The following is a 124,669-nucleotide window of genomic DNA, read 5'->3' as shown; positions in this document are numbered from 1 at the left end:
CTCTGCTGGAAAAGCTGCTCTTTCTTGAGGAGGCAAGCTGTCCTCTGGAGAAAAACAAGGGTGGATTGTCTTTGGCATCTCCCTCCTGGTTCAGGAGTCACTTTGCTCACCAACGTATTTCTGGGAGAGCACAGCAGATATTTCTTCTAATTCAAGGAAGCTGGGTTCTGGACATGTTCCGGTTTTCCCTTGGACCAGTTCTGGGTTTAGTCTTCTCAAGGGTGGGGTGTGAGGAGAGAAGATCCTAGTTTTTCTTAAGCGTTGCCTCTGGTGGAGTTGGCATTGAAGTACTGGCCAGTTTGCAGACCTGGGGAGCCTGGGAGGAGGTTGGTCACCAGGGATCTCCCTTTCACCAGCTGCCCTGCAGAACTCCTTGGAGGGAGTTCAGTATCCCTCAGGGGTGTAGCTCCAGAAATGAAAGAGTTAATATCTTCACTCTCCCACCACCCGCCCATTTGCTTCGATGGTGCTTACCTGCTCTTTCTGAGGGGCTTGCAAAGCACTAGGGCGGAGGGGGTCGTGGAAACAGTCTCACTTCGCTAGTACATTACTCAGCCCCGTCGCTAGTTCCTAGCAGCAAACCAAATTGACCCACAACCACCTACCACAAGCCGTCCCAGTCCTCCTCCTCTAGGCGTCTTTCGTCCTCCTTAAGCCGCCAGGCTGCTATTTCTCTCCCTTGGCCCGAAATGAATCCCCCGCCCCGAATTCGACCAAGCCCAGAACAGCCTGCCAGTCACACCGTTATACAAACGTAATAGCAGTTCCAAACGGTCGCCAGGCACCTGAGGAGGAAATTGACGCTCTGAGGCGGCTACGGCGAGACGGGGTCGATAGAGGGGGCGTGGCGTGAAGCGGCGGTCCTGTCACTGGAGGGGGCGCGAAGGGGGCGGGGCGTCGTTAGCCGTTGCCCGCGCGCGGCTGTGCGCGCTGGCGACCTCCTCTCCGGGTTCGGTCAAGGAGCAACCGACGTCGCTTGCTCCCAGCGGCCGTGGAGGGGCGGGGCTCCGCTCGTAAGCAGGCCGGGGGGAGGGTGAGAGCAGAAGCGGCCGTTGGGAGAGAGGCGTTTCGCGCCTGAAGTGGCCGCCGCCGCCGCCGAACAATGGACGAGCCTATGGCGGGAGCAGGGCCCACCGCGGCCGGTCCTGTCGCCATGGGTGGGGAAAACGAGGCTGAAAGCCGGCAAGGCCCCGCGGACCGGGCCGACGGAGAGTCGCGGCTCAACCTGTTGGACACTTGCGGGGTGTGCGGCCAGAACATCCAGAGCCGGCGGCCCAAGCTGCTGCCGTGCCTCCACTCGTTCTGTGTGCGCTGCCTACCCCCTCCGCACCGCTACCTCATGCTGCCGCCTCCCGCCGCACCTTCGCCGGGCGCCGGCGGCCCCAAAGACCCGCCGCTGCCTCCTCCGCCGCCTTTGCTTCAGCCTTCCCCGGCCCCCTCGTCGCCCGTTGCCACGCCGCCCTCGCCGCTGCACTGCAACCCGGGTAAGGAAGCCCGCGCGGCGGCCGTGTCACGACTGGGAGTGAGGAGGAGAAGAGCTCGTAGTTATCTCGGAGCAGGGCGGGCGGGAGAGGGCGGTTGTCGCGATTCCTCTCAGCGCTTTATACCGGAAGAAAAGACAAATTGAGGCAGGGTTCAGTTGGCGAAAAGTGGCGCTGAGGCTGAGGTTGGAATAGCGCTCTTTGTCATGGAAATCCTTTCCCCCCAAGTCCTGAGGCAGGAGAAGTGGGGAAGTGAGGGGGGGGGAAGCATTTCTTCTCCACGTACGTTTCAAAGAGGAGTCCCGGGATTTACAAAATGGGTTCCTGGGCCGAGTCTTACCTCAAGCTGAGCCCTGGTTCCGTAGCGGCATGAGCTGTGGTAGCCAAGTCGGGAGCCTGCTTCGTCGGGTGCGTAAATATGCACAGGCATATTTCGAGATACTTGAAGGCAAGCAGGCATGCGAAGGACCCAGTATCCCGGGAGCTGGCATGCGAAAAGCAAACAATAGTAGGGCGGGGGGGGGGATGTGGTCATTTTGAGGTAGTGGAGGCAAGTGCTATGAAGACACAGGCTCTCCGCCTTTCCACAGAACTCTGGGATTTATGCTGCTGTGCAGGAAACTTGTGGGATTTTAAACGTGGGGCGCCGAGATCCGATGTAAAACGCCACCTTTGGGAAGGGAAACCATAATGGACTGCAACTTCCCATTGTTTATACACTGCATCCTGTGCTAGCATAGGTGCAAGCCAAGAAATCCCGTTCAGGGGCTGGGCTCCTGATTATCCTTGCTGAAGGAGATATTTGTGCTTAACAGCATGGTCCAAAAAGCAACTGTCTACTCTATTTTGTTCCTCTACTGAAGATGTTGGGGCTGATGATAAGCACTTCAAAAGTAAAGCTTTAGAGCTGTAGCATCAGTCCTCATTTTGCTCAACAAAGATGACAGGGTAGTAACTATTTGTTATTTCTTTGTAGGGTACTTCAGTAAGGTACAGCAGGCTAAGGCTTTTCTTGATAGTTTTTTTTTTTTGAGGGAGAGTTCCTTGTCCCTCTCTGGAGTTATCAGTTTCTTCAGAAAGTGCATTTTTTGCTGAAAAAAGAGCTATTTGTGTGCATATCTTGTCTAGATGATAACTGGATGATAACCCTTGTCGCTAACCCTTGGCTCATAAGTAGTATGTTGTGTGCTTGAGGGAGATGGCTTGTATTAATAGAGATGAGTGTGTTTGAGGATAGTCATCTATGCATGTTATATATATTTATCTCTCTTTTTAAAAAATTCCTTGTCAGGATTTCCCATACATTACATAATTTCAAGTATAATATGCTACTTTTTTCTTACTTTGAAAACTATATACAATTATTCCAGTGACATGTTTTTCACTCTAATATGTCTGTTGTAAAGGTAATTCAGCTTTTGACCTGTCTGATAATTTTTCATCCATAGCAAAATTATTCTATTGCACGGCAAGCAGTGAAAGCTCTTTTTTCCATGGTTCCACTTCCCAGACCACAAATACTGTACAGTAGTACCTCTTGTTGCGAACGGGATCCATTCCAGAGGCCCATTCGCAACATAAAAAGGCGGCATCCTGAAGCACTGCATCTGCGCGTGTGTGTGGCGCAATGCAGCGCTTATGTGCAAAGCGCAATTTAGTGCTTCTGTGCATGTGCGCAGGTTACGGATGCACCAAACCCGGAAGTAACCCCTTCGAGGTTAGGCGCGTCCGTAACCTGAAAAGACGCAACCTGCAGCGGACATATCATGAGGTATGATTGTATACCAGTTTGGAATTTTTGTTCTAAAAGTTCCTATCGGTGTTATGAGTTTGGGGATGGCTAGGTTGTATGCCTGAGCCCCCAACTTTTAATTCCTGGATCCAGTGTAGATTAAATTGTTATAATAGCCATACCTGCCTGGTTATGGCCTTCTAGGTATGAGTCAGTAGGGGAGCAAAACAAGTGGTTCTGTGCTAGATGACAAATGAGTGGGCCTCCCTCCCTCAACTGTCTGTTAGTTAGAAAGAAAGACAAAAGGCCAGAGTAGAGTTTGTGTGCTATTAGCTAGCTAGAAGCTGGGTGCAAAAGCTGCAGGCTAGAAAGGCAGAGAAACAGCCATAGCTTATTTCTGCTGGAATTCAAGGAGGACCTTTGAGTGAAGATTTTAAAGCAGAGGTTGGTGGGCCATCTGCCACTGATGCTTTAATTGAGATTTCTGCATTATAGGGGGTTGGACTTTGAACAGTGTTTTGAAAAGGACTTTTGGAGATCCAACAATCAGCTGATCATAAGCCCTCTTTCACTGACAAGTTTTACATACCCCACACCTGATTGTCATGTGACAAAGGTCTTTGAGAGTAGAAGCTGTAAAGTGTAGAAAGTGTTGGAAAATGCTGAAAAGTGCAGACTCATTCAGCTAGCTGACTCATCCTCTAGATCAGTGGTCCTCAACCTTGGGCCTCCAGATGTTTTTGGCCTACAACTCCCATGATCCCTAGCTAGAGGGACCAGTGGTCAGGGATGATGGGAATTGTAGTCTCAAAACATCTGGAGGCCCAAGGTTGAGGACCACTGCTCTAGATGACTCATTCCTTGTACAAATATTGTATCAATTACAGCATGGGTAGGCAAACTAGGGGCCGGATCCGGCCCAATCGCCTTCTAAATCCGGCCATGGATGGTCCAGGAATCAGCGTGTTTTTACATGAGTAGAATGTGTCCTTTTATTTAAAATGCATCTCTGGGTTATTTGTGGGGCATAGGAATTCGTTCATTCCCCTGCCCCCCAAATATATATATTCCCCCCCCCCAAGGTCTGAGGGACAGTGGACAGGCCCCCTGCTGAAAAGTTTGCTGACCTCTGAATTACAGGAAGACACATGGAGCCAGGAAGGATAAATACAATGGACTCAGTGTGCTCTCTAGCCTAGTCTAATCTTCTGTTTTACTTTGTTCTTCTCCATTATGTGTTTGTAAAGAAGTATGATTGCCTCAGTAAAGTTTTATTCATTTACTGTGAAGACTTTGCGTTTTTGACTTTGCTGCGCAACACTGATATAATGCCAGGTGTAGGGAAGGTAGGTGTGTGTTGACTGAAATGGCAGTCCCAAGAGGGGGCCAGGTGAGACTAATTCAGTTTGTGGGCTGGGACCTGCCACCCCATTCTAAAATGTGTTGTAGCTTTTCCATACTTTGGTCACATGTTATTTTAATGAACATAATTCATTCTGCAATAGCTCTTTTAGCATTCCATTTTTGTGACTTCCACTCTTCTGCAGCTCCTTTTTCCATTTTTTACTATTGTTACTATCCTGACATCACTATACATGGCTCAAGACTTTACAGAAGTCAGTGAACAAAAATTGTACAGGTTCTTCTCCAAGAAGCATACAATCTGAAATGTACAAGAACAGGGTATGCAAGAAGAGACTTGGATAGAAAAAGAATGTGAGCAAATTGCTGCAACATACCTGTATTGTACAGCTGAGGAAACTGTAATGTGAGACTTGAGACTTATTTAAAATATTTTAGGGCATCTTTCAGTGCAAATTTGGCTCGGGGTTGCTTATAACAAATATCAATAATAAAAACCACAGTTTCAGAAATACAGTGGTACCTCTGGTTAAGAACTTAATTCGTTCCGGAGGTTCGTTCTTAACCTGAAACTGTTCTTAACCTGAAGCACCACCTTAGCTAATGGGGCCTCCTGCTGCTGCCGCGCCGCCAGAGCACATTTTCTGTTCTCATCCTGAAGCAAGTTCTTAACCCGAGGTACCACTGTACCAGGATATGCTGAAAAGGAAAAGGTATGAGAAAAATCTGGATTCGGGGAGGGGAAAGTGTGGGAAGGCAGTGATTAGGAGAATGTCAAAAAGGCAACAGATAATTAATGGAAGTACAAGATGCTTACTATCCACATTAAACAACTATGAATGAGTCCCTAGTGTTTGCCTCATTGATCTTAATGACATGTGCATGTAGCAGTGGTTCAGACTTTCCAGCCCAAGATATAAGAAGATTGCATGGGGTGCCTGTACAGTATATTCAACTGTATTCTTTATACAAGTCAAAAAATACAATTGGCATGTTAAGGTTTGATACAAGTAAATTCAGTAATAGGCTATCTTGTGCTTCTAATAGCTCTAACAATAACTGTTTTAGTGACTAAAACACAACTTGAAAAACAAAACTATATTCATACATATAAAAAAGAAGCCATTAACATTAAATATATTATATGATAATATATTTCAGTATGTCAGTCTCTGGTACCATTGAATGGCACTGCAAAAACAAGTTAAAGGTAGAGGGACCCCTGACCGTTAAGTTCAATCACGGACAACTCTGGAGTTGTGGCGCTCATCTCGCTTTACTGGCCATTGTGCATTGGAATCTACTCTGGATCAATATTGAGTAGAATTAATGACACCAACAGTGGTGGGCTTTGGCACTACAGTACTGTACTTGAAGTCCTTTTCTGTTTCACCTCCTGTCCATCCTTCCAGCATTGGCTACAAACACATTTCATCTGGAGGTCAGAAGCCCTAACAGAAGCCATATTGCTGTTACCTTTGCTGCTGTGCACCTTATCTTTTGCCAGTACTTTTTAAGAATCCTGTACCTAGTGTTCATGACCTAAAAGCAAACTTGGTAATGGCCAGAACAACATACGGTAATTCTTTTCAGGGTAGGGAAACAATAGTCATGTTATGCCTCTTAATGAAATATGAACAAATGGACCTTTGGAAACTGCACTTATATATAGTCTTATTAAAAATGCTGTGTGTGTTTTTAACAACTAGTGCTAACAGCTGCTGCACGAGTCCAGTGGAGTATACTGGTATATTCAGAATGACACCCATGTGTGTCAGGGATAGGAAACCTTTTTGGCTCCACAGGCCAGATCCTTATCAATCACATGTCGTTAAGATGTCATACGATTGATAGGTAGGTGGTTGTAGCCACCCACCTGTCAAAATCCCTTTTACTCCTGTGTTAAAGGGAGGAGTGAAGTCTTACAAAAGCCTTTGTGAGCCTCCCACACCCCTTTAAAGTTAGAGCAAGATTGGAGACTTAAAAGTAAAAGGGGGAAACCTACAAAGGGGGTCCCATTTTGAAAGCGACTTTAAAGGTGGGAGCTGATGAGTGAAGATTTAAATTCTGCTGTCTTGGCTGCACTGTTGTGTTCTCTACCGGGAGCCACATGCAGCCAATGCAGAATTAAATCCTGTCTTCCCACCTGTTAGCTGAGATCACTATTCAGCTGATGGGTAGATGGCTTTTTTTTTTTGGCAGAAAATGGCTTCACTGGCCAAATTGGCCCACAGGGCAGAGATTATCCCGCGTATGAAGAAATACATCCATGATGTCTATAAATAAAATGGAAATCGGTAGCATGTCATATAATGAGTGGTATTTGGTTGGGCTACCTTTTAAACAAAACATCAGACAAGAAATAGTAAGTTTGAAAACGATGGGTTAATTGACAAGCAATATTGCCTGGGAGAAATGCAAATGTTTGTTACGGATGTTGTTGCATTTGTGTCATTCTGATATTAACATTCAGTAGATAATTTAATCAAGAGATGCAGTGGAGCCAGGTTATGACTGATGAAAAGAAACAATATAATTTTAAGGACACAACCATTTTTAAATTAGAACAAAAATTATTGTCCTTCAAAAGCAATTCTGAGTTAACATTGTAAATGGTTTAGCCAGAAATATTGATAAGCAAAAGAAGTTAAACTCAAACTCTTACCTTCTAGTATTATGTTTAAGAGAAAACCTCAACCTGCACAAATGTCAGCTAAAGAAGTGATACATGGTAAATACTGTATACTGAATCTGTGCTCCAGTTATTTGAACTCTTATTCCATTATCCCTCTGTCTCATGAGTTTTCATCAAACATTGCTCACACATTTTCAAACATTTGGTATCTGAAGAAGTGTGCATGCACACGAAAGCTCATGACAATGACAAACTTAGTTGGTCTCTAAGGTGCTGCTGGAAGGAATTTTTTATTTTGTTTCGACATTTTCAAACATTAAGGCTAGAAGCTGGCTGAAAAGTAAAATGGCTGAGATGCTTTGGAAGTTGAAATTTTCTGAAATAGCACCTTCTGCACTTTTTTCTGTGGAATTGCACACACAGAGCCATGGGTTTTGGAACTGTCTTCTGGAACTCTTGTACATGGAGGTAGTTGTTTGCTAAACCTTATAGTAAAATTTTACCTGTGTTAAAAAAGGGTATGCAGGGAACAATCATTTTGTGCATGTTCAAAGTACATGTGTAAGACAACCTTGGATTGTAATCTTGCAGTAATCCAGCCTTGATGTTTACCAGTGCATGGGCAACTGTGGTCAAGCTATACTAATCCAGGAACTGCTAGAGCTGTCTTAGCAGCCAGAGGTGGTAAAAAGCACTCCTTGTCACCTGCGACACCTGCTTCTCCAGTAGCAGAGCTGGATCTAGGAACATGCCTAGACTTATATACCTGCTCCTTCAAGAAGAGTGCAATCACATGCAAATAAATTTAGCTGACCAACTTCCGAGACTTGAGAATCACTCACCCAAAGAGCTTCTATCTTGCCAGGATTCAGACTGAGTTGATTAGCCCTCATTCAACCCACCACTACATCCATGTACTGGTCCAGGGCCTTCTCAGCCATTCCTGATTCTGATGTTACATAGGAATAAAGTTTGGTATCATCAGCATACTGACAGCTGCACCCAACTGCTTCATATAAATGTTAAATAATAGAGGTGACAATACAATGCTGTGCAGCACTGTATAGCTCAAGAGTCATGGAGTTGGGAAACATCTATTGCCATCTTCTGGATCATCCCTGGATGCAAATATAATATAAATATTAAAATAATGATATGATATGATTGATGTAATTATGGGGTACGGTATTAACATTCATGAATTGTTAATTGCTTGGTTTCATCATAAGTTCACAACAAACATTTCTTTCACTGTACAGTATTGTGGAAACTTTTCAGCTATTCTGTTTTTCTGTGGCTTTTAAAATATTATGTTTCCTAGTTCACAGAAGTGAAAGAAATAAGTATATAAGACATGGAGATATTGGTTAAGTTTAAACAGTCCACTTTCAGTTTTCCTCAGCCTTAATATTCAGTTAAGTTTGCTGAATTTCAAGGTCTTCCTGTTGGCCCTTAATTGAAGACTGGTGTGGTTATTTGTTGCTTCTCTTTTATGAGTCAAAACCTGCAACACAATAAAGCTGGTCAAGGAGCATGAAGAATTAAAACATAAAAGTTGTTTGAAAAATTTGCCTTCCTACATCATATAAATGGACTATCATGGCCTGCACAAAAACAAAAAGAGAAATGGTACAGTCATACCTCCGCTTGCAAATGTGATCCATGCGGGAAGCACGTTCGCAACCCACAGCGTTCGTATTCTGAAGCGCTGTGTCTGCACACACACGTGACGCAATTCGGAGCTTCTGCACATGTGTGTGACGTCATTTTGTGCTTCTGCGCAAGTGCTTCTGCGCAAGTGCGTGCGCTGAAACCCGGAAGTAACCCGTTCCGGTACTTCCGGGTTCGGCGCAGTCCGCAACCTGAAAATGAACAACCCGCAGCGTTCGTAACCCAAGGTATAATAATAGATTAATAAATTATGTAGGGTTCACCTGAAAAGGGGTTATAAAAAGGGGAAAATACCAGTACGTAAGTTCCTTTTTTTATTTCTAAACTTATTAATTCATGTCATTTTTTCTTTCTCCCTAGTTGGTGTTGTTCGTTGCCCAATTTGTGGCCAGGAATGCGCAGAAAGACACATTATCGATAACATATTTGTGAAGGATACTACTGAGGTTCCTACTAGTACGGTGGAGAAGTCAAATCAGGTGAGTGTGTCTGATGCTTTTCAAATTCCCTAAGCTGTCAACTCATCAGTCTTCTCTGCATACCTTATACTTAAAATGAAAATGTTATTGCTGTCATATTTTATATTCTAGTTGTCATCCAGGAAATGAAAGTATAGAAGGAGTAAAATATTTGTGTTGTTTGACATTTTATGTGTAAGATTCGCAGCTTACAGAGAGAATCTAGTTATCAAAGGGTAATAGTGAATATTACAATGTGGGAAGGCACAAAGTTTAGAATGGGGGAGAACTTTCTTCATCCCAATATCTAAATTCACTCATGGATAACCTTCTAGTGGTAGGCAGGATCAGAGGCAAATCTGAGCAGAGCAATGGATATGATTCTTACCTTTGTAAAGTAGGCTACATTCCTGCCAAAAGTCAGTGCCAAAATAAGTATATGTGTAGGTGAGAAATCTGATTTCTGTTTCTCACTGGTTTTCATTCCTACTAATAATGATGCCACTGAAAGCAAATATGCTGATTTGTTTCAATAGGCATACTTTTTATTTCTACTTACCAGGTTTGTACAAGCTGTGAAGACAATGCAGAAGCCAATGGTTTTTGTGTGGAGTGTGTTGAATGGTTATGCAAGACCTGCATACGAGCTCATCAAAGGGTGAAATTCACGAAGGATCATACAGTCAGACAGAAAGAGGAAGTATCTCCAGGTAAAAGTTCTTTTACTTAATGCTCAGATTATCTAATGCATTTTTTCCACATTCTCTTCTATGTATTAGTTTTGTTCATTTTCATTATTTCAGTACACTTCAGGGTTAACATCTGTGCCAGTCTTCAGATATTTTACACAAATGTTTTCAGGGAAATATCTCCTGATCAAGACTACTTTGGGGGGCCAGTGGATATCCATTGTTTTAAACTACAATTTAATGTGATGCGTGAATGAGGCTATTCAGTTCTAAGAAAAGAGGAAAGAAAAGGTTAACAATATCAATAAATATTATAGATAATTGTTTCTGAATGTGGACAGCAAGCCTCTGATTCTTTATATTCAATAATAACTGCCATACAATATGTTCTTGAACTATGAAGCATATTTAAGGCCCACCTGAGAGGATCATTAAATAATTTTTTAAATTTTGGAAACATAACTTCTTATTTAGATTCTCATTGCTTGAATCTGGCATATGAAATCCTCAGACTAGATGCACAATCCTGCTCCCAACATAAAATGAGCAAAAGTGATATTTCTATTATTTCCCTTCTTTCATAATTTGGCATTATGTTGTGGAGAACAGTGCTAGAGCTCTCCATCAAGCATGCCTATAGAGAGTGTTGCTAGGCAACTTGATTGCATTGGGGGACCGGGATGGGAAGAATCTTCCTTGTTTCCAGTAATATATGTAGGGTTACTTGTAGTAATAAATTGCCCCTTCTAATCCTAGCAACAACAACAACAAAAGTTGATTTCCCCCCTTTAATTTTGCAGAAGCAGTTGGTGTAACTAGTCAGCGACCTGTGTTCTGTCCTTATCACAAGAAGGAGCAGCTAAAGCTTTATTGTGAAACTTGTGACAAGCTGACATGTCGGGATTGCCAGTTGCTGGAACACAAAGAACACAGGTATTACAATTGCATGTAACCAAGTTGAAGGTGAAACTGAAAGTTGAAGGCAGATTTAAATTTATTCCAAAAATATAAATATCCTATAACCTCTGTGGTGGTTCAGGTTGTAGCCTGAACTGTGAGAGAGAAGAGAGGCAAGCAAACCAGCTAGACTTACCACTCCTCCTTGTTAACTTAACCATTGCTGCCAAGTGGGTAACTTTATTTTTCTCTGACCATCTCCACTAAACAGGCTATTAACCTTCTGGACTTTAAGTGGCCCAACTTACTTTCTATACTGGGTAGAGTAGTGTGGCACTTGGGCATGGAATGAATAAGACCTTGCACCATTTTTTTCCCAAGCAGATGGGGGGCACACCTAATTTTTCAGTTTTGGTAGCTACACATAAGAGCAGTTTAAAATAAGTGTACCCATCTATAACTGTTCTAGACTGTTTCCCAAATGGTTCAGCTTTCTGGCTTCCTTCATTGTGCTCTCTAACACATTCCAGTGTCCCTGTTCTCTTAAAGCAGTCTAGGTCCTTTTCTTTCTTGCAGCTCTTCAACTCTCAGTCCTTCAAGTTTCTGACTCCATAACTAGCTATTTTCTAGCTTGACTAATATACAATATTTCACCCCCACTTCCAACATTTTAGCTAATCAGGAGAAGAATGTATTACAGTGGTACCTTGACTTACAAATGCCTCGACTTACGAAGGTTTCGACTTACAAAGTCGGCAAACCCGGAAGTATTTTCGTCGCGCGTTTGGTCTGCGCAAAGCGCAAAATCACACTTCGCGCATGCGCAAAATGGACGCTTTGACATACAAAGATTTCGACTTACGAAGAGCGCCGCGGAACGGATCGCCTTTGTAAGTCGAGGTACCACTGTAGTCCAGTTTCTATTTCCCCTTAATTGCCAGATTCCTAGCATGAAGCTTTGACCTTCCCATGCAAAATATCATCTTGACCAGGCATTCCCAAACTTTGGCCCGCCAGATGTTTTGGACTACAATTCCCATCTTCCCCAACCACTGGTCCTGTTATCTAGGGATCATGGATTGTAGTTATATCAGTACAATTTTGGTTTTCCTCTTTTGCAGAAAAGGGGCGGTAAATTTTGGCATGACTAGTCTAAATGTCAAAAGTACTTAGAGGTTTTACAATATAATCTTGGACAATGTTTATGGCCATAGGCCATACAATTTTGGCAATCAAATGCTTTATTGATCATTATTTTATTGGCCTCCCATGACCTATAAAAATAAAATGATTTCATATGAAAAATTGTTGTCGCATAATTTGCCTTACATTTTAGCAACTTTTTAAAAAGTCATTGTTGTGCGGTTCATTTTTTAGTAAGGCAAGATGGGGAATATTTTGCTATGTGCATGGTTTGTTGTTTTTCTTTTACTGCAGGTACCAGTTTATAGAAGAAGCCTTTCAGAATCAAAAGGTTATAATTGATACATTAATTACGAAGCTGATGGAAAAAAGCAAATATATAAAATATACAGGGGAGCAGATTCAAAATAGGTACTTGTTTTATAATAATAAAATATCATGTTTATACAACATATATTCTAGGCTAAATTTAATCTATAGCTATTTCTCATATTGTGGGTTTCAGGTGATATTTTCCCTTGAAGTATTTTTGTAATTGGTTTCATGACCATTGGAATTGTACTATATAATATAACAGTTTAATATGCACAAAAAATTTATCAGAATCACTGTAAAGAGGCTTGATGAACTATAATGTGACTGCATTTGCATTACTATTACTATGGATTATTGTTGTTGTTTTGTTCCTAAAAATATACTGCTTTACAAAAGAATAATAGAATTGTAGAGTTGGAAGGGACCACAAGGATCATTTAGTCTAACCCCCTGCAATGCAGGAATCTCAACTAAATCATACATTACTACTCTCTGCTTAAAAATTTCCAAGGAAGGAGAGTCCACCACCTCTCATGGGAGTCTTTCCCACTGTCAAACAGGTTTTACTGTCAGAAGGTTCTTCCTGATACTCAGTTGGAATCTCCTTTATTATAACTTTAATTCATTGGTTTGGGTCCTACCCTCCAAAGCAGGGGAAAACAAGCTTGTGCTACCCTCTACCGTCATACCTCGACATCCGAACGCTTCAACTTCCGAAGGTTTCGACTTCCGAAGTCGACAACCCCGGAAGCCTTTTCACCGCATGCGCCTGGCCACGCGTTCTGCACCTGCGCAGAGTGGTGCGTGCGGTCGGCGCTTCGACATCAGAAAACCTCGACTTACGAAGACAGCCGCGGAACGGATTGTCTTTGTAAGTCAAGGTACCACTGTATTTCAGGGGTCAGCAACCTTTTTCAGCCGTGGGCCGGTCCACCATCCCTCAGACCATGTGGTGGGCTGGACTATATTTTTTGGGGGGGGGGGATGGATGAACGAATTCCTATGCCCCACAAACAACCCAGAGATGCATTTTAAATAAAAGGATACATTCTACTCATGTAAAAACATGCCGATTCCCGGACCATCCGCGGGCCGCATTGAGAAGGCGATTGGGTTGCCTACCCCTGCTCTATTTGATGGACAGCCCTTTAGGTATTTGAAGATGGCTATCATATATCCTCTCAATCTCCTCATTACCCAGCTAAACATACCCAATTCCCTCAACCATTCCTCATAAATCTTGGTTTCCAGACTCTATCATCTTGGTTGCCTTCTCTGCACATATTCCAACTTGTCAATATCCTTCATAAATTGTGGTGGCTAGAACTGGACACAGTACTCCAGGTGTGGTCCAACCAAGGCAGGACACTGAACTTCTCTTGATGCAACCCAGAATATAAAATTAGCTTTTTTGTGCTGCCACATCACTGCTGACTCATGTTAAGCTTGTCATCTGCTAAGACCCCTATATCCTTTTCACATGTACTACTGGCAATCCAGGAGTCCTCCATCTTATATTTGTGCAGCTGGTATTGCTACCTAAGTGTAGAACTTAACATCTGTCCCTATTGAAAATAATTTTTAAAGTTTTGGCCCAGTTCTCCAATCTGTTAAGGTCACCTTGAAATCCCTATTCTGTCTTCAGTGGCATTGGCTACCCCTCCCAGTTTGGTGTCATCTGCAAATTTGATGAGCATTGCCTCAGTACCTTCATCCAAGGCACATATAAAGGATACAAATGAGAACTCTCTGCCCTAAGGCAAGCTGTCTAAAAATGGGAGTATGACAGAGTTGGGAGATGGAACAGGAAATGCAAATAATGGTGTACTCAAAATTATATTGATAAAAACACACACTACAATATTATATTGCTTATAATTAATATTTAAAAAATAAACAGTCATTCAAAAAATTAAATTATATGGGAGGGGAAGGAGATTGATTTTGAGGTGTTCAATTACAAAGAGGAATAGTAGCATGCATGTTTTGAGAGAAGATCCCTGACAGAAGAACAGGGAAAAGAACAGTGCCTTTATTCTTTACCTTTCTGGTAGCTGGTGATGTGGGTTATCCAGAAAATTTTGAATGGAAAAAACTGCAGAAAATGTTACTTTGCAAATTAGCATAATTTAAATAAGAACATTTTCTGATGGCCTAAAGAGGACTTCTTTTACTTGTTTTTAGTAAACAAGGCTAAAAGCTTTGAAACTATCAAGCTTGCCTAACATTGCATTTGCAGTTCACAGTTGTTCATTTCTACTAATAAAAATATGAAACAGAACATTTTCTGCAGAAAAATAAAGCACTGGAAAATTTCATTGAAAATTGTACACTACACATCACTGCTGGTAACACAAGATGTGAAAGAAGCATTTTTTTGGTATTTCACTTTTATCCATAAGGCTGAGGGTTCATTTTTCTTCCAATTTACCATTAAAGTTCAAACATTCAAGATTCATAGAATCATAGAATTGTTATAGTAAGAAGGGACAATTCAAAGTTTTTCCCAAAGGCTCATGAAGTTGATTGGACATAATCCAGCAAATGCTAGTCGGAACAAAAATCCAATTAAAATAAGTAGAACTTGAGTTCATGGCTGTTTCATTCCATTTATTTCCTAGGGCTTAGTTAGGACCAAGTTTACTGGTGTCCAAAGATTTCAAAAAAAGTTATTTTGCACATTTCCCATGTTGAGCATATTAAAGAGCATTTCTGTTTTCCACCTTTTTAGGATTCATGAAGTGAATCGGAATCAAAAGCTGGTGGAACAGGACATTAAAGTTGCTATTTTCACATTGATGGTAGAAATAAACAAAAAGGGGAAAGCTCTACTCCATCAGCTTGAGGTAAATTATTATTTACTGAGGGGCAACATTATGACCCCACTCTGACATACTGCACATTTTTAAAAATCACTTTGCAGTAATATGTACTGCTAAATAGATCTGAACATATTTGTCATGCTTTATTAAATGCATTTGTTATACTTTATTAAATTCTTTTAAGAAGAACAATTGGAAAGGTTTCAAAATTTTCTTCTTCTGCATAGGAGGGATTTCATATCGATAGACAATCCTGTATTTTTTTAAAACTCCATTGTATGTCTTTGAATACTACCCATCCAAACACAATCAGATATTGAGTATGCCTTTTCACACTAGGCATGTGATTACTTTGGATAATTTATATTTACATTGAAAACAAATAGTTGCAGTATGGAGTGCTCCTGCTTATTTGTTTTTAAAGAAATATGTGTAGAGTGTATTTAAGCCTTTAGTGTTGCCACATTATAAAATACATTAGAAATCACCAAATAAATATTTATAAAAAGTAGGAAAAACAGCAACTTTAAAGCATAACAGAGACATTTCAGTAAGTTAGCATAACACATCTTCAAACACCTCAGCAATTTCAAAACCAATAGCAGTAGCAGTTAAAACAGAACAAATGAATCCAGTTTTAAAGACTTGTACAGAAAAATCCATACACAATAATGGAGAGAAATGCATAAAGCTTTGGGCGGAGTGGTCACCACCAACCTAATTGACCTTAGCAACGAACCTGTGAGTAGGGCCTCTGAAGTACTCTTTATGTACATACAGCAGGTCATGTGGGTAAGGTTGGTCATGATCTTTACCTAGTTACTCCATTTCCATCTCTGCCCCGTTACCTGCATACTGTGGCCATTGAGCATGTTAGATGCTTCTGACTGTTTAGGGGTTTTCTCCCCTTGTGTCCTTTGTGTATCTGTGGGTTCATTTTGGCTGCATGAGGGGTTCAAATAACATATTTGCTATTTGTATATTTGACGTTTGGCATTGGAATGCTGGGCCATTGTGACTACACTTTGGGATAACATCTTCCCTCGGCTGCCCACATCACTGCAGGTAAAATTCAATGAGAGAAGCAGGATATCCTCTCTTGTGTTTGAACAAGATGTAATACCAAACAAAATGCATAATTACTTTCTTTTCCCATAGAGGGATACTCATTTTCAAGGCCCACTACTGCTAATTACCCAGGTATAAATCAAAGGATCAAAACAGCATTTGAAGAGGCTCATTGTATTCCATTATCAGCAGAGATTACCTTGAGCTGTGTTAGACTTTAGACTTAACTATTTTGCTTCAATTTATATACATGTATTAGCAATAGGGTTATGCAAGCATAAAGAAACATGTATAAAATGGCCATAAGGGCTTCTTTAGGGTTGTTTTCAGTATTAGACCTCTGTATTATACACTCTAGTTCTGGAAGCCTGACATAAGTAAGGCAGGCAAACGTCTGGTTACTGAAACAGAGATACAGTACAAAGATACTAAATGAAAGTACTGTATTTTTCCGTGCATAAGATGCCCCAATGTATAAGACATGCCCTACTTTTGGGGACCCCAAATTTAGAAAATGGGCATATGCACTATCCATGTATAAGACGCCCCCAGATTTTTAACCTTATTTTAAAGTTAAAAAACCTACGGTAGTCTTATACCCGAGAAAGTATGGTACATTCTGTGGTTAAAAACAGGTGCAAAGAATGATTGAGAGAACAGTGTGGTTAAAAAGATGTCAATTTCCATGAGCTTGTGTTCAAATAGTCACTGAAAACAGGATATAGCATATAAAACCTTGATCACTATTTAGAGAAAAAAACACTTTATTGTCATTTTGAGGATGGAAATGTTATTTAACTTAAATGTTGTTTAACATAAACAGGCTTCTCATATAAATTAATAGTCATACAGTAAGGGGGTATAGAAAGGACGCGGGTGGCGCTGTGGGTTAAACCACAGAGCCTAGGGCTTGCCAATCAGAAGGTCGGCAGTTCAAATCCCCGCAACGGGGTGAGTTCCTGTTGCTCGGTCCCAGCTCCTGCCAACCCAACCTAGCAGTTTGAAAGCATGTCGAAGTACAAGTAGATAAATGGGTACCGCTACCGTGGGAAGGTAAATGGCGTTTCCATGTGCTGCTCTGGTTCGCCAGAAGCGGCTTTGTCATGCTGGCCACATGACATGGAAGCTGTACGCCGGCTCCCTCGGCCAATAACACGAGATGAGCGCTGCAACCCCAGAGTCAGTCACGACTGGACCTAATGGTCAGGGGTCCCTTTACATTTAAGAGGGTTCAAAAAGCAGAACTTGGTCTTTGTTTAACACCATTTCTTGGACAATCAAGGTAGACACTGTTGCTATTATCTGGGCAGGTATGGTCCTTCATCGATAAAGATCTTTGCTTTTCTGCTTTGTTTCCAAGTTCATGAGCTTTACATTTTTGCAGTGGAAGGATGTGATTGTTTACTTGTCTATTTTCTGGTGTTAAATAAAAGCACTCTGTTGGGCATTATCTGCCTGTGTGTTAATCAAGTGCGATCTTGTATTGCCTAGATTCCGAGAGCCTACATATTGGGAGAGATAGTTAGGAACTTGGGGGTTGTGCCCCTTTCTCAGCCCCTGGATTTTTCACAACCTTCTTAGCACTTACAACTTCTCTTTTAGAGTGCGCTCATTGAAATGATCACTTCTAGCACATCAGTCTTCTAGCATACTACTTTGAGTCAAAGGGTAGCTAACAAAGGGTAGAAATCAAAGGGTTTGAATAGTAATAAGATGTAAAAGACAAGGCTTACTTGTGTTTGATCACTTGAAGAGATGGAGATAATAAACACACAACTAGAGTAATGTGTTAGTGACAGTTAACACTTATGAACACAGCTGTTCTTGTATCTTCTCTGAAAAATGCAACAGTTTGAATTGGCAAAAGAACTGATGAGTGTCTGGGTTTGTCCCTTGCAGTGTCTAGCTAAAGAACACCGAATGAAGCTTGTACAGCAACAACAGGAAGTGGCAGGTCTTTCTAAGCAACTGGAACATGTCATGGACTTTTCTAAATGGGCTGTCACCAGTGGTAGCAGCACAGCATTACTGTACAGCAAACGCCTAGTAAGTGTTGGAAGTTGGGGTGCAACTTGCTTGCAGAGAAGAGTTTGCATGGGACTAAAACAATTAGAGTAAGAGAGCTTCAGTTTCCTTCACTGTCTCTGTCGCTTTGATCTCAATGCTGACCTATCCTTTGATCTTGTCTGGTATTTTCAGGTTGCCTTCTCTCCAATTTACGCCTCTACAAGACACAAAGGCACAGCCACCTTTGTTTTCTTCAACTTAGGATAGATTTTCTAATTCTAAATTAAACTATCCATGTTATGTATTTCCTATAATAAATGATTTGTTATTTTTCCTCAACAAGTGTCTCCACATATGCGATTGCAGCAGGCAAACTTAGTACAGTATCTAACCAGATTCACAAGGTAGCCCCCACACTGTGCATAAATTTCAAGAGTACGGATAGAGAGCTACTGGACTTTTGTCTAGGAAAGCCATAGTCATGGCAAGTTGATTACAAAGACAATGTTATAAGACTGTGCTCTTAGCAGGATATGGGAAAGCAAGGAACATAAGAACAGAGTCTGCTGAACAGTTAACTATAAACTTGCTACTGTTGTTCATTGTTCTACTATGGAAGCATGCAAAAACTAGAAAGAGTGCTTAAAAATAAACTCTGCAAGCAGAGATTAAAAATGTAATGCATGAGTTTAATAGTCATATTTTTAGATGCATGTATTAATGAGCTGGGTTTGACCCAGGTGAGCATGCAGCTAATGGCTAACATGGGTTTACCATTGCAAGGGATGAAGCAGTCCACTCAGCAGCAGTGTGGGGAGAGGGGGGAGTCACAGCAGCATCTTTGTGGTGGCAGTGCTAAAGCTGTGTGTACACCTGTGTAGCTGCCTGCAACCCAAAGCTCCCTTGATCTTGCTGCCTTCTTGCCCTTGTCTTGGCAAGTGTAGCACCTTTACATGAGAAAAACCCTTTTGTCTCAATTAAATCCACAAGTGAAAGCACTGAACCTTTGATGCAGGCCAGCAGTTTCACATTGCCCCTTTGAAGTGAAGTCTCCCTTTGAAGTTGCTTTTTTCCAGCAAAGCCACATAAAGGGTAGTTGTTCAATCTAGAAAGAAACAAGGAACTGATTACTATATATTTTAAAAACACACAACAACCAGGTTTTTAAAAAGGTGTAGCACCATTATCCCATGGAGGGCACAGCTGCCACTTCACCTCCATCATGCACCACTGCTGAATCAAAGTTAAATAAATTCAGTCAAAGTATCTCCTCTCTCAGTTGTTGTTACATCAACTTATAGCCAAAGCTTCCTGTATTACACATTTTTGTCTTTCATTTTTATTATTAGCTGTTTGTTATTACAATACCATATTATGTATTTATTTCTGTTTATTATTACCTAGTGTAAGTTGTATCTTATCTGTCATGCTAGTTCACAGTTTTGAAAGAATTCCTGTTGCATTGCCAGGAGCGATGCTGTGTATTCTAATTTAAATAATAGTATATTTTAAAGCCAATTATATTTGTGTCATGGGAATTCATGAAATACAATATTATTGTTAAGAATGTGAGAAACATGCTATATGTTTTTAAAAATCAATTTTAGGGTGGTATCATGGGGGGGAAATAGCCTTTATGTGGAACACTTTCTCCAGATAACAGCAGAAAAAGTTGAACTTTTTCATACATTATTCCTGATTTATTCTAGATTACATATCGATTAAGATACCTCCTTAGAGCAAGGTGTGATGCCTTACCAGTGTCTAACACCACCACCGTGTTTCACTGTGATCCTAGCTTCTGGGCCCAAAATATCTTCAATTTAGGTATGGTACATTTCCATGTACATCTTTGTTAAAAACTTTTGATGTTACTAAACTTACTCTCTGAAATAACTGTTGGCATTGATTTCTTTTAAGAGGAATGGTTAGAGAACTCTGTTATTTTTTACTTCTTCCCTCCACTTTGGGAGGGAGGGACAAGAAAGCCTCCATTCATGATGAATTTCTACATAGAGATATCATTTATTGACAGGACATTTTGTGTTCTTTGTGTATGCTCCGAATACACACATCTGTCTTGTTGCCTGTGCAGGCGGTAGGAACCCCCAATTAGCTGCAGGTTTGAACTGCATGCATAAGCACATTGAAAAAATGTGTTGTCACATGACACATGTATGTATCAAGTACATTACATTTCAAAGATGGGAGTAGGGATGCTCAAGGAGTCAGATAGGGTGTATATTCCAAAGCAAACTCACCTGATCTGTATATCCCAGATTGGAATATTGTTCTTTTTAGAATCCACACACACAAAAGAGTCTATGGCGTAGTCCAAGGGCAGACTCTCGGCCTTTGTTTTTAATATGTAGTAGCTGCCTGGAGTGGCTAGAAAGTATGTTTCCTGTTGTACACATTGAAAATTGGGGCACAGATGCTCTTAAGAACAATGGGGGCATTATGTTCTGTCCCACCCAAGGACTTTGTACAGAAAAAGAATGTGCTTGCATGGATCTAAAGCAATTTTTGCTCTCTTCAGGGTGGAAGTCCTAGACAAGACTTCTGTGTAGTAATCCTTCTGTTTGTTGGTTAAGCAGTACTCTAGTTCCTCCTTTTACAGTTGTCATATTAAGGTGGAGCAGGGTTAATCTCTCTGCATTAGTATACAAAAATACAGGATCCAGGAATGAGCCTCAGACATGCAGATTTAGTTAACACATTTCTTCTACTTAATATGACCGGTTCAGCATTACAGAAAATAAAATGAGGTTAGTCAATAACATGTAAAAACATAGTATAATGAGGTAACTCAGAAACAAAGCATTACAGAAATCAGACCAATCAAATAGTTGAGGTACCTTTATTCATTACCTAGGTGCAAGCTGTGAGTCTCTCAGAAAGAGAGGACTGAAGAGAATCTCAAAGGAGGGAATGTTTATACTAAATTCCCCCGTTAAGAACAAAAAATTGATACTTTTGTAAAACTGACACAGTTTGGGGTGGGGGAACTATTCTAAGTTATATCAAAACTTACAATTCCATAAGGTATTTAGGCTATATATGTGAAAGGAATAGGATAAATTCCAGATTCAAATTCCATATCTTTAACTCAAACAAGATTCTTTTAACTCAAACAAGATGCTATCTCTGTGAAAACAATATTTCTGGCTAATTGGGTTCAATTAGTAATTTGTTGTTTTGGACACATGCAATAGAGGTTTGACAGTTCAAGGTTTTATGGATTTACAGTAGGGAGCTGCTTAAGGTTTCATTCTTTTATGGCAGGGCGAAAGTTACATTGTTTTAAGATAAGGAAAAGGAAACCATAGGATTGATATGTGAGCACAGCTTGTCTCACCAGTTATGATGTTCTGTAAAATGTTCGGGACATCACAAAGATACAAAGAATGCCTTCATTCCCAGTGTAACAAGCTGAATTGAGCTTCATTAGGTTGAAGGACATTATTTATCTTGAGTATCAGCTATGAGGTCCAATCCAATGACCAATGTCATCCAAGGCAGCATGTGCAGAAGTGGAATTACTTGCCACAGATCAGTAGGGCAATTATCTTTTTTCTAAACAAAGTCCCTAGGATGGACAGCAAATCATCATGTTCTGCCACTTTCAGGGGCATTAATGCCCACTTTTTCAACTTGCACAGCAAGTTTCTAGCACTTCCAGGCAACTCTTACGTGTAAAGAGAGAAAACGTTTAAAGTTGGCCCTATGGTAACCTTGTAAATATTTTTTAATGTCTTTTTTAATGTAATTCTTGCTGATTTTTTGAAAGAAAAAGATCTACATATTAAATGCTAAAGTGGGAAGGAGCAGACTTTGTTGTGATCAAATAAGAAAAGGACACAAACTAAATTTAGGCTGATCCATTAATCCCTACATGGAAGTGACATCCTGTAGGAAATTTGCCATGATGAAGTGGCCATCAGTGTCTTGGAATGAAGGTCATGTAGTCCAACCCCCTGCATTGCTAGGTTAAGAGGATAACTGATAAGTACATACTTAACAGTTCGTAAGTATCTGACCATTATCTGACTATATTTGTGTTGGTCTAGGCAGCTAAATAAAAGTGTATGTGAACAACTTAGCTCCAGAGTTAACAGAAGGGTTTTTATTTTAGATATTTGGCAATGACACATGCCAGAAAGGTTAATGTGGCAGAGGGTATTGCCTAATGGTAGACAGTAAATCCTTAACTTGTAAATATAATTATTTTTATCCAGGTTCTCTGGTAATTGAAGATAATGAGACCCCACCACACATGCCTAAAAGCCCTGTGATGGAACCAAACATACAGCCACAAAGTGGCTTACCTTCAAATCAACTATCCAAGTTCCCAACACAGATCAGTTTAGCTCAACTGCGACTTCAGCACATGCAGCAGCAGGTCCTCGCTCAGAGGCAGCAGGCTCAACGGAGGGCAGGTCCTGTGGGGCTCCCAAATCCTAGAATTGCAGGGCCCATGTACCAGACTCCACCGCCACCACCTCCTCAGGTAAATTAGGGCAAGTCCAGAGTAGAAGACCCTTAGCCATTTGTATTTTGTTCAAAAGGAAAACTGAAGTCATCAGGGCAACCTCTAAAGACAGTTAATATTACCTTTATGCATTTCACAGAATTATAGTAACACCATATTGTATGACCACCAGTGTATGTTTTATCTGTCCAAGAGTTCAGTCCCCTCTGTTGATTTCCTAGATGCTTACAGACATCTTAAGGAGATCTCTTGTCATATTGCTATGTAGCTTTCCCTGTTGTTCAAGCAGATTGTGAAACTGTTAGTTATCAGGCTACATAGCTTTATGTTGAGGGTGAATCCCACAGTACTCTAAACTGTTACTGCTCATTTTTTGTGAAATCTGAGAATGGATTTCTCTTTAACTTACAGAAAACTAAGAACACTGTTTTATCTTTCCAGCAGCCACCTCCACGTTTGGTTAACTTTCAGAATCACAGCCTCAAACCCAATGGCTCTGTTCCTCCAGCTCAGCCAATGAGGATTCCTCAAAATCAGAATATACCACAGTCAGCTGTACGGCCCAATCCACTGCAGATGGCATTTTTGGCACAGCAAGCTATTAAACAGGTAAAATGTTTTTATTGTTGAACACCCTGCCTTCCAAAAGACTTAACTGGAGTACAATAACTTAACAGGAGCATCGAAGAGGTTATAACAGAACCCTAAATAGGATATATTGACCACATGGAGTCCTGATGTAACAAGTTTTCTAAGTATTTTGCAGACAAAATTGCTCATATCCACTCTGATCTTGACACCACTGTTGAAGAAGTTCCTATGAAGGCATCTGAAGCACCTTTTAGTCTAGTTACTTGGAATGATTTTCAGTTGTTGCAGCCTCATAAAATCATAGAATTGTAGAGTTGGAAGGGACCATGATGTAGACATGATTTTCAACCCATAATAATAATAATAGATTTTTTGTACCCTGCCCTCCCCGGTCGGAGCCGGGCTCAGGGCGGCTAACATAATAAAATTAGTACAGTATACTAAGAACATAAAAACAGGCAATCAATTAATTATAATACATCTTAAAATTAGTTCAGAACGAATTGAAATCTGCTTTTGGGTAATTTTGTTTAGCCAAAGGGGATTGACTCAGTCCAGAAGGTGATAAATGCATCTTTGAAAGAGGGAATTATGTGAACTGCCTTAAAGCAGGAGACAGTGTTGTGACCACTCTTTAAGAAACCTCGTATTGTGATCTAGTGTTTGTGTCTTGCTTTGGGCAATCAGGACCTATTAGGGATACTGCTGGATTACTGCCTGCCTCACTCCCTGCTCCACAGTCTCTGCCTGAGCTAGAAGGTTGAACGCTAGGCTGTTGGTGTTGGGGGGCATGCTGAGGCCACTCATTCTAAGGTGGCTTGGAACTTTGTGGCCTCCATGACAACTGTGGGGCTGCCTCAACATGTCATCAGACCAACACTTGTGGCTGACCACAATCTGAATCTGGTCGTCTCAACCGGGCAGGAAGAGGGTGATCTTAAGGTGGCTCATATTAATGCCAGTTCCTTGTCATGGCCAGTCATTTCCTGTTTAGACTTTTAGCAGCTTCCCCCCTCCACAAAGATGGGGGACCTATTAGAATGTCTTGCCTTTGGAGGCTGGTGGAACCAATTGGCTTCCAAAAGACTCTGGGAGATTTTGCAATTAATATGACTGGCACTCCTCTTGAAGCCATGGCTGATCTGTGCAATATGCAGGTTATAGAAGTAAGTAAAAAAGAACTACTTTGCTGTCCATAACAATCTCTGAGTGAAAAATACTTCCAACTGTGCCTAATGTGTCTGTTTTAACTGCAGAGCAGAGCAGGGAGAGATTAGGGCTCCTCAAAAAGAAGAGGTGTTATTGGAAAGGAGACACACCTTTAATAATGCTATTTAACTTTTCATGTAAAAGTAAAAACTGTACAGAGTACACATTACAATGACATTTTGTCTCCCAACTTGCGATTGAATGGCAGCATCCACTGTCATGGGACTATTGGCCACTACTGTAACTTTGTGCTAAACACAGTTCTACAACTTTAGTCTGTCAACAAGATATATGTATCTGTTCTCCTTTTCAAAGGTTAACATAGTTGGAGAGATGTTGGTGCCTGAGTGTAAACCACAGTTAACTAAAACCTGAGTGTTCACTGTAACTCAGCAATCAACAATTTCATTCAACTGAAAGCAGCTTGGAACATTTTTTTCTATTAACACCTAATTTTGCAAAATCACTTCACACCACCAAGGTACTACAAATGGTACAGCAAAGTGATATAAAGGCAGATTAACCCAATGCACTGCAGTTTTATTATTGGTATATATGATAAACTATTATTTCCTTAATACAGTTGTTGTTCTTTGTAGTGGCAAATCAACAGTGGACATGCTTCTGCTGCTCCCTCAAATGCCAGCAGTACAACATCCACTCCTTCCAGTCCTACCATTAATAGTGCTGCTGGATATGATGGGAAAACACCTGTTCCACCTATGATTGATCTGTCCTCAACAATGGGTGGCTCCTATACTCTGCCTTCTCTTCCTGATGTAAGATGGATATTGCACTATGTTTTGTATCTTGACTTCTTGAAAGCTTTATTACTTTTGTGGAAAGCATGTTGAATTGGCAGATGGGGAATGTGACAGCTTACACAGAAAACAGTCTAGTCCACAAATCAATAGTATGTCATTTTTCTAGTATGTCATATTCCACCAGTTTATATAGAAGTAACTGGGGCTTATATTAGTATGATTTTGCCTCTTTGCCCTTATTTTCTTTTGGTGCTAAGAGCAGAGCTAAGAGCCTATATTTTATGTGGTAATAGTCTAGACCTTGTCATATGTACAAACACTCACAAAAGAATTCTGTGGGAAATTCTGACATTAAGCCACTTTGTAGTTACTTCTTCATCTGATAGATATATTAAAGAAAAGCCCTGACATGATTGTCTTTCCTAACAGGTTAAAGTATTGGTGGGGAACTTGTGGTCCCTGGTCGAATTTCTTGCAGCAGATTTTCCCAAGGAAATGCGTCTCTCAACAGCAAAATAGGGCTTCTTTCCCCAGCTTAAAGCAAAGGGTGGGGTCAAGCATCCTTTGAGCCTAATTCCCCCCAACCCACTGCCCCCAATGGCCATCCAACAGAGGCAAGATTTGCACCTACACAGCCCTTTGTGTCTTCTCATATTTTGAAGATCTTTTTCCCTTAAAAAAATTTAACCAATACTTTTCTGCATTCCTAGTTTTACTTATGTATGCAAACACCCTTGCTGGTCACCAGAGGGCCACCCACTTTACTCTTGGAGGGAATTATAGTTGGATTATATGTATGTGGCATTTACTTTACCTGTTACAGTCTTGAAATTAGTGAGTAATGAAAAGTGGTGGCATTGAGCCTCTCTGGCCTAACTATCTCTTAATTGTTTTAAGATTGACTGTGCAGGAAGCATTTCACTGGAAAGCATTGGGAGGAGAGAAGGAATTGTTGAGCAGAGCCAACCCAAACCACCTTCACGCAAAACTGTCCAGTCCCCAAATTCATCAGTGCCATCTCCAGGCCTTTCAGGTATGGTTATTATTTAATAAACTCCTAATATTCTGATAAAATGGATTACTGTTGGTGGGTTATTCTCTTGCCCCAGAATTGATTAATCACCGGCTCTGGATAGATTTGTATTTTCCTAAAGGAGCAGGTATGTAGGCTGGCAGTGCCCTTGATCCAGTGCTATCACTGAAGGCCCAGGTATCTTCAGTCGCTATGGCTGACTCACCAGTTAGTCTTTCCTAGATTAAGAGAGCCTGACAAGCGTCATTCACACTCTGATAACTATTGGTGTTTAGAGTTAACACACTCTTAGAAGCTGAGCAGAACACTGGATCCCTGTTGAAAGAGCACATTTCAGCCTGGATGTAATCACACTGACTCCTTGAATTGAGGAAAATACAAAAGCTACATTTCTTGCAAGAAGTACATGCTTGATAGGAAAGATCCTAGTTATAATTAACTAAGGTGGAGATGCAATGAACCATGCTTGCTCTTTCATTCCTCAAGGCATGAATGTGGCCTTGAGATAAAATATTTCTCATCCTCATTCAGGGATGTCCCCATACACCTTATCTGTAGCACGGGGGGTGGGGCTCTGGGCACATATTTTTGCTGTTCATAATTTATTTCCCTTGATTATTTCCCTTGATTTCTTCTGCAGTAGTGGGGCAGTGGAGTGGAAATCAAAATAATGCTTAACTACATCTTAAAATCATGTGTTCAACTTAACGGAAGCTTTTAATTCTATATAAAATAAGTTTTTTGACAATATTTGTTTAAAATTCAGGTGCGGTTGTCCATCCTCCAATTCGTTCACCCAGTGCCTCTAGTGTTGGAAGTCGAGGCAGGTAAGCAAAAATAATAGGTCCTGAAAAAACTGTCAGTGTGAATTATCCAATTAAGATGTTTTTATCTGGCAATACAGAAATCTAAGAAACTGAAGATGGGTGCTAGTTATCATATTTGTTTCTTGCATCTTGCAGATGAATGTTAGTTCCACCCCTTTTTTGTAGTTGAACTTGATGGAGAGGAATGTTTTTGGGTTTTTTTAAAGTGGTAACTACCCACTTAAAGCACTTGATTTTTTGTGTTGTCATGGTTGAAACACAAACTTTGAATGATCAAATGTGGAAAAAATACCACAGGCTGGTTCACACAATTATGACGTACCCTCTTCAAATTATCTAGAACTTGTGACAATAGTCTCGTTTTAGTCTTGCTTGATCTTTTATCCTCTTCCCCACTACTTCTTCCTTTTACAGCTCTGGCTCTTCTAGCAGACCATCAGGTGCAGATTCAACCCAGCGAGTCCCTGTGGTCATGTTGGAGCCTATAAGAATAAAACAAGAGTCTGGTGTGCCAAGTGAACACTATGATTTCCCTGTTGTAATAGTGAAGCAAGAAACAGATGAAGAATCCCGGAAGCAAAACGTAATCAAAGTTATAAAAATAGTCTTTAAATTTGGGAGGGTAATTATTAAGTTGGCTAAGTTGTTACTCTTCTGCTCAGGATTTATATTATGCTAGAATACAAAAGAAAACTTCTAGTGAGGGTTACTTATGTTCTTCATGCTGATCTGGGAAATCATAGAGCACTCATGCTGTCTACTCTTTCGCACTCAAGAACTAAATGCTGGTATTTTTAAAATGCTGTAAGCTCTTTCTAAAGCCATAAATTTATCCAGTTATGGTAGTTGATTCAATTAGCTAGACCCTTACTGCAGAAGAGGCATGATTGTGTGCATCTTTATACACACATGTATATAACAATTTTACATTCTTTTCAGGCTGCATACTTTTTTCTTTTTCCCTACAGACTAGGTTTCCAGGAAATTTACTTACCTCATTGTTGTTGAATAACAATCGCAATCGCTCATCTGAAGCAACCGTCTTGAGAACAGAAGCACCAGACAGTACAGGTGACCAACCATCCAATGGCAAGGCAGCATGGATAGGGACGCCTCATGTTGGAGAAAGCAGGAAAGATGATGACCCCAATGAGGACTGGTGTGCAGTGTGTCAGAACGGAGGAGAGCTTTTGTGTTGTGATAAATGTCCTAAAGTGTTCCACCTTTCTTGTCATGTTCCCACACTCAGGAATTTTCCAAGGTAAAACCAGCCAGACTATAAAACATTAGCTCAGACCTTCATTCTTTTTTATATATACAGTCATTTTCTAGTTTTAAAGCTAAACAGGAGCCATCAGTAGTTCAGATTGTGGATGTGTGAAACAACATACCCGTTATGGTTGTGGTGCCACAGTTTTGGATTGCGATTCCTAAAAAGTGCTCCATTGTTTTCTGGTTCGTATTTATTTAGTCTGAGGAGTACTGTTGATGTTCTAGTACTGCATTTGTTCTTTGTTATTGTTTGTCATGTTTGAAATATTTTTTGTGGTATGTTATACAACTTCAGCTATTTTAATAGAAACATTATTTTGAAAATGTAAACATGAGATCGATCTATCTTATCTATCTATTAAATTTGTATACCACCCTTTATCTGAAGGTCTCAGAGCCACTTCTGTGCCCAAATAGCCTCTCCTACAATTCCATATGCAAATACACAGAATTTGCAGTTGAAATGTGCATCTTCTTCTGATATAGTATCGTTGCAAGATGATTTTACCTAGTTAAGAAGCAGGAAGGAGCACTCCTTCCTGTTTTCTAAGCTATTAAGATCCTTCAAAGAAGAAAGATGTGTTTTTCTATGTTAAATAGAGGCAAAAGTACCGTATGTATTTCAGGAGCGCTATTGTAGGAGAAAAGTTCTCTGAATATATGCATGTACGTCTGTCTGCTTCTCTCTGCATACATACATGTGTTACCACCTGTGCCATGCAAACCCAGATCAAAATAAGTTAGTCACCCAGTTATAGAGTATAATGTATCCAAATAAGAAAGGCTGAGGGAGACATTTTGCACACTGAGAAAATGCTTTTGGAGAGAAATTTCTGTTTTCTCTACAGTTCAGGCATGTCAAACCTGCGGCCCTCCAGATGTTTTGGACTACAATTCCCATCTTCCCCAACCACTGGTCCTGCTAGCTAGGGATCATGGGAGTTGTAGGCCAAAACATCTGGAGGGCCGCAGGTTTGACATGCCTTCTCTAGTGGTTGTGATCTGCTGTCCAATGCTGCTAATTGTAGGGGACTCTTCCGTTTTGCTGTTAATCAAGAACAGCACAATATTAAGGGCAGTGCTTAATCTTCCCCATTTACTTCCCTGTTTTTAAACTAGAATATGCCTGTGATTTGCAATGCATAATAGACTTTCTATTGCTTCCTTTGACAATGGCAGCAGTTTTGGTACTTACTAGCAGCTAACATTTCATCCACGCTTTTTCTAAGGAACTGATGAGAAGACAGTTTTAGCAACGGCCACTTTGTTGAAGCCAGTGGGGAATGGCAAGCCACATTCCTTCAATCTTCAGAGAGGCCGCCCAGCAAGTTCCTGTCCCCAACCAATGTAGCACTGTTTGCTTTCAGTGAGAAGGGAGAACAATAGATTCAAGAGAATGTTGCATAGCAGTGGCCTGCATGCTTATAATTCTGAGAAGAAGGAAGCAAATCTAACTGAGAGGAGAGAAATAGGAGGCACAGTGAAGACAATAATTTTAATAGAGCAAGCCTCACACATCCTTCTAAGTCCCTTAAGTGTTCATATGTACTCTTAGATTTTCTTTCTGATAATGAGATGACAAATGGTGCCTGGGTGAAGAAATTCAAAATTGCAGAAGGCAAGCCCTATTTTTATCAGTTGACTTCATCTCAGCCTCAGTATTTTCTAAAACTCATTATAGATAGCAGATAAGAGTTTACTTAGAAACATTCAGAACATGGATTGATGCCTGTTTGTCTTCTCTTTGTTTAGCGGAGAATGGATTTGTACATTCTGCCGTGATTTGTTCAAGCCAGAAATGGAATATGATTGTGATGGCCCAAGTCATGTGACTGAAGAAAAAAGAAAACTGGAAGGCAATGTGGGATTGGCACCTATGGATCAGAGGGTGAGAGTATAGTAATTGAAATGCATTGTGCATTGTGAATACACCTTGAAAAATGCCACAATAGCAATAAAATTATTATACCTCTGTAATTTCTTAGTAAGTAGTGAGAACTTGAGAGTATGTCCTAAATACATCTTACACCTGGATTCTGCTCTGGTCATGGCCTTTTTGATACCAGAAGTTTGTAGTATCTCACTGAACACATATTAACACTTCACTCTTGCACACAGGGAGGGTTGGACAAATGAGACCCATGATGCTTCTTCTTGAGTTTAAACCTCACTTGAAATCAGAGCAGTTTGATCCTCAGGCAGGTTTTTACTCCTGTGTTTTCTTTACTTGGAGAGTGGTTTGAAGATCAAGTAAATGTGTGTCAGGTGTGGAGTATTTGAGTTGCCATGCCCACATTTTCTTTGTAGTTTTAGGGAATATGCTAATTAATTAGCAGAACTCCTATTCTTTGAGTTTGTTGTAGCATGAATAAATAGCCTGACTAAGCATGAACAGATAAGCCTGCCATGTATTCAGAGGAAAAATAACCAGCCCTCCTATCCTGTTCCTGCTATACTATGCAGTGCAAAGCTATGGTTTGACTTAGTGTACCAACCTGAAGCTCATATCTTACCTCCCCTAGGGACAAATCATGAGCTGTAGCCAAGGTTTGTTCTTGGCTTTCCACTTGTGGTTTCTCCATGGAAGACAAACCATGATCCTGTTTTTCAGACATAATGCTAAGTCAAACCTGGATTCACTCTGGATAACACAGCAGCAACAGGACCAGGGGAAGAGTGAAGCAGCCACAATTTTTCCTCTTGAGTTCCTGCAAACTGTGTCTGCAGTCCATTTTGTCAATACATCTTGAAAATTATGTATTGGTGGCAAAAAATGTAACGGAAGGAAAAGTTGACTAGGAGGGTGGGAGTGGATCTCACTATGTCTGAATTTCAGCAGACTGTCTTCTGTAGCCTCAGAAAAATGCAGTTTCTACTGTGTTGCTGTTCTAGCTCTTCAAGGTGGTACTATGTGTAACTGAAATCATTCATCTTTTCTATTGTGCAGAAGTGTGAAAGATTACTACTGTACCTTTACTGCCACGAAATGAGCCTTGCTTTTCAAGATCCAGTCCCTCCCACGGTATGATGGCTATTTTATTTGCCACTAACATTCTGTGAGGATTCTGTTGGTGTTCATTACTGGTCAGATAAGATATTCTCCATGCTTCAGTGCAGTATATAATTTCAACAGAGATAGAAGAAATGCTGATGTAAAAGCAGAATGCCATTTGAATCTCATATTTGAGTACAGTTGTTGACTGGCAATTTTTATTGAAGTACATTTATTAATGCAGTAGTTCAGTTTCTGATCTTCTTGCATCTTTTTATTAGTTAGTGCATGGCATTGAAGTAAATGCTACCAAGAGCCATCCATTATGTGTTTTACTATGCAGTGTGCTTAGAGATACATAGCTTTGCATAAGCAGTGTAATAAAAGCGAAAAGAGAGTATCCGTTTCCAAAAATGTATGGTGGAACCTTTTCTAGACTTTTTCTGCAGAAAATTTTTCATTTCACAAGTTAATTAGTAACAATGAATGAATGCCATCTGTAAATACTGTGGGTTGTATCTAATGCTAATCATGAGCATAATTGCATTTACACATCATAACTTTCATCCTCCTCCTGAAAAAAAATCCCCAAACCTATGCTCCAGAAGGTCTCCCAATCCTCCACATCTGATTTTGAGGGCATTCCAGGAGCTTGAGGGGAATAGGAGAGGGAGGCAAAATTCTGTTGCATGCACAGATGTGTATGTGGAGTTCCAGCATTTGTAATAGTCCAGTATTAGGCGGGCCTGGCAGTTTCAAAATGTTTAGGTTAGTTTACACAATAAAAACAAAACACTCCATAGATGCCGTCCACTTACTTTGAAGTTCCTATGCAATATGAACTAGAGCAGGTTGTCCTGTGTAAATAGGAGCCATTATCCATATGCTGTCATTGGCTCAGTTGCAACAGAAATTGATCAAAAGATTAACTACCTTGTTCTGAGGCAGGTATTAGGAGTATGCTAGAGCAATACATAGCACTGTACATCCTGTGCTGGGCCTAAAATAGAGATAATAAAAGATTGAGACCCAGCTCGCTGACATTTCTCCTAGTATAGGGGATGTGTTTGTGTTTTGCTGTGATAGCCTGCAATGTGCTGCTAAATGCAGTTTCTATAGAAATTTATTTCCAGTTGGCTTATCTAGATTTTCATTATGACACTGTCTTCAATAGCAATTTGAATCTAAGAATGTGTATGTATGTTAAATGAATAATATGCCTTTTAGAGACATTCCAATAACTGCTGTTTTAATATATATATACTGTATTGCTTTCAATTATTTTCAATAAGATACGAAGATTGCTCTCTCCATTCATAGCAGGAGTTATTTGCTTAAGATCTGCACAGCAGATGTTCACTTTCCCAGATAATGCCACAAGATGTATGCTAATGTATTACTGAGAAGATTCATCTACAGTGGTACCTCTGGTTAAGAACTTAATTTGTTCCAGAGGTCCGTTCTTAACCTGAAACTGTTCTTAACCTGAAGCACCACTTTAGCTAATGGGGCCTTCCTGCAGCCACCGCGCCACCAGAGCACGATTTCTGTTCTCATCCTGAAGCAAAGTTCTTAACCTGAGGTACTATTTCTGGGTTAGCGGAGTTTGAAACCTTAAGCGTTTGCAACCCAAGGTACCACTGTATTTCTTTCTAGGTGCCTGACTACTACAAAATAATCAAGAAGCCAATGGACTTGTCAACCATCAAAAATAGATTGCAACTGCATCATCCATTGTACACAAAACCAGAAGATGTTGTAGCTGATTTCAGACTGATCTTTCAAAACTGTGCTGAATTTAATGAGGTCAGAAAAGACTGTAACTATCATATCTCTCTCTCTCTCTCTCTCTCTCTCTCTCTCTCTCTCTCTCTCTCATCTATTGCTAACATATTGTTGCATACTAGTTTTATACTTCAAATGCTACTGTCAACTGTATCATAGTCAAATCGTATTTTGATTTGTTAAAGTGTTGATTGAGTCTTTGAATTTTAATTTGAGTAAGATTAATTTTATTCAACTAAATTAGTAGTGTTCGTGTGTTCAAGTTGATTTATTTTGGCGTTTGACTTACCCATTTTTTTATATGGGACTGCAAATATAAAACCTATGATATGATATGTTAAATTTCCCCAACAGCCTGATTCAGAAGTGGCTGATGCTGGCATGAAACTGGAAGCTTATTTTGAGGAACTCCTGAAGAACATTTTTCCAGAAAGAAAATTCCCTGCCCAGTCTTATTGCCGTGCTGATAGAGATAGTCCCAACTCAACAGATGACTCTGATGACGACTTTGTACAGCCACGGAAAAAACGTCTCAAATGGGAAGAACGCCAGTTTGTAAAATGAACTGGATATAGGCACTGCTAAAGATTTTTTCCCAATAAATATTTATCAACATTCATTTTGGGGAGGGAATTTTATGAGCACATTGACATCTACAGATATGGACATTCACTGGGAGTCCTACCTTGGTACAAATTTGCCAAGAAGTGAGGCATGTAGGAGACATTAGAAAAATTCTATAAAATTTACTCTTGGTTTTTAGAATTCATTCTGCCACCACTCTAAAGTGACAACTGTTCAAATCTTTTATTTAGAAAGGATTTGTAAAAATTAAACTAAAGTTAGAAACAAATTTAATGTGTAGATTTCAGGAAAATGTGATCTTACCAGAAATTAATTTACCAACGACATGTGGCTGGCCATAATTTCAGTTCTTTGTACTGTACATAACTGTTAGCCACTGAGAAGAGAAAAGCACTTGCTCTGATTTTGGCCTAGGATACAATGAATTGTCGTTGCTCGCAGAGAGCTACTTGTGCTCTGAAATGTAAGGAGTGGGGAGATGAATTAAAGTACTTCGAAAATGGACATTTGAGTGTCTTCTTGTGCTCATATGGAGAGAATTTTTATACAATTGGTTGTAATTTCCTGCTGACCAGCATTGCATGTATTTCTAAACCTTAATCTAGCAATGGAAGTATTAAGGTTGACTTTTATCTTCATAGTTTATCCTATATTACACATACTGAGAGAGCTAGAAGGAAACCTCCCTCTGCTGCTTTTATGAGAATGAGTGGTCTGCTGTCATAAGCTGGTTTGGAATTTTTCATTAGAAACATACTGATTTACTCATTAAAGTATACTGTGTGATGCTTTCCCGAATGATTACAAAGAGAAAGATCATGTCTTTAAATTTATCCTCGCTTCAAATTTTGAGTATGCTATCAAAATCAACATTGAAATGGGAACTTTCCATGAACTAATAACAAGTGTAAACTACACTTGCACAATATGAAATTACTTTTAAATACCATGAGGAAATTCCATGGACAAAACTTGCCCCATTCCTGATAACAGGGTTGACAGCATCTGGTTTAGCTTCCACCACAATTCCCTTCATGCATCCTTTTAACTTAATTTGGCCTAAATAAGTGAATGACCACTATTCACTTCCAGAGGTTGGGACTCCCAGGGAGAGGGAGTGAGACCTCACATGGCCTAGAGCCTCAGCCTTGCTACCATGCCGCACCCACCGCTGTCCTGTTGGCCCGAGTTCACACGTTTGGAGCTTGTGGATTGGAAAAACTCCAGGAACGAGTGAGTGGGGAAGGGGAGAGGCCCTGGCCTGATTGCCCTGCTGTGAGGCGACCTCTGTTGTTGCCACGGAGAAGGGAAGGGACAAGGTGGGTGAACAAACTTGGGGACAAAAAGGCAGTCATTCCAGCATAGGCCCACTGTAGAGCCCCACCGCAATGTCTGGCTGTGGAAAAGGACCTCTAAAAAGAAGACGCTGTATTTTTTCAAGCGCCAATGTATGATACCTCCAGATTCCAGCCTCCCTCCTCATGTTCTTAGAATTATTCTTAAAGATTATATCTTTTACAAGTAACAGTAAGACTGTCAAGGAGATTTTATGTATTGCTTTCTATAAACCTTTCCCTGTGGTTGGAAAGACACTAAATACTCCTATGCTGACAAGATATCTACATCTACGCCTAATTTCCACCAATCCCTCATTGAAGCAATTTTATGTTTTATTTCCTAGAAGCAGCGGAAAGTTTGTTAGGAGTATTTTAAGCATTTTTTCTTATAAGTTCTATAAAGACTGAATTACGGGATGTGGAAAACGTCTAAGGGACACTGAGGAGGCATTATCCTCACCGAGGTCAAAGCAACTAAGAACTTACTCTTCCCCCCCCCCCATGGCGGGAGTTGCCTCTTGGAATGTAGCTATACGATAGAAACTCAAAATCGTTTCATTCCCTTAATTGCCCTTGATACAACATCAAAAGCTGAGAATCTGGATACGCCACAAATCGCAAACGCCAATGGTAGAATTAATGGGGATGGACCTTCCCCGAAGGGAACTATGGAGGCTGAACCTGATGATTGCACAAGCTGCGAACAACTCTATCTAGTAATTAGAACCTTACATTGCATATTTAAAAGAATATATGGCCTATCCTCATAGTTGTACAGCCTCCAACAAAAATTCAATACTCCATCGCAGCCAGGCCATGATGTGGCAGCAGGAGATCAAATGAGTCAGCGAATACCCCCTTCAATTAACAAATGTATTGCTAAATGCAATTACCGTACAACCACCAATCCTTGATTTTACAGCCAAGGAAAATATGCCTATCTGGGATGGGGATCTAAGATGGCCAACTTTGTGTGGGGCTAAAGAGCTTCTTACTGTGCTTCTAAACCTTGAGGCATCGCAAATAGATCTTTGTGCGGTGCTCCTTTAACTTCTCAGCACAGACATCAGAGAGTGATGCTCGCCTTCCAAACTGCAATAATTCCCTCCATCACCATTAGGCAAAAAGCAGTCCTGTCTAGTCGTGGTATGATCCCAACGAGAGTCTTCAAGGATTCCAACATTAAACCTCTCCTATCTGGGGGATTAACCCAAGAGGCTTCTCGTCCAACTAGCTCTGATCCATCAAAGAATGCTGGGCTATACGCCCCATACCAGCGCCAGACTTATAACACCTTCAACCCTTCAGTTAAGAACTACGACTGTGCCGATAATTGCCTGACTCCCCCGGAGGAACGAGAGCTTATTGCTTCCTTTGGAGTACTTCCTGCGACTGAACAACAGGAAATTATTAATAGACTGGACTCGCTCAAACTTCAGCTCTCCAATGTACTCTCCGATAGAGCTTCTAAGAACAACGTCCATCCTATTGCAATGGAGCCATACCCCCAAGGATGCTGAAGCACCTATCCCCCAATGCCCGCTTTCAAATAGAGTGGCCCGTGTATTGGATGATAAGGTTTTTACCAGGAAGCTAACCCTTGTTCCCCTCTTCACATTGGACATGCATCTCCACTCCTAATAGATCTACACGCACCTCCCTTGATTAATCCGCAGAAGAATGAAATTCAAAATATATCTCAACCTGATAATTTGTCACCTTCCTACTCCATGCCGGAACTGGAGTCCTCATATACGGTCGTTCTGCCTAGAGCCGAGGTAACACAGGCCACTCCAAGGCTGGCCCCATCAACGCATTCCCGTCTACCAACAACTCCGGCATCGCAACAAATGCATGAAGGAGAAAATGCAGAGTCAAATGTCTCCCTGGAGTGGATTGAAGACCCAGCAGGACACATAAATCAATTGACCACAAGCTTACTAGCTATGTACCTGAGAAAGACAGCTCCAACTGATACTGGGTCGTGTGATTTGACTGTGCTTCAATTTGCTTCTGTGAGAAGGAACGACTCACTACGACAGGTTGATTACGTTGTACAGAATAGTAGGTCTGGGCAGCTCTCACACCAACCACCCCAACAAAGCAAAATAATGGACTTTTTATGGGGTCCTCCTTGCCTCTCAAGAGCACCCCCCTGCCCTTTAAATGACAGCTGGGCGGTACAGAAAATCTCCATTATCGGTCCTCTGTTGGAACATAGCTGGCTGGCGTAGGAAAAAGCTCAATCCAGAATTCCAGGAGTGTATTAATTCTTTCATATCATCCTATTACAAGAAACCTGGGAGGAGGGTGAAATTGTCATAAATGGTTTTGACCTCCTAACACTCCTCGGCACACGGGCATTACACCTGTAAAACACCTTACATCCTACCTATCAACCCTCACCACTGCTAACCATCGCTTTGCGTTCATCAAAGCAAGGTCTAACGCCTTCCCCTCCAGGGTTCTGTCCCATAGATTCTCTAAGGGCCGAGTCTCAGACTTATATTCCTGTGATAATCAGTCGAAAGAATCCGTCCAGCACATAGTTTTTGTTTGCCCTCTGAACAGTGCTGTTAGGAGAAATCTGCTGAGTCCATTCTGGACTCCCAGTCGAGACCCAACTTGCCTTTTTATTACAGGATACTAACTCAGTGGCAACCTTGCAAATGGCCTCTTACATGAATTCTAAAATCCTTCCATTTCCCCTTTTCTGTATTAAATATCTGAAAGTTGTATAGGTTAGACTTTTATTTATTCTTCCATTTGTATTTTATTTTATCCTATTTTATCGATTGTATGACAAACGTGTCTTGTTGTGTTTATTTTATGTATGAGCTTATAGCTGCAATAAAGGTATCTATCATTTCCAGAGGTCAGGGGAGCAGGGACATAGGATGATATGAAAGAATTAATACACTCCTGGAATTCTGGATTGAGCTTTTTCCTACGCCAGCCAGCTATGTTCCAACAGAGGACCGATAATGGAGATTTTCTGTACCGCCCAGCTGTAATTTAAAGGGCAGGGGGGTGCTCTTGAGAGGCAAGGAGGACCCCATAAAAAGTCCATTATTTTGCTTTGTTGGGGTGGTTGGTGTGAGAGCTGCCCAGACCTACTACAGCACGAGTTCCGCATTCCCGCCCGCTGTGCCGCACCCTCCAGCTTCCCGTCGCGCTCTCTGGTTCCCCGCTGTGCTTGGCCTTGTTGAAGGGCGCGACGGGGAGCTGGAGGGAGGGCGTGGTGCAGTGGGTGGGAACTCCGAACTCGTGCTCCGCCGGGCTGTGCTCCGCCTCTGCCCACCAGCCCCGCCGGCAGCGCCGCTCTCGCCCACGGCTGCGCTGGCCCTGCTTCTAGGGGGGCAGCTGCCCCCCTGCCCCATGCTGGGTACACCCATGCAGGGGAGTAAACCCACCCATTTGACACTACTGGATGTGCCAAGCTCTCATGAGAGGGAGCCTGCAGAGGAATTCAATGTGTGGCAGTGTAGTAAGATTCTTCCCTCTACTTCAGTTCCCCAGCTGCTAAAGGAGGATAAGATTACAGATAAGTTAAATGAATTATTTGCATTTGTCTTCACAATAGAAGACACAGGGCAGATCCCAGTGCCTGAACTAATCTTTGCAGGAGGTGAGTCTGAGCAACAGAAGGTTGCTGGTGATACTAAATTGTTCATTGTTGTTAAAACAAAAGAGATTATGAAGAGCTCTTAAAATGATCTCTCCAAGCTGAGTGAGCAGGCGGTAAAATGGCAAATGCTGTTCAATGTAAATAAGTGATGCATGTTGGGGCAAAAAATTCTTAATTTCACATATATGTTCATGGGGTCTGAACTGGCCGGGATTAGCCTGAAACGAGACCTTGGGGGTACAGTAGACAGTTCTTTGAAGTTTTTGTCGCACTATGAGGCAGCTGTGAAAAAGTCAAATGCCATGCGAGGATCACTAGGATAGTAATTGAAAAGAAAACTGTTGATATAATGCTATTTTACAAATCTCTTACTGGAATGCTGTGTACAATTTTGGTTGCCTCGCCTGAAAAAGGCTGTACTGTAGAGTTGAAAAAGGTTCAGAAAAAGGCAATCAGAATGATCAAAGGGATGGAGCAATTCCCCTATATAGTGTGTTGGACTTTTTAGTTTAAAGGAAAGGCAAGTAAGAGGTTACACGATAGAAATTTATAAAATTTATAAAATCATGCATGAAGGAACAGAAGTTTTTCTCCCCCTCTCAGAACACTAGGACTCATGAATGTCCAGTGAAGCTGAACATTTGAAGATTAAAGACAGATAAAAGGAAATATTCCTTCATGTTGTGCATAAACTGTGGAACTAACTTCCTTCAGGAGGTAGTGACAGCTACCAACATCTGCATACAACAACTACCTGAGGAACAGAATTATTATTTTAATGTGTTTACGTATCTGCCATCAGTGGGCTTATACAGCATGTTCTGCCATGTACATATGGTGGCTTGAATGAATGGGGGACAAGACATTTGCACATGTTACAGAGCCTTCTCAAGCCTGGATGTAGCATGATGTTGGGCACATTTTTAAAAAATCAACAACTTACCACACAGGGTACTGTCCCATTTATTTGTGCAGAGGTTTTCATTTTACATCATGGAAATGAAACAGGTTTATTAAAATGTAAAGACAAGAAACGTCTTTTTTTGGAAATGCGTGTGGAGAAAATCTCAGTACCTCTTCTGAGAAATAGGCTCAAATGCATGAAATGTAACAGAGCCCTCTTGGGTTTTTCCTCTTTCTAGTGGTCACCTTCATTTCCTTTGCTAAAAAGAGAAAAACAGGTGTTAAGAATAACAGATCTCCATCCAAGAATTAACTGGTGTCAGCTTTACAATCAGGATTAAATGCTTCTAATTTTTTTAGTCCAGTGCCCACTCAGCCACCATGTAGCAGCAGATACATCTATATTAAATTGCTTCCTTGGACAAATATCCCAATGCAGCAATCACTGACCTACAGGAGCTTGGCCCCCAGTTTCCCCCCAGACTTTTTTTTGTTTGTTTGAGGAATTTCCTTCATAGCACTGCAATCTACATACATAGAAACACTTTCATTGGATGGTATTGGCTGCCTTAAATGGTTGACTGTAGTAAGTGTTCCATGTGATACGGCCCCTCCAAACTATATGTTGGTTCCACAGTTGTTAAATCACATTGCCGTTTCATGAATTCTTTCTCGATGAATGATTACATATGTGTAAGCCACCCTTGGAACCTTTTTCTGCCAAAGAGCAAGGGGGGAATGCCATACAGTTGCCAAGGCATCTCGCTCTTTTTTCCTACCTACGGTAAGTAGCATTTTTTGTATATTAAAGGAGGAACATATATTTCTGTGTATCTGTTGTGAAATGGGCTGTTTTAATTTTGTAGAAGGAAACTAACAGACAATAGCTTTCCTGAAGGCACCCATTCAGTTAATGAATCAATGCGAATTACACAAGATCTTCAGTTGAACCCATTGGCTTCTAATGCCACACCTCCCTCCCAAGTGTAAAGAGCTGGTGTTTCAAAGCTGGAGACAACTAGCCAGAAATTGATCCAACTACAATGGTACCTTGGTTTTCTAACAATCCATTCCAGAAGTCCGTTCAAGTTCGAAATGTTCAAAAACAGAAAACGGAAGCCTCAATACAGAAAACTCAAAACGGAAGCCGCGTTTCCTGTTCAACTTCTCCAAGGCACATTCAAAAATCGAGGCATTTACTTCCGGGTTTTCGGCATTCGAGTTCCGAAATGTTCAACTACGAAGGTGTTTGAAAACCGAGGTACCACTATGCATAGATAATGGACTCTTTTCTGCTGAGATTCTGTGTCTATTTATTAGCTTAGGTGCACATCTGCTTTGAAATGCGGCTTGCCCAGCTCTGCAGAACCTGGTGGTTCTACAACCACCAAACAATCTCCAAATATTGTTTAATAGCTTAGTAAATGTTCTTTTCTCTGCATTGCTGTTGTATTTCAAGCCATTTGCAGATGAATTACAGCTTCGAAGGTTGTGCGAGGAATAATTTGCCCCTGGTAACAGGGCAGCATGCAGAGGCCTAAATGAGATCTAAGTGGTACGTAAGGAATGAATTACCCTAATTGAAAGCGTGGTTTTTATTAGCAGTGTTAAGTTATTATAAATTGGTGGGAGGTGTTTTCTGGGTCACTGGGTTAATTATATGTCATTCCTTCTTATAACAAACTAGTGTGGCCTGATGCCTGTCAGCTTAGTGTAATAGCCACCCACAAACATGGTAGGGCTTTTTTGTGTACTTGTTGGACTCCTTATGATATTTTTTTAAGGGCATGATTTTTTTATTAAGAAAAAGCATGTAAAGAACAGGAAAAGAAATTGCACACACAACCCCAAGCCATCCAAGGATGTCAGTGACTTCAAGAGCCTACATTGGGGGGGGGGGCAGGAGAAGAAAAGAGAAAAAGTAAGATTGCCAATCTCCAGAACCTTGATGTACACTTGAATTTGAGGTTGGCAGGCATCTCCAGAGCCAAGCCTTTTGGTGCTACCAAAGTACACAGTACAAAGGATTTCAGGAAAGGGTGAAAGGTGTCTCTTTTTTTTGTCTCTTCCAGGCTGGCTTGAGCTCTCGACAGGAGCATTGTCAGAAGCTGGGGATATACTATATATCATTTTGGAAAACCCCAAGAAACCCAGAAGACAAAAGTCAAGAGATTGTTGTGCATTATAATGAGTGAAATAAGTATTTGATCCATATGCAAAAGATGACTTAGTACTTTGTGGCAAAACCCTTGTTGGCAATTACAGAGGTCAGATATTTTTTGTAGGTGGCCACCAGGTTTGCACACATCTCAGGAGGTATTTTGTCCCACTCCTCTTTGCAGATCCTCTCCAAGTCAGTAAGATTTCAAGGCTGATGTGTAGCTACTCGAACCTTCAGCTACCTCCACAGATTTTCAATGGGATTAAGGTCTGGAGACTGGCTAGGCCATTCCAGGACCTTACTGTGCTGCTTCTTGAGCTACTGCTTTGCTGCCTTGGCCGTTTGTTTTGGGTCATTGTCGTGCTGGAATACCCATCCTTGACCCATTTTCAATGCCCTGGCTGAGGGAAGGAGGTGCTCACCCAAGATTTGACGATACATGGTCCCATCCATTGTCCCTTTGATGCGGTGAAGGTGTCCTGTCCCCTTAGCAGAAAAACACCCCTAAAGCATAATATATCCCCCTCCATTTTTGACGGTGGGGATGGTGTTCTTGGTGTCGTAGGCAGCATTCCTCCTCCTCCAAACATGGTGAGTTGCGTCGATACCAAAGAGCTCAATTTTGGTCTCATCTGACCACAACACTGTCACCCAGTTCTCTGGGTCATTCAGATGTGCATTGGCAAACTGCAGGCGGGCCTGTACATGTACTGTCTTGAGCAAGGGGACCTTGTGGGCTCTGCAAGATCTCAGTCCTTCATGGTGTAGTGTGTTACCAACAGTTTTCATGGTGACTATGGTCCCAACTGCCCTGAGATCATTGACAAGTTCCCCCCGTGTAGTTCTGGGCTGCTTCATCACCGTTCTCCTGATCATTGCAGCTCCACGAGATGAGATCTTGCATGGAGCCCCAGACTGAGGGAGGTTGACAATTATTTTGTGTTTCTTCCATTTGCGAATTATTGTCACCTCACCAAGCTGCTTGGCAATAGTCTTGTAGCTCAGTCCAGCCTTGTGCAGGTCTACAGTCTTGTCCCTGACATCCTTGGACAACTCTTTGGTCTTGGTCATGGTGGCTACTTTGGAATCTGCTGGTTTGATTGCTTTTGTCGACAGATGTCTTTTGTACAGGCACTGTAATGAGCTGGGATTACAGGTAAGACCTCTCCCTTGCAGCAGGTTCTTCTAATCTCAGCTCGTTACATACAGTGGAGATACCAGGTAGACTACATCTGGCTGGTTGATAGGGGATCAAATACTTATTTCACTCGTTATAATGCACATCAATCTCTGATTTTGTCTTCTGGGGTTTTTCCTGTTGTTATTCTGTCTCTCACAGCTTCAGTAAACCTACCATTAAAATTATGGACTGGTCATTTCTTCGTCAGAGGGCAAACGGGCAAATTTAGCAGGGGATCAAATACTTTCCCCCCTCACTGTATAAACATACAGAATATTTTAGGCTGTCTTTCATTACTGTGTTTCATTAAACAATTACAGGGAAGTATACAGCAAGTATATAGTCTTTAAATATAAGAAGGCATGTTATGCTACAGAGACAAACAGTCACCAATACTCCTAAATATCATAAATAGCTTTACTGCCTTGGTTCCTCTCAAAGGCCTGATTTATTATTCTTGAATGACACAAATTGGAGCTCATCAGGCTTTCAAGCTTTAACTTGGAAATCCCACTGGTTCCAGTCTGAATCAGGGCAGTTAATGGTGTGTATCTATCTATGTCAATATATCCAAGCAGTTAGTCTCTTAACTAGCTCCCTTTGCAAATAGGTTGGCCTTGCAAAACCGAGTCAGTTGTAATTATGCAACCCAAGCCCCCTTTGACTTAAGATACAAATAATCACTCCTATTTTGGGGTCTTCAAGTTCCTTCAGGTAGGCATATGGATGGCATAAAGGTTATCATTTGCGAGAGTGGATTGGAGGACATTCAGTTAACAGGAGGTGGGGAGGAGTCATCCTGCTAATCAAACGTTCTCCAGTCAACTCGTCAAACAGAAATTCACGGTAAGACCAATTTCCATTGCTCCTGATGTGGAGAGGCCTCCTATGAGACTTGTTTGTTTTTCATAATGGGGTGAAGTTCAAAGGACGCTGTCACAGTGGCCTTCGGCAGGGCAGGAGCCTGCTTCTGACCTTACACTACGGAAGGCAGGTTTACTAACCTGAAGCGCTCTCCCTCGTGTCTCAATGGGTAGAGTGAAAGCAGAGACAGCACACACGACACAAACGGAAGCGAAAAGGCAAAGTGCTCCCAAGAAAGAAGCATTCATGAGCACCTGCAAAGAAGCAATGTATTATTGCAACGCTGCCATGCAACTTTGTCAAACACATTTTTTAAACGCCCATAGGATTTCCTTCCCAGCTTTCTCAAAGTTTAGCATGCTGGCCAACAATCCAGTGCAGAAGCCTTTAGGAAGAGCCATGAAGCCTATCCAGTCCATCATCCACGTCTCACACTAGCCAGCCAGATTCCTGCAGGAAGCCCACAAACAGCACTTGACTGCAACAGTACTCTTCCCATTTGAAATTTCCAGCAACTGGTACCTGGAGGCATACCTTTCCAGGCTATAATCTAGGATTATTTTAACAGATATGGTGATAGATGGTGTTGCAACATGTAGTTGTTGGGAATACAATAGTACTACTCTAGCTTAGGGCCCCTCTAGACATAATTTTTTAATTGCATATCCATGATTATTTGTGGTCGTGATACTATCAAGGGGGTCATACATGATTCCTCTTTCAATACTGTTTGTGTTGCAACGTTTTCAGGGCAGCTATACAACTTCATTTGCAATCAGGGCATGTCCCGTAATTTCTTGGGAAAATCCTGTAACTTTTTATACCATAAATGCTCTGGTTTATTTTCTGCCCCACTTTTGTTGCACCATAGCCCTTCCAGACAGGGAAAGCATCTCAGAACAACTAATAAGGCAGGATAAACACGCTACTATTGTGTCAATAACTTATTAGGGAATGTTGCTGTTGTTTAGTCGTTTAGTCATGTCTGACTCTTCATGACCCCATGGACCAGAGCACGCCAAGTACTCCTGTCTTCCACTGCCTCCTGCAGTTTGGTCAGACTCATGTTGGTGGCTTCGAATACACCTTGTTGGTGGGGAATACACCTGCACTAAAACAACAGTCTGGAGGTGCCCTTTGGAGATCCTCCAAAAGTAAGAATAGCTTGACAAAAGGTCAACATCAGCTTTGGTATCATCCTCTTAGTTAAAAATGTAGATGAGAATACACATGAATTCAGGTCAGAAACCAAAGAATCAAAACAATTTAAGTAACTTTATTGAAAGTCATCTTACCTGGGCTATAAAAGGTGCCACCATAGCACCAATACGACATACAGAACCACTAGTGCCAAGGCCAACAGCTCTCATGGTAGTTGGATAAACCTATAATACAGTAATATAATTCAAGATCAGATCTATAGTATAGACTGAAAGGGAAACTGGGAAACTGTGTAACCGAGCATCCATTGTGGGTCCCAGAGTTTAGGTGGCCGTTGATTCAGAGATAGTATCTGCAGAAGATTCAATTGACAATCTTGTAAAAGATACTGCTTTAAAAAATGTTATTTGGCAGAATCCAATCAAAAGTAAGGCTAAAAAAAAAGCCCCATTAATTTAAATGAGAAAATACAATATGCTTAATTTTTGTGCCCATTTAGTTTACAAAGGCTAATAATAAAAGCAATGACAGCAAAACATTGCTGTTTGGAAATATAAAAATGTTGAATTTTACTTGGTTATTGTTTTGTTACTTGGACATTTCAACTATTTTGGGGGGATAGCAAAAAATGATAAAATGTTCCACCTCCGGTTTCCAGACGTTGAAAGAGTGTTTTTTTGTTGTTTTGTTTTTGCCTTAAACTCCCCCTAAAAAAGTAATGTCAAAATCAGCCTCAGCTATTCACTTCTGGACTTCAGATATGCATGAGAAGTGGAAGATAATAAATTATTCCATACTTATCTAACATAGATTTTCTCATGCTAGCCTGTGAAGAACAGAGTAACATTTACTACCAAGCAAGCGTTGGCCTAAGGAGAGTCTTCTGTTGCACAACAACTTTTATGAGCTGCTAAATCATTTTGGTTTGTTCATGTATGCAATATAAGCATACAATGTTCTGTTAAATCACAAAAAGGAGTGGTACTCCAGGTAATGTGTGGATGAGTTAAATACTATCCTTCATCGGTAAGCATGGGGCTGTTTGTTCAAGCGCCACCGCCTTTACTCATTAAGAGAGGAAGTATCGTTTGGTGAGGTCCTGCTCAAGCACATCAATGCCATCCAAATCCCAGGAATTGAACAGAAATATTTTTAGCCGTGCACTGCCTTCTTGCTCCTTCCAGCTACCCAGCTAAGGCTTCAACCCCATGCTCACTTAGCGTGGGAGTCTCATTGGATTAAATGATACTTACTTCCGAGTAAATATGCACTGAGCTGAATTGTCAATCTACATTTCCCATTTATTGTGGAAAGCTATAATGAGAGACATCTATTGTATGTTCCTCCCCTTCGGCAATTCACAGGTTCAAAAGCATCTCACCTCTGCTGTGTAAATGTAGATGGTGTTGAAATTTGCAGAGACCAAGGCACGCAACATGAAGAGAAAACCAATGAGGCCCGAGCTGGTTAGAAAAGGAAGGAAGAGAATGCATGGGGAAATTCACATCGTTATCCAGCATTTGATTTGAGGTCCTTGATTGTACGTCGCGCCAAGAATTCCATAAAGGGGGATTTTATATGAATAGCGTCAAAAGTGGTGGCCCTTTTCAAAGACAGCACACAGGAGAGAATGGATGCTTGGAGCAGATGTGCGCGGGCACCGTTAGAATAAGCAGAGCATTTTAGACTCTCCCATGGCAAGTAATGGTAGTTGTGGGGCCCAGAAATTCTAAAGCCTACAGCCCTCTCAATGTTGCCGGAGCTGAAATTACATCAGTCTCAGCATGGCTGATTATCAGGGGTGATGCGAGTTGTAGTCCAACAGCACCTGGAGAGGTCCCACAACTTCTCTGTTTTAATATGACCTAAGATGCCTGTGGTGCTTTTAAATGGAAGGTTGGGATATAAATAGTTTAAATCAGGCTTCCTCAAACTCGGCCCTCCAGATGTTTTAAGACTACAATTCCCATCATCCCTGACCACTGGCCCTGCTAGCTAGGGATCATGGGAGTTGTAGGCCAAAAACATCTGGAGGGCCAAGTTTGAGGAAGCCTGGTTTAAATAAATAAATACGTAGCTTGCAGTCTTATCACAAGCCAATCACACACATCCCTGGCCATATACTACTAGAATGTGTGATCAAGGGTCTCAACAAAATAACTGCTCAATAAGGTACCTTACAATGAGTCAGAACATTTGTCTATCCTATTTGTCTATGTATTGCCTACACAGGGACTGGCAATGGCTGTCCAAGTTTTGAGACAGGATCCTCTCCCAGCTCTACCTAGGGATGCTGGGAATTGAACCAAGGAGCCTACAGCATGCAAAACATGATGTTCTGCTCTGAGCTATTGCCTTTTACCCTAGCTACATAAATGTGGCATCTTCTCAGAAGTTTCCAGAAGATACATTCTGTCCTCACCTAGAGTTTATTGTTATTTTTACACAAAAGTTAAAACAAAAGCGGCAAGAGCTATATCTAACAACGCTACCCTGAAAAATCCTGGTAACATAAAAAAAAAACAAAAAAAACCCAAACCTTGGAAAGGACTTCCTAAAAGAACAAACGGTTGGCACCATCCTGATTTCCCCTTGGAGTGCATTCCAATGTGCTCTCCGTGTGCCTAAACTCTCTAGAACAAAGACCTGGATGTTCCAAGCGCCAATGCAATTTGACTGGTTTGAATGAGCCAAATCACAAGAGGCACATACGTTTGCAGAGAGCGCATAAGACAGCCCCCCCAAAAAAAGATATTCTAGCAGATGGGCATTTGCTGCTGTCCTGGCCCCTCCACCAAATATGACCTATCCTGTATCCCAAGTCATTCCCAGAACTCTATAAAAATAGGGGATTTGAGCTATAGTATCCTGGCATATAATGTATGGGGTGTTAGGAGAGGGGTAGTAGATACTGCATGGGCTGAAGAGGTTCAGGGCGGTAAAGCTTTGATGCCTGATTCAGTTAGTCAACCCTCTCCTTAGAAGAAGTAGAAAACCAGTATATAGCTATATATCTCCAGCTCTAGCTCTACATCTATATAGATATAGACACCTGACGTGTCTGCGCCACTGAAACAGAACATAATTCATTTTTGTGTGTGACATAGAACTCTTCAATTTATATTTGGGGCAGAGTTCAACCAGCTCTGATTATGAGCAACTTGTTATGTTTTCAAAAGTGCCACAGCACACCAACACGGCAAAATATCAGCAAAGGAAGCTTGTACGCTTTGCCTACTCTGGTCTCTCTCTCTCTTTTTCTTCTCCCTCTCATAATAACAAGGAAGTTTATTGCAAGCTTATGTAAGTCAAGCAATTAACCAAGATTAAAGTCTTGGTATCAGTCAGCTGGTACACTTTGTTCACCCTGGCATCCTCAAACATTCTCCGCTGGCACAAACACCATTCATTGCCAGGAGCTGCATGCTGGAGCAAAACTGGTTTGATGTTCACACTGTTTCGTCACATAATTTTTACATTAGAGTGGCCATATTGATTCAACCCATAGTTTAGGCTTGCTGCCTAGAGTAAACAGAGAAACTATAAGCTTCCTAGACATTGCATGTAAAGGTACCCCTGACCGTTAGGTCCAGTCACGGACAACTCTGGGGTTGTAGCGCTCATCTCGCTTTACTAGCCAGCCGAGGGAGCCAGCGTACAGCTTCCAGGTCATGTTGGCCAGCATGACTAAGCCGCTTCTGGCGAACCAGAGCAGCGCACGGAAATGCCGTTTACCTTCCCGCCGGAGCGGTACCTATTTATCTACTTGTACTTGAAGCGCTTTCGAACTGCTAGGTGGGCAGGAGCTGGGACCGAACAACGGGAGCTCACCCCGTCACAGGGATCTGAACCGCAGACCTTCTAAACAGCAAGCCCTGGGCTCTGTGGTTTAGACCACAGTGCCACCCGCCCCGCCCCCGGCTTTGCTGTAGGAAACTGTAATGTATATTTATTAGAAGGCGAAACTGGACATTATCTGGCAAATGAAAGTTTCCAAACCAGCAAGAGGCCCTTACTATAAAGGCTTGCCCACATTTGAGAATTATTTGAACATAACCGGAGGTGTCCACACCTGAACCCATTTGTATATACGTGGCAACTTTGGTCTTTTCTGGTCATACCACCAGGCCATCCAAACCTTAGTTTCTTCCCCACAGGTAAGGAAGGAGAAATTCAGTGGAAGAGAAGGAGAAATGTGATGTCAATCAAGTAATGTGTACAAAAATGTGTTTATTGGGATAAAATGTGCTTTAAAGTGCATATATTTGGTGAAAATAACAGACAAAAGTGCTTGTAAAGCTGTGTCTATTGGGAGAAATGTGCACTCAAAAGCTGGTGAATTTTCATGAGCGGTTGTTTTTAATCGCAATCTGATGTAGAGATGTGCAGAGAACCAAATTGAAGAAAAAACGAGAAGCTGAGAGAAACGAAGATTGACAGATGGGCCCATTGCTAGTTACAGGGAAATGCTGTGGGAAGGAGGGGTTCTTAACCTCTTCCAAATGTGCCGGTTTTCCTCAGGAAATGTCCCCCAAAGTCATTCCACGCCCCTGTCTAGGCAGCTTACTTCTGGTTTCAGAAGTTAACAGGAGAAAATTAACTAAAAACAACTGAAGGGTTGCTGTGCAGGGGAGAATTGGCAGGACCATATTGAGAACTCTGACTCTCCCCCCCCCCTGAATTATAGTTCTGTCACATTTATAGGTCCACCAACTCCAGGATTCCCCCTGTTTGGTGACATCCTGCCAGTTACAGTCAGCTGCAGTCTGTTAAAGTTCTAGATCAGCCTTCACCAAACTGACGCCCTCTGGGTCTGATGAGCGCTGCAGTCAAATACATCTGCAGGGCATCAGGTTGGCAGTGGCTGTTCTGGATCATGCTCTCTGCGGCATGCTATGTTGGTAAGGAAGCACATTGGTGAGTGTCTGCAGGCACCGGAAGCATCAGCACTGCAGATAGCGCTTGCCATCTTTAACCCTGACAAACTAGGAAAAGTGCAGTTCCTGTAATAGGAATGGCCATTCTGGTAGGGAGGGATGAAAGTGAGTTGCCTTTTCAGAATTAACCAACTAGACATCACCGGTGCAGGAAAGGTGTGAGGTGCAGTGCAAACAGGACTGTTTAAATCTTACTTTGCACACACACACATCCCACCTGAAAACACTTACGTTGAAGTGCATATATTGAGCAGGAGGAAGAACACGGCAGTACACCCCATGGTGATTGTCAGGCTGAGACGCCTTCCCAGAAAATTGATGCCCAGAATGTTTAGAGGATTTACTGGAAAACAAGAAAGCGGAGAGGGGAGAACGTCAGGCTGCAAAATCAGATGGCCCGGCTGAGCTATTATGCTGTGTTTATACCTGCCCCACTCCAGCCTTAAGGAAGACACTTTCAACAGCTACTTGCTTTATTACTTCTCTGTGATTACTGGGAATGCTTTGGACATATGGTACTGTATATACCTCACTACTGGAGTTAATGCGGAGGAAAGGAAAAGTGGCAAAAGGGCCACAGATTTATTTTATTGAGAGCGCACTGAGAAGGAAAATGGAGGCTTGGTCCCAGTCACAGTGTCTCTGGCCTAATAATGTGTGAGGTGGGACAGTACAAACTTAAACCAACAATGCTCTGGATTAAAAATGGCCACATCTTTGTTGCACAGCCAGCCTTTTAAGCGTTGCAGTGATGATAACGAGTGAAAATAAAAAGTGAATTAGCCCTCCCAGTACAATTCCTAAGACTCCTTTGTGTGTGTCTCTAGCTCCTGTTCTGTGACCTTTTAGAACAGAGATGAGGAAGATGTAGCCCTCCAGATATTGTTGGACCACAACTCCCATCATTCCTGACCGTTAGCCATTCTGGCTGGGGCTGATGGGAGCTGGAGTCCAATATTATCTGGAGGGCCACAGCTTCCCTGCTTCTGCTTTAGAGATTTACCCACATCCTGTTTTTAAATAGATAGAGCAGGAGAAGTTACATGCGATCTCTCCCATTGTGCTGATGATCATGATCTGGTAATCGGATGGGGCGAAGTGATGGCAGAGGCACGGGCTCTGGGTCTCCTCGGAATAATCCCCCAACTCATCACCTTTACTGGTTCCTCCTCCCCCTGTGGCACAAACCAGATTCTTCTCCAGCAACTCTGCGCTGGCCAGGATGATACCATAATAAGCAAAAGATATCCCAAGCCTACGAAACAGAGGGGGACATGTTAGAAAGGAGAGCAACCGAGGGCATTGTGACAGCATTTCAGCCAGTTAATAACACGAAGAACTTAACTACTGTGGGATCTGCAAATAATTGCAATTCATAAAACAGCTCTGTGCTACAATATGGAAACAAGGCCTGCTATTAAATTACACCTCTGGAGTACTTTTAAACAATTGCAAAGAAATCCTAGTTTCATTGAAGTAGATGCTGAAATGTTAAATTCTTCAACGTAGTGAATATCTCACGGATGTTCAATATCATCACCTGACTGAAGTACGTTAAAAGGATATGAAGCGAGGGTTTGGGGAACAAACATCACAACTAGAAAGAGACCTGTTAAAGTGATACACTTTATACTATGTTATTGGAATGGGAGACAAAGGACGAACAAGTGAAATCTTCAATGATACACTGGGCAATAGATATTGGTCATAATAGAAATGGAAGCATTGGAATGTTTATGGAACATGGATATAAAATTAACAGCATGTTATATAAGAGAAAACTATATTAAAATGTTTTATAGATGGTAGCTAACACCTAGTAGATAGGCAAAAATGTATAAATCCAAATCAAATATGTGCTGGAAATGTAAACAGAAAGAAAGTGCCCTTTTCATATGTGGTGGTCTTGTAATAAGGTTAAAGGTTACTGGGAAATGATATATAATGAACTGAAAAAGATTTTTTAAGATAACATTTATTTTTTAAAAAAACCCAGAAGCTTTTCTTTTGGGAATTATGGGATCAGAACCACCTAAACAGTATAGAAATTTATTTATGTATGCAACCACTGCCACAAGAATGTTGTTTGCCCAAAAATGGAAGGAAGAAGAGGTCCCGACAAGAGAAGAATAGATACAGAAGTTAATGGACTATGCAGTAATGGTGAAACTTATTGGCAGGATTAATGTAAAAACCTGCAGTTTCAAAATACATATGGGATAAATACAGGAATAGATATATACAGAGCCATACCTAGGTGATATTGCGCCCCTGGCAGAACTGTCCAGATTGTGACCCCTAGCCACTGATGAATTAGCTCTTCTTTCCACCTCTCCTCCAACCCCCCCTCCTTCCACCCATTCAATTCACCCTCTATTCAAAACTATTTATTATGAGGCAGTAATCAATATTTATATTTCTGGACATATTTTAAGCCGATTTTGTGGGGGGGGGGGTCGCATCGACTGCGCCCCTGGCGGGGACCCACCTTACCACCCCCTAGCTACGGCCCAGGATATAGAAAAGGATATGTTGAGATAATTTGGAGTATGCAGGAAGATGAAAAGAAATGTAAAGAACCACAGAAAGAGGGGGAAGGGAGTCAGATTTAGAAATGTTAAAATTACATCTGCGTTAAGCAGAATTCAGAGTGTGTGGGCATGTGGGCATGTTTAAACAGCTAAATGACATGTCCAACAGAGTAAGACCATGGAGTGAATTTCTGGCAAGCAGCGGTTACACTGTAATTCTATACAATAGCACCATTTCAAAGGATCTAGACATATACTGTACAAGTGCTTCTCCTACAGTCTTATAATCTGTTTTGTATTCATATTTTATCCACATTTACTTTCCCAAGTTATAAAAGAGAGAGAGCAATAGATTTTAAGCGGAATGTCATTATCTGCAATTCTGGTCCCTCTGCCTGCAACACAGAGGCAGCTGGCAGTATATAGCGATTTTCATGAAACGGGGGGAAAGGGAATTGTGAGTTCAATCACCATAACCAATTTTCTCCCATTCTGACTGACTAGTTTCTGAATAATAGCTTTGATCCTTAGGATGCATCTGAGCCCCCTACTCCCTTGACCGATTCCATCGATTTCAATTTGGTTATGCATTGTCATATGAAAGAAGAAAATCAAACACATTTACCATATAATCCATAATTGCAAAGTTGTCCGTAAGTACTTGGGATCTATTAGGTCTTTGAACCTACCCCTTCTTTCCTGAAAAAAAATGGAAAAGGAACAGCATGAAACACATTCGGAATGTGAGGCTGAAGCCCTGAAGCCTGCAATTCTGAAACCCAAGCTTGGAGGCAGTTTCAGGGGTAGAGTCCATGTCATCTAGCAAAGGGGAGGCTGGATCTGTCAATGGCAATTAGCCATGACAACGGAAATATACAGAGGTAGCATATACTTTTGTATACCAGGTGCTGGAGACAAACGGCAGGGTGGCAGGTCTGTGAAGAGTTTGTGGCGGAGGCAGGGGACCCAGGCAAGGGGACCAGCGATTTGTGGGATGTGACATCACCTGCAAGGCAGGAGCCAGGGCAGGAGGGAGAATCAGGGCAGGAAGGCACAGAGGACATGATGGAGGGAGAAGGGATGGTTCAGGCAAGAGACGGGTCCCACCATCTCCTAGAACTACCGTAGGAGGGGCAGGAGAAGTCTCAGAGGAGAGCATGTAAGCCAGAAGAGGGGAGGGGCCCTACTGTTGCCGCAACTGCTCCGTAGGGTTCAGACCTGTGGGCCGCTGCCTAAAGGCTAGAAGTGTATGTGTGTTTCTGTTTGTGGAGCACCAGGGAAGCACAAGTGCTTCTTCCTTATTTGGGACTGGCCCTGATACAGGGGAAGGACATCATCTCTGTGTCCTGTCTGTGAGCACCCAGAATAAAGCTAAATTAAACTAAGAACCAATGAAATTGCCCTAAATCAGGGGTGGGAACTTTTGCCTCCCCCCCCAAGGAATGCCACTGATTTAAGGGAGATGGTAAGCTGCAGCCAGTGGTAGGTGACAAGCCGGGCTAGAGCCAAAAGTGTGCAAAGCCAGAACCAAAGGCCACGAGCGTGCAGGATTCTCCCCCCCCCCTCTGCCTTCCCATTTCCCTTTCCCATACTCTTGGATATGCCATCTCTGTGGGCCACATGGTGTGGCCGGCATGCAGCTTGTGGGTCAATTTCCCCAATCTATTTTCAAAAAAACCCACATCTTTCAGTGGATGGACAATGAGGACTAGCATGGTCCAGTCACATATTTAGCATAGCCGTCACTCCAGATGCTTTGAACCACAACTCACAGCAGCTCTGCCCACGCTGGTTGGGGCTGAAGGGAGTTGTAGCCCAAAGAATCTGGAGGGCATCAGGTTGCCAAAAGCTGGCTTAGAAGATATGTGAAGCTGCTGACATTCCATGTTTTTCCTTCCCTCACCCTCTTTGTTGTAAACATATAGATTGCTTCTGTGTGTCCACATTTGGAACAGGAGCTGGCATGCATTGCTGGTTTTTCCACCCTCAGATAGCCGTATCCAGTGCTGCAAAGTAGGTTAACTGTGTTAACCTATCCAAAGTAAGGGAAGGAGGGCATGAAAGGGTTGAGGACAGAGAGGAGCTCCTTGTCTTTTGACATCTGATCAGTCTGTACAATGGCAGTATTCTGAATCTTACATCAGTGGGTTCTACCAACTTTCCTTCAGGCATAACAGATCGGTTCATCTTAGCAATCCACTGCAGCGTCGCCAGGGCAGCCTTGTCATTCCCGCAAGACACATTATAGCGAGCAGACTCAGGGATAAACTGCAAAGGGAAACAGGTTGGAAAAGTTAAGTGGCAGAGCTAATCTAGCATCACCTTGCACCTTACAGTCGTCCTGCCAGGTTCTTGTTAACATAAAGAGCAGATTTTACTCAGCATCTCTTGCAAGCTTATAGAACTCACAGCAACATTAATACAAAGGCACTGTGTTGGTCAATTCACACCACACTCTTCCCGTCCATGTGAGCCACCCTAGGGCAGGTGCACATTGAGGACGAGCGTGGACCACACAATTAGTCAGAAGACGTCCTGGGAAATGTGCTGCTCTGATCATCCACAATTGCCAGACCACATAGGTTTGTCTGACTGGACATGGCCAAAGACTGATCAGATCAACAAGCATGTTCAGGCATTTTACATGACAACCCACAATGTAACAGTGTATACTAGTAATTTGGGTCTTCCAAACCTTAAATGCTAGGAGGAGAACAATGCCTGGCAGAGAGGCAATCCGTATTAGCCACCGCCACCCAATGGTTGGGTTAACCACTGACGCCAGTCCAATAATTAATAAGGAGCCTGCCAACCAAAACACCTGTCAAATGGGGGGGGGGGGAAACAGAGGTTAAAACACAAGGTGATGGGATTCTCTTCTCGTTATTTGTTCTAGCAGCCGTTCCTCTCCACACAGTCACATCAGCATTCATGATTTCCTTCAAGCTGCTATTGCCACATAAAATATTATTAAGCAAAGAGATTTAGTTATGCGCTCTGGCTTCTGACTAGGAAACTGTCAATACAGATTCTGATGAAGTAAGCAATGTACTCATCAACTTGGCCCAGGAAGGTTGAATGTCAGCTGCCAGACTTTCTCAGAATGTGATATATGGAGCATCCAATTTATTGGAGAATAAATTTATTCCCTGGATAAAGGTGCACACATTTCATGATGCAAAGGGATAGATGATGGAGATATTTCACAAACGGAAGTAGGAAATTGTGCAATTCTGGGGCATGTGGAAGCCTTATAGAAAACACAGAAAATCCTGAGGTGTTCTTTTCGTATTGAGTCTTTCAAATTTTAGTTGGTGCGCATGTTCAAAAACCGGCCTCATGTGACACACCTGAAGACAACCATAGATGCAAATATACCTGCAGTCACCCAGACCATACAGCTGTGAGCCAGATTGAGCCAAAACAAACTTGCAGCAATTTCCACATTTTGTTTTTCAGTGAGCATACTTCTAGCTTACCTGCGATAACGGTAACATATAGCCTCGGTATTTTGTAGGCAGAAATTCTGTTTTTATTATAAGCCTGTAGAAGAAGAAGAAGAAGAAGAAGAAGAAGAAGAAGAAGAAGAAGAAGAAGAAGAAGAAGAAGAAGAAGAAGAAGAAGAAGAAGAAGAAGAAAGGAGGTTATGGAGAGACAAAGAAATATGTAAGCCATATCCAAGTTCATTTGCATAGTTCCAGCTGGCCCAAGTTGTGAACCTGTGACTAGCAGGGCATTCAGCTCACTTGGTACACAGTAGCTAGATATGTATAGGAATATAGCCAGCATCATTGCTGGCATTCTTGAGCAGCTGATTTGGCCTGCTGCTGATGTCTGCTCCCTGGACCCTCACCCACTGGGGAAAAAAACTTGACCCAGTAGCTCAACCTAGCTCTCTTTCAATTGATCCCCAACCTAATACCTTACTGCATCTACATTGCCCCTAGTCTAGTATCAGACTCTGGGGCATTGTGTGAATTTAAAGATGGCTAGACCCACTCAAGCCCTGCTGTTAGAGCTGCCAGTATAGCCAGAAAGTCCATCATGGCCAGGAATGGACCCCGGGGTCTCAAATTTCAGTGGCACCCTGTGCGGCGCCAAAATTTTGTGCCCCCACCTCTTGCATTCCATTCGACATTATAGCTGCAGCGTCCCTGATGCCCTGCGCCCAATGCAACCAAACCATCTGTCCTCCCCTAAATCCATCTCTGCGACAGTACACCAGAAGACACTTTGCCCAGGGCAAACCTGTGTATGAATTACCTAATGCACCAAAAAATTCACAGAGAGACGATATGGGAGAAGAGCCATAGCACAGTGGTAGAGAATCTGCCTTACATGCAGAAGGTTCCCCATTCTATCCCTGCCATCTCTGAAACCCTGGAGAGCTGCTGCCAGTGAGTGTAGGCAATACTAGCCCTATCCCTATCTCTTGTCCTGTGTCTAGAAGGCATGGGTCTGCATGGTTTTCCCTTTGCCCCACTCCTTTCCCAAGAAAAACCCGCTCTTTAGCAACCCACAGAAAACCCAATTGCCATTGCTCCGATTGAGCACTAAAGAGCAGTTTTCCCTGGGAGAAAGCAGCAGGATGAGAGGAAGTATGGATAAGCCCTCAGTACAAGGTAGCTTGTGCCTCATTGCAACCTGAGTTTCCCAGAGCAGCTGCAGATCCAGAAGTACCTCTCTAACCACAAAACTGAGTGATCAGCATGTATGTATTGATATGGATAATCTGTCTTCCCGATGTGGCGTTCTCAACTGTCATCTGCTGATGCTCCTACTGCCGTTCTGTTTGCAACACAACATTACCCTTGAGCATGACCAGAGACTCCGCATCCCACCATGGTCCGGAGGAAGACGAACCAGATGTATGAAGGGGAAAACGATGTCAGCAGGGAGAAATAGGCTCCCCAAATGAAAGAGATGAACAAAATCTGAAAGGGCAGACAGAAAAATGAGATCAGCTGACACCCAAGCAAAACTCAACACTGGCCGCTGAGACAGTATTGAACTGTGTTGATTTAATGTTGCCTAGGGCCACCCATCCATTGTTCAACATTTCCAGTTCTACAATAGCCATGGGGCTATTTAGAAAACATCTGAAGGCAGCCATGTGTAGGGAAGTTTTTAATGTTTGATGTTTTATTGTGTTTTTAATATTTTGTTGGGAGCCGCCCAGAGTGGCTGGGGAGGCCTGGCCAGTGGGTGGGGTATAAGTAATACATTTATTACTACTACTACTACTACTACTACTACTACCACTATTACATCACATGCTTTCGCTGCAGAAGGCCCAGATTGAATCCCTGGGATCCCCAGTTATAGTGATCCTAGACAGTATAGCATGAAAAGATCTCGGTCTGATATGGTGTAAAAAAGGATTGCAAAATAAATAATTTTCTTCCTATGCTGGTTGGGAGAAATGTGTCCTGCTACATCTCTACATGTCAGGCTGGTGTTAAAAACACAGAAGCAGTAAAAGGTACTGGCAACTTTGCCTAGCTTTAAATTAGAGACCAAAACAAGACAGAACATCACTTACTTTCCAGCGGCCATATCTATCAGCTAGAACTCCAAAGATGACACTGGATATCATATAGCCAAAAAACACCATCTGAAAGGATTGGAAATAAATGAATCTTGGTCAATTATTGAGCATTCAGACAAAAGGGAGAGTGCCATCTAGGATGCGATTTCTGTCTCAAGCATATTGTTAGATATCTTAACTCTGAACTTATACAGCCGTACCTTGGATCCCGAATGCCCTGGAACTCAGACATTTTGGCTCCCGAACACTGCAAACCCAGAAGTGACTGTTCCGGTTTGCAAACATTCTTCTGGAACCCAAACGTTTGACGGGGCTTCCGCAGCTTCTGATTGGCTGCAGGAGCTTCCTGCAGCCAATCAGAAGCTGCAACTTGGTTTTCGAACGTTTTGGAAGTTGAACGGACTTCCAGAAAGGATTCCATTTGACTCCCAAGGTACGACTGTATTTGCAAGTACTTCAATGTTATGACTGCCAGTTTTTAATGTTGTTCCTGTTCTTTTTTTCTTTAATGCTGCATTCTTTACGTTAACACTCTCTATCCACCCAGCACCTGCGATCTAACCAGCTTGTTCTTTTTTGCATGTCTTGAGTTCATCTTATATGTTTTCAGTGCCAGTTTTGCAACCCTCATCTATTTCTAAGAACCCCTTGAATATCGCCTCCAACCAACCAAATCATCTCATTCTCTTTCCTCCAGAACTCCTCTCAGCTTCAAATTCATCTGTCTTAATTCTAAATCTATCAATTCTAAATCTAAATTCTAAATCTATCAATTCAGCCTTTGCCTGTAATTTACTAACATCACATCTGCGTAGGTGTTGTTCAATAGCAATCTCTCGACCAGTTATTGCATCCTAATCAATCACTTCCTTCATTTTCTCCCTGCCTCCTCTTGTGTCTGAACCTCTTTCTGAGCCTCTTGAACTTTTTATCGTCGCTTTTAATTGCTTCTGATACTTCATTAATTTTTCCATCAATCTTGAATCTCTCTCAATGCTCTTTAATGCTCTCTTCTCCTTAGATTTCTCAGCTTCTCTAGCTTATTTTCTCTTAAAATTCTTTTTCCTCTCTCCAGTCTTCATATTTTTTCATTCATTAGAGAAAACGTCCTTTATATCCTCCATTGCCACCTGTATATTAACATATTCTTCTCTGTCACATTATAAGAAAGTCAGATTTTCCCTTTGTATTCCTATCCATATAATTAAACTTCCCAGCAAATTCTTCCATATTCTACTAAACCATAATGCACATACTGAACAATCAGTTAATCAAATTTCCAATCACTTAATCAATTTTCCAATTAGTATGTGCAGATTGTCCAGTGTACAATTAATTTTGACTACAATTCCTTTTCTAAAAACTTATCATGAAAGTTTATCAGCATTTTAGTGCTATTTCCTCCTAATACAAACGTTCCTGCAAACAATTTCCCCTAATACAATGCATTTTGTATTAGCGAAAAACTGTGTGCAAAATGCTCTGTAGTAGGGGAAATTGTTTGCAGAAATGTCACACACACACACACACACACACACACACACACACAATAACTGCTATATGCATTTTTCTGCACATTACTTGCTTGGAGAACTAAATTGCAATATTTGGAGAAGTGCAAAGGATGACTGCATTTCAGTTTGCATATTGCTTCAGGAACTGTGAACGTAAATATTTTTTTCTCTCCCTCCCTAGAATTGGACCAGAAAGGATGTTACTTTTGACATATCAAAATACACAGGGGCAGGGAAGAGACCAGCACAAATGTTCTTAGCTAGATGGTTAAAAATATGATGGCTATTCAGTAGAGGGAAATGCTTTTTCTACACCTTCTTTCCCCACCTTTATCAACCTAGAAGAAAAGTTAGAATCTCTACTCACTGTTGTCACTAAAGCCACTTGCCAGTTTCCAAGTTGCCATTCGCAGCGGATGACAGGACCCACCACAGCGATCAGCATTATCTCCATGGCCTCAGCCACCTTCAGGGATAAGCAAATGCAGTTACCGTAATTTTGTTTTGTGTATAAGACGCCCCCATGTATAAGAAGCCCCCTATTTGGGGGGACTCAAATTTAAGAATGGGGGGAGATGGCTCAGAGTTGTTGAGTTTTTTTGGAGGGAGCTTGCCAAAAATCGCTTACCCATACGTGGGGCAAAATCCGCCTCTTGTCTGTCCCCTGCCGGCAAAAGCTGCCAATCGTCAGCCCAATTGCCGCCATGTCAGCCAATCAGCACCAGGCCTTGACACAGCAACCAATAACATGCCCAATATCCGCTGACAGCCACAGAAGCAACCAATCAAGCGTCCACCCTATGTACTATCCATGTATAAGACGACCCACACGTTTAAGCATAATTTTTAAATAAAAAAGCATAGTCTTATACATGGAAAAGTACGGTACATAGGCAAACCTTCCACCATTTCACAGATAATAAAAACAAGGACTTGCTTATCATCCCCCAAGTTCTCATACTGTCATGGGCCAAAAATCGAAAGGAAAGATACCAAGAACACTGGCCAGAAATTTCAATGTAAGGAATAAAACCTACTCATGAGTTGCAGTCAAATAAAGGTATGTCTTCTAGTGAGAATAACAGATTTAAAAAGAACACAAAAAAGCTTCAAGTTCACAAGAGCATATGTAGCTTCAAATAGGTGTTGCACCTTAAAATTCACAAAATGTGTATATATAATGGTACATTACAATTTATATATGTTGATCTTTCCAAACTCAGACACGATATTTGAAAAGCATAGAATTTCATTTCAGAAATCAACACGGCTTCATAAATTACCCATATATTCCGGCGTATAAGACGACTGGGCATATAAGACGACCCCCAACTTTTCCAGTTAAAATATAGAGTTTGGGATATACTCGCCGTATAATAAATACGACCCGGCGTATAGACCCCCGACTTTTGAGAAGATTTTCCTGGGTTAAAAAGTAGTCTTATATGCAGGAATATACAGTAGCTGACAAAGGCGTCCATATCGAAACAGGGCCCTGTCCTGGGGTTTTTTTCTGAATCAACTCGGCATTTCGGCTTTATATATAAAACAACTCTTTCGTGAACAATACTGGGGTCTTGCCCTGAATCAACTCAGCACTCCAGCTTTATATAAAACAACCCTTTAGGACACTTTTGGATTCGGTTTGATAGTTATTGTTTATTGATATCTTTTGTGTCTTTTCATTGTAATGTACCATTATATATACACATTTTGTGAATTCTAAGGTGCAACACCTATTTGAAGCTACATATGCTCCTGTGAACTTGAAGCCTTTTTTGTGTTCTGTTTAAATCTGTTATTCTCACTAGAAGACATACCTTTATTTGACTGCAACTCATGAGTAGGTTTTATTCCTTCCATTGAAATTTCTGGCCAGTGTTCTTGGTATCTTTATTTGACTGCAACTCGTGAGTAGGTTTTATTCCTTACATTGAAATTTCTGGCCAGAGTTCTTGGTATCTTTCCTTTTGGTTTAACTCACAACTAGAACTCCCAACTTATTTGATGGGCCAAAAATCAGCTTCACTTGAAGGAGCAGAAGGCAAAGTGACTCCACCTGCTGCTGATCAGCCTTCTTGCTCCTGATGAGAACCAGCTGGCTCCAGCTTTCTTCAGCAGGGTTTCCAGCCTCACTCAGTTGCTGGAAACAAGATCTGTGGTTCCTGACCAGACCTTGCTGCTTCTTGCTTCTCGTGACCTTGGACCTGGATCGTCTGACTACGTGAGCTGAGATCCCCCTGACCTTAGAACTGGACTGAATCTTGTACACAGACTGCCTTCAGGCAAGTAACCCCCTGAGGCTTCTCCCTCCACTGAGCTCTGCCTTGGCTGGCAGCACAGGACTGTGACACATACTAAGATGCTCTGCCTGAGACCATGCCTATCACAGCCTTCCCAAAGCAGGTGCCCTTCAGTTCTTGTTGGACTCCAACTTTCATCAGTCTCAAGGAGTGTGGCCAATGGTCAGGGATGATGGGAGTTGCAGTCCGACAACATCTGAGAAAAGGCAGCAGGTTGGAGAAGGCTGCAATTGTCACATGGCATGGAGGGCTATACTGTACTCTTCTTCTGTAGGTTGGGTTAATTGACTCTGCAATTGTCTGTTTTCCTGCAATTCAAAAGGTAGGGTTGTTTGTTCTTTTAGGTATATGTTGATGAGATATGGTGGGGTGGGCGAAAACAAATGATCTGTACTGATCTAGCCACTGAAAAGAAACATTAGTGTGTAAATTGTGAGAATATGCAGCCCAAATCTAAAAATGCATGTTTGCTAAATAAGGATATGAAGGGGTTAAGACTCAGAGTTCCTGATTAATAGAGAAGGCACTGTGTGAGGTCACTTCCCTTGAATTCTCTGGTGGGAAAAAGGCAAAAGTGTTTAATCCTTTCTACTTCCCCTTTCCTCAAAACTCAGCCTCTTTTCCACCATGATTCTGAGGCAGACGGAAATCTCTCTGGTCTCCGCTCAAGTAGAGACTCCATTTTTGAACTCGACTATGTATTTTTTAATCTAGAAGTATAATTTGCCTGCCTTGTTTCTGTTAATCGGGTCCTCTCTGAACAGAGGGCACGTGTTGCGGTGGGACCCGGCACTCAGGCCTTATGTTTTGGGTGGGATCATTGGAGCAGCCACAGCACCCTATTGGTGATCCCTTGAACCAGGGAACAATTGGGCTAGCAGGACGCCAATCAAAGCAGTTTGAGGGACCACTACTTAAGCGCTGCACGTGACCCTGAGATTCTCTTTCGGGCTTCAGTGCATCGGAACACCCGCCCACCTCTCCCTATATTTAGGGCTTGCGCTTGACCTTGCTATGCCGTCATGTGTCATCTGTTGTTGGGACAGGGGCACGGCAGGAATTTTCCCCACTTGGCTGATTGGCTGGTGCCACTTGGGTTTCGCCTGCCGTGTAGCAAATCATAACTTGTAAGGTTGCGGATAGGCTCTGGTTCAGGTGGATAGGGGTGGCAGGATGCCTAGCCATCCCTATGTATTGGGTATTCCTTTAAGAATGAATCCAAGGACTCATGGCTGGTCTTCCCTGTGCGGGGTTGTGCCCTGAGCCTGAGTTCAGGGCTCATCTGGGACACCTCTGCCTGCTTCTGTCCCAGGTGTTCACCCAAGGCTGACTTATGGTTGGTGCCCAGAGTTAGCGCTGCCTGCAGAGAGCTAGCTGAACCAGAGCCTGTGCAACCACTCACTTGATCTGTAACCAATAAAGTTGTGGCCTAAGTTCTGCCAAAAACCCAACCAAAATTTGAATCATAGAATCATAGAGTTGGAAGAAACCACAAGGGCCATCCAGTCCAATCCCCTGCCAAGCAGGAAACACCATCAAAGCATTCTTGACATATGCCTGTCAACCCCCTGCCAAGCTTAAAGACCTCCAAAGAAGGAGACTCCACCACACTCCTTGGTAGCAAATTCCACTGCCAAACAGCTCTTACTGTCAGGAAGTTCTTCCTAATGTTTAGGTGGAATCTTCTTTCTTGTAGTTTGAATCCATTGCTCCATGTCCGTTTCTCTGGAGCAGCAGAAAACAACCTTTCTCCCTCCTCTATATGACATCCTTTTATATATTTGAACATGGCTATCATATCACCCCTTAACCTTCTCTTCTCCAGGCTAAACATACCCAGCTCCCTAAGCCATTCCTCATAAGGCATTGTTTCCAGGCCTTTGACCATTTTGGTTGCCCTCTTCTGGACACGTTCCAGCTTGTCAGTATCCTTCTTGAACTGTGGTGCCCAGAACTGGACACAGGACTCCAGGTGAGGTCTGACCAGAGCAGAATACAGTTGTACTATTACTTCCCTTGATCTAGATGCTATAGTCCTATTGATGCAGCCCAGAACTGCATTGGCTTTTTTAGCTGCTGCATCACACTGTTGACTCATGTCAAATTGGTGGTCTACCAAGACTCCTGTCTGAATTTATTTCTAGGCCAGGTTAAAGGGTCTCCACATGCAACTGTTACTGATGGAATCCTCAGCCTGGATAATTTGCAATAAAGCTGCATAGCCTAGTGCCAAAGTTTCCACTTTAATGCCAGCAGGAGGCCTTCTCAGTAGTGGCGCCCTCCCTGTGGAACACCCTCCCTTCAAATGTCAAGGAGATAAAGAACTACACAACTTTTAGAAGACATACAAGGCAGCCCTGTATCAGGAAGTTTTAAATGTTTCATTATGGGTTTTTAATATGCTGTAAGCTGCCCAGAATGGCTGAGGCAACCAAGTCAGATGGACAGGGTATAAATAAAATGATGATGATGATGATGATGATGATGATGATGATGATGCAAGGGATGGCGTTTTGAACTTGGCTAATTAATTGTTTTAAGTTTAAATATTCTGCTCACACACATGAGTAATGCATATGTTCTTAAAGGTAAGTGGTCCAAAACCACCTCTCAAATCCGTATGCTTTATAAAACTATTCTTTCAAAATGTTACACATAGATGAATATTTTCAGAATCGGAAACTTACGCCAGTGCTGCCCATGATCAAAAAGAGTGCAATGTGAAACCTCCCAAAGCCAATTGTTTCCACAGCTTCTTCCACCGTAAACGTTTTCTGCTCTAAAACGTTAAGAAAGAGAGGCAGTGTTAGTAGTAATAAGGCCACTGTTGTGGAAGGCTTACAGAACACCCAAGCCAAGAGGGTACACAGGAACTTTATTGCCTCTCTCCAGCAAGAACAGAACAGCAACAGGAAATTCCTGGCTCCACCCCAATACAGCTGAGTCTAGTGCCACCTAGTGGTTAATCTATATATGGACACTATCCACACAGAGTCTGCAGCCTTACAAAAGAGAAACTGGCTTGCTATCAAGCTGCTGTGTGAAACAATCAGGAAAGCTCTGGGAGTTTTCAAGAGCACAAAACATTCTACTAGCTTAAATGGAACTAGATCTTTTAGCTGCCAGAATCTTTGAAGATTAGTGAGGAGGAGAAATCAGCAGAATCACACTGGGGGCAGAAAATAGAGCTGAAATGAATTTGGAAAGGGGGAAGGATCCCGAGGCAAATTCTAACTCAATTTGCTTGCAAAATTTGAAATGTATATTTCCCCACAACTGGTTCTCTCTCTCCACCCACCACCTCAGTTGAGGGGCACTTTTATATAGGGATGCTTGAGCTATTTAGCCTTTGGAAATTGTTTGATTAAATGACCAGATCTGTACTTCTTGGTACTGTATAATGTGCAAGGCAAGATTCAGCTGTCTACTGGATTTTGCTCATCTCCCAAAGTTGCAATGCTGGTATTGATAACTTAAATACATCAAAATACATATTTACATATACTTTTTGCGAGGATCTTTAATTATACATTATTATTATTTTACAAAAATGGAACAGAAGTATGGGTTAAACTTGGGGGAAATGGCCCAGAACAGAAAGAAACAGATCTACCAGTTCCTATTTTTGAATTTAGAAATTTTAAGTACTGAATTTGGCCAGCTGGTCGATAGCATTATTCCCTTGGTCTTATTTGTGCAAAATGTCATTTCAGATTTAGAATGAAGCATGGACAACTCTACACTACAGAGGCAAGAATAAACGTAGGGGAACTCAGACCACCAGAGGAGTGACTGAAGCTACCAGTGGACTTGAGAATGAAGTGTGATTTAGTCAACAACATCCTTCCTCAATGGTACCTTCCAGATGTTTCGGACTACCACTTCCACCAACCCCAGCAGATCAACACACTTAGCACACCTCTTTGGGAAACAATAGAAACACAACTCTAGAAGGTCCTCAGCTGCGGTTGTGTATCAGAACTTGGATGGAAGGTTAGTCAAGAACTCCAGGCCTATTATGGGTACAGAAACAAAAGAATGCCCAGAATTAGATTACCTTTCTTTGGCTCCTGTTTCTGAGTTCCCATTTCCTCCAGGGCAATGTCGCCCGTTCCTTCTTTCTCCTTGTCATCCATCTTCAAATTATATTAGTATATTGAGGTTTTGGCTGGATAATGTATTATTGTTTCCCTTTACGGCTAAAAAGGAAGAAGAGGATGATGGTAAACCAACATTTCATGAACTGAATTTGTGGCGTTGGTGCTTTAAATGTGCATACCGTAGGCTGCTGATATTTATTGAAAAGTGCATTAAGGTCCCAAGATTCAGCCCAGGTTAGCTCATGAAGAGACATATACTTGGATATAAGGCATATGTTGTGGGGAAAGGATGTCCCCCCCCCGCCCCGGTCCTTGGCAGTTGGTGATATAGTTTGTCCCACGTTAATCTCTTTAGTATACTCAAGGCATAGGGAGGTGTGGCAAGATTTGTGTCTTGGCAGTCACTAATCATATAACAAGTATCTGTATTGTTAGTAGTAGTAAAGGTAAAGGGACCCCTGACCATTAGGTCCAGTCGTGACTGACTCTGGGGTTGCGCGCTCATCTCGCATTATTGGCCGAGGGAGCCAGCATATAGCTTCCAGGTCATGTGGCCAGCATGACAAAGCCGCTTCTGGCAAACCAGAGCAGCACATGGAAACGCTGTTTACCTTCCCGCTGTAGCGGTTCCTATTTATCTACTTGCATTTTGATGTGCTTTCGAACTGCTAGGTTGGCAGGAGCTGGGACCAAGCAACGGGAGCTCACCCCGTCACAGGGATTCGAACCGCCGACCTTCTGATCAGCAAGCCCTAGGCTCAGTGGTTTAACCACAGCGCCACCTGGGTCCCTTAGTAGTAGTAGTAGTTAGTAGTAGTAGTAGTATTTATTAAATTTATATACTGTATGTATTTGTAAGCACACTTGATCTCTGAGCAGTGTGAGATTCCAGGTGTTTACCCATGGTTCGGTTTCCTCGGAATGTGCGACAGCAGAGACTGTGGTGTCATTAGGATATATGGTTTATTTACATATATATATATATACATCCTGAGCCTACAGTAGAGGGGTGCACGGCATTAACACCCCAAAAGGGTCTTTCTTCCCCCAATGCCACAGCTTTCAACCCCAGCAGAAATCAAGTATGGCTCTGACTCTTGGCTGCCCAGCCTGCAGCCTGCTTCTGTCTTCTAGCTCACAAACCTCAGCTCTGTCTTTTGTCTTTTTAATAGACAGTTGAGGGACCAGGGCCGGCCCTACGGGCAGGCTGGGTGGCGCAGGGCGCCAGGGGGGCGCCACGCAGCTCCGCCCACCCGCCGCGCTGGGAAACGGGGCGGGGGCGCCGGAGGGATCCGTCGCACCACGGCACCACGGCGCCAAATATACTTAAGACGGCCCTGTGAGGGACGGAGGAGGCCCCACCCATTTGCTTTCTGGCACAGAGCCACTTCTTTTTCAAAAACTTTTGTGACCCATACTTAGAGGGTCATGGCCAAGAAGCTGACCTGGCTATTACAGCAATTGAATCCATTCTGCATCCTGGAATTAGAAGGGACTGGGCCATACTGCCTTCCCCTTCACCAAACTCACAACAACAGCAACAACAATAATCCTGTTGCAAAGAGCAAGACCCCTTTCCCCAGCTATTGCAGCTTTGCATGACACAAGGCAAGGCGGGCACAGTTTCTTCATCCTTGCCTCTAGTGATGGGAATAAAAGAAATCTCTTCTTATCCTGTGTGCAGATGCATTGGGATAAGCAGCTATAGATCCTCAATCCCTTCAGACTGGTGCGAGGGGTGTTCTGGAACATGCCATTGATAAAATAGTAGTACATACTATTTTAGCTCAACATCAAAAAAACTAAGATCATGGCCACTGGTCCCATCACATCCTGGCAAATAGAAGGGGAAGAAATGGAGGCAGTGAGAGTTTTTACTTTCTTGGGTTCCATGATCACTGCAGATGGTGACAGCAGTCACGAAATTAAAAGATGCCTGTTTCTTGGGAGAAAAGCGATGACAAACCTAGACAGCATCTTAAAAAGCAGAGACATCACCTTCCCGACAAAGGTACGTATAGTTAAAGCTATGGTTTTCCCAGTGTATGGAAGTGAGAGCTGGACCATAAAGAAGGCTGATTGCCGAAGAATTGATGCTTTTGAATTCTGGTGCTGGAGGAGACTCTTGAGAGTCCCATGGACTGCAAGAAGATCAAACCTATCCATTCTGAAGGAAATCAGCCCTGGAAGGACAGATCCTGAAGCTGAGGCTCCAATCCATTGGCCACCTCATGAGAAGAGAAGACTCCCTGGAAAATACCCTGATGTTGGAAAAGATGGAGGGCACTAGGAGAAGGGGACGACAGAGGACGAGATGGTTGGACAGTGTTCTTGAAGCTACCAACATGAGTCTGACCAAACTGCGGGAGGCAGTGCAAGACAGGAGTGCCTGGCGTGCTCTGGTCCATGGGGTCACGAAGAGTCGGACACTACTAAACGACTAAACAAAAACATACTCTTTTGCAAAAACATCTAATGCATTTAGCAGTTTAAAAATCCAAATGAAGTCGTCATCTCCCCTCCCTCCTTCTGCCTTAGGCAAGAACAATAGCAAGTTTCTTATAAAATGATACCTACACGCATGTTGGTATAATTTGAAAACCTCGCAGTAAGTGAAGAGACAGAAAATCACAGCAGGAAAGTGGGAGTACGGCAATGTTTAGCAAAGGTTTTATTTAGGATGCAACCCTGCACCCAGTTTCCTGGGAGTAGGATTCATAGAACTCAGTGTGATTTAGTTCTGAGTAAATATGCACAGGATTGCTAACGGTCATTCAATGCTTAGTTTGTTACATTCTTTAAAAAGGAACAGAGGGGTATCTTCATGATACGCTCATCCTGTTTCACATTCTCCCAACAACCTTGAGAGGTAGGCTGGGCAGACAGATAGCATGTCTGGCTCAAACTTCGCAGCTGGGTGTTGCTTTGAATCCAGCTCTCTCCAACACACTAACCAACCTGCCACATGAGCTTATTAGTTAATACTAATCTGAAGAAGTGTGCATGCACACGAAAGCTCATACCAAAATAAAAACTTAGTTGGTCTTTAAGGTGCTACTGAAGGAATTTTTTTATTTTACTTCGATCCAGACCAACACGGCTACCTACCTGTAACCAGTTAATACTAAGTCCTCATTTGTTAATTGAACAACTGTTCAAGCATCTGACTCATTCTGCTTCCACAGTAAAAGTTTCTTACCTTTCAATTACCAAATGGAGAAATTTTGTTCCCCTCTTCTTTTCAAATACACACCTTTTCGTGGGTCAGTTGCACTTTCTGCAGCTTTGTGGCGACTTGCTTCATAGCCTGAAGTACTCCGTGCTTTAAAATCTCTGCCTCTTGTCCTGTAGGAGATTTCAGGTTTTAAGATTTTTTCAGAGAAATTATTTCCTTGCTTTTTTGAGAGAGAGAGAGAGAGAGAGAGAGAGAGAGAGAGAGAGAGAGAGAGAGAGAGAGAGAGAGAGAGAGAAGGTGGCTATTACACCTGCGTTATCTGAACAAGGGTATAATCATAGGCTACATTTATCAGTTCAAGGAAACACACTTCTAATGGGGATGAGGAAGCTGGATTTCCGTGAGTCTCCATCACCAGCCACCCCACCCCCCCACCATCACCACCTTTTGAAAAGGGCAGTGCTCACTATTGTTGACCGAAGGAAACCGGAGAAGGGACTACAGTACAATAGCAAAAGTACAAACTCCTTAGCCATCCGAATTTCCTGTTCGTTCAGCTGCTCTGGGCAGCCTGCTAAAGAAAACTGGTGGGTTAGTCCTGGTGAACTGACGAGAGGGCCAAGCCAGCTTTAGCCTAGGGCAGCGATGGGCAACCTGTAGTCGTCCATTTCTTATTGGTCCCCAGTTACCTTCAACCCCGGTGAGCCTGGTGAATAGTCAAGGATGATAGGAGCTGTAGTCATAGAACTGTAGAGGTGGAAGGAGCCATGAGCGTCATGTGCAATGCAGGAATCTTTTGCCCAATGTGGGGCTTGAACCCATGACCCGAGATTTTAAGTCTCATGCTCTACCCTACTGAGCTACCCCAGCTTGACCAATGCAGCAATATCCAGCTATAACTGAAGAGCCACAGGTTTGCTGTCCATGCCCTATGGCAGACTGTCGGCTGGTAAGGGCAGTGATTTTTGCTGCAGTGAAATGTTTCCTATGCGTAGGAGAACCGTGTGTGCAAGCTAGTGAGGTGGGAAGTGTGGCAACTTCAATATGTGCCCCTAGACTTTGTTGTCTGCTTCTGTCCTAGTTAATGTTGTACTCAGCCAGGATTTGGATGAATCCGCAACCATCACTTGAGAACATGCTGACCTTTAATGGTGCTTTGCAGACACTGTGGGACTCCAGCTCCCATCAGCCCCAGACATCATGGGATGATGTTGGTCATTGTCAACAGCATCTGAAGGACACCAGGATGGGAAAAGCCACTCCATGTTGTAGGACAGGCTTCCGCAAACTTTGGCCCTCCAGATGTTTTGGACTACAATTCCCATCTTCCCCGACCACTGGTCCTGTTAGCTAGGGATCATGGGAGTTGTAGGCCATAACATCTGGAGGGCCAAAGTTTGGTGATGCCTGTTGTAGGACTTCCATGCATTTGAAATGTTGGGGTTTTGGGGAGATTAAACAAACTTTGTAGCCTCCCCTGGCCTTCACACACACATTCGATTCCATCCAGCTTTCCCCTCACTTAAAGTCCGATCCTTTGGAAAGAAACCATTACAACAATGCCAATAAAAGGGGGGGGATGTGCTGTCTGGTAGCATTGGGAGAAGCTGCGTCTAAAGTCTTGGGCTGTGTACACATTAGGTAAAGGTAAAGGACCCGTGATAGTTAAGTTCAGTTGCAGACGACTATGGGGTTGCGGTGCTCATCTCACTTTACAGACCGAGGGAGCCGGCATTTGTCTGCAGACAGGTTTTCCAAGTCATGCATGACTAAGCCGCTTCTAGCGCAATGGAACACCGAAACCAGAGCAGCGCACGGAAACGCTGTTTACCTTCCCGCTGGTGCGGTACCTATTTATCTACTTGCATTTTGGGGCATGGGCGTGCCCATCGAGGGGCGGGGGGCAGCTGCCACCCCCAGAAGCAAAATAAATAAATAAATTTAAATGGTTATAAAGTGATGAAACGAGGAGGCTAATATTTTTTTTTCCTGCAAGACGGAATGCATGCCTCCTCGCTTATTTTCCCCCACCCTCTCATTCACTCTTTAAATCTGATCTTAATCCTTTCAGGCTTTAACTGCTAGCCTGTCCTGAGCAGTCAAAGTCCCCCCCCCCCCGCTTTGATTTCTATCCTCTCTTAGCCTTTTCCTCTTTCACTCTATCATCCTTTTTTTGCCTTCCGATCCAATTCTCCCCCACCCATTCCCTTTCCTATTCCTTCCCTTCTGAACCTCCCCTCCATCTCTTTGTCAACCCTTATCTTTCTCCCATCGCTCTTGGCTAGATTGTGGGCTCCTTTTCCTTTGCTTTTGTCTAAGAGCACCCAGCCCCAGCCCCTCTCCACTCCCTGCATTTTATCCTGTTCCGTGGAATGAAGAATGGAGTTTTTGCAGTGATATTTTGGTGAGCAAGTAATCCCCTTGCCCCTGAAAGTTAGGTGGCCCCCCCAAAACTGAAGTTTTAACCCTGCACCCCAATACAATGGGTGATGAAACAGGTCATTTCCCCTCTCTAAAAAAGCCCACTGAACCCCACTAAAACGGGGTAGTTCACCTCCAGTTTATAACTCTGCAAGTAGATCGCAGTCTCCTGGAAGTTGGCCACCCCTGCTCTAAATCATAGCCTGAGTTTCTCCTTGCTACTGCTATTTGCTGTAGAACATTTGTTCATTGCCATGGTTTTGATTTGCTGGTTTTGGGGCTTGGTGTAAGGAAAAGGGGTGTTTGGTTGGGGGGGGAGTGCCTGAAGGTCCTTAGCTCCCTGGCGGGAGCCGTTACTACATCTAATAATTGTGTTCTGTTCCCGGGGCAGCAGTTGGCGCAGTTCGCTGCGATCTGTGGCTATTTCTCTGTTCTAGAGGGAGGCGTTTGTATTATTTTTAGTGGTAGCCTAAATTGTTTGCTTTAAGAGTACATCGTAGTGCATGGTCAGGCGTTTTTTGCTCTGCTTATTTTAGGCGGGAATCGCCATAAGACACCCCCCGAAAATAAGCCATAGGCTTATTTTCTTGAGGAAAATAAATATAAGACGGTGTCTAATATTCGGAGAAACACAGTATATATAATTTTCTTAAAATTTTGGTTTCATTCGCCTTTTCCGTGCTGAAATGTCACAACCTGAATGACCCCCCACCCTAGTTCTGATCCTGGGTACGCCCCTGCTTTTGGGCGTGCTTTTGAACTGCTAGGTTGGCGGGAGCTGGGACAGAGCAACGGGAGCTCACCCCATCATGGGGATTCAAACTGCCAACCTTCTGATTGGCAAGCCCAAGAGGCTCAGTGGTTTAGACCACAGCGCCACCCGCGTCCCTGTGTACACATTACTGGCTTAAAATGCTGCTAGCTTTTTGTTTTGCTCAATTTGGATCTAAGCTGCTATTTTGTGGGGGTGGAATACACATCAAAACACAGTATTCCCTAAGAAACTACAGGGCAGATACAGGATTGCAGCTAAAGTTCCCAAACCAATACATTGATTCGAGAGTTGCACCACAAAATTCAGAGAAGCGTGAATTTTGAAATTTCAATTTTCGTATTGTTCCCGAAAGCATAAAGTTAATAAATCCGAATAAAATTTATCCCCCATCCTTACTTTGGATGTGCAAAAGGCCTCTGGTTTAATCCCTGGCATCTCCAGGTAGGGCTGGGGATGTCCACTACCTGAAACCCTGGGGTGTTCCTGCCAGTCAGTGTAGGCGAAACTGAGCTAGATGCCTCGATGGTCTGTTTCAGTATAAGGCAGATTGCTATGTTCCTGTATCACTCATGAACGATCCAGCATGCAGGGCATCAGCTCAAATAGCAGAAATGGGATATCCCTTTTCATTCTGCCTTTCTAGCCCCTTCGTGTGATATTTCTCCTTTGCAGATTGTGTTCCAGAAGATCAGGGATATCGAGTGAGAACAGAGGGAGAACACGGAAGAATATTGTGTTATCCTTTAGACCTGACGACCCGGTTCATTGGCTTTCCCAAAGATTTAGGCGGTGGCAGGAGGTCTGGTTAGCTGCCAGCCAGTGTAGACTATATTGATTCTGACTCGGTATAAAGCAGCTTCAACTGTTCCATGTTTATTTAGCAAGATTTATACACAGCTTAAGAGACGCGGGTCTAAAGCACTGAGCCTAGGGCTTGCCGATCAGAAGGTCAGGGGTTCGAATCCTCGCTACAGGGTGAGCTCCCGTTGTTCGGTCCCAGCTCCTGCCCACCTAGCAGTTCGAAAGGACATCAAAGTGCAAGTAGATAAATAGATACCGCTCCAGTGGGAAGGTAAACAGCGTTTCCGTGCGCTGCTCTGGTTCATCAGAAGCAGCTTAGTCATGCTGGCCATATGACCCGGAAGCTGTCTGCGGACAAACGCCGGCTCCTTCAGCCTATAGAGTGAATGAGTGTGCAACCCCAGTCGTCCACAACTGGACCTAATGGTCAGGAGTACCTTTACCTTTATATACAGCTTACTAAATAAGTTCACATGATATGGTATAAAATATCGAAGATAGCAACAAAACCAGACTTGTGAAGGCATAATGAGTGGTATTCAACTATGTAGAGTAGACCCGTCGAAATGGATGAACAGTTCTAAGGTAGGTCTATTAAGTTCAATAGGTCTACTTTGAGTAAAACTTAGTTGGGTAACACCCAATAAATACAAGGAGGAATTCAACATAGCACTGTGGATAGTTGTTCCATCAGCACAAGCTTTTCAGCTTCACAGACAGAACAATCTGCCCTCTCCCTGCCATGCTCTTTTTGGGGTTCTCCTGATCCCCACGTGGATCCAATTTTGAAGAGCCCTGGAGACACACAAGGGGAAGGGGAAGCCACATGGCACTAGAAGAATTCTTTGCATCGGCTCCCACTAACAGGAAGAACAAACTGAATCCTGCCCGTAGATAAAGTCAACAGGCTTTAAAAAACAAATGTACAGTGGTGCCTCGCTCAGTGAATGCCCTGCTTAATGAAATTTCCGCTTAACGAAAGGATTTTTCGAGCGGAGGTTGCCTCGCTAGACGAATTCATTTTACGAAAAATTCGTCTAGTGAATCGCGGGTTCCCATAGGAATGCATTGAAATTCAATTAATGCGTTCCTATGGGCAAAAAAAAATTCAAAAAAATTCAATGCATTCCTATGGGATTCGCTAGACGAATTTTTCGTTATAAGAAAAGACCCATGGAATGAATTAAATTCGTCTAGCGAGGCACCACTGTACATAATAAAATGCAATGGTTGGGTAAAGTAAACGTAAAGGGACCCCTGACCATTAGGTCCAGTTGCAGATGACTCTGTGGTTGCGGCACTCATCTCGCTTTACTGTCCGAGGGAGCCGGTGTACAGCTTCCGGGTCATGTGGCCAGCATGACTAAGGCACTTCTGGCGAACCAGAGCAGCACATGGAAACACTGCTTATCTTCCTGCTGGAACGGTACCTATTTATCTACTTGCACTTCGTGCTTCCAAACTGCTAGGTTGGTAGGAGCAGGGACCGAGCAATGGGAGCTCACCCTGTCGCGGGGATTCGAACCGCCGACCTTCTGATTGGCAAGCCCTAGGCTCTGTGGTTGAACCCACAGCGCCACTTGTGTCCCGCAATGGTTGGGTAGGCTTACTTAAATTAAGTTTTTAGCAGACATTAAAAACAGTATAATGAAGGCCCTGACTAATATTGTTAAGCAGGGAGTTCTAAAAAACAGGTGCTGCCACACTGAACAGTTCATTTAGTATGGAACAAATATTATGTGGCACTTTATAAAAGCACTAATCCCATATAAAACAGTTTCCAGAGGGGTGACTGTGATAGACTGTGGCTGCAAAGACAGCAGAATCTTGCAGCACCTTAAGTTGGTTATAAATGTGTTTGTCTTTCAGGTGCAATAGGGCTATTGATTTATTATCTTATTGTATTTGTTAAGTATTTGTTAATCTTAAGTATTTGTTTCTGGTCTGCAGCTGGTAAGTCGTCTTGTTTACATCTCCATTTAATAGTTTATGATCCAGATCAGACTGTTCCTCATGGTGATGTTGTGTGGGAAAATCTCCAGCTACTTTAATGTTAAGATGCGGAACAATTAAGATAATATGCAGGTTCTTACAATGAAGTTATGTTTACATGCTGAAAACACTCAGTCATTCCTGAATCCTGTTTGTGTTCTTCAGTTGCCAGGATAAAGAAATGTGATCTTGTAAGAGGATTACTGGCCATTTGGTAACCTGATCAACTTCAATATCTGAACATGCTTTTGGGGGTTAAATCTTCATGAGTTGGCAAGAGAGACAGCCACACCTGAGTTGGTTTTGAGCAATTTATTCATTTACTAGCTGGCCTGGCCACACGTTGCTGTGGGTCATCCCTGTGATTCCCCCCATCCCGTCGCGATCCATGACGTATCCCACCCCTCCTCCCTCCAACCCCCTGGCTCATCCCTGTGTTTTGGTAGGATACCCTTCCCTCTGTTTTCCCCGGGGAGTGTTGTCCCCTCCCCCCTGTATCTCCATACATTGGCCCCTGCGCACACACCGTGAACATTTTTATATAGATTTTTGAAAATTGAAATAAGAACATGAGAAGCAGAAGTTATTATTGTTTAATTTTATTTTTGGGGTTGTCATTTATTTTGGTGGGTATTGTATTATTTGGGCGTTGTTTGTGTGTTTTGGGGGTTTGTTTGTGTGTCTCTCTGTGTGTGTTTTGTTATTTGGATTTTCTAATTTTGGAGTAGGTGACCCAGAGAACCCAGAGAACTACTTTAATAATCCCGACCGGGGGGGGGGGAATCAAATAGCAAAGACCCACAGCCCCATAGCAACAGAAGGCGAGTTCCAAAGCGCCCGAGCTGTTCGGTTCCATAAAAAACCCAGGAAGTGGCAAGGGAAAGGTAGGAGATTGTAAATCGGGGGGGGGGGGGATTGGCCACTGCAAATATCCAAATATCCGAGGACTTAAAGTGGGGAGAGAAAGTGCATGGTTTGTTTGTTTTTTAAAGACGCAGAGGCTTGCAATCAGTCATAGTATTAAGCCTAGGTTAAAAGGGGCACCACTGCCCTTACTTAAAATGGCCACCGGAGCCTCGCATGTGACACAACGCCCGCTAAATTTTAAAGTAAAAACCCCTTCCCGTGCCCCAAGTGCGTTGCTGTGGGTTATCCCCCCCGGGCCTAGTGGAGGCCTGGCAGCCTGGCAGGGGCCTACATAAAACAAAGGCTGTGCTGCGGCCTGTGATCCGGGCGCTCGCCCTCTCCCCCCTCGGGCCTGGTGGGGGCCGGGCAGCCTGGCAGTGGCCTACATAAAACAAAGGCCATGCTGCGGCCTGCAATCCGCGCGCTCACCCTCTCCCCTCCCGGGCCTGGCAGGGGCCTACATAAAACAAAGGCCGTGCTGCGGCCTGCGATCTGGGCACTCTCCCTCCCCCCCCCAGGCCTAGTGGGGGCCTAGCAGCCTGGGAGGGGCCTGGTAATGGCCGCCTTGGTGGTTTCAGTTGCTTGGTTGATGATGTCATTATTTGGCGCCGACCTTCAGAGCTTTTGCTGGTGACAGCGTGCAATCTGCCTTTTTATTGGATGCTGCTGGAGCCTTCAGAGCTTTTGCTGGTGATGTCTTATTTGTGCGCCACTTTTTTGCATTTAATCACTATTTAAGGTATGAAAGCTGTGCTTTTTTGGGAAAAAAATTATGCCAGATTCCTCACTGATGGGCAAGGTATGCTTTGTCCTAATTTGATGCAATTTGGTTCAGCACTTACGTAAAAAGGCTGCGACCTCTGCGCACACAATGCCTACATTTATATATAGATGCTACAAAATCAATGAACAAGCAGTTTCGACTTTTTAATGAAATTACATAGGGTGTTTCAACAGCTGTATTCCATGGAACAATAAAAGTTTAACACTAGGATTCCATGGAGCAATAAAAGAATAACACTAGTGTTATTCTGCGAGTAGAGAAGTAATGGCTTGTTGCATCCCTTGGTTTTTGTCAATGGGTTTCAACATGTCACTTGATAGTTTATGTGAGTTACTACCAGATGCCATAAATATTATGAAGAGAGGGCTTCAAATGAGAGGGGATCCCGGGATCCCTAACTGTACGCTAGTCTGTGGAAGAGCAGGAAATGAAAGATAGAAGTCTGTTAGCTCTAGACCAGGCATCTCCAAACTTTGGCCCTCCAGATGTTTTGGACTACAATTCCCATCTTCCCCGACCACTGGTCCTGTTTGCTAGGGATCATGGGAGTTGTAGGCCGAAACATCTGGAGGGCCGCAGTTTGGGGATGCCTGCTCTAGACCTAGGAGTAGCTACTAAGAATTATGTCCCTATTATGCTCAAAACCAACTCAGGTGTGGCTGTCTCTCTTGCCAACTCATGAAGATTTTACCCCCAAAAAGCCAGGATTTGACCACTGGAAATGACAATTTTGGCAAATTACCTTAAAAGTAGGTCCTCTCAAAAGCCTAATTTTTGCTTTTAGATTTTGCAAAAAAAAAAGCTCAACAACTTTGTCCCCCCCACTCAAAAAACTATGACAAGCCTAGGATACAAGTTCCTCATCCTTGTCTAATGGAAATATAGTAAAGGTTTGATGTGCCTTTAAGAGTTATGCAGAAGGAAAAGTATTTGTAGGAGGGCAAGAACTCTGGCTGCAGAGGTAAATAGTGCTGGATTAATGGTTCAAATGATTCAAATTTTTCAAAAAGTCTCTTTGGATAGATTTATTTCTTGAGGTTTACACCTGGTGAAGTTTATACGCTTTTACACCTGGTGAAGTTTATACGCCAGGACAGGGCCCTGTTTCGAAAATTCTTCAGCGGATAGTCTTATAGTCAACATGTACTGGGAGTTTCAAGTTGACTCTAAGACTATCCACTGAAGAATTTTCAAAACAGGGCCCTGTCCTGGCGTATAAACTTCACCAGGTGTATAAACGTCAAGACATAAATCTATCCAAAGAGACTTTTTGAAAAAATTGAATCATTTGAACCTTTAATTCAGCACTATTTTACCTCTGCAGCCAGAGTTCTTGCCCTCCTACACATTTTCTGTGAAGGAAGAATATTGGCAGGTTGCTTCTCCCATCATTGCAGCCCAACAGCAGGGAAAGCTGCAACTTCTGAGCTTGTTTCCAGACTATGCAATTACTTAGGTTATAGTTGCTTGACTTCTATAGCTAAGCACTAGATATGGATAGAGCCACCTGGTTTCACTCTGGAAAAGATTCTGCAGGCCTAGCCTTTTATGAACTTTCCGACTGCTCCATAACCTGCTTGAGATTCTAGATTGACTGTTTCTTCTGCAGAACTCCCCAAGGCACAGCCGGTTTTGCTGAGCTCCCCAGATGCTTAACAAGCATTGTAGGCTATGCTGGGCATGTACAAATGCCTCTTGGACCAGCAAGATGCTTTAACAGCATCACCTATGACACCAGCCAGGCGTTCTCTGTCTGAGCAAGCCTTGTGCAGCAACCTACAATGCCAGAAAAGCATGGACTGGATTGCTCTGTCCTTGCATGACAAGACACATTTATGTCAATGCAACACAGAAGGCTTCACCTGCCTATACTTTACTCCTGAATCCTGTTCTGCAAGGAAAGGATTCTGAACTCTCAATGAAATTGTCCAGTTGTCATTAAATCGTCCAGCAGAAATGCAAATCCACCAGCCATTTCAATTTGTAGCAGAGTTCCCTAGCATCCCTTGCTAACCAGAAGTACATGTTAGTGGATTTTGGGAAGCCATAATCTATAGGAGGCATCATACTTTGGCCTTGCAGTTGAACACAAGTCTGCCTCCTGGCTGGGTGTGGCACAGCAGAAAAGCATGTTGCACAGCAAAGTTGGGAAGTATTGCATTTGCAGAACCCAAGGTCCTAGTTCTCATTGAGATGGCAAATCTATGTCTGGGCTGTACCACTTCAGAATACAGAAGGGAGGTCAGACGCTTAAATGCTCCTCTAGACAACAAATGTGCCCTGCACCTTGAAAACTGGCAGGACGATGGGCAAAGGCTAGGCTAGAATGCTTTCCCCTGATATTAAGGGCCAAACTACATATTGCATTGGGAGCTGCCTCTTTTGAGCCCTCAATGCTTTTATTATTTTGTAAAAGCAGCTATGGGGACTCACTGGAGGGGCTCCCAATTTGGATCAGACCCCCTACATGGAAGCACAGTCATCCAATTGTGATTAGTCATAGAGAGAAAAGTTTGCAGGCTGAAACATTTAAGCCCCACGTGGCTAATGGATCCCTGAGGGTGGGGGAGGATCTGCATCATTGTTGGGGAGGGTCAGTCAGTATCCCCCCATATGCCCTGATCCTGCAGCTGCTTTTTACAAAAAGAAAATTTAAACAGGGGCTCCAAACATGAAACTCCATTGCAACATATCCTTGGTCCTTAGTCTTTTATGTAGATGGTCCAGTCCCCCCATCTTGTTATGGAGGAGCATCAAATTGTGTGCGTCTACATACCTGCAATCTGAAATGGAACATATCTTGTTTATGATTTTAATAGGTCCAAACCAGATTCCTTTCGCATGGAGCAGAGTGAGATTGAACAAGATGAGTGCAGAGGTGAAAGAAACCTTGGATGGTACATCTTTGTTTTTAAATAAATCACTCACTTCCACTTTTTTTTTAAAAAAAACAATGGTTTATAGAGGGAAATATTGTGAAGTATTCCTGAAGCTAATCTTGAGAGTTAGGAGGAGGAGGAGAAGCAATCTTGAAAGGTTTAGATCTCCATGCTCTAAGTGGACTTCAGTCTTCTGTTCGTTCTATGATGGCTTTAAATGAGAATGGTAGGAAGGCATATCCTGCCCCAGTGTAGAATTTGTTCTGGAACTCCACCCTAATGGGAGGGCAAATAAAGAGGGTTCTGTGTTCAATAAGGGGTTAGTTTAATCTAATTCAGCCGTTCTCAATGAGCTGCGGGCCCTTTGTTTTTCAAAAGCCAAGCCATGGACCCCCTATCAATCGCTGTGGTAGTTTTTGTTATGCGAATGGTGCCACGGACCCACTGGGTAGGCTATGCAGACCCACCTGGGGGTCTGTGGACCACTGGTCAAGTTTATTATTTCTATCCTACTTTTCTATTAAACAGCAATCAAAGTGGCTTACAAAAGGAAATACAGGTAGGTAGCCATGTTGGTCTGACATAGTCGAAACAAAATAAAAAAATTCCTTCCAGCAGCACCTTAGAGACCAACTAAGTTTGTCATAGGTACCGGTATGAGTTGAGAACTGCAACTTATTACCAAGCTTAAAACCACGGAGAGACCTGGATTGAATAAAGACACTGGATTCTTATCTCATTATACATGATAAAGCTGGAAGGAATTCTCACCCCTTGCTTTTCCTGTAGAGCATTTGCAATCGTTAACGGTCATCAACAGCTATCAGTCTGTCAATCACCCACTCCCTTCCCCCCCCCATCTGACTATATATAAGCGTCTGGGGACTTCTGCTTCAATGTATCTGAAGAAGTGTGCATGCACACGAAAGCTCATACCTATGACAAACTTAGTTGGTCTCTAAGGTGCTGCTGGAAGGATTTTTTTATTTTTTTTTGAAAAGGAAGTACAGTTAAGCCTATTTTTTCATTTTTGAAAAGAGAATATCAAAACAATGCATCCATTAAAACACTGTCTTTCGCCTTCAAATGAGAACTGTATCAAATTTCTCTCTCCCCCCCCCAATCCCAGAACAAATGAGCTGAAGGCCAGAAGCCTCTTTGTGATGTAGGTCTCTTTCTCTGAAGATCCAATTAAGGTAGCAGATCTACTCCTTGGTTGGAATGTGTATCATTGATCACCTCCACCTATGCTCAACTTGTATAATTGTAAATACACTAAATGTTTCAAAAAAACACCACAACCTCTCCCAAGTTTTCTCTTGCAGGAGAGTATCACTGGGCCACTGGGGATGTGGGGAACCCATAGCGATACATTTTCAAACTATTTCTTTTCGTTGTTTCTTTGTCAACCCTTTTCCTACTCAAATGCAACCCAGGTTACCTACCAGTGAAGTCTCAGGGCATGCAGGAAGGCAGAGAGGCCCTCCATGATCAGCAAAATGGCTACAGTCAGAGCAGCAAAGACAGCAAAGAGGATGAAGATTACGACGAGTCCTATCCAGTTGCCGCTGGACTGGAATGAGATGATAAGCACCTGGCCCCAGAGGACCTCTGAGAGCTCTGGAGAGACAAAGGGGAAGAGAGTACAGAGGCAAATGTCAAGCAAGAAACAGCCACAAACAGCAAGACATTAAAGACCATTCAGGCAGGAGATCCCCCTAAGAAGAGTAAGTCACAGCTCCCCTCTGTTCCCCCCACCCCCCATGAAGGCCAGAACCTGTAGCCAAAGGGCCACATTCCTTTCTGGGCAACCTCCCAAGGGTGACATGCCAGCAGTGGATGGCATAGCTGCCAAGTCTCCCATTTTTTGTGGGAAACCCCGGATTTTAATCCATTTCCCGCTGTTATCCCGAATAGAAAAAAATCCCGGAAACCCCCCGGATTTCTTACCTGCCAGGGAGGCTCCATTTCGGGTGCCGCTCTGCCCATGCCTGGGCACCGGAAATCAGGCAGTGCCAGCACCGGAAGTTGCTTCTACGCATGTCTGGACATGTGTAGAAGCGACTTCCGGTGCCGTGCTGCTGCTGATCCCGCATTTTTCAGCGGGAGACTTGGCAGCTATGGTGGATGGAGCTTCAACCTTTGTAATACAACAATATCTGAAGTTCACTGCCACTTCCTACTTTCTTTGTTGATGAATCAGTACTGTTATTTTCCCTGCCTAGGGCTCTCTGTTCTCTTTCTTAAAGGGTGCACCCAACCAATATTGAACATGATGGCATCGCAGCTTTCTCACTGATCAGAACTGGCTTTGCAATAACATCACCAAGAGCAAACAAAGCCAGCTCCGAGCGAGGGCACTGCTGCCTGCATCAGTCATTTGGTTGAAGCCAGTCAGCTGGCCCCACTGATCACCCTCAAACTATGTGGGTGAACCTTGTCGCCTCCTCTCAATACAAGCACCACCAAACTGCCCCAAGAAGGGAGGTGGTGTTTTCTTGGCAATGCCAACAACGTTGAAAAAACACTCCCCATCTTTTGGCTCACGTTTAGCTTTAATGTGCCTAACTGTGTGTGGTATTCAACTAAGCTTTGCTTAGAGTAGACATGTTGAAATAAATGAGCATGGATAAGTTAGATTCATTCATGTCAATGGCTCTACTCTGAGTTAAACTTGAATGCAGTATGACCTTCCTTGTACACTGTCCCTGAGTTCCTAATTATCTGCTGGCCATTCAAATAATCTCTGGGAGGGATGAGGAACCTGTGGCTCTCCAAATGTTGTTGGACTGAGTTTCAGCAAGGGCTGCTGGGAACTGGAGTCCAGCAATGCCTGGTATTTACCAGGTTCCCAGCACCTACTCTGCGGAGATGCCTAGTATTAATATTCTCTCATCCCATGCCCAAACAGGTTTGATCCCTGTATGGGACAACTGCATATTCCTGCACTTCAAGAGGTCGGATTAGATCAGGCATCCCCAGACTTCGGCCCTCCAGATGTTTTGGACTACAATTCCCATCTTCCCCAACCACTGGTCCTGTTAGCTAGGGATCATGGGAGTTGTAGGCCAAAACATCTGGAGGGCCGAAGTCTGGGGATGCCTGGATTAGATAATCCTCGGGCTCCCTTCCAACTCTGCGATTCAGACATATAAAACACAGTGAGCACCACAAATGAAAAACTCACGTGCATGAGCCAAGCTCAGCGCCCAGAGCCGGAGGTAGGAAGCTGTATTGGAAATGCAGCCCAGGCAATATTCAATGGTGTGAATAGCCTGGTGAACAAAGATGTCTCCGAAGTTGAACTGAAAGAGATTTTAAAGGGGGGAAATGACATTACATTGTGGCCAGGAGCACCCAAAGAACTACATAACCGAGGATTGGGCACAGAAGAATCGAAATTGCATAATGTACTATTGAAAAGCAACAAGAAAACACCATCAAAAGTTTACAATCTATTATTAGAATGGGACCTATAAGAAGAAGAAGCAGGGCCGGCTCTAGGTAGACCCCCGGTGGCACGGTGAGCCAGGGCGCGGAAACCATACTACGCCCTGCGAGGGCGGGGGCACCGGAGCGATCTCCGCCCCTCAGTGCCAGGGCGGCCGACCTGCTCAAGACTGCCCTGAGAAGAAGTTAAAGAGGTGATGGTAAAGTGGGCTCAAGACATTGAGCATACAATATATTTGGAACAGTGGGAAAGGCTCTGGTGTATAGATATTAGGTTCACCGCTTGCTACACCATAAAAGAGAATTTCAAGAAAATGTTTTTCAAGTGGTTCCTAACACCATCAAAGCTTGCCAAAATTTATAAACAGAAGTCTAATTTATGCTGGAAATGTGGAAAAATGGAAGGAACATTGTCCCTTATCTGGTGGAGCTGTGAAAAAACAAAGACCTACTGGGGTATGATTCATGAAGAACTAAAAAAAATATCTTAAAACATCTTTACAAAAGAAACCAGAGGCATATTTATTCGGCTTATTGGGAAAAGACATACCACAGAAAAAGAAAGGAATTTTCTTATATGCTACAGCAGCCGCCAGGATAGTATATTCCAGCAAATGGAAGAGCAAACTAATACCCACAAAAGAAGACTGGCTATACAAACTAAGTCAATTTGTAGAAATGGCAAAGCTAACTGCGTACATAAGAAGACAGACAAACCAAAAACTCAGATCAGAATGGCAATGCTTCGAAGAATACATGGACAAACACTGTTCAAGAAAGAATATGTTGATATGCCTAGATTAAAGGAGTAAAGTAGAAAATATTAATTAGGAATGTCATAATGAGATCAAAAATTTAAAAATCGCAATGATAGTATCAAATCTATAAGATAAGGAAGTTGAGATGTTGTGGAGGGGGGAAGTATTTTTGTGTATGTGTATGTAAATAGTAGCCTTATTTTTGTATGTTTTTGCACCGGGTAGGGTGCATTTCTTTTTCTATATTACTAAAATTTAATTAAAATAATAATAAAAAACCTACATCACTGGTTCTCCCCTAAATATTTTGGATTTTTTTCTCAAACAGAGCACCTGCTACCAATACTGCCTTCATTCTTTAATCACACTAATGCTGTTGACTTTTCATCTACATTTGAATACAACTGGGCACCATGTTGAATTAAGACAGACCCTTTGAAATCTGCAATGATATGTGTGTGTGTCTTAGAATTCCTGAGCAACGTGGAAGACAAAGCTGGTAATGTACTCCTGTATATCTCTAGCTATATACAGGATAACGGCCTCTTGACAGTGATGCCATAACACCTCTGCACACATGTCTTCAAACACTTTGGCTGAAAGTGGCCTACACGCCATGTGAAGAGGTGCCTCCTTTTGTCTGTCCTGAAGCTCTCATTAATCAGGCATTAATAAACAAAAAACAAAACAAATGCAGCCTCATGTTAGTAACTGATCAGTGCATAGTTGGCTTTTTAATGTTCGTTGGGTTGTACTATTGAATATATGCAAAACAGCACAATCTGCTTCAATGGAGGACCCCGGGTTCCGGTGCTATGAGGGAGGGAGAAAAAAGAAAAGCTCTCCCTATTCACTTTCCCCACAGCATACATAATTTCCTGCACCTCTTTCTTCCTAACTAAAAAGCCTCAAAATGCAGAAACCATATTTTTTCCCCCATAAGGGAGTTTCTCCAGCCCCTACCTCTTCCTCCCCTACTTTTGGTTGCCCCTACCTCTTCCTCGTGGTCTTCATGCCCGCCATGGTGGCCGCCATCATTGTGGTCGTCTTGGACTGGCTTCTTAGGATAGTCAGACTTAATGATCTCCACCTCAATGTCCCCAGTGGGGCTCTCCGACAGCTCAGGTGAAGCCAGCTTAGGAGAAGCAAAACAGAGAAGGGCTTTTGTCAGCGCACGTAAGTGCATGTGGGTCTCCAAAAAAGCAGATCCAGCAGAAAGTACGACGTATTATTGCAGAAATAGTTTTTAAAAACAATAGTCTAAAGCCCAAGGTCCCCCAATTCTTGTGCTCAAGCTTCCAGGACCTGCTTGCCAGGGGTGGGCCAGGCAATGGATGCAATTCTTACCCCAGTACAGTCATACCTCGGTTTAAATACGCTTCGGTTTGAGTACTTTCAGTTTAAGTACTCCATGGACCTGTCTGGAACGGATTAATCCACTTTCCATTACTTTTGATGGGAAAGTTCGCTTCAGGTTAAGTACGCTTCAGGTTAAGTACAGACTTCCGGAACCAATTGTGTACTTAAACCGAGGTACCACTGTACAGTTGGCTACATAACAGCCCCTCAAAAGTCAAGAGCCTTCTACACACACACATGGACACATGCCAGGCAGGCAGAAGCACTCAAGCTAGGTCTGGGGAAGGGCTTGTCCTGAGGAGAAGCCTGAGAGCTGGATAGAGCGACCAGGAGGTTCTCATTTGGCCCCCCGAGTCTGAGGCTCCCCAGCCTCAGAGACTATATCCTTTGATTGCATAGTAATCAACCTATTTCTATATACATGCATCAGGCAATCTATCTTCCCATCGCCTCACTGTCTTTTTTTTTTTACCAGACATCAATTTCACATCTTAACAAGCTACAAAAAAGGTTCTTATTATTGAATAAGGCTTTGGCTGACAAATGGGCTCATTAGTAGTCAGTTGCTATGGGGAATGTCTAAATGTACTTCAGATGGCGAAACAATGAATTACAGGGCAGTGAAAATAATCTTTGAATTAAATCACCACCCATCTAAGAAATTAATATTGCATGTATTGTGTGGGGTGGGGGTGGGAAACGAGGCACTTGTTTAGCAAGTCTCTTCCCGGGGTTTAATGTTTGGGTTGCATTATAATAGTTTTCAAATGGACTGGATTCTCAGAAAGCTGCTTTCCATATGAGCAAGAGCAGACTGCGACCCAGCAGACAGAAAGCTAGAGAAGAGGACTCGCCTTCTGTTCAAAAACTAAGTTTATTGCACAGCTATTGGTCAAGCCACCATCTTTTAGCCAAGACCACTTCAATGGGTATCCTATATATTACTGATGCTACGCTGCTGCATAAACCTGTGAGTTTTAACTCTGCTAATGGGGCTTTCTCCTGCTGGAGGGATTGCAAACCCCTGTGTTTTAGAAACAGGCACCAGCCGTTTTTCCTTCGTTGTTAACCCACACAGGTTGGGTGTCTAGATTAGTATAATTGATATATCCTCTTACCAATTCCAATTAGTTTGGTTGATCACCTATCACAGATGCTGTAGCAGCAGATTCCCTCCCTTGGAAAGGGGTTGGATTAGTTGAATTACAAGGTTTCTTCCAGCTCTACAATTCAGTGCTTTCAGAACCTGGTTTTGTAAAGATCTGCAGATCTTTGCTACTAATCTTCAGCTCATCTCACTCAACACAAGATTGCCTTTACCTCTAGCAAGGAGGCCAAGTGTCTCAAGAGATCTGTATTCTTACCATACGCTGAGCTCTCTGGTGATTGGCTCGAAGGATGAAAGGCTTAATCAAAAGCATCCAAGGAACAGAAATCAGGGCAAAAATTACCAGGAAGGTTTGTACTTCTTGCTACAAGGAAGGAAGGAAATAAGATAGATAAGCAATACACACCACCCACCCACCCACACCTGCTTAAATGAAAATTTGGTGTCAATTATCTTTTTTCAAAAATGCAATTCTATTGTGATATTAAAAAATAACACACTGGCTCACTCACAGCTCCAATTCTGAGTGGTTTAACACTCGACCCCTCTTGCCAGGGGACTCTGGGAATTGTAGGTCTGGAAGGAAACAGGGGTCTCCTAACACACTACAGTTCCCAGGATTCTTTGGGTGTGTGAACCATGATTGTTTAAAGTGGTATGATACTGCTTTAAATGTATGGTGCAGATGAGACCCATGCAAGTAAATTTATTTTACCTTGAGGGAAGGAGCTATAATTTGGCAATGTGGTTTTGTTAAAAGAAATGGCCCTATGCGTTCTGAAAAAATTCAACCGTTCTGGCTGAAGATCAGTGAAATTGCTATTTGAAAAACAGAAACATATCCTGGGAAACCATTGAATGCTGAAGCTGCCTTACCAACATGATTAATTAGGACTCTTTGGGGAAATGTTTCGCAACTTTCAAACTGTGCTTTTGATTTAAGATTGTTTGCCCCGAATGCTGCTGTATTATCCTTCCTCAAGAGCGTGCTCATAAATCAAGAGCATTTGCCAATCTGTTACTTGCAAACTAATGCATGTACTTTTAATTTGTAACCTGGAACTGAGTAATTCTGTGCCATTTACAGGGCACATATAAGTCTGTTGTGAAACAGGCTGGGTTTTTTTGTTCTCATTTTCATTATTCTGAGAGTAAGCTTTCCGAATAAAATGAAGTTTATCTGTTTCACATGAAGTCTCTGCTTGTCTGCTCTCTCTCTCTTTTTTCCCCCCCTCAACATCTACGGTAGGTTTTTTTTATAAGGCAGGAACCCTTTTTCCAGTACTGGCAGATCCAGGGCTCTACAACATGAAAACCTATTTGTTTCCAACACACACAGCTACATTAGGGTTGCCATATTTCAAAAAATAAAAACCAGCAGCTTTTTTTTTTTTTACAAAAACACCAAAAAAAACCCCACAATTTTTTCAATTGACTTGCCTAAGATCCAGGACAAAGCACTGCCTTTCGGAAACACCCCCGGATGTCAATTCCGCCAATTACATCTCAGTAATGTCCGGGAAAATCCAGGTGTATGGCAGCCTTAAGCTACATTAGACTCTGAATCCTCCTTAGTCCACAACAAATCTCTCTCTCTCTCTCTCTCTCTCTCTCTCTCTCTATATATATATATATATGTAAACTGGCCATGTCCGTTGGTTTGCACTTTTCACCGAAACCACTTGAGCGATAGCGATGAAATTTGGACACAACGTCACATGCCACTATGCGAGTGTTCCTAGCTACGCGGGGTATACAAATGTCACACCTGCGCAAGCTAAAACCCCGTTTTTAGGACCTAAAAAGTCAGCCAGGAGACCCTGTCGAGCATGCTGGGAAAAGAACCAGGTTACAAAACATTGCCCTCTATCGGCAGCTACACTGGTACTGCAGCTAGAACACCTTCCCTCTCCACAACACCACAGCTCGCCTTTACAGACTAGGCCGAATGGAAGTGGGGACTCACCTGGGTGGGGGTTGGGGGGAGGAGGGGCGGGATATGTCATGGATCGGGACAGGGTGGGGGGAATCACAGGGATGAGCCACAGCAACGTGTGGCCGGGCCAGCTAGTAGTCAAATAATAACCGTAAACCATCCTTCCAAACCTGGTGCCCTTGGCAAAAGAGAAAGGAGACCATACCTGATGCACATACAGTGGAGCATTTGTCTCATCATTGTAACTGAACAGAAACATGTTGATAAAATGGATGAGGATGCTAGGGGCATCTTGCGCGTCAGCAACACCGTATTGGCACCACTTGAAAATAACCATGAAAACCAGGTAACCAAACAGGCAGAGGATGAAAATCATCTGTGGGATGAACTGCAGGATGATGTTGAGGGTTTGCCTGAAGTAACTGGGAAGACAGAAGCCAAGAGAAGAAGAAAAACATCAGTGTGGAAGCAAATAGAGTTTGCAACAGCTTCCCACTGTGTGGTGCCCTCCAGACATTGTTGAGACTCCTCCCATCGTCTCTCTTGGCCATTGCCTATTCTAGATGGAGCTGATGGTGGGAGTTGTAGCCCTGCAACATCTGGAAGGCGGCATGTTGGAGAAAGCTGATTTACAGGATGATGTGGAAGGAAGGAGGGCAATTGGGACATATTAAATCACCAGTTGGTTTATTTTGGTAAGGTGAAGCCACCACACAGTGCCGGATTACTAAATAGGCAGAGTAGACTATGGGCCTATGGGCCTTTTAGGACAACAGATCAAAATAATACTGATTTGATATTGAAATAAAATTACAATCCAGCTTTCTTGATTGTTAGCTTTATATACATCAATAATCAATGGGTTTTTTTCATATATGCATTGCTCTCACTTTTTGCCAGCTTAAATGAAGTCTTGTGCAACCGTTTCTAACAGTAAAAACAGGAAGCCAAGATAAGGCAAATCGCTTCCTAGGTGCTTCCGTGGTAATACATACATCAGACCGTTTGTGGCCAGGAACATCCTGCTTCTGCAAAGTACCAGATTTTACAGATCTTGCAAGTGACACAAGGATTGCTCTTTTCACCGCACCCAATGAAGGAGGAAGAGGCTGCAATCGTTTGGTCAAGCAAGACTGAGCCAGCATCTTCTGTTGAGAAAAAGTCTCTCTACTAAGCCCATCCTGGACAATGTGAACGTGAAGGGCAAGCACATGGTCATGCAGGTGGACTTCAATGTCCCAATGAAGGACAACAAATTAACCAACCACCAGAGAATTAAGGCAGCTGTCCCAACCATCAAGCATTGCTTGGACCACGGAGATAAGTCTGTGGTACTGATGAGTCACCTGGGGTGACTTGGTGGAGTTACTATGCCTAAGAAATTCCCCTTGCAACCTGCAGCCGCAGAACTTTGATCGGGACGCCTTGTTCCTGGAAGACTGTGTGGGTTCAGAGGTTAAAGCAGTTGGTTCTTATCCTGAAACTAGCTCAGTCACTCTTCTGGGAAACCTCTGATTCCATGCAGAAGGGGAAGGGGAAGATACTTCAGGGAACAAGATCAAGGCTGATTCAGCAAAGGTAGATGATTTCAGAGCATTGCTTTCTAAACTAGGAGATGATTTTATCATTGGTGCTTTCGGAACTGCACACAGAGCTCACAGTTCCATGGTTGGGTTCAATCCACCTCAAAGCTGCTGGTTTCCTGATAAAGAAAGAACTTGATTATTTTGCTAAAGCTCTAGAGCAGTCTTTCTCAACCTTGGGTCCCCAAATGTTTAACTACAACTCCCATCATTCCTAGCTAGCATGGCCAATGGTGAATGATGAGGGGACCCAAGGTTGAAAAAGGATGCTCTAGAACAGGCACCCCCCAAACTGCGGCCCTCCAGATGTTTTGGCCTACAACCCCCATGATCCCTAGCTAACAGGACCAGTGGTTGGGGAAGACGGGAATTGTAGTCCAAAACATCTGGAGGACCGAAGTTTGGGGTGCCTGCTCTAGAAAGTCCAGAGTGATCCTTCCTAGCAATCCTTGGAAGTGCTAAAGTTCAGGATAAGATTCAGCTGACCCAAAACATGCTGGATCAAGTCAATGAGATGATAATTGGTAGTAGGATGGCTTTCACCTACCAACAACATGGAGATTGGCAATATTTTTATAAGAAGAAGAATCGGTTGGAGGAAAGCAGTATGCTAACTTCTTCTAAGCTTCTAATTAATGCATGTGTTGTTTTAAACAACCAGAGGACACTGCTTATGTAGCAATCTAGCCAGAATTTTCTCATACTCCCTCTGTTTAAGTTAACTCCACCCCTAAAAGCTGAGTCATCTTGTTTGCTATTCCTCCAGAAAAGATGTCTGCTATTCCTCTCCTATCTCCACCCATCTTGCAAATAGTTCCTGCATGAATAAAGCCTTTAAACTCCAGAAACTGCAAGTTATGATTTCAATCTGAAGCCTTGACCAAATCACTAAGAAGGTAGCTTTACTTCCTGCATTCTTAAAATATTGATAAGCCTGGAGTGGTAATGAAGGAACCCTCTCTTGGCAGAGTTTAATTAAATAATTCAGTCTCTCAGGAACACTGAGGAGTGAAGCCTAACATTCTCCTACATGAGAGATATGGACACTGAAGATATGGTCATATGAAAATAGGGAGAGCAAAGAGATCACAAATGAAGAACCAAGGCAGCTGGGCCTGGGAAACAGCAAGATCTCCAAGGCAGAACAGCAAAAAAGGATTCCAGTTCAGGAAACCTACAAATGAATCACAGTTGTATGCTACAACAAGCAACATATGAATTAAGCATGGGACATTTAAACTTACATGTAGTTGAAGAGACTGAGTACTACCCCAAAGACCATGTGTGTGATTCCCATGACAACAGACATCTTCATTTTGTAGGAGTTTAAAAAGGTCAACTTGTTGCTTGCAATGTTCCAGATCTTGGAGAAACAGGAAAGAAGACATGTGAACATAATGGAAGTTGTAAGTGAGGGCCTGTCAGGCCACGAGATTATAAACACAGAAGGCGTTACCCCTCTAAAAAGAAGTGCCATTCATCCAATCCATGCCACCCCCTGCATCCTGGACACTGAGATGGGAGCAGCATGGGGTGGGTGTTGTAGCAGTGCTGTCCTGGCAGCAATACTGCTGCTCTCCAGAAGAGGAGGCAGCAAGGTCAATGGAGAGCTGGGTTTGGGGGCAGAAGCACCCTGCAGATGTACATGCCCGTGAAGGGTCGCAGCCCCAAACTAGGGATGAGGGAGAAATTCAATTTGATTTGCATTTAAAAGTAAATCGGTTGAATCCAAAACAATTTGCAAACCAAAACACAGATATGTTTTGAAATTTGTGCTTATCTGAATTTTGTGACGGGGTTCTCCAATATTTGCAAGAACACACATATTAAAGGAAAGTGCGTATTAAAATGAATGTAGTAGTCAAAATTGCATTAATAATGCTTTATGTTAGGGGAAATTGCTTTGTAAAAAGGTGAGTTGAAACTGCATACAAAAATGTGTCTTTGGGGAGAAATTCGTACCAAAACGGCAACTGATTTTCGTGAAGATCTTTTTTTTAAAAAAAACCAACAACGCAAAATTGCCTCAGAAACGTGGAGAACTGAATTTAAGACCAGAAAGGCAAGAAATGGGGAGAAGAGAAAGTGACAGGTCCTCCCATCTCTGCCCTTCAACCTCACCTCCCTCCCGCCCCCCAATTCTGGTGAATGACAGGATCACTGCCACCGGAAGGGCCCGCCTCTAGCTCCACACATTCCCTTCAAAGGGTCCCCTTCCCACTAATGCTGAACACAATCAGTCACTGGGGGTGTCATCTTAGCATTCATTGAGCATGTGAGAGGGGAGGTGTTGAATCCATAGTCCTCGTGTATGTTCTCCACTGTTTTCAATTGTACTGTTTGCGTCTTGGTAAACCTATGGACCAGTCTGGCTGAAATAGGCAAGTATGACTGACGGACTGAAACAGGACGAGCCCTATGCAGCGCCACCCAAAGTCTGTGACTGTATGACTGTCACTAGAAGGGTCTCCAAGGTGGAGGGTTTACTTGCAACCAAGGCTGCCATCTAGTGACCAGATACTTGGCTGACACCCTTAAGACGTTCATTGGGAAGTTCTCTCCTGAGGCGGAGTTCTTTTGATGGGAGGCAGCAATGATGTGGGGAAGAAAGTGTTCTGTTGTTCCGTTTCTAAAATGTTAACCAGCATCAGTTAATGCAGAATGGGCACAATATTAGTCAATCTGGGCAACTTCAAAGCTGAGATTAAGACGTGCTTCCCTCCCTCCGGGTGACTATTCCTAAGGAGCAAGCATTTTAACAAATATAAATGCCGCAGCAATTTGGGCATGCTCAAATTGACATTTCTGATTTACAGTGCCATTGTTCCCCCCCCCCCCTAAAAGCTAATTCTTGGAATCGTGAGGATTGGCAGCCCAGGAGAGTGTTTTCTCTGTGGCAGCCCCTGAATTGCAGAAGTCATTCCACACAGAGGTGTGGGTCTAACTTTTTTCTGCTTGCATGCCCAAGACATACCACTTCACCGCTGGCATTCAGCAATTAAGGTCTTTTGTTCAAGCTGTACTATTTCTGTTCTGGTTGGAAGGGTTTTGCTTTCCCCACTTCCTTTTATAACTGTACGTTGACGTTGTTGCAACCAAATGGTTTTGTGGTTGTAATCAAGGCCTTATGGGGAGGGGCAGGGAAGAAAGTTCATTAATAAATAAATGCACATGCCCACTCAGGAGTTAAGTCTCATGGCATCGAATGGGGCTCCTCCCAGGTAATTGGATGCGAGGGAAGTGTACATTACTGAGTTGCCCTGCAGTAAAATATTTCATGTATTCCTATACAAACAATTTCCTAGTCATTAAACATAACATTACAACCACATGGTGTGTTTTGCGAACTCTGATGGGAGCTGCAATCCAACCATGGCAGGTTGGGGAAAGGCTCAGTAAATGCAGCTCGCTAAATTGCTTCCAAGAGAAGCTGACCTGGCAAGACATGGACGCAGTGCTATGCTTTGATCAGCTGAGTGGCAGGTAGAAATTCAATGAGCAAAAGCTTTTTCCCAGCACAGCAGTGCAGCAAAGGCTAGCCCAGGCATAGGCAAACTCGGCCCTCCAAATGTTTTGGAACTACAACTCCCATCATCCCTGACCACTGGTCCTGTTAGCTAGGGATGATGGGAGTTGTAGTCCCAAAACATCTGGAGGGCCAAGTTTGCCTGTGCCTGGGGCTAGACCAGGCATGTCAAACATGCGGCCCTCCAGATGTTTTGGCCTACAACTCCCATGATCCCTAGCTAGCAGGACCAGTGGTTGGGGAAGATGGGAATTGTAGTCCAAAACATCTGGAGGGCCGCATGTTTGACATGCCTGGGCTAGACCCTTCACATGCTGAATTTCTGCTTATCTTCCAGCTGTTAAAAAGACACAGAAGCCCAAACTGGCTACCCCAATCTGTTACTTGCTACCTTCTGTTATTTCCCCGGAAATCTTAGATTGGCCCAACCAACAGATCACCCCTCTTCCCTCCGCCATGACCCACTGCCAGATGAATGGCAGGAGGAGTTCCGATTACCGGATCAATTCCAAAAGGATAGGGGTTTCCAGAGAAAACTCCTGCCACTGCCGGATCCAGCTGGAGGGTCTCTGAATTATGCACAATTTCGTCCCTGCAAATGAAGAGAGAAACATGATTTGCTTAGGTTGCCTACAGCAGTGAGATGGGCTTTCCCTATTGCTTGATGCTTGAAGAAACAGTAACACCAAACCCAAACCCCAAACCATTGCTAACCACTTTGCATTAGCCAAACCCATTCTGAATTAAGGCACAGGGAGTTTGCCCCTCACTATTTTCCTGCTCCTGCTCTGCACCCCTAGACACTGCTGGTGTGGGGCAGGGAAATGAGGACGGTTGCGACCCGAGGAATGTTCCAGAAGACATTGTGGAAGGGCGGGGGAGACACAACGACTGTATATGCGGTTGCCGTTTTCTGCGGCCGTCACACATTTAGGGTAGCATCTAGGTTGGCTCACAAGGACCCAGCTCGCCACTTACGTCCAGTTCCCGCCGATGTACATGGGGCGGACAGACCAGGAAGACCCAAATATATTCAATGACTTGGAGAAGCAATCGTTGTAGATGAAGCCGGTGTAGATGGAGAAGATGCTCATGAGGAGGATCAGGTAGCGGCCACTGAAAAAGGTGTTCCAGATCTGCACAGGGTGATTGCCAGAGCAAAGAGAATATCAGGAGCCAGCATACAAGGGCCAGCAAGCCTCAGACTAAATGTGGCCCTCTAGGGCTCACTTTCTGGCCCTCTGAACATTGCCAACCCAGCTCCACCCCCCATGTGTTCTGGCCTGGTTGGAAAGTGTCCTTGAACTCTCGTCATCTTCTTGCTTGCCTGGAGGGAGGAGAGAAGAGTGTCCTTGTGTGTAGAAACTGACCTGCTGTGTAAAATTTGCATTTGTTGCTCCGCCCACTCCTGGCCCCCGTAAGAAGGGCATGTGGCCCTGGGGGCTGAAAATGGTTCCCTATCCCTACAGTATGGAAGAACTTATCACCCTCCTTTCCCAATCCCTGCTTCGAATTACTGCTGTGGAAATAAATTGTCCCTGGAGCGAAATCTTTGAAGGCTGCCTTCAGCATACAGTTCTGCCCGCGGCCACTCACCTCATTGTCACTTTTCTGGGCTAGGAGGGCCTTCTCATTGGTGACCATCCAGAGAGCAAAGGCCAACATGACAGTCCCGTGGCCACAATCGCCAAACATCACCGCAAACAGGAAAGGGAAGGTGATTATAATGTAGGGGGCTGTGGGACAGAGAAAGGCGTTAAGGGCATTCCTTGAAAGGAAGGGAGTTGTTGAGCCAAGGAGCACCAGGAACGCCCATTTCCCAGCATGGGGGAGCCCCCATTTGGTGGCACTGGGAAATCCATTTCCCAGGCTCCCGGGAGGTAATGCCAATCTCGCCATATGCCAGCGAGAAAAAGCCAAATGTATTTGGCGCTTGAATTATAGAGTGGCCTGACACCTTTTTTTAAAAAAAAACAGTCTCAAAGGTTACAGGTGGGTGCAGGATTTGCCTAAAATTGGAGAGGCAGCATAGCTTGTGGGTTTCATTAGAGCCCATAATTTGAGTAATGGTTCCAGCAAATTAAGTAAATTAGCCCGTGAGAACTAATTGGAATCACCAGGTGGCACTGTTATACATCACAGTGAAGCCTCTTTTTGGGCAAGCAGGAGGGTGGGCATTTTCATTACCAAAAATTCATTATAAAATTGATGATTGGTGTGAGTCTGCTCTGAAAACCTGGCACTGGTGATTGCACTGAATGTCCTGTAAAGAAACATTTGCCTTGCTGACAGCACTTTTTGTTCACCCCCTTACAATAATGGCTTGCAATAAACAGAACATACCCATGTTGCTCCCCCCCCCTCCTTCTGAACATTCAATCTACAGAAATCCAAATGTCGCTGCATTTCAGGCAAGCAGCCCTGGTTTAAGTTGAAGTAATAGGAATTGACAGAGGAATAAAAGCACCTTGCATTTCATTTTAAATCTTTTAAATCTACAGCAAAATATAGAACAGGTTCTGTTTACCTGGATTAAGTTCCCTGTAATTACCCACACCATAGGCATCTACAATAGTCTGAAAACCCAAAGTGAACTTATTGGCCCTGTTAAAGGTAGGAGGAGACATCTTGGTCTGTATCGCAGTCAGGATTGGGTTGATTGAAGAGCCGCTACGTTCCTGCAATCAGATTGATGGCGATTAGGGTCCTACCTGTGAGATTTCGCTACCCCATCTATGCCCACTCGACCACTTCAATCTGCAGGACTGGCACTGCTAGACATGCAACGTAATATCTGTCCTGCATTTGTAAGAACTCGGGTATTGTTGTTTTTTAGTGTGGGAGCACCTAGACTTTGGAACTCCCTGCCTATTGATATCAGGAAAATACCTTCACTGAACTCTTTTAGGTACCTGCTAAAAATATTTTCGTTTAGACAAGCCTACCCAGATATTTAGAAAAGTTGATGTGTGTTTTAATCTGTTTTCAGTTTATTGTTGATTTTAATTTTTTGAATGTTTTAAATTAATGTTGATAGATCTTTTTATGGATAATTTTACTGTTTTCTTGTTTACTTTGATGGGTTGTGGTGGTGGGTTGTTGTTTTTAAACAATCAAGCCCAGTATAAATTTTATGAAACAAATGTATAAACACCTGCAACAAAAAATGGATAAATATCTACGACATAAAATATATACAGCAAAGCTAAGCCAGGACTCAGCTACATTAGTAAAAATAAAACATTATAAATGCATTCTAACACTATGACACCAGATGGCGCTGTAGAGCTGAAACAAGAATTTTCCATTGTGAGCTTTAAAACGTCTCCCCCACCCCCAGTATTTTCAAAGCGTTTTTTATAGCTGCCAAGGGAATCGAACCCTTTAGCAGAATGTCAATGTGTTTGTGACACACATCACAAGTGCTTTGGCTAAACTTCACATTCCAGGGTTCTTTGCACAGGAAACCCCCTAGGGCTGATCTGTAGCGTTAATGTGACCTAGGATTACAGAAGAGTTAAGTATTTCTCCAGAGTCCCAAACTCATTTTATCCAGAAGGTATAAAGTGGGTAATATAGCTAGACACAACAACAAAATAAAATGCAAAATATTTAAATGTACAAATGAAGACAGAATCCTTTAGGACATTGTGCCCAGCTTTAACCCCAGTGATCTCAAATCACACCTCAAGATCTCTACATCCATCAACCGGGCCCAAAGACTAGTTTATATGTTAAAAAATAGAAGCTTATGCAGCAGAGTGAAGGTCAGACAGCATAAAAATGGTTTGAGCAAGAAATAAATAAAACACACACAAACCAGAAAACGGAAATGGCTACTGTCAGCAAATACTGCAGATTATTCCATTTTGAGCTTCATTTCCCCAGCATCAGGGACATTTGTTTTCCGATGTTTCCAAAATTAGCTATTGTGAAGCTGACAACAGCTGTTTTCTGCTTCTCAAACAACCCTGCCCCCTCTTTCCCACTTCATATAAAGAGTCTTGTGCCATGGAATACTACCTGCAAAATATACAGCAATCATGGACCGGTTCAGATGAGCTCAGGGCACTCTTCGCCAGCCTGGTGCCCTCCAGATATTTGGGACTACCAATTCCATCCAAAACAGCCAGCATACCTGTGTAGTCTGAAACATCTGCTTGATGAAGACTGCCTTAGAGGCTGCATGTGGTTGGGAAGTGAGATTGCATCCCCCTTGTAACACACTGGGTGGACCTGCCCTGCCTGTGGTACATATGGATGCCACCTTCCCGAAAAAAAACGTTAATCTTCAGCTCAGGTCTATCCATGTGCTATTTCATGCGCAGGAGGCTTTAAAAGAGGACCCAGCAAATTCATGGAGGGCTATTAATGAATTTGCTTGCCACAGTGGCTAGGTCCTATGCCACCTTAAGGCTGTGTGATATATCACCCAAAACCGATTTGAAACCCATATTGCCATATCAGGTTCATAATTTTTGACCTGGCTATCTAGCGTGAATCATGGTGTGTGTGTGTGTGTGTGTGCACTATGCAGAAATCACAATGTGGGGAAAACCGTGAAGCCAGCCAATGCCTCTACATAGCTCCATCTTTATTTCAGACATCGTGATATATATCGGTTTATCGTGATGCTTAGCTGGCGATATATCATGATGCTGAAAACCAGATATCGCCCTGGTCTACTCATCATTCAGTGGTCCAAAAACACCCTTGAAAATTTCCAAGTGGTTATTGTAGACGACTTAATTAGATGCAAAGGAACCTGCCTTATATTGACTATGGTCCACCTCGCTTTGCCTGTGCTAGCAGACAGCATCTCTCCAGCATCTCTTCATCAGTCCTACCTGGAGATTCTAGGCATGAAACATAAGATCCTTTGCCGGAAAAGTGATCTTTTGCTGTATCCCTCAGCCATTCACCTAGAGCGTGCTAGTGAGTACTCTCTGGAAATCAGCTAAAGAATTTCAGGCCCAGCACCTTACCATTCCCTGATGCAGTGCCCGTTTTACACCGCCTGTGTCCACCACAGGGAACCAGATCTCAGCAATGACGCACTGCTGGGTGACGTCGATGTTGCACAAATTCAGGACGTGGTAGATGGCCTTCATTTTCTTCGCCTTGATCCCCCAGCTCCACAGGTTGACTGACGCCTCCGTCAGCAACCCCTGCCGATGGGACTCAGTTTGGGTGATCACCTGAGAACAAAGGACATACATACATGAAGAGCCCTAGCCTGGCCTGGCCTACCATTAAGTCACAGAATGAGGCCCAAAGCGACCTACTGTGTTTAGATCCTCAATCCTTGTGTTCACACCAGCAGCCATCTCCCGGCGTTCTCCAGCCGACTCGGGGCAAGGGTACACCGTGGCACGGAACCTGGGGGGGAACGAGTCAAAACAAACAAGCCAGTGACCACCATTGTACAACTGGGTTTGTCATGTTCTGAAAACAAGGCCTTCTGGCGGTTCGCTCACTGCGAGAAGTGAGGTTACAGGGAACCAGGCAGAGGGCCTTCTCGGTGGTGGCGTCCGCCCTGTGGAACGCCATCCCATCAGATGTCAAGGAAATAAACAACTATCTGACTTTTAGAAGTCATCTGAAGGCAGCCCTGTATCAGGAAATTTTTAATGTCTAATGTTTTACCATTTTTAATGTGCTGTAAGTTGCCCAGAGTGGCTGTGGAAGCCCAGCCAGATGGGCAGGGTATAGATAAAATTATTATTATGATAATAATGATAAGCCAACAGGGGCCACCATCAAGCTGCTTAGTAATCACAGCAATTCTTCCGTGGTGACTTTGGTGAAAAAAAGAGTGACTGACTCACTTGGCCGTGCTTGGAATGCTAGTGGCCCAACAGTAAGCATAAACCTTGGTGCACTCAGGGTCAGGGTTAGGCCACATTCACACCATTCCTTTAAAGCACCATGATAGCATGTTAAACCATCATAGCTTCCTCCAAAGTATTCTGGGAGCTGCAGTTTGTTAAGGGTCCCAAGAGCTGTTAGGAGATCCCTATTTTCCTCCCAGAGCTACAACTCCCACAGTTCCCTGGGAAGAGATTCTGATTGTTAAACCGCTCCTGTGAGAGGAATAGGGGTCTCCTAACAACTCTCAGCACGCTTAACAAGCTCTTGTGCTCCCAGAATACGTCGGGGAAAGTTAAGACTGATTAAAGTGGTATCATGTGAATGTGGCCTAAACCCAGACCCTCCAAGTGTCCCTATCTTCCAGGGACAGTCCCAGATTTACAGAAGCCATCTCAGTTTATGATTTGATATCGGAATGTCCCGTTTTTCCTTAGGATGTCCCTATTTTCACTGAAGAAATGTTGGAGGGTATGCAGTTATCCAACCCCTTAGCCAAGTAACTATACCACCTTTTAGAAGACATCTAAAGGCAGGCCTGCATAAGAAAGCTTTTTTAAAAAATGTTTAAGGTTTTATTACGTTTTTATATATGTTGGAAGCTGCCCAGAATGGTTGGGGCAACCCAGTCAGATGGGTGGAGTATAAGAATAAGAATAGGACGTCCTTATTTTCATCGGAGAGATGTTGGAGGGTATGTAAACCTTTGCCTTAGTGGGACAAGGGGCAGCATTTATGTCCCTCTCAGACAGTTGCTGCCTGCCCAGCACTTAATGGAACTAGGAAGTCAAACACGCCCTTGTCTGCAAAGGCTTCCCTTTCCTAGTCTAATGGAACCCTGGGAAACAGGCTTCTCTCTGTATGTTCATTCCATGCAGAACCTACAGCAAAGGTCCTTTCCATCCCAAACAACAAAGGCTTGGGTCACACAGGGTGGCATAGTTTTTGGTGGCAGCTCCACGTCCTCTGTAACACATTATTATGCTCGAAGTTCCTTCCTCCTCAAAACAGTATTATTTCAATGGTACAGCATGGCCAGGCGTTTTAAGCATGAATAGGCATGAACAAATCTGTCAATCTAATTTTCATTTAGTTTCACACACACACACTCCCCATCTGAAGTTTGGGTCACCTCATTTCCACACATCAATTTGTGGGTTTCTTTTTTTAAGTCCTGACAAAATTTCGCAAGAGTTTTGGGGCACATCTCTCCCACACAGTATATGCCATTTTGCCTAATATATAATTTTTTCGCAAGCAATTTCCCCCAAATCAAATGATTTTGCTATTTTCACTGACGCACACTTTCTCCTAACACACACACACCTTTTCGCACAATTCTTTTACTGGCTGGCGAACTGCGTGGCAAAATCTGGAAAAGCATAAATTTCAACGGAGAGCTACATTTCGATTCGTGTGCTGTTTCTAAAGTGCGTATCAGGCAGGCTCGCATTAAAATGCAAATCTAATCAAATTTCAGCCCCATCCCTTAATCACGAGTACACAGTAGCCATAACAAGCTCGCCTGAAGTACCACATCTTTTTCTCCAATAATGCACGGACTGGCTGGGCTGTCTATTGTTTGCCAAGCTACCATCTGATTACAAGGCAGCCCTTGCATATGCATGAACCAGAGTACAAGGCAAAGTCAATAATACTTTGCTCCCTGATTTTAGGCAGAAAGTGCTAGGGAAGAATAATTAATCTTTGCTCCAATTTCAACTCTGAAATGGGATCTCCAACAAAATATTCTAAAAAAGGAAAGAAAACCTCAAGCCCCCTAGCCCATTTTCATTATTATTTCTGTTTCATATGCTTCTGAGTTCTGAACCCATCTTTAAATTAGACTTTTAAATCGTGCCTGAAAGATTATTCCTCTTTACTGCAGCCCACAGATTTGGTACTTTTCCCACACGATCACAGTAACTTGGCTTTGATCTTCTAACAGCCCTTTTGCATACAGAATGTCACTTTTACCCTAATGGTACACACGATCTTAAGAAAACTCAAGGAGAATTCGCTGGGAAGCCCCTCTCGGGCGAAGAGATCTGCTGAAGCAGTCAGCGTCCAAGCACCTTCAAGTTAAAGAGAGGAGGATGCAGGTAACACCCACTATTTTTTATTCCACTTTATATTTTTTTGATAGATCTGCGTGTGGATTTGCCACACATGAAACTGGCAGAGCAATGACACTAATTAAAAACAACTTGCAGTAAAAAGAAGAGGTGGAAGCTCTTGCACTGCTGGAGTGTCTCTGATGCCTATTAGCTATTTGTATTTGCATCTTCACTGGTCCCATCACATCCTGGCAAATAGAAGGAGAAGAAATGGAGGCAGTGAGAGATTTTACTTTCTTGGGTTCCATGCTCACTGCAGGTGGGGACAGCAGTCACAAAATGAAACGACGCCTGCTTCTTGGGAGAAAAGCAATGGCAAACCTAGACAGCACCTTAAAAAGCAGAGGCATCACCTTGCTGACAAAGGTCCGTACAGTATAGTTAAAAGCTATGGTTTTCCCAGTACAGTAGTGATGTATGGAAGTGAGAGCTGGACCATAAAGAAGGCTGATCGCCGAAGAATTGATGCTTTTGAATTATGGTGCGGGAGGAGACTCTTGAGTCCCATGGACTGCAAGAAGATCAAACCTATCCATTCTGAAGGAAATCAGCCCCGAGTGCTCACTGGAAGGACAGATCCTGAAGCTGAGGCTCCAATACTTTAGTCACCTCATGAGAAGAGAAGACTCCCTGATGTTGGGAAACATTGAGGGCACAAGGAGGTGGTGACGACAGAGGACAAGATGGTTGGACAGTGTTCTCGAAGCTACAAACATGAGTTTGACCAAACTGCGGGAGGCAGTGGAAGACAGGAGTGCCTGGCGTGCTCTGGTCCATGGGGTCACAAAGAGTCGGACACGACTAAACAACAACAACAAATTTGCATCTTGTCAAAAATAATGTGCCAGAATCTCCAATAGACTACAGCAGCACACACACAGTTTGGGCATGATTCCGACCTACAGAATCATATAATTGTGCCGCTGGAAAGGTCATCAACTCCAAACCCCAGCAATGCAGGAATCACAGCTAAAGACTCCCTGACAGATGGCCACCCAGCCTCTGCTTAAAAACCTCCAATGAAGGATAGCCAACCACCTTCCGACCCAGTACTGCCGAACAGCTCGTAGCACCATCAAGTTCTTCCTGAAGTTGAGTCAGAAGTTATTGAAAATGACTGCTAGAAGTCGCCGGGGGGGGGGGGGTAATTGAAATTGTAAAATGTAATTTGAATGTTTGAGTATGTTAAAATTTCTTCAATAAAAATGTATTTAAAAAAGGAAAAAGGAAAAAAGAAAATGACTGCTAGAGCTAGGAAGTAGGGTGGTGCCTGGAGGATTAGTTTCCTACTGCTCAGGGAATGATAAGATGGGCTTATTAAGGCTGAGGACACATCATACATTTAAAGTCCATTTAAAACATACACACAACACCCCAAAGAATCCTGGGAACTGTAGTTTGCTCGTCACAGAACTACAGTTCTCGGCATTCTTTGGGGGAAGAAATGTGTTTTAAAATGCAGGGTGTGCGCAGGGCCTTAGTCTTGGCCAGCCCTACCATTAGACAAATGAGGTAGGTGACCTTGTGATGAGGGGTAAAGGAAGCAGGTACAGTTTTGCAAAGCGGACTGGTTGCCTCATGCTCAGGTTTGACAGGTGGACCTGTTTAGTCACGACCAGCCCTATCATTAGGCAGAGTGAGGCAGGGAGGTGTTGGAAGGAAAAGCTGTATGTGCTACACAGCCTGCAATGCACCTCAAGTAGCAGGAAATGTCACTCCGCACAGGATTCTTATTTCTGTCCCAAACTCTTGTTTATCACAATAGAAAAAACACCTCCGTTACAGCCAGCACTGCTTTCTCAACAGCACATTTCCCCTTACCCTTCACAAATCTTCTTGATTTTCTGTCTGAGTTGCTCCCCTTGATAGAAGATAATGAACACGTTCTTTTTCATCTCTTCTTTCTGGAGAAAATAAATGCAACCCAAGTGGAATTTTAAAATAGTCGCAGCCGACGAAATACTACGTGTGCAATTTAATGGGGCTGCGCGTACCAAACACAACAGCAGAAGCGACAAAAGTTATTATTATAATTATTTTTTTAAACCGTCTCCACCTACAGTGATAGGATCCTCCAGGGGTGTGTCCATTTCGCTGAACTTCAGATAGATGTTTCCACGGCAGGCTCTCCACAGCAGACGCTCAAAAGGCACCATTCTTTCCCTTTTGATCACGCCAGCTATGAATCTGCGTGTCACACAAACAGAATGGATATGTCATGAGCCAACCCTCTCCGCACTAGGTGCTACAGATATTTGTGTTTTGTACTCGTGAAGTTATTGCCTGTGTTGCCGAGTAGTTGGCTGATGCATGAATGAGACCTCCGATTATGTAAGTAAAGTATTTAAAGTTACTGAAGTGTGTGGTCTATTCACGGAAAAAGGGGTAGAGATGGAGGTGCAATGCAGGGGCATGTTGTAAGTGTCAAAAATGGGGTATTTAAAGGTCTAATAACCTATATTTCCCATGCTTCACAAACCCTGCATAAACTTGTGTTTTTAAACGCTGCTGGGGGCTCTTTCAGCTAGAGAATGAGTCAAGAAGCCCCATGCTTCTTAAATCCAGGCAGCCAGCTATCACTTTGGTAGTTTCCCACACAACATGGGACTTCAGGATTAAATATACTTCCCCAATTTATTCCCAACATATAACAGACAGGGTAGGTTTGCAATTTAGCAACAAAGCTCCACCTGTGCTACTAATCTAGGGCTAGGAGTATCAGAGAAAAATCCTCCTCAAGGTGCTAGCCATTCAACTAGATCAGGTTGCTCAGTTAAAATATTCTAGACTCTTTAACTGATGAAGTGTCCAGAGTTGTGTTAAACTAAAACTAAAGTCTATTTCTACAGAATAAACGTGCCTTTCCCAGCCTGTATTCCCTCAAACTGTGGACTCAGCTACATTAGTAAAAAAACAGTGATTTGAATGTGTTATAAACATACAACACCAGGTGGCGCCGGAGAGCACAAAACCTTTCTATAGCGTTTTTAAATAGGGTTTTCCCCCCTTTGGTATAACAATTTAATTTCTGACTTATTTATAACGTTCCCCCCCCCCCTGTGTGTAGATCTACCATGTGTCTTTCCTCTGTGTCACTGACTTTCTCCTCCTGACTGATTTCCTGATTCTCTCACTTAGTTCCACATATTGAGCTTTCTGCGAGAACATAAATCACTAACCCCAGTTTAGCAGCAACGGCTGCAGGTGTGCTTCTTAACTCCAACAGCCCGGAGGTGTCTTCATTGAAGAAATCATCAGGCAAATTAGTTTCCGTCTGAAATCAGGAATTAAATTTATCCTACAGGTCTAATTGGAAAGTCCACGGAACAGAAAGATGTATGTATATATCATTATTTAAAATATTTATGAATCTCATCACTTCAACATGAGATTCCAGGGTAGTGTGAACAAAACTATTCAGACGTCGCATGAACACAATGTTTAAAAGCAAAAACCAACCACAAACAATCTTTTGGTTTTTAAAATCTAAAGTTTTTTTTTTATAGAAAGGCTAAAAACATTAGGCTAAGGTGGGCAGAAAGGCAGTACCAATTAAAATTTCATTTAAAATGTGTCTGAACCTGGCACCAAAATGGCGACTATCAGGGTAGAGGTAGGAACCTGTGGCCCTCCAGATATTGCTGAACTCCAACTCCCATCAGTCCCTGCTAGCAAAGCCAATGGCAAGGGATGATGGGAGCTGGAGTTGAGCGTCATATAATTAAGCAGACATTTGTTCTTTCCTGGGAACCGTCATTCTGTGAGATATCAGCCAGGCTGGGGATCTCTAAATATATAAGCCTCTGTACCCTCATCAAACTATAGCGCATAGGACGCATGTGGCGCTGTGGGTTAAACCACAGATCCTAGGGCTTGCTGATGAGAAGGTCGCCGGTTCGAATCCCCACAACGGGGTGAGCTCCCATTGCCCGGTCCCAGCTCCTGCCAACCTAGCAGTTCGAAAGCACGTCAGAGTGCAAGTAGATAAATAGGTGCTCCTACAGCGGGAAGGTAAAAGGCGTTTCCGTGTGCTGCTCTGGTTCGCCAGAAGTGGCTTTGTCATGCTGGCCACATGACCTGGAAGCTGTACGCCGGCTCCCTCGGCCAATAATGTGAGATGAGCATCGCAACCCCAGAGTCGGTCACGACTGGACCTAATGGTCAGGGGTCCCTTTACCTTTATCCTCAGCAAACTACAGCGCATAGGCATTTTTTAAAGGGCAATTAAAACTAGACTTGGGAGTTTGAGAGATTATAGAGGTTATGCTGCCGTATGTGACGTATTTTCTCAAGAACTGCCAGTCCCAGGATTCCTTAGTTATTGCAGGCAATTTCTGAGCCCAAGCAAGAGGGCGCCAGCTGAGCATGGCAGCTGACTGACTAGAGGAGGGTGAGCAGCAGAATAATCAGGACCATTGAAATGGAGAGATAGGACTCTTTCATTGCAAGTTCGTGTTGTGGCCCAGAAAATTCTGTTTGGGCACTTATCACATCTACTATATTTAGCCATCTGAGGGCCACATTCCTGCCTGAGCAGCCTTCCGGGGGCCAAATGCCAATGGCGGGCAGAGACATAGGCAAAAATGGAGGGGGTTAATGGATTTAAGTGTGGCATACACCTAACTCTCTCTATCCTCAACTCAAGCAAGCAAGAAACATTTTCAGAGTTCAAGGATGCATCCCAGCCAGGCAGAAACATTCAAGGTGGGCATGACTAGGAAGGGTGTGTGGCTAGGGAGAGTTCTGAGGGCCACAGAGAGAGGCTTGGTGGGCCACATTCTGCCCACAGCCCCAAGGTTTCCCACAGGGCTTCAAACAAATAATTAAGAGATTGCTTCCAACCAGTAGAATGTTCCGAGAAGCCAACAGTGTATTCGAAAATCACCTCACCTCAAAGAAGTCCTGAGTTTTCTTCAGGAGATGTTTCAGTTCAGTCAGTTCCAGAAAGTTCTGCCTCAGTGCCTGCAGATTCTGGTTAGCCTCCTCCAGCTCAGCCTCCAGTTTTTCCAAAACTCCCTGTTTATACCCAGAGCAAAACAAAAGGCATGCCCAATTATTCCTTCATGCACCTCACTGCTGACAAAACAGATCACTATAAAGATGGATAAACACGGTAAACATTTCAAAATACGTCTCAGCCTGTTAGGCAATCTTGCTGTGAATATTAAAAAAATTTAGTGCTGTTCCCGAGAATGAATTATTCATGGATTACTCAAGATATGTGTAGACACTAAAACAAGTAACAGGAAACACAACAAATCTTCCTTTCACCAACATTAGCTAAAATGATGAATGGTGACGGTGAATCTCTAGCAGATCTAGCAGCTCAGGCTGTTTTAGGGTCCAGAGTTCTCCTCATTTTCTTAACTCATTCAGGCTGCAATCCTGAAATCAGAATGGGGAAACTAGGGTTCTCCAGCTAATGTTGGACTCCAACTCCCATCAGCCCCAGCCAGCATGGCCAATGGTCAGGGACGATGGGAGGTGCAGTCTAATACAGTGTTTCTCAACCAGTGTGCCTCCAGATGTTTTGGGACTACAACTCCCATCATCCCTAGCTAGCAAGACCAGTGGTCAGGAATGATGGGAGTTGTAGTCCCAAAACATCTGGAGGCACACTGGTTGAGAAACACTGGTCTAATAACATATGGAAGGCACCGCGTTGGCTACTTCCAGCGTAGAGAAAATACATAGGTCCATTTTCACTTCTCATTCTACGAGATATCAATAGAGATTGTACCAGAGACACAGGAGAGATAAGAGAGAGCACTTTACAGTTTGATGAGCCAATATTGTTCATTTGTTCTCATGATGGAAAGCAACTGGGAATGCCTTTATTAGGAAGACCAACAAAAATGTCACAAAGAACTGAGCAAGCAGGGAGTTGTTGTTGTTTAGTCGTTTAGTCGTGTCCGACTCTTCGTGACCCCATGGACCATAGCACGCCAAGCAGGGAGTAGGAGTCCAAAATTATCTGGAGAACCCTAGTTTCCCCATTCTGATTTTAGGATTATGGCCTGAATGAGTGAAGAAAATTAGGAGAACCCTGGACCCTAAAACAGCCTTAGCTGCAAGATCTGCTAGGAAATTTGCAGTCACCATTCATCGTTTTAGCTAATGTAGTTCATGTTTATTTGTGCCCTACTCTGGATTTCTCCCTGCCCCCCTCAGACGGACAAATACAACTCCTTGCAGTGTATTTCTATTAAGAAGTATATGGTTCTCCTAATATATAAAAGGTAAAGGGTAAAGGGACCCCTGACCATTAGGTCCAGTCGTGACCGACTCTGGGGTTGCGGCGCTCATCTTGCATTATTGGTCAAGGGAGCCGGCGTACAGCTTCCAGGTCACGTTGCCAGCATGACTAAGCCGCTTCTGGCGAACCAGAGCAGCGCACGGAAACGCTGTAGCGGTACCTATTTATCTACTTGCACTTTGATGTGCTTTTGAACTGCTAGGTTGGCAGGAGCTGGGACCGAGCAACGGGAGCTCACCCCGTCGCGGGGATTCGAACCGCCGACCTTCTGATCGGCAAGTCCTAGTCTCTGTGGTTGAACCCACAGCGCCACCCGCATCCCTCTCCTAATATATACAGTGCGTCAACTGCCAATGCTACATACAACACTTCCCCAGAACATGACTAGCACATGCATGTACCTGTCCCAAACTCCTTACCTCTAAGTCAATCATTTCTCGAGGTAGCGGTGTCTCTGGGTATTTTTCAGGCTTGTAAGGCACTATATCATCCCCCATCTCACTCCCCAGAAAGCCTGTGAGCAAACCAGAAAGAAATATGCCATCTAATTTTCACCTGCATGTAAAACGGTGCTATGCTAAGTGTTTACAGTTGCCAACATGGCACCCACAGGTGCGCATGTACCCCTGGAGGTCTTCCTTGGCTCCCACAAGGTCCCTCCCCACCCCTCTGAAATGAAGCTCGAAAGAAGCATTCAGTTGTGGTGTGTGTTTGTTTGGGGTCTGCGTGGGATGTCTACAACAGCTTCTCCCATTTGCAAATGGGCCCAAAATAGGCTCAAAAAGGTTGGTGGCTCTCTGCTGTAGGCCATGTCAAGGGAAGAGATAGCCCAGTGGTGACTAATGGCCTATTTAGTATACAGTGTTACAAAACAAATCCATTATTAAAGGGGTTTGAAACCACACCTACCTGCAGGAACAGTATCCTGAAAATGCCCAGATACTGTACCAGGAATTGAACCTAGCCTAATACAGTGGTACCTCTACTTAGAAATAACTCTACTTACGAATGTTTCTACTTACGAATGGAGCTCCGTCCGCCATCTTGGATGCGGTTTAGATAGGATTTTATCTACTTACGAATTTTTAGATAGGGTTGCTTCGACTTACGAATTTTTTCTCCCAATGCATTCCTATGGGATTCGACTTACACATTTTTTTCGACTTACGAATGTGCGTTCGGAACGCATTAAATTCGTAAGTAGAGGTACCACTGTAATGTCTTCCGTTTACACTCTATTTCTGGGGATTTTTTTTTTAACATGCTAAAAAAAACTTCTCAGAAAAAGAGCCAGCATCTTTTACTGCTGCATCCCCGAGTTACTGTTCTTTTTATAAAGCAGAAACCTGTTCCACGGCTCATTTTAGTGAAGAACAGCACAAGAAGAAAGTTACAAGTCTACTTACGAATGATCCTTTCCAAGGATTCGCATCTTCTGACTTCATTCACAAATTTTCTCTGGAAGCTGTTCACGTTTGCATTCAACTAAATAAATATTAATAATAAAAATTAATAAGAACTGCAAAAGTAAAAACAAAAACAAAACTCCCTGATACCAAGATGAGGGATGCACTGAATAATGACAAACTTAGTTGGTCTGTAAGGTGCTACTGATGGCAAGGTGCTATTTTGTTTTGACTGCAATACAGATAAGTTATGGTTACAGGTAGGTAGCCGTGTTGGTCTGGGTCGAAGTAAAATAAAAAAATTCCTTCAGTAGCACCTTAAAGACCAACTAAGTTTTTATTTTGGTATGAGCTTTCGTGTGCATGCACACGAAAGCTCATATCAAAATAAAAACTTAGTTGGTCTTTAAGGTGCTACTGAAGGAATTTTTTTATTTTACAGATAAGTTAGTTTCAATTAGGAATAATGAACTGTTGTGAGACTGATGGAAGCCCAAAGAACGAAAGAACAAAAAACACAAAATACTGAAATATTTAAGAAATGTTAGTTTATTAGGAAAATGGATGACACGGAAGAGGTAATTGTTTAAAACATTTATGTTTGATCTGTAAAGTGTTAGTTTAATAATGAATGACTTAATGTCACTGTATTTATGATTTTCTTTTTTCTTTATTAAGATTTAACTGTATGATTATATACATATATATATGATAAATATATATTTATGTTTCTCTTTTTTCTTTTCTTTTTCTCTTTTCTTTTTTGTTACCTTTCTTAAAAAAAATTCTTTTTCAAGTTTGCGAGTTTTGATTTGTACGTATTTGCAATAAAAATATATATATTAATCCAACAATGATTGGCTGTCCCTGGGCCAATCTTATAGACAAATCTTAACTTTCTAGAAATCTTTCCATCTGTATATGCATAGACAGTGCAACCTTCAAAGTATAAAATCCCGCAAGCAGTTGTTTACAGCGCCTCACCGCTATAATAATAACAATAATAATAATAATAATAATAATAATAATAATAATAATAATTTATTTATACCCCGCCCATGGGCGGCTTCCAACAGAAAAATAAAATACAGTAATCTATTAAACATTAATAGACAGGGCTGCCTTCAGATGTCTTCTAAAAGTCTGGTAGTTGTTCTCTTTGGCATCTGATGGGAGGGCGTTCCACAGGGCGGGCGCCACTACCGAGAAGGCCCTCTGCCTAGTTCCCTGTAACTTAGCTTCTCGCAATGAGGGAACCGCCAGAAGGCCCTCGGTGCTGGACCCCCCGGGCAGAACGATGGGGGTGGAGACGCTCCTTCAGGTATACTGGACCGAGGCTGTTTAGGGCTTTAAAGGTCAGCACCAACACTTTGAATTGTGCTCGGAAACGTACTGGGAGCCAATGTAGATCTTTCAAGACCGGTGTTATGTGGTCTCGGCGGCCGCTCCCAGTCACCAGTCTAGCTGCCGCATTCTGGATTAGTTGTAGTTTCCGAGTCACCTTCAAGGGTAGCCCCACGTAGAGCGCATTGCAGTAGTCCAAGTGGGAGATAACCAGAGCATGCACCACTCTGGCGAGACAGTCTGCAGGCAGGTAGCGTCTCAGCCTGCTAGGGATCATGGGAGTTGTAGGCCAAAACATCTGGAGGGCCAAAGTTTTGGGAATGCCTGTTCTAATCCTTGCTGCTGGTTCTTTGGGGTGCAACCAACACCACTTCCCCACCCAGCAGGTTCCCATGTCTACTCACATCTCTGAACTGAACCAGGCCCAGCTCTCCAAGCTCTGCCACGCAGCAATAGGCAGACTCCACCTGTAGAAAAAGCTGCGACAGGCACATCTCTTCGCTCCTGAAGACCGACGCCATCTTGCATGCTCTTCTTCTGTGGGGGATATTGAGAGAAATGCTGGAATCGATAGCTCTGTATAAGGACTGCAAGCTCCCTCCACGAGGGCTGGTAGCACTGACCAAGGAAGATGTTTTGCTACGGTAGTATCGACAACGGGGTTGCATCCAAGGTTAGTCCTACTCAGAATCGACCCACTGAAATTAATGGATGTGATTAAATGTATAATGAATTCATATATATACTTATATTCTCTCTCTCTCTCTCAAGCACATACTAAAATTAAATTATTTAGAATTTCAGTATGCAAGATCCATTTCCCCATATAAAGCAGAGCAGGTGTGTGAAGATGTGGCCTCAGTCAGCATGGCAAAGGTCAGGGATGTTGAAAGTCATAGCCCAAAAACAACAACAGATTCTGTCTCTGAGGTAGACAGCAATGCTTTTCCAACCAAAGAAAGGAGCCCTAATTCAGTATACACCAGAACAGGTGCTAGTTTTTTTAAAAAAAATTAAGACTAAGGTTTAAGTCATATGACTGGTAGATTAATCAAGTAAGGCTTTAGCTAATTAATAAGTAAAGGCATCTTTTAAAAAGACTGAGGGTTAAGCACATATATTTAAAAATTCCATTTTGATTCTGGTGTCTTACTACAATAAGGCATAATTTTGGGGAAAGAATATCAGAGACAGCCCTTCCTTAAATTAAAGTGAATGTCACCCACATCTAGGAAAATATTTCAGGTTTCTTCCTAGGCCTAACATGCGATTCTTTAAGAACCAATGTTCAGAAATAGCTTAGGATAGCACTGGAGAGTATATTTCAGAATCTGAATGAATCACTAGTACGGTATTCACTATTGATTAGATTCTCTTGGCAGCCAGTGGCCTGCGATCCCCCCCCAAGGCTGTTATTAAAATTGCTTGCCACCCCTCAGGCTGCAAACTTCCCAGCTGGGGGGATGGGGAGGTGTCAAAAGAAGAGAACAAACCCTGAGGGAAAGCAGGTATAAAAAGAGGGCCTGCTCTGTAGCAACTTCCTCCATCCCACCCAAAAGCTTTCCTTTCCTTTCTGTCCCATTCCTACTTCTGCAAGGAAGAGGAACAAGAGGGTTCTGGGAGAAATTTGGCAGAAGAACTGGGATGTCGCAGCATCCCCTTCAGGGAAGGAGGCAGACATGCAGCAATTGAGGAGCTTCCGTGACTCTTTACCTTGGAAAACAGAGCAGGAGAAGGCCATTCAGCTCTTTTCCATCCATGCTGCCTGTAATCTGCCCTAACCACCATTTAATGGTCAGATTTTCATTCATGCAGCTGTTCAAGAATCAGAAGCTCACAAGTTTCACCTGAAGCAAAACACTGCAGGGTGGAATGCCTAGTTCTTTCACCTGAAGATTTCTGTGTGCTTTTTGCAAACTTTGGAGCCTGTGGGAAACTTCCTCTTGGCCCCACATTGACTACAATGCTGTTTTGGCACGCATCAGCTGAGTTCGCGATTAAGTGTTCACCCCCAGCCCAGAGTAGGGATCCTAGATGTGTGCCACTGGATCTTCCATTAGGTAGTCCTGCTCATTGAATTAATCTACATAAATGTGGAGAGGAACTATAGCTCAATGGTACAACACACCACTGGCATCCTGAAACTCTCAGGTTCAGTTCATAGCATCCCTAGTTAAAAGGGATCAGGTAGCAGGTGGGGGGGGGCAGGCTGTGCCTGAGACCATGGAGAGATGCTACCAACCCAAGTAGGCAAAACAAAACTAGATGGCCCTTGCCTACATTTTTCCTGTGCCTACGTGCATGCAACTGTCCCTGCACAGGACTCTCTGCACGGGGTCAGGAACCTTGAAAAAGCAGAGTTTCGGATTGTGCTGTTCCAGACCCTTCCACCCAGTCACTAACCAGATCAGGAACTGTTTAATTTCAGCAAGGTTGTGGCATTGTGCACCACCTGACCATGGCACAGAATGGGCATGCAAAGGACAATAATCGGGTGCTTTAAAAGAAGGGAAGGGGCTTGCTTAGGCTCCTTATCCATGGTTTTATCAGGTTCCAAATAAGTTAAATAAATTGTTGTTGTTTCCGTTATTACTATTATTAATTGGTCTTGCTCTTACCAAATTTATTACCTGCCCTTCTCCCCAAAGTCCCAGGGCGAGTTCCAACATTTAAACACACAATATTGACAACCCAAAATAACAGAAATAAGGTGAGCACCCTAAATGCTCAATATAGAATCTTGAATGGGCGTTTAAAGACTATTCCGAAATTTTAAGGGTCGCACCCCATCCCTTCTCTCCTCCACTACTACAAAACAAATCAACAAAACTGAGAAAGAGGCAATAGGAGGGCAGAGAGTTGTGGAGAGACAAGGGCACCCATGGACTTTCTTCACTCTTTGAAGCAGAGCATTCTAGGGATGAAGGCCAGATTCCTTCATGGGTTTCCATCAACCTAACACACACCCCATTTTCAGTATCTTAAGCCCATCCTGGCACCTCAGCTTCAAACTTAATATGTATTTAGAAAAAAACAACATTTAGAGAGGCTTTTGCTTTATAAAGCAGGATCAGAAAATTAAGAAACTTTAAAACTGAAATTTACCAGACATTCATCCTTAATGGTTAAGGGCACAATCCACAGCCAGGATACACAAGTAAAATCCCAAAGAAGCTGCTCTATACTGGGTCATAATATGTGCCCCTCTCTGCCAGTACTGTCTAATCCAGGGGTCAGCAAACTTTTTCAGCAGGGGGCCAGTCCACTGTCCCTCAGACCTTGTGGGGGGCCGGACTATATTTTGAAAAAAAAAAAAAGAACTAATTCCTATGCCCCACAAATAACCCAGGGATGCATTTTAAATAAAAGGACACATTCTACTCATGTAAAAACACCAGGATGCATTTTAAATTAAAAAAAAAAAAACATTCTACTCATGAAAAACATGTTGATTCCGGACCGTCCGCGGGCCGGATTTAGAAGGCAATTGGGCCGCATCCGGCCCCCGGCCTTAGTTAGGGGACCCCTGGTCTAATCTGACTCAGCTGTTCTCTATAGTCTCAGGAATACCTTTTTTTTTAACCATCACTTGATATCTGCTCCTTTTAATGGATGATACCACGAACCTGAATCTGGGCTTTCTGGATGCAAAGCATGCCCTCTGCCACCAAGCTATGATTCTTCCCTGCATGAAGTGGATATATTCGACACTAAATGTAATTCTCCTGAGATTTTGACCTTACTGCACATATCCAAATCACCCTCAAGGATACTAAGATACTAAGAGCACAAACGAGCTGTGGACTGTAGCCTCTGAAGTCCATGGGCTTTTCTTCCACACATGCACAGTTCAAGTATAAATATTGCTAAACTGATCCCGTATCGCTCCTCACCACGGGATTAAAATGCAATTCATATCCCTCATCTACATCATCTTATGAAAAGCAATAATCATTCACATTCATTTCTGCTAGCCTCTTGTTCGCTTCTTCGTACCGAGGTTATAATTTGATCAAGCACACCAGCAATTAAAGAGCCTTGGAATCCTGTGCTGTTGGATGTTAATTGCTGGTTTCAAAATACATCTTTAGCTATTTAATCAAAGCCTCCATTATTCAGTGGGGGAGAGGGGAGAGGCCATTTGCTTCTGAATGGGAGAAGAAGAAAAACATTTAGGATCCGTATGTTGAAGTGATTTTCCCCCTTTAGGAAAATTCAATAGGCACTGCAAATGCAGAGAAGTGGCTATATGCCCCTCTGAGAATTGCCGATAGTTATCCATGCCAAGATCTCACCTCAGTCACCTGGTCTTCAGTTTCCTTTCTCTGCGTAGCCTGAATGAATGCTGAAACTCTTTCCAGCTTGACAGAGCTCCAACTGAAACACTGGGGTGAGCTGCAGTTCTAGGCATGTGTCCTTAGGACAGCTAAACTGGTCCTGGCTAGACCAGAGACCAGAGTGGAAATATCAGGAGCCATGCTGCTCCATCTAAACCTCTGGTGTCAGATCTGTGAGATAAGAACTAGCAGTGTTGTGTCAGCACAGTGTGTGTGTTGCCATTACAAACACAACCATTCCCTCTCAACGTGTGTGTTGGGGTGGTGGTGGTTATACTGTTCTATAAGCAGATGCAGAGAACGGAAGACAAATACCTCTGCTTCTTCAGTCTCTCTGCAGTTCTCACCTCACAGAAGTCCTTCTCCGTCTCGGGTCCCTAGCTGTTGCCGGACTACAACTCCCATCATCCTTAGCCAGCATGGCCAGTGGTCAGGGGTGATGGGAGTTGTACTTCCAAAACACCTGCAGACCCAATGTTGGGAAAGGTTGCTGCAGAATGAAAACAGGAATTGGAGAAGGAGAAGGCATCACCCTGGACAGTCCCCCCTAGAAGTTTGGAATAGAGAGGTCAGGTCTCCTTTCCTTCTTAGGAGAAGACACTGGGGGAAGTGATTGTTGCCAAATATGCTAGCTCAGTCCCCAGATGTTGTTGGACCACAGCTCCCATCATCCACAGCCAGTTTAGGAATGATGGGGAATGTCGTTCCCTCTGGGGACCCAGGGCTCAAGAACGAATGAAAGACCTCCATCAAACTGCTGGTGGCCCTCCAGATATTGTCAGATTCCAGCTCTTATCAGTGCCTGCCAGCATAGCCAATGGTCAGGGATAATGGGAGTTGTAGTCTTACAACATGGGTGTGTGTGTGTGTGCAAGTGCCCATCCCTGAAGCCCTGGGGAGCTAATTCCAGTTATTGTAGACAGTACCAAACCAGATGAACCATTGGTCTCACTCAGTATAAGGCAGCTTCCCAGACCTCCTTCCTGAAAGCATCCCCAATCACAGTTCTCTACCAGGGCCACCCCAAGACATTTTGCTACCTGAGGCAAGGGACAAGATGGTGCCTCCCCTTCATTTCATATCTAAAAAGCCATGTTCCCTGCACTTCCCACCTCTGTCTCTTGGTAAGCGGTATTGACCCATGGTGTTGGGAAGCTGGGAGAGCAATGGAGTCCTACCTCTGCTGCCCCACAGGCTGCAACTGCTGGGAACCGTAATTTGTCATGCATGCGGACGCCACGAGCCCAGTTCCCAATTTAGTGAACGCCAGAGACCAGGGGTCAGCAACCTTTTTCAGCCGTGGGCCGGTCCACCATCCCTCAGACCTGGGGGGGGGCAGACTATATTTGGGGGTGTGTGAACAAATTCCTATGCCCCACAAATAACCCAGAGATGCGTTTTAAATAAAAGGACACATTCTACTCATGTCAAAACACGGTGATTCCCGGACCATCCACGGGCTAGATTGAGAAGGTGATTGGGCCTTAGGTTTCCCCACCCCTGCCAGAGACTGTAAAATTGGTAGGCATGTGGATGTGACCTTGTTTGTTCAGTGATACAATGGGCCATTCTTCTTATTTTTATTCTTAAAAAATAGCACATTGGGGGGGGGAGCAAAACCTTTTCCCTCTCTTCTGCCCTCCTTTGCCGAAGTCTGATGCTTTCAGCCATTTTCTCCTGGCTGTTCACTTCTCATATCAGAGGGGAAACAGATTAATGCTGTGGAATGTGGCAAGTTAAAGGGAGCTGTGCTCCTCTCCTTCCTCAACCCAAAATGTCAACAGCTCACACCCATTTTATAGCCAAATAACATATGCAGCGCTTCTAGTTCAACGCCAGGCCTTGTGACAGCGGGAGAGTGTCCTGAAGAGAAGGCTTTTTAAAATCTCTTTGGTACGGCTGTTGTTGCCCCAACAAGGTGTGATGTGCTTGTACACAGAGCTCCATCCCAATTTGTTTCGGCTACATCCCTTTAAACTAGGTTAAGGGCAAAAACGTGGTTGGTATGCCTGAGGTTGCCTGAAATAATAATAAGAAAAGTCACCCAAGAGTGAGGCAGTCAGCACTCATCCTGCGAACAGTGGAAGAAGTTGCCTTATATTGAGTCAGACCACTTATCCATCTAGCTCTGCCCTGTCATTGCACTCCCTGGCAAAGGCTGTCCAGGATTTCCAGCAAGAGTCTTACCCTTGGAGGTGCTGGAGGTTGAGCCTGGGACCAGCTGCATGCAACGTGTGTGATCAGCACTGTGCTGCAACCCATCTCTTATTCCAGGCAGCGTTTTACAATGGCTGCTAGGAAAGAGAAAGGGGAGCAGGTTCCAAAAGAGGCTACAGGCTGCAGTCTGTCCCCTGTGCTCTTGTGCAGTAAAGGTAAAGGGACCCCTGGCCATTAGGTCCAGTCGCGGACGACTCTGGGGTTGCGGCGCTCATCTCGCTTTACTGGCTGAGGGAGCCGGTGTACAGCTTCCGGGTCATGTGGCCAGCATGACTAAGCCGTTTCTGGCAAACCAGAGTAGCGCCCGGAAATGCCGTTTACCCAGACCTATTTATCTACTTGCACCTTGACATGCTTTCGAACTGCTATGTTGGCAGGAGCTGGGACCGAGCAACGGGAGCTCACCCCGTCGCGGGGATTCGAACCGCCGACCTTCTGATCAGCAAGCCCTAGGCTCTGTGGTTTAGACCACAGCGCCACCCGCATCTCGTGCAGTACCAAACCTCTAAAGGAAGTTTTCAATGTTTAATGTTTTATTGCGTTCTTATTTCTGCTGGAAGCCGCCCGGAGTGGCTGGGGCCACCCTGTCAGATGGGTGGGAAAATAAAATCATAATCATAACAACAACAACAACAACAACAACAACCAACAACAACAACAACCAACAACGGATTCCAATCCAATTCTGATTATCTGGCAGCAAATTCTTTTCAAAGGCTGTGTATCCACCATACATTTCAAGGACACATCTCCCCCAAAGATCGCTGGGAACTGTAGTTAACACTCACAAAACTACAGCACTCCTAACAAATGACAGTTCCCAGGATTCCAGAGGGGTGTGCTTTAAATATATTGTGATAGGGGTTTGGGGGGGGGGCAGGTTTCAGTCAAGGTGTGCGTGCAGCCATAGAGTCAGAAGCTATGGGCAATGAATATATCAGGCATCCCCAAACTGCGCCCCTCCAGATGTTTTGGCCTACAACTCCCATGATCCCTAGCTAACAGGACCAGTGGTCAGGGATGATGGGAATTGTAGTCCAAAACATCTGTAGGGCCAAAGTTTGGGGATGCCTGGAATATATGGTGAAAGGGACTGTGCCTCCCACCCACCCCCTCCATGAAATATAATCTGTGCTTGTATGATGTTCACCTTCAGTTCTGCAATGTGCTGTTGGGAGAGGGAAATCCTTTCAACATCAGCAAGAGCAACAGAATGTAACAAGAGCCTGCTGGATCAGGCTAATGGTCCATCCATTCCAGCATCCTGTTCTCACAGTGGCCAGACAGATGCTGGTGGGAAACCAGCAAGCAGGATCTGAGCACCAGAGCTCTCTCCCTCTCCTGTGGTTTCCGGCACCTGGTATTCAGAAGCTGTGGAGGCAAAGCGTGGCCATCATGGTTAGTAGCCTTTCATAGCTCTCTCCTCCATGTACAAAGAAGAAGGCTAAGAGGTTGATCAACGCAAGGATCAATGACAGGGAACTTTCCTTTTCTGAAGTTGATACAATCAAATGTCTGGGTTAAGCCATGAGTAGCCAATGTTGCACCCTCCAGTTGCACTACAACTCCCATCATTCCCAGCCAGCATGGCCAATAGCCAGGAATACTGGGAGTTGCAGTCTACAACATCTAGAGCAGAGGTCAGCAACCTTTTCCAACTGTGGGCCGGTCCATTGTCCCTCAGACCTTGTGGGGGGGGGGCGGACTATCTTTGGGGGGGGGAGAACGAATTCCTACCCCCCACAAATAACCCAGAGATGCATTTTAAATAAAAGCACACATTCTACTCATGTAAAAATAGCAGGCAGGCCCCACAAATAACCCAGAGATGCATTTTAAATAAAAGCACACATTCTACTCATGTAAAAACAGCAGGCAGGCCCCACAAATAACCCAGAGATGCATTTTAAATAAAAGCACACATTCTACTCATGAAAAAACACACTGATTCCCGGACCGTCCGTGGGCCCGATTTAGAAGGCGATTGGGCCGCATCTGGCCCATGGGCCTTAGGTTGCCTACCCCTGATCTAGAGGGCACCCCAACTTGGGTTAAGCAGACTTTAAAAAAAAGATAGAATGAATGTTGTAGGGTAGGGATGAGAGATCAAGAGAACATTGATTTTAGGTCCTGCCTTTTAAGATGAGTGTTAATGTTAGTTCATGCTTAATGAGCAGCTTTGGAAATATGACTGGTGTGTAACATACTCAGAAGAGGAATAAAAGCCATCCTAATCCACTGTGAATATCAACAAACAGAAAGGCAGACCCAGCAAGAACAGACCGTCAAGAGGCTGGGCGGAGGCTGCCACAACTTCCTTAGAAGTTTAAATAGAAAACAAAACTGACCTGTAACACCAAACACTGAAGGTTAATTCTAAATATACAAATTTTTCCATACTGATCCCTATACAAATATTGACTCATGTAAGAAAAGACTTGAAAAAGCTGGGCTAATGTCGCAATTACAAAAATGTCAACATTTGCATTAATAATATTTCCTTTTAAGCTACCAAACATTTTGAACAGAACAGCTGTTCTGTCTACATTGTCTCATCCTAGATTCCTGCTGTGTGTAGCCAGAGGTGGGGAGCAGAATTCCCCACCCATATCTTCACATGTTGCTACCACAATATGTAGTTATGGTCATTTCTTAAAGTGCTTTAGGAACTTAGGAAGGTGCCTTTTGCCATTGATCCATCTTGCTCAGTATTGTCTGCACCAGCCTTTCTCAACCTTGGAACCGCAGGTATTGTTGGACTACAACTCCCATCATCCCTAGCTAGCAGGACCGGCGGTCAGGGATGATGGGAGTTGTAGCCCAACAACTCCTGGAGGCCCAAGTGTTGAGAAAGCCTGGTCTACACTGACTGGAAAGGGCTCTATAGGGTTTGAGGCAGAAGTTTCTCCCAGCCTTACCTGGAGATGCCAAGGATTGAACCTGGGACCTTCAAGACTGAGATATGGCCCTTGCCTAAATTCATGAATTTTAGATACATTCATGATGGATAAGGCCATAGCAAATAAGTCAATAAACATGATGGTTATATTACCTCCAGTACGAGAGGAAATTAATCTCTGAATACGGGTTGCTGTGGGGCAATGAGCAGGTCCTGCTTGTGGGATTTGGTTGGCCACAGAGAGAACAGAATGCTAGGTTATCTGGGCCATTGGCCTAATCCAGCAAGCAGTGGAAACTAGTGAGAATATAGGCACAGATTATCTCTTTTGTCAACCATGATTGGCTGTTCATCCCAAGATCTGTCCTCTCTAGGGGACTGCCTCCTATTGGAAGGACAACCTTGCCCTAACTTGGTTTATAGATGAAGAACTTGAAGAACAGAGTGTAGCAGGCCTTGAAGTTGCCCAGCAACATTGGCAGCTGGGCAGCATACTCACCAGGCACACTGCTTGGAGGCTGGTCCTTTAGGGTGAATGGGGCGCTGCCACACCAACCTCAGCCTGCCCCCCCCCTGCCTCTTATTTAGAGCCAATCAGATGGTGGCTCTGACTTCACATCCTCTTAGTTTCTCTACCTTCTGCCCTGCCAATCCCAATGGTCACCATCTATCCCTGGCACACAAGCCACCTCGACACCATTTTACTCACAACAGTGAGTTGTCCTGTATTTTTAATTATATCAAAGTACATAGTTGATGGGGACCCAGGTGGCGCTGTGGGTTAAACCACTGAGCCTAGGGCTTGCTGATCAGAAGGTCGGCGGTTCGAATCCCTGTGGCAGGGTGAGCTCCCGTTGCTTGGTCCCAGCTCCTGCCAACCTAGCAGTTCGAAAGCACTTCAAAATGCAAGTAGATAAATAGGAACCGCTACAGCGGGAAGGTAAATGGCGTTTCCGTGTGCTGCTCTGATTCACCAGAAGCGGCTTTGTCATGCTGGCCACATGACCTGAAAGCTATACGCCGGCTCCCTCGGCCAATAATGTGAGATGAGCGCGCAACCCCAGAGTCGGTCACGACTGGACCTAATGGTCAGGGGTCCCTTTACCTTTACCTTTACATAGTTGATATACAGCATTCTAAATTTTCATATTGACCTACAAGTGAGTCTATTGCACATTTAAATACTGCTTAATTCTCCTCTCCTCTCCTTTTCAGTGATGTATTAGCGGGACCCAAAGCATGGTGAGTTCTCGGTTTTCACCAGGGAGTACAACTTATATACTGTTTCCCCCCTGTACTAATAAATAATATCCAAATCTTCTTAGGAATAGCATGTGTTCAAATTAGCAGTGTCCCAGAGAAGTATAACTGCTGCAAAATGCAAGGAATTGAGTGTTTTGCTATTTGCTATTAACATCCCTAAAAGCCCCAGGGATCACAACAGCCTGGGAGGATGGGCTGTTTGTTTCTTGTTTGGGTTAAACTCATCTGCCAGTAGGTGAATTCAAGGTGTCTGAGCAGCACAGCAGGAAGTTAATTTTCTCCACCCACCGGTCTGGACAGGGCATTTGACTTTGCACTGAATTGCTACAGTCACCTCTCTCCTTCGTGACAGAGGCTTCAGTACCGATCAGCACAAGGATTGGGGGGCAGGGGCCAAAATTCAGGGATGGCTCCACTGACCTGGATTGCTATTGCCCTCCTCTTGCTGTCCTCAGCTTGCCAGAATTCGCTTTCAAAAGGTGATTCATCCTTTTCTGATTTGTCACAACTTAGGGTTGTATTTGGGATATTGTTGCACAGGTGGGTGGGTGGGTGAAGTTGGCAATCTATGTGGTCAAGTAGTGGGAGAGGGACTTGTGTTTAGAAATGCATGTGCTGTTTTAACTGTCATCCTCAAGAAAAGGAATTGTTGTTTAAAAAATACCTTAGGGGATTGATCAATGCAGTGAATGCTACTTCGGTAAAAGGCATGGTTTTTTTTAATTTAAAAAATATTAAATTGCCACATACAATGAAAAATCAGGCTCGATAAATAAAAGGCCAGGGTGTCTTGGCTAAAGATATTTCACATAGGGGAAATGCTTAGAAAGGCTTCTCATGGCACCTAGGGAAGCCATGTATGCCTGTTATATTAGGGCAAAGTTTTGCAATGGGAAGAGCAAAAGTGGGAAAACGGGGCTCAGTGGGGCAGGATGTGCCTAATAATAATAATACTAATACTAATAATAATTTATTATTTATACCCCGCCCATCTGGCTGGGTTTCCCCAGCCACTCTGGGCAGCTTCCAACAGAAACATTAAAATACACTAATTTCTTAAACATTAAAAGCTCCCCTAAACAGGGCTGCCTTCAGATGTCTTCTAAAAATCTGGTAGCTGTTTTCCTTTTTGACATCTGATGGGAGGACGTTCCACAGGGCAGGCGCCACCACCGAGAAGGCCCTCTGCCTTGCATACAGAAGATTCTGTTTCCTATCCCTGGAATCTTGGGGTGCTTAAAAAAAATAGGGTCAGGTTTCGGGAGATAGAAAAGCTCTTTTCCCCAAAACCACAAAGAGCTGCTGCCAGTCAAGAGCAGACCAGAGGGGGCCCAATGGGCAACATTTGCAAATGAGAAGCTGCTTGGGGCACCTTGAAGATGGACACACTTTCCCTGCAACCAAGCACACGCATGCACACTAATCCCCCTCAAATCCAGCATGTTGGTTCAAAAAGTGTTTTTGCTTCCCCCACCCCACCCCAAGACTAATCTCTTTGGGGAGGGATTTTCCTGAGAGTGCAGTTTGGTAATCCAGAGTTAACCATCACAGTCCAATTTGAGGAGATAAAAAAATATTCCTTCCAGTAGCACCTTAGAGACCAACTAAGTTTGTCATAGGTATGAGCTTTCATGTGCATGCACACTTCTTCATGGTATCTGACCACTGTTGCCAGGATTCTTTGGGGGAAAGCCATGTGCTTTGAATGTGAGTTGGATGTGCTTTCAGTCACAAAATCACATAAGTGTAGAGTTAGAAGGTACCCCAAGGGCCATATAGACCAACCCCATGCATATGGTGCAGAACAGTGTTTAGAAGTGTATGAGGACAGCAATAAGCATGGAGTGCATATTTTCACTCTCCAGCAAGGGAGCTACCATGAATTCAGATAGCCCTTGAGATTTGGCCTTTTCTTAGGAACAAAAAATAATGGGCACACACGATAAAGGAATTTTTTAGGGATGTTGTCTCTGTGTAGGAGATGGAGAAGGCACTCCCCCAAGTTATGAATCTAAATCTGTTCTCGGGTTTCTCAGTCTAAAGCATAGCTTTCTCTTATTTTCTAGCGACTGACGGACACTCTTCCAACTCTTCAGACTTATGTCCTCGTAAGTATCATTACTTCTGTTTCCAGTGTTCAGAATGTGAGCGTCCTTGCTTATGGAACCTAAATGTAATGTCACGCATGGTGGCAGAACATTCTGAAAAAGCTGTGTGGTGTTAGAAATCGTTGTAGGGCTTTTAGTTAAAGTAATCTAGGAGTCAGGGTGTAAGGCTCCCACCACTGGGCACCCACGGTCAGGCGTTCATTGCTGCCAAGTGCTTGCCTCCTCCTGCCCCTTCACTGCTGCAGCTGTGCCACCCTCACAAGTTTTGCATGTTCCAGTTCCCAAGAGCCTGGCATCCAGGTTTTACACCAAGCTCACGAGCGGTGGAGCCCTGAGGCAGCTGAAGATCACAGAATCATAGAGGTGGAAGGGACCCCTAGGGTCACCCAACCCCTTTTGTTGCAGGAATAGATAGGAAGACAGAATTCTGGTTGGCTGCTCCCCTGCTTTTTGTAAGAGTTATTCTAAATAAAATGGCTTGGTCGCTATCCTTTGTGTAAAAAGGGTAAAGGGACCCCTGACCATTAGGTCCAGTCGTGACCGACTCTGGGGTTGTGGCGCTCATCTCGCATTATTGGCCGAGGGAGCCGGCGTACAGCTTCCAGGTCATGTGGCCAGCATGACTAAGCCGCTTCTGGCGAACCGGAGCAGCACATGAAAACGCTGTTTACCTTCCCGCTGGATACCTATTTATCGACTTGCACTTTGAGGTGCTTTCGAACTACTAGGTTGGCAGGAGCTGGGACCGAGCAACGGGAGCTCACCCCGTCGCGGGGATTCGAACCACCGACCTTCTGATTGGCAAGCCCTGGGCTCTGTGGTTTAACCCACAGCACCACCTGTGTCCTTTGTGTACATAGTACAATTTACAGTACTGTGAGATGACCTCCATATTGAGAAGACATTCAAAGTTCAACCTACCCTTTGTGTTACTCTTCTCTTTCTCTGCCATCAGATGTCAATTTCTGCTCAGAGGCCTCCAGATGTTGTCAGTTTGGAGTGGATGAATATGGTTGGATTGCTGCAGCTGTTGGATGGAGTCTCTGGTTCCTCACCCTTATCCTTCTCTGCATTGATAAACTCATGAAGCTCAAACCTGACGGACCCAAATATTTGGAAGCATGACACTTGGCTAAGCTTACAGTTAGTTCTTTCTGTCGTATGGGATGAGACAAGGGGATGAAGAAATTAACTTAACCTGCTCTGCTAAGTACAGAAAACGGACGTTATTCATGGCTTTATAAAAAAAGGGCCTAAATTGAGGAACAAAGCATAGCCAAGATTTGCTTTATTGTTTCTATAAAAATCCCTGTAACTTCCCAAGCCTCTGGAAGAAAATCCCTGCTCCTTCTTGTAGCTGGTCCGTCAAATATGTGTGCACTGGTTTCCTTGCGTCTTCTGTCA

The 124,669-nt window shown here is 43.3% G+C and overlaps 3 protein-coding genes and 1 pseudogene across 6 annotated transcripts; 2 read left to right on the top strand and 2 right to left on the bottom strand.

The window, feature by feature from the left end:
- Positions 1–960: 960 nt before the first annotated feature.
- TRIM24 (tripartite motif containing 24) lies at positions 961–38,133 on the top strand. Of its 2 annotated transcripts, none has more exons than XM_035127546.2 (19): positions 961–1,484; positions 9,242–9,360; positions 9,902–10,049; positions 10,829–10,961; positions 12,363–12,479; positions 15,115–15,229; positions 18,173–18,319; positions 19,990–20,107; positions 22,519–22,790; positions 23,217–23,381; positions 25,172–25,351; positions 26,234–26,369; positions 27,136–27,196; positions 27,611–27,779; positions 28,165–28,457; positions 30,221–30,356; positions 31,416–31,490; positions 33,117–33,266; positions 33,600–38,133. In XM_035127546.2, exons 1-19 carry the CDS (start codon positions 1,103–1,105, stop codon positions 33,807–33,809), a joined length of 3,126 nt encoding a protein of 1,041 aa, XP_034983437.2. In that variant the 5' UTR covers positions 961–1,102; the 3' UTR covers positions 33,810–38,133. The 2 variants fall into 2 exon arrangements, with proteins under 2 accessions (XP_034983437.2, XP_034983436.2); XM_035127545.2 differs by having other exon boundaries at positions 23,214–23,381.
- A 1,609-nt stretch (positions 38,134–39,742) lies between these two features.
- Positions 39,743–66,033, bottom strand: SVOPL (SVOP like). Its single transcript, XM_035128567.2, has 15 exons — positions 65,955–66,033; positions 64,585–64,676; positions 59,962–60,060; positions 58,075–58,146; positions 57,342–57,466; positions 56,012–56,075; positions 55,228–55,353; positions 54,672–54,800; positions 53,158–53,231; positions 51,045–51,256; positions 50,233–50,344; positions 46,446–46,527; positions 45,199–45,288; positions 44,044–44,157; positions 39,743–39,958 (listed from the first exon to the last, which is right to left on the bottom strand). Exons 1-15 carry the CDS (start codon positions 66,031–66,033, stop codon positions 39,947–39,949), a joined length of 1,482 nt encoding a protein of 493 aa, XP_034984458.2. The 3' UTR covers positions 39,743–39,946.
- Positions 66,034–114,923, bottom strand: ATP6V0A4 (ATPase H+ transporting V0 subunit a4). Of its 3 annotated transcripts, XM_060279921.1 has the most exons (22): positions 114,737–114,923; positions 110,846–110,978; positions 109,098–109,176; positions 108,111–108,205; positions 106,326–106,451; positions 104,615–104,709; positions 103,496–103,622; positions 103,257–103,339; positions 98,736–98,829; positions 98,436–98,648; positions 95,978–96,128; positions 95,047–95,186; positions 94,429–94,586; positions 93,949–94,042; positions 91,169–91,287; positions 88,547–88,763; positions 86,662–86,769; positions 84,933–85,073; positions 82,918–83,035; positions 81,176–81,350; positions 69,251–69,342; positions 66,034–66,096 (listed from the first exon to the last, which is right to left on the bottom strand). In XM_060279921.1, the coding sequence occupies exons 2-22, from the start codon at positions 110,960–110,962 to the stop codon at positions 66,041–66,043; spliced, it is 2,598 nt and encodes an 865-aa protein (XP_060135904.1). In that variant the 5' UTR covers positions 110,963–110,978; positions 114,737–114,923; the 3' UTR covers positions 66,034–66,040. The 3 variants fall into 3 exon arrangements, with proteins under 3 accessions (XP_060135904.1, XP_060135905.1, XP_034983205.1); XM_060279922.1 differs by lacking the exon at positions 110,846–110,978; XM_035127314.2 differs by lacking the exons at positions 66,034–66,096; positions 69,251–69,342 and adding an exon at positions 77,637–80,006.
- On the top strand, positions 89,444–90,262 carry LOC132592770 (phosphoglycerate kinase-like; annotated as a pseudogene).
- Positions 114,924–124,669: the final 9,746 nt, after the last annotated feature.

This window comes from Zootoca vivipara, chromosome 10 (genome assembly GCF_963506605.1).
Source record: "Zootoca vivipara chromosome 10, rZooViv1.1, whole genome shotgun sequence".
Lineage (NCBI taxonomy): Eukaryota > Metazoa > Chordata > Lepidosauria > Squamata > Lacertidae > Zootoca > Zootoca vivipara.
This window is presented reverse-complemented; position numbering and strand designations above follow the sequence as displayed.

Excerpts from the sequence above, each read along its gene's own strand:
- TRIM24 (XM_035127545.2), top strand. The coding sequence starts at position 1,103 with ATGGACGAGCCTATGGCGGGAGCAGGGCCCACCGCGGCCGGTCCTGTC. Across the intron at positions 12,480-15,114 it reads GGGGAGCAGATTCAAAATAG|GATTCATGAAGTGAATCGGA; the intron begins GTACTTGTTTTA and ends CCACCTTTTTAG. Across the intron at positions 23,382-25,171 it reads CACAGCAAGCTATTAAACAG|TGGCAAATCAACAGTGGACA; the intron begins GTAAAATGTTTT and ends TGTTCTTTGTAG.
- SVOPL (XM_035128567.2), bottom strand. The coding sequence starts at position 66,033 with ATGGATGACAAGGAGAAAGAAGGAACGGGCGACATTGCCCTGGAGGAA. Across the intron at positions 45,289-46,445 it reads TCTACATTTACACAGCAGAG|GTTTATCCAACTACCATGAG; the intron begins GTGAGATGCTTT and ends ACTGTATTATAG. Across the intron at positions 44,158-45,198 it reads TGGCACCTTTTATAGCCCAG|GTGCTCATGAATGCTTCTTT; the intron begins GTAAGATGACTT and ends GCTTCTTTGCAG.
- ATP6V0A4 (XM_060279921.1), bottom strand. The coding sequence starts at position 110,962 with ATGGCGTCGGTCTTCAGGAGCGAAGAGATGTGCCTGTCGCAGCTTTTT. Across the intron at positions 104,710-106,325 it reads AAACTCAGGACTTCTTTGAG|ACGGAAACTAATTTGCCTGA; the intron begins GTGAGGTGATTT and ends TCCTGATTTCAG. Across the intron at positions 98,649-98,735 it reads GGATTGAGGATCTAAACACA|GTGATCACCCAAACTGAGTC; the intron begins GTAGGTCGCTTT and ends CTTTGTTCTCAG.